Source organism: Ammodytes marinus (assembly GCF_949987685.1).
Source record: "Ammodytes marinus genome assembly, chromosome: 17".
NCBI lineage: Eukaryota > Metazoa > Chordata > Actinopteri > Uranoscopiformes > Ammodytidae > Ammodytes > Ammodytes marinus.
Window position 1 is genome coordinate 7568509 of NC_137221.1, and position 140487 is coordinate 7708995.

General features: G+C 40.7%; 12 protein-coding genes across 19 annotated transcripts in view; 5 read left to right on the top strand and 7 right to left on the bottom strand.

The window, feature by feature from the left end:
* Nucleotides 1-15210, bottom strand: part of LOC307263771 (uncharacterized protein) — a 42491-nt gene extending 27281 nt beyond the window's left edge. For all 6 annotated transcript variants that reach the window (XM_080045021.1, XM_080045020.1, XM_080045022.1 and 3 more), the window contains exon 1: nucleotides 14868-15210. In XM_080045021.1, the coding sequence (XP_079901147.1) occupies nucleotides 14868-14934 (67 nt within the window). In that variant the 5' untranslated portion in view covers nucleotides 14935-15210. The remainder of the gene's footprint in view (nucleotides 1-14867) is intronic.
* Nucleotides 15211-20636: 5426 nt separating this feature from the next.
* Nucleotides 20637-23210, bottom strand: stpg1 (sperm-tail PG-rich repeat containing 1; the record flags this gene model as incomplete). The annotated part of the gene is made up of 8 exons (XM_080045825.1): nucleotides 20637-20710; nucleotides 21408-21592; nucleotides 21684-21852; nucleotides 21979-22087; nucleotides 22176-22355; nucleotides 22577-22678; nucleotides 22974-23101; nucleotides 23189-23210. The coding sequence occupies 8 exons, from the start codon at nucleotides 23208-23210 to the stop codon at nucleotides 20637-20639; spliced, it is 969 nt and encodes a 322-aa protein (XP_079901951.1).
* Nucleotides 23211-23417: 207 nt separating this feature from the next.
* On the top strand, nucleotides 23418-27380 carry meaf6 (MYST/Esa1-associated factor 6; the record flags this gene model as incomplete). Its single annotated transcript, XM_080045050.1, has 7 exons — nucleotides 23418-23507; nucleotides 24302-24417; nucleotides 24604-24691; nucleotides 24806-24851; nucleotides 25209-25401; nucleotides 26619-26652; nucleotides 26970-27380. 7 exons carry the CDS (start codon nucleotides 23418-23420, stop codon nucleotides 26982-26984), a joined length of 582 nt encoding a protein of 193 aa, XP_079901176.1. The 3' UTR covers nucleotides 26985-27380.
* Nucleotides 27381-32510: 5130 nt separating this feature from the next.
* Nucleotides 32511-49491, bottom strand: fhl3b (four and a half LIM domains 3b). The gene is made up of 6 exons (XM_080045480.1): nucleotides 49322-49491; nucleotides 37290-37469; nucleotides 35857-36031; nucleotides 34417-34586; nucleotides 33799-33985; nucleotides 32511-33186 (listed from the first exon to the last, which is right to left on the bottom strand). The coding sequence occupies exons 2-6, from the start codon at nucleotides 37443-37445 to the stop codon at nucleotides 33035-33037; spliced, it is 840 nt and encodes a 279-aa protein (XP_079901606.1). The 5' UTR covers nucleotides 37446-37469; nucleotides 49322-49491; the 3' UTR covers nucleotides 32511-33034.
* A 1629-nt stretch (nucleotides 49492-51120) lies between these two features.
* On the bottom strand, nucleotides 51121-55003 carry rragcb (Ras-related GTP binding Cb). The gene is made up of 7 exons (XM_080044818.1): nucleotides 54543-55003; nucleotides 53930-54133; nucleotides 53620-53819; nucleotides 53030-53144; nucleotides 52811-52953; nucleotides 52264-52412; nucleotides 51121-52136 (listed from the first exon to the last, which is right to left on the bottom strand). Exons 1-7 carry the CDS (start codon nucleotides 54720-54722, stop codon nucleotides 51994-51996), a joined length of 1134 nt encoding a protein of 377 aa, XP_079900944.1. The 5' UTR covers nucleotides 54723-55003; the 3' UTR covers nucleotides 51121-51993.
* Nucleotides 55004-55067: 64 nt separating this feature from the next.
* On the top strand, nucleotides 55068-59759 carry ppt1 (palmitoyl-protein thioesterase 1 (ceroid-lipofuscinosis, neuronal 1, infantile)). The gene is made up of 10 exons (XM_080045248.1): nucleotides 55068-55115; nucleotides 56173-56295; nucleotides 56512-56621; nucleotides 57046-57173; nucleotides 57442-57512; nucleotides 57847-57949; nucleotides 58099-58189; nucleotides 58807-58905; nucleotides 59003-59074; nucleotides 59265-59759. The coding sequence occupies exons 2-10, from the start codon at nucleotides 56181-56183 to the stop codon at nucleotides 59385-59387; spliced, it is 912 nt and encodes a 303-aa protein (XP_079901374.1). The 5' UTR covers nucleotides 55068-55115; nucleotides 56173-56180; the 3' UTR covers nucleotides 59388-59759.
* Nucleotides 59758-73875, bottom strand: cap1 (CAP, adenylate cyclase-associated protein 1 (yeast)). Its single transcript, XM_080045247.1, has 13 exons — nucleotides 73742-73875; nucleotides 68311-68418; nucleotides 67755-67855; nucleotides 67334-67411; nucleotides 66449-66592; nucleotides 65561-65646; nucleotides 64949-65054; nucleotides 64174-64360; nucleotides 62358-62539; nucleotides 62009-62132; nucleotides 61673-61755; nucleotides 61242-61385; nucleotides 59758-61012 (listed from the first exon to the last, which is right to left on the bottom strand). The coding sequence occupies exons 2-13, from the start codon at nucleotides 68414-68416 to the stop codon at nucleotides 60929-60931; spliced, it is 1425 nt and encodes a 474-aa protein (XP_079901373.1). The 5' UTR covers nucleotides 68417-68418; nucleotides 73742-73875; the 3' UTR covers nucleotides 59758-60928.
* A 1809-nt stretch (nucleotides 73876-75684) lies between these two features.
* On the bottom strand, nucleotides 75685-99382 carry kiaa0319l (KIAA0319-like). Of its 2 annotated transcripts, none has more exons than XM_080046105.1 (25): nucleotides 99265-99382; nucleotides 97220-97831; nucleotides 94872-95044; nucleotides 93982-94095; nucleotides 90743-91011; nucleotides 90363-90431; nucleotides 89808-90051; nucleotides 88492-88590; nucleotides 87898-87995; nucleotides 87619-87706; nucleotides 87007-87099; nucleotides 86749-86881; nucleotides 86287-86392; nucleotides 86039-86161; nucleotides 85800-85923; nucleotides 83308-83440; nucleotides 82631-82779; nucleotides 81946-82097; nucleotides 81587-81725; nucleotides 80303-80462; nucleotides 79985-80127; nucleotides 79455-79577; nucleotides 79207-79297; nucleotides 78949-79040; nucleotides 75685-78549 (listed from the first exon to the last, which is right to left on the bottom strand). In XM_080046105.1, the coding sequence occupies exons 4-25, from the start codon at nucleotides 94073-94075 to the stop codon at nucleotides 78353-78355; spliced, it is 2919 nt and encodes a 972-aa protein (XP_079902231.1). In that variant the 5' UTR covers nucleotides 94076-94095; nucleotides 94872-95044; nucleotides 97220-97831; nucleotides 99265-99382; the 3' UTR covers nucleotides 75685-78352. The 2 variants fall into 2 exon arrangements, with proteins under 2 accessions (XP_079902231.1, XP_079902230.1); XM_080046104.1 differs by having other exon boundaries at nucleotides 97220-97834; nucleotides 99265-99343.
* A 1094-nt stretch (nucleotides 99383-100476) lies between these two features.
* ncdn (neurochondrin) lies at nucleotides 100477-105979 on the top strand. The gene is made up of 8 exons (XM_080045047.1): nucleotides 100477-100547; nucleotides 100783-101008; nucleotides 101784-102816; nucleotides 103178-103347; nucleotides 103769-104007; nucleotides 104537-104752; nucleotides 104880-105022; nucleotides 105233-105979. The coding sequence occupies exons 1-8, from the start codon at nucleotides 100504-100506 to the stop codon at nucleotides 105649-105651; spliced, it is 2490 nt and encodes an 829-aa protein (XP_079901173.1). The 5' UTR covers nucleotides 100477-100503; the 3' UTR covers nucleotides 105652-105979.
* An 862-nt stretch (nucleotides 105980-106841) lies between these two features.
* On the top strand, nucleotides 106842-119489 carry tfap2e (transcription factor AP-2 epsilon). Of its 2 annotated transcripts, none has more exons than XM_080044866.1 (7): nucleotides 106842-106965; nucleotides 109266-109706; nucleotides 111714-111768; nucleotides 114149-114374; nucleotides 117165-117283; nucleotides 117781-117919; nucleotides 118481-119489. In XM_080044866.1, the coding sequence occupies exons 1-7, from the start codon at nucleotides 106927-106929 to the stop codon at nucleotides 118740-118742; spliced, it is 1281 nt and encodes a 426-aa protein (XP_079900992.1). In that variant the 5' UTR covers nucleotides 106842-106926; the 3' UTR covers nucleotides 118743-119489. The 2 variants fall into 2 exon arrangements, with proteins under 2 accessions (XP_079900992.1, XP_079900993.1); XM_080044867.1 differs by lacking the exon at nucleotides 106842-106965 and adding an exon at nucleotides 107683-107871.
* A 3719-nt stretch (nucleotides 119490-123208) lies between these two features.
* Nucleotides 123209-134074, bottom strand: psmb2 (proteasome 20S subunit beta 2). The gene is made up of 6 exons (XM_080045241.1): nucleotides 133864-134074; nucleotides 133201-133323; nucleotides 132574-132644; nucleotides 124786-124948; nucleotides 124317-124366; nucleotides 123209-123413 (listed from the first exon to the last, which is right to left on the bottom strand). The coding sequence occupies exons 1-6, from the start codon at nucleotides 133952-133954 to the stop codon at nucleotides 123312-123314; spliced, it is 600 nt and encodes a 199-aa protein (XP_079901367.1). The 5' UTR covers nucleotides 133955-134074; the 3' UTR covers nucleotides 123209-123311.
* An 82-nt stretch (nucleotides 134075-134156) lies between these two features.
* Nucleotides 134157-136029, top strand: cdca5 (cell division cycle associated 5). The gene has a single exon (XM_080045152.1). It carries the CDS (start codon nucleotides 134272-134274, stop codon nucleotides 135076-135078), a length of 807 nt encoding a protein of 268 aa, XP_079901278.1. The 5' UTR covers nucleotides 134157-134271; the 3' UTR covers nucleotides 135079-136029.
* The last annotated feature ends 4458 nt before the right edge of the window (nucleotides 136030-140487 follow it).

Sequence of the window (140487 nt, forward strand, 5' to 3'; positions counted from 1 at the left end):
GGATGTTTTTACAATGACAGAGGGCTGAGGAAAAAGGGAGTGGAGGATTTGGGAGGAGGAGGAGAGATAAAGACAGAAGCAGCTAAGGCCCAGAGACTAGAACATCAGCGTCCTATCTTATCACAGCCCTCTGTTGTCTGTCGGAAGGGAACACTAGCAATTGAACGGTAATAGCAATCTCTTGTGTATTACAGCTTGTATTTGCTAATCAACATAGCTTATCGCTTCGAAGATCCACAAAATTGCTGCTGGAAAATATTAGCATCAAAACAGTCAGAGACACTATCAAAGCAATACCAGGTCATACCTACGTATATTTTAAATTTGTTTGCACTATTATGTCATAGATTCTCTTGTGTTCTTCATACATTTTCTTTTTTTATATATGTATTTTGCATTGTTGGAGGGAGCCTGAGATTTAAGGTGAGTCAGTGAATGCTCCTGTAGGCTGTTTGTTGTGCACAATGATACAAAGCCTATAGGATGTGTATTAATACCAGATTTTATTCAGCTCACACACAGTATGGACAGGTAGCGGATCGCAAAGTGATGTTAAGTGGTTTTGACAACAAACGTTCCTCCAGAATAGCTGACTCTGCCAAGTTTAAGATTAATGTGACATTATACAAATAAGTGCTGGAGACACAATGAGAGATAGTGATGCAACAAGGTGAGAGTCTGCGGGCTCTCTGCCAGCTCTCCGCTCCAGTCAGCCAAAGGTGGGCAGATGGAGTGTGACGTCCGTCCAAAACATTCACCCAACCACACAAATCACAGATTAACACTGGGCCCCTCTCCAGTTGTACTTCAATACAGAGCTTAACGCACAGGTTGCTCCATAGAATACTAATGGAGGAATAATAGGATGTGAATTAGTGCCCCAGCGTGTGTGTGTGTGCGAGTAAGTGTGAGTTTGTGTGTGTGTGTGTGTGTGTGTGTGTGTGTGTGTGTGTGTGTGTGTGTGTGTGTGTGTGTGTGCAGATAAGAAAGGGAGATGCAGGATGGCACGGTTTCTACCTGATGTTAACACAGGGATTAGGATTTGGCCAAACAGAGGATTGCTCCTTCTTACATGACAAGGTTACTAGTTCACTTAGTTTGGCTGATTCTTGAATTTGATCAGTTCTTGAGCCTTGTACGGCTGTAAGAGGCCAGAGGAGTCCAAATTAGGAACGATCAGGGTGATGGAGATCGCTCGGATTCCTAGAATTTAAAATATTCTTGGGAGAAAAAAGAATGAGTATAAGGGTGTATTCACACATGGAAAGTCCGTTAGTTCACTTGCTTTGGTCCAGACCAAATAGAATTTGGATTTTTTTGTTTGGTGTGGTCCACTTTCATATTGCTCCTTTTGCAAGTGAACCAGCATTACGAAGCAAAACCACACGTGATCTAAGGTCATTCATTCATTGGACAGACATTCTGGGGTGGAGAGAAGCAGGAAGAACGAAGTAAAAACTGCGAATTTATCATTGATATAATATGGAGTTAAAAATAATAAAAATGCCTACATCTAGCCTATAAATAAAGAAGAAAAAAATCTAATTATTGTTGTTTCATATGTTTATAATATGTAGCCCTATGACAATGCCACGTTATGTGGCTTCTAGCCTACGATGTGAAACATAATTTTTACTGTATTTTTGCTGCTGGACGCGCGACTCGCGTGAAGAATAGGCTCAAACTGAAACACAGCTGATTAAGCTGTGTATCAGCTGGGTGTCAGTTCGGCGCAGTTCAGCACCAAACTGACACGGGGACAGTATTGACGGTCCCGTTGGGAAGAACAATAAAAACACACACTTCATGCAAAGCGCAGCGTGAACCTGTTGGCACTGTAGGCTACGGGAGACGCTCCTCTCCATCTCTGATCGCTGATCCGCACGCATCATTATCAAATGTAATATTTTCGCTCGGGGCTCCCGGTCAAACCACAACTAATCTTCCTAACAATGGCGACAACAACACTTTCCCATAATGTGAAGCTGATGGCGATTTATTAAAAAAGAAAAGAAAGAAAAGGCGCAGTGCTTCCTGCAATTGGGTCGGATCGAGTCCGGCCAAATTCACACCACAAACGAACTGCAGCAGAGTGCGTTTTGAAGCGCATCGAGACTACCTCTTCAGCTGGGTCTCGGAGCGTTTGTTTGGTCCGCCCCCGAGTGCGATTGCTGTATTCACACCTGTCTGAAAGATGCGCACCGAAGGCGGAAGTGCACCTGAGTTCGTTTCAACCGAACTAAACACAGCATGTGTGAATACACCCTAAAGCTAAAAGAGAAGTAAATTAAAGCGGTGCTGATTATAAAACCAACATAACACTGTCAGAAAAACATTAAACTAGACACCTGGAGAAAGAAAATTGAATTTGCCTTTGATTGCTTGGATTGCTTATGAAAATCTAGGTTATAAAAGTTCATTTTACTTCATCTAATTACTGTGGATTACACAAGCTGCACGAAAAAGACTCCCGAACACAGGCATGTGATGGCGGTTAGGACCAGATCCCTCCTCTGACTCCAGTTTATCCTGCACAGTCGACTGTAAATAGTTATTACCATAAGCACGCTATGGGTGTGGCTGTTGTCTGTTGTCTTGCATCTAAACGGTGCTGAGTATAAACTGCTGAGTAAATAGTTTTACTGAGGAGGTTCAAAGACTCTTATTTTATGACTCACTTCTTTATTTGTGCTACTGTTGAACTAAACTTTGTATGTATTCGTATTTAGATTTTCATGGGTCTAAAATATTAGTTATTGACACAAAGAGAAAGATAACATAAGATGACTGGCTTGCAGCTGTGTCTGATAAAGGTTCATAACTACAGCAGAAAATATTTTTTTTCTTTTCTAAATGTTAAATTGAGATCCAATAATTTAAAACTTTGAGGCGTGCTCATGAAAGCAAATTAGGCTCTTTAAAAACACTAATCACTTAATCACTGCAATTTGTGCCACAAATCGATGATCGATGAGTCAATGGCAACACTGTTCTTGTTTACTTTACACACTGTACCCCCAAGCATTATGGGAACTGTATTTCCAAAACTTCGAGAATGGTTGTGTCCCAAATAAAAGTAAGGCCAAGAAAATTAACAGATGTAGGCTTAGATGTTTTGCACCTTTTACTTAAGATTATGCTGCATTCAACAATTATTATAGGTAAACTATGCACTAGTACTTGCATAATTACTCTTAAAAACTGAAGTCATAATGTGGGATTGTATAATATGCAGGTTAATATTAGTGGACATGTTCTTAAGTGTTGTCACTGCATCAACAAAGACAATTCACACAGCTCTGCAGTAATACATGTTCACCGTATCTCTCCTGATCAGCTATTCATGTGACAAGCTCCGTTTAACACAGAAACACAAATTCAGCATGATGTCCGTCCCCTCCCTCGGCTCGCTCCACAGCCATCTCAGGTTTCTGTGCCACTGTGACAGACTATAAATAGCGTAAAGCGCCACACTGAGAATGTTCGGCCATAAAAGGGGTTGGCTTCTGTCGAGGCACCTTGGGATTGGGATGGCGCAGTCACCACAAACTGCAGCATGTGGTACTACACACAAGCAGGGCAGAAAACTTAACTTTGTTTAAGCAGTATGCGCGCACGTGTGTGTGTGTGTGTGTGTGTGTGTGTGTGTGTGTGTGTGTGTGTGTGTGTGCCACCTTGGCTGGTAAAATCTAAATCCATCTGTCATTAATCAGTTTTAACCGATAATGGAATAAAACTGAGAAGCTCGTCCTAATCAGAGTTGGTAACGTTTCAAACCGGGTGCCATACTTTGCCATATTCAGCTGAAATTGACTAATAATGCTTGGGAAAAATATTTTTTTAAACTTAGATACTCATGGATGCTCTTAAACATTGGGCCCAAGATTTTCCCAAAATTACATTTCCCATGAGCTGATGGACTGAACAGGAATGAGGTCAGTGCATGGGAAAAAAAGAATTACGATCCGCTGCCTGTACGTATGTACTGTGTGTGCATGCTGAGAAAAAAAGAAATCTGTAGTTAATACACAGCCTAGGCTCTGTAAACTGTTTTTTCAGCGCACACAGAGTACAGACAGGCAGCAGAGGGGATATTCGCTGACTTCAACAAAAAGTGATTTTGACAACAAGATGTCTCTAGAATCGCTCTGGTTCGATTTTTTTTTTCACTTTCTCATGCTGTCCAGCCAAATGAAACAGAAGAGCATCTTTTCTTGCTCTTACGAGGTCACCAAGTTCAACCCATTTTCCTCTAAACTAGTCTGCGTATGCGGAAACTTGATCATCGCATGTTCAGAAGCGCATTGTCCGCTGTCCACTGCAAATCCGCAGCTGTCAATACTTCATTCATGGCCCTGTGACACAACACAAGGAAACCATGGCAGCTAAAATATATTCAGCCATCATTCATATTATTATGCTTCTCCTACTTTGACAAGTCAAAATGTCTTGAAAAAAGCGTAATTTCGGCACTCAACTGGTATCCTTCTGAAAGCTCCAATTTGTTATAATAATTTTGTCAACCCCATTTAAAACAGACAAGACTGCTACATAACATTGTAGTGTAACCTTCATGAAATGTGTAACAGACTGCATTAGCTTTAGTTTAATGTGCCAGGCAGTTATTAGGTATATAATGTCAATATTGCATTAACAATGGTACATACTTCAAAATCGACATCGGATTGAAATGTCATATGAATAATGTCGATAGGCCTATCTTGGGGGGAACATAACCTCATGCTGTGAGAAGCAGGTCAGATTCTATTGTTTGGAGTTATGTGCATTAAAGGGACAGTATGTGAATGCATATGTGTACTGTGCGTGTGTGTGTGTGTGTGTGTGATGAGTGGGACATGTTGGATCTGGGTCAGGCCAACCTCAGGAATCCCTGGCATCCACATTCCCCATGCACGTGTTTATACAGCAAGTGTGTGTCTTTTGTGTGTGTCTGTATGTGGCAGGGAATCAAAGGATTAAAATCCTGCAAAAAAAAAGAGATTTAATACTATACATTTAGGCAAAGCGATGGGAAGATATCGGATTGCACAAAATCACATTATGTAATGCAGGAATTGGCAATATTGCAACCTAAAACAGACATTTTGCTTTTATCAGAAGCATTGTTTGACTGGTTACACACAGTCGAAAGAGCGAATGTATCCTTAATGAGTGCTTCCGCCACCTCTTCCTTTGTGCAGAGGGAAAAAAGGAAGAAAAACTCTCAGGCAACAAGTCTCCACGCCCCAGGGAAAAGCAGAGGAAGAACATTCCTGGGACGATGGTGCCGAGAACAACAACAGGCGAAACACACGGCTGCAGTTTGCAGCACGTCAAGTCGAGTCAAGTCAGTTTCATATTTATAGCACAGTTTGACACAATAGTTTGCCTCAGGGGGCTTTAAAAACAAACACCCTCTTTCCTTAGACCTTCAAATTTGGATGAGGAAGAACTCCCTAAAATAAAAACTCTTTAGCGAGGAAAAATGGGAAGCAAAAAAAAACCCTCCGGAAGAGCAAGAGGAGTGATCCCTCTCCAAGGACTGACAGACAGGAAAAAGATGTTGTCAACCGAACAGACCAATCAAATGTCCCATATAAAATGAAATTATTACACCAATTCGCACATTAACAGCAGCAAAAATAAAATATATATCAGTTGTTCATTGTACTAGACTCAAAATCCACTCCCCAGCTCCTATCTCATTATGAAGGATAATAACTGAGAGAATCAAAAGGTCATGAAACAATAAAAGCCCACACACAAAAGTCAACTACACCACTGCCTCTGAGGGGGCACAGGAAAACTTCAGGCCTCGCCAAACAAATGCTGCACGAACCTATGAACCCCTCGGATTCTCCCATTACAACAGCTGTGTGTGTGTGTGTGTGTGTGTGTGTGTGTGTGTGTGTGTGTGTGTGTGTGTGTGTGTGTGTGTGTGTGTGTGTGTGTGTGTGTGTGTGTGTGTGTGTGTGTGTGTGTGTGTGTGTGTGTGTGTGCAACCAACAGCTTCTAATCACTGTCCCAGAAGAGATGTGGCCCCTCGGCACTGATGAAAGGAGAGAAACCTTAATTTGAAAGCTAGGTTTCAATTACAGACCAGTTCCTCTGTGAACTACTGTGTTTCAGCTGTTCTGCTGCGTTTTCTCTTTGGTATAACTGAACATGCAATCAATAGATACAAGTGAAGCCACCACACACGGCCATGAGCTTGTAATATATCTGTCCAATGTTTAGTTTTTTTTTAAACTGTTAAGCTTCAATTTTTTTGCAGAATCACACAAAATAAAGCTTCTCAGAAATATACAAAATACCTGGAAAAAAATTTATCAAAAACTGCCTGCGTGACCGCAAAGATAAGAATAAACACGCCTTCTCGATACCCGTATGACATAGTTTGTGCCTCCATTGAAACAATACTTGGACTGATCAGGGCACAAGATGCTGGTTGTAAACATCAGTGTGAAATACAATTGTCTCATTACCCTATACCCTCATTACCCCTATACCCTATACCCTTGTCTATGAATAGAGTACAAAAACAGGACCAGCTATTAAATGTATTAACCGGTGAGCGTTTGGGTCTAAACATGAGAGTTACAATAGATAAAGTCATAACGACAAGAGGCAGGAAGACAGGATGTTACTCTGCTGCACACGTGAGGGATCTCCAGATGTGTTTTATTAACCACAGTAGTAATGGATTACCCAGTCATCAAAGACATACAAACTGAGCCAAGCATGAATCATATATGGATCATTTATTATTCACATTTTCCCTGCGTCTGTATTCATCAGCTCAGAGTTGATCTAAAGAATAAGGTCAAAGTTAAAGCAACAAGAAAAATACAGGGAAGAGTTTGGAACCATTATTAAATGGCGTCTGCTGAGAAAGAGCTTTTCTGTCGAGACGAGAGAGAAAAAATAGCTTAAGAGTGTTTTGTTGTGACTGAGGCTGGTAGTCAAGGAGTCTCACTTCCTCAGTGATGACCTCATCATTAGGTCATCTCTACGATTTAACAACGGGAGAATAGACACATGGGCACATGATAGAAACAAGAGAGACAAAGAGAGGCACAAACTATGAAGTACAGAAAGATGCAATTATTGCAACAACAAAAAAATGGGAATCACTAGTACAGACACTTCTCAAACAATACTCAGCCCTGAACACCACTGACAAAGTTACTAAGATCAAAAATAAAACAGAGACAATACATTTCATCAATGTACCTTTTTGCAACTGTAGTTGTTTTTTAACCCAGCCTCTACATTTGAATGTTTTTTTATATTTTATGTTTATGACTTGACTTATACAGTGCTATTCTTTTCACTGTGTTTATTTGTATCGTTGTGCTCCACAGCACAGAGGCAAATTCCTTTGTCTGTGAAAAGCGGCTTGGCAAAAAACATGTTTCTGATTCGGAAACAAAAGACAGAAATGAAAAGCAAACAGAAATGCTGCGGCAACAATGAGTCGCATTGCAGCTGATCTCCACCGTGTTTGTTTCTCTCATAACTGAAACATCGGCATCCTTCAGACACTTACCACGTTCTTCATCAAAGCCTGGACGAGAGTTTGCAAGTATATAGGTTTAAAAAAAAAATGTTTTTTAGTCCTTTCTGATTTATTTTACTTTATTTATCCGGACATTATTCTAAGACAGACTGTAGCAGGTTCCAGCTGATATGTTAGTCTACTGAGGACTTTTGTGTCGATATTTAAAGGTGGAGTCAGTGAATCGAGAGAACGCTTATTTTCAAATTAACTTATTATCAGTGAAATATCTCCACACGATCCGCTACCTGTCTGTACTGTGTGTGCGCTGGAAAGAAAATCTTGTGTTAATACACAGCCTAGGCTCTTTAAATGGGTATGTAAACAAAGGGGGCCCACTGTAGCTAGCAAGATGCCCGTTTACAGAGCCTAGGCTGTGTATTAACACTGTTTTTTCTTTGCAGTGCACACAGCACAGACTGGTAGTGGATTTTGAAAAGATATTCACTGATTTTTACAAAAAGGGATTTTGACAAGCATTCTCCAGAATGGTTGACTCTACCTTTGATAAGTCTTATAGTCTTTATTTGATAAAACAACAGAATAAAGCTGCTGCAAGTGTATGCGAATGACAGCTTTCCCCCCACACTCTTGTTTTGGCCCTTTAAAGTAGGGCATAACTGTGTCTGGCTGACTAACGTTGACCTGGCAGCATGGGGAGGTGTGATGACGAACTAAGTTTAATGTCAGCTGAGGTCTGGTTACAGTGCTTCGAGGCGCAGAAGTCACATTGACCGGTCAACAAATGATGCTTTGTAACATGGAAATAATAAATGATTAAATGTTGTGCTCAATCTTTATGTAAAACTAAAATTTTAACAGCAAGTTCAAAAAGGAATTGGGGAAAAGAACATCCACTGAAATGAAATGAATGGCTCTTAATTGTTGAAGAAATCTTCTAAAGGAAAAACAGACAAGGATCTTGATGCTGGCGCTCGAGGATATATGAAATGAGTTTGATTAATATGCATTTTTGTTTTTGCACAACGTGAATTTAGAATAATCAAGTCATTACAGCATGCACACAAAGTCAGTTACACAGAAGATCGTCAGTTACATTTGATTGTTGGAGTTATGAAGGTCTTGTAAACTAAAAGAATATTTAGCTGTATATTGTAATAAACATGATAATCAAGCTATTAATTGATAATGCACGTTTTGCAAACATTATTGACTTATTGACCTTTCTAATTCATGGGGGGAGCATGAAACATTAAAGTTATATAACTGACATGCTGACGAGGATTCTGTACCTCTTTTCACTAACGATCAAAAGGGACAGTGCTTCAACGTTAAATCTTTCTTGAGAGAAAATCGACCTTATCGGAGGACATTTATGATGCTTTACCGAGGTCACACGGCCCTTCCGTGATTTACAGCAGCTAAGACCATCAGATACTGTACATCAAACATGGCAACCAGCACAGTGTTTACTGTCAACTCAAAGCCCTTTGGACCAGAGGAAAACCTGACCAGCTTCAGATATACGGCACTGACATTTTGGCTGCAGCTTGGTCTTCATCTTTCATTCTGGAGAAGAGCTTTTCATAGATAGGTTCATGTACGCACGCACGCACACACACACACACCTTCACACACAAAGAGGGCCACAGTGAGCAGCTATAGAGGGTCACTGCGGCGTGTGTGTGTCGTAATGGAAGAAATAAAATGCCGTCATTATAGGAGACTGCAGTGGTAATCAATTGCCTGGTGCAGCAGGAGAAGCTGCATTTTCACTGGTGTGAGTGCAGCTCGGGAAAATCATTTGGAGAGGTTTTGGAAAAGAGAGAAGAACAGAATGGAATCATCTGATGTGCCACATGACAACACAGCACAAGCACAAGTTGAATATTTTCTCTTTGAAGCTGAAGCATGTGTGTGCAGTCAGGACCATTGTCAAGATGGCTGATCATAAACATGTGTCGTCCTGTCTTCCAGACTGAATTAGGTTGCAGTGGTGCTTTTAGGAACAAGCATCAGCCATCATCTGCACTCTAATATTAGAGCCACTGGGTCCTGTGACTGAGTTGTTTTAAGGTGGCTGACATGTGTGTGTGTGTGTGTGTGTGTGTGTGTGTGTGTGTGTGTGTGTGTGTGTGTGTGTGTGTGTGTGTGTGTGTGTGTGTGTGTGTGTGTGTGTGTGTTATGCGTGTGTACATCCTATGTAGCTACATCAGCTCAGAAGAACACACATACACTACAAAGCAGAAGGAAGGGGGGTTGGGGTTGCATCTGTTAGTGATTCCTCAGAGGTTTGAGAAACACATCAATGTAAACATCCCGTACATACTGCAAAGCATCATGGGTAACATCGAGTGGGGGCTTACCCGAAACCTAAACCTGATACGAAATAAATGGCTAGTAATTGTTGAAGAAACAGCTGAGAGCTGATGAAGCTGAATCACCAAATTCAGAGAGTTCTTGAAATCGAATAAAAAATACTTGCCATCTTTTTGTATCATCTGCTTTGGAGAAGAAATTTGAGATCAAGAGTTCTACTTTGAAGTAAATAATGAATGAAACATCTCCTATTTAGCACGTAACGTTGATCAATTAAACTTTAATAGACAGCCAATGCCCCAAGGGAAGTCACATCTGAGTGAACTGCAGGATGAAAAAAGACAGAGAAAGGGGAGTCGGGCACAGCTTGAGACGCCCCGAGGACACAATCAGTAGTGTAGGTGTCTAATACATCAAAGTGAATCTTCAGCTTCAATATTTAAGCTGCGTTCAAGTGCAGAGCAGCACCAGATTCATGTGACCTTTCCCAGTAGGGCTGAATATCATAGCTCAGTACTCTTTTTGGTGCCGGATTTTGTCAAAGCAACAGCCAAAAACCTAAAGATATTCAGGTTTTCATCACAGCAGCAAATCGTTACAGAGGAGAGGATGCAACTTGGCATATATGCTTGAAACAATTGATTAATGAGTTGAGTCGCAAATAAGTCTCATGTCTTGGCAACGACGTCCCGAGTCAAGTCCAATTCCCATTATTGGTCATTAGCTTCCAGTTTATAACAGCATCTTAAATCTTAGTAAATAAAGTAACAAGTATTTGGTGTTAAAGTCAAAGGTGAGGTGCGAGTCTTTTTTGATCTCGACAAAATCCAGTCGGTAAGCACCTCTGATTTATCATACGTCTCCCTCCACATTACCTTTTAAATGGCTACAGATGTGTTAGTGTTGTATAGGTGTTGCTCCTTTGACTATCAAAGCAATGTGATACGACAGTTCCTTTCATGACTAAACTCTGCCTCACACCCGTTCCCTAACAGGATTATGCTGCAAACAGGATTATTAATAATATCCACATCCCATTCATGACTTCTGCATTTTTTTTCCTCGCCGGATGCAAAAAGGGAAACATGACTAATCTGTTCATAAACTCGCAGGAAGCTCAATCCTTCTCTCTCCTTTTTCAGACTCTGAAAACAGAGCATTTCCCGTCCGTTTCCCGTGGTGTCATGGCCGTGATTTATAGCATCTGGTCACAGGAATCGCTGACGTGGAGTGTAGGGGAGAGAGCGCTCTGGTCTGCTATGGCTCCTCTGTCCGTTTTCTTCTTCTACTTCTTCTTTAAGGGTCCTCTCAATTCAAACAATAACAACAAACTGCCTGTCTAAACCTCTCTCTGATCCGTTCCAGCTGATGTCGTCGACACCCCTAATCGTAACACAGCGGTTTACGTTCAAGCATTTGAAACACAATCTGATTGTTTTAGATCTTGAGCTCTGTTGGACTTCAGAGGCTATATTTACAGGAGCTTTTTCTTTAGTTCGTAGTTTGAGTTGTTTTACCTCAATGTGGACAGAAACAGTATTAAAAAACTCTGTGGTAATTAAGAAATGAGGGTGACACATTCTAAAGGTGTGATATTTAATCAGTTAGTGGATCAAGGGACAATTAATAAACAACTATTTTCATTCTAATAGTTTGCTTAAGTTTACTGTTGCTACGCCTATATCTTCCTATTCTCACGCTGCACATATGAAATGTACACAGGGCAAATGTATCACATAATATAAAAAAAAATCTAATTATCAGATTATATAAACTGTACAATAGCTAAATAGCTAATTAAGATAGAGTTTACTCCGTGAGTTGTTTGGAGATGCCCTCTGTAGTTTGATGTCGTGCTCAAATGAGTGGGCTCAAGCTAAGAGAGGTCTCTGTGTGTAGAACCAAAGGCCATAGGGTTTCTTCTCTGAGTTGAATGGTGGAGGACGACTAATGATAGGGGGGGAATCCGGAGGAAGACGGAGAAGAGGGAATCTGGGCCAAAATCTACATTTCCAGCCCGGCTGTGATGTTGAACGTGTTCCAAAATCATAACGTCAGCATGACTGGGAAGCTGGCCGAGCCTAAAGGGAGTCCACGTCTCATGATTACTTCCACAGAGAGGAGTGTTTAAACTCCACACTGGGACTGTGACTGTAGGCAGGGCAACGGGGCCGGAAAATACTTGGTACAGAGACACTGCAGATATCAAGAAAAGAGAAGGGTTTTTTTTTTTCCTGGGAAGGAGATGTAGACGTGTACAATTGAAACTCCTATAGAAACCAGAGGGTTCTTCCGTCTGCAGCACACAAAAGGTGAATTGTTTCAACGAAGGAAGCCGGTGCCACTCCTATTGTGAGCTGCAAACAGAGACCCTTTGAACATGTCATGTCTTGGAGGGGCTTGGTGTGTGGACAGGAAGCTGCTAGCTGTGTGTCCTCAAAGAAAAGAGAAAAAACAGCTCTGCTCTGTAGCATGGACTGATGATGAGGTGACGTAATGTGGCTGGTTGACTGGTTTCAGAGGGTGTGAGGGGTGACACAAGGGTTAAGTGTGTGCATTTGTGTGTGTGTGTGTGTGTGTGTGTGTGTGTGTGTGTGTGTGTGTGTGTGTGTGTGTGTGTGTGTGTGTGTGTGTGTGTGTGTGTGTGTGTGTGTGTGTGTGTGTGTGTGTGTGTGTGTGTGGTCCATCTACATGCATTAGATCTGAAGCAAATGTCTGTATAAATCACTTCGATAAGGGATTATGTTGCCCTCTCACAGCTCCGGAGGCTGTTCAGAAACAAAACAATCCAACCTTTGAATGAGACTCTCAGCTCTCAGAAAGGAGTCAGAGAGGAAGAATGTGTCTGTTTATCTAACGCCCCGGCCTTTTTCGGCGTCTAGCGTTCGCTGATAACGTCATGCTGGTCGGAGCTCTCCAGGGAATAAAGGCCTGCAACCAAAACACGCTTTGTTTCTCACCTTAGATAGATTATTGAAGGGGGAATTTGCTCGGGAACATATGTGAGTTTGTTGAGTGTTTCATCAAGCACACTTACAGCTAAACGTACAGCGTCCTATAACACAAAAGTCTCATGATTAAACTGAACCAAAGGACAGTTTCAAAGTTGATAACATACAAACAAGATGGTACTCGATCATCTTAACCAATGAGGAAGAAGCATCCAGTTAAAACCTTGCTGAAACCTTCACAGATCTACCATTTTAAGAACCAAATATCACTTCGGCAATAGGTTTTAAAATACTATGTTTGTGCCTCTGTAAACTTAACACTGGTATTAACTTTTTGGTTTTAAACGCTTCATATTTTATATTCCACTGCTAGGGGGCTTACGATCAATACAATACCAAAAGACTAGGTTTGATGACGTCACGATGTTGCACGGGATCATGGGACATTGTGTGGAACAGCTTCAGCGAGAGAATACGCAGAATAATCGTGGTCCATCACGATGGTGCAAACAAAACAACACAACACAACAAACAACAATACAATGCAGTGAATTCCTCTCCCCGTATTATCCTCTACTCCCTGTGTTTTCAATAACAGATGGTTTCACCAGAATTTACAGGAAGAACGACAGGAGTAACGACTCCCTGTCATTGAAAGGCTTTGCGACGTTGTGATGTTTTTAGTACACAACTCAGCAATATCTATAACATTGATGATCAAAATCATTACACTTTGCGCCTTTAAACGCCGAAAAGTCTCCTTTCATTGGAGGCAAGTATAATGACAGTAGGCCTACCTAGAACTACAACGACAATAATTATTTTTTTTCTAATTTTCAGGCTTGCTAAAAGGGCTCAAACTGGTCGTTTATGCTTATTACAATTGGCCGAAACATGGATATATCTGAGTGCGGATAATTGCCATTCTTCCTCTTGACTCCCACACATGCAGTGAGCGAGCTAGTACCATGACAGCCTGCTGTGATAAAAAGCTGCAGCAGACGTTTTCTACCTCCATACCAACCCTCGACCACATCAAGTGGAAACGGGGTGGCGTGTGTGTGCGTGTGTGTGTGCATGTGAGTGCGGGGGAGGAAGGGCTGCCAATAAGCAGAAAGTCACCTTGTACCAGCAGCACAGGTCAAGGGGAAAAATATGAGATGGATGTGGAGATGAGGAGGCAACATGGTGGGCGTCGTCCTATGCGTGTGTATGCATTCATATGGATGAATTGAATATGTTGGTATGTTTTTCACGCTTACAAGGGCAAAGTAGAACCAGAAAAAAAAACAGCTTCACAATCTCGTATTCAGACCTTAAAACAATGGAGAAATCAGAGTGAATGCTAGAAAAACATAAAGAATAATTCAGGGTTTCATAGATTAATAAACCATGATACTGATAGTGTGTAGCCTACAGTACAATAGGAAAAAATGGGACACACTTTGAGCTGCGTACTTGTGCATAATTATAAGGTTTTTACTCTAAATAAATCTTGAGCAGATATTGCAGCAGCCTCTTTCAAAGCTGCCGAAGTGCCCTTGAGCAAGACATTACATTTCAACACCAGAGGCAGATAAAAGAGTTTTTCTTTCTTTTTTACGCCCCATCAGGGATCTGTTTAGAATCCCACTAATAATGTGCAGTTGTGTATTTTTGCAGCGTTGAACTGCATATGTGGGCCATGTTGCACTCTGTGCACCACTGACGTGTTTGAGTAATGGAGACCACAGCTCGGTGCAGCATTTCCAGGATGACTGCCGGTTAGGACCCGCCTGTTAGAGATGCAGGCGGTCAGCCCACTGGGTTTCTACTGTGGAGGAATTACAGCCAGGGGGGTTGCCATGGACGGACAAACATCGCGTCATTTAGGATTATTTTTTAAAGGGACGAAAGCTGATGGATCTCAAATCCACTTCCCAAAATACTGACACAAATAAAATAAAATGTAATTATGATTAGTAGGATCAAAAGATAAAAGAAAATAACATAAGCCTATCTATAATCAAAGCCACCTTCATTCTACAGTCACGTTATTTATGACCTATGTTATTGACTGTAACATATAGGCTACTCACTTTTGTCTGTTATTGTCAGCTTCTCCTCGAAATGATGTCCAAGCTCCTTATAATCCATTGTTTCCATTCAAGCGGATCGCAGTCCCTTTCCAGTTGCTGTCATTCCTCAGAGTCGCACCAGTACAGGAGATGGAACTCCCGGTACAGATCGCCCAAACACGCCCTTAGTAAATCCAACCGGAATACAAGGAAAAAAGTGATCAAAAATGAGAAAAAACGAATATATGTGGAAATAGAGCAGGATCCGATTTAGAAGGACAAGCAGCTGGGAATGTTTGAAATGATAAATTATTAGAAACTTGTTCAAATGAGAGACGCAGTTCAATCCAGCGGGTCTTCAGTGGAAAATCCACAGTGCGGGAATAAAAAGCTCCAGTCAGTCCCGAGAGCCGCAGGTTAGGCAAGTTACAAAGCGTGGGATAACAATTTCCGCTCAGAAATTTCAGAATAAAATGCATCCATTCGAATTCATGAATGATCATTAGGGCACAGGATCCACTTACCAGAGATTTAATTGGGGTTTCCTCAGTTGACTTGGCGTAGGCATAGGCGTGTGACCTATAGGAGACTGAGCTGAGATGCAGGTGTAGGCTAACAAAAAATATATAGTAAATTAACCTTTTTATTCTTATATTTTCAAAGTTAAAAAAAACGAAAAAATCTTTATTTCCTCTTGAGTTATACACATAAAAACATTTAGTAAATGTTTGTTTTTTCTTATTATTGAAGATAAGGTTTATTGCCAGGTGCGTTCACACATAGTCTACTAGGACATTACCGTGGTCTGATGGTTCACACAATAAATATAAACCGAGAACATGAGTAAAGGCATACAATATCAGAGAATGTGAATATATATTTTACAATAAAATATAATAAAAAGAGAAATATGCAATTATCTATTTAATATTATATAATCCGAATAATTGATGAATTTAAACTGAAACGCACATTACAACATTTGTTTATGGTTAAAGTGTTAATAATAATAGAAAATTATTAATATATATTTTTTTTTAATAAAATTAAAGTACTTCAGTTAACTTTCATATGAATGTTTATATTCGGGTGTCACAGTAAGATTTTATAAAAAAAAAGATAGATAGATAGATAGATAGACAGACAGACAGACAGACAGACAGACAGACAGACAGACAGACAGACAGACAGACAGACAGACAGACAGACAGACAGACAGACAGACAGACAGACAGACAGATAGATAGATAGATAGATAGATAGATAGATAGATAGATAGATAGATAGATAGATAGATAGATAGATAGATAGATAGATAGATAGATAGATAGATAGATAGATAGATAAATATTTTATTTTGAAGATATTTCTCAGTTTCCGGTTGTCATCTCTTTCTGGTTCGCATGAGCTTGACGCCGCCGATGGCAGCGAAAAAACACATGCCGGACAACTGGACTGTACCAACTGTTTATCGAGGGAACACACTCATTTACATAGCAAACAACGGGACAAATATCACATAGAGTAGCTATAAAAACGTGCAGTGATACACTTTATTCGCCCTAAGGCCTCTGTTGTCGGTTTTAGCTGCAGTAACAGGACCGAAGAGTCCTTTAACTATTGGACCCCGCGAATGGTTTGATCCATCAGATGATTTCCAGCAGCTGAAATCATCTCTGCTGCCTGCAGCGAGGTCAGTTGTCATAACAGCGTATTAAAGCGACTGTAGGCTATGTGTAATTACAGTAATAAGGCATACGGTAATTAACAGTTTGTAACAGTAAAGACATGGGTCTATTTACATACTTAGAAAATACTTAATATTTTAATATTGATTACATAAATTGGTAATAAAGGAGAAACCTCAGAAAATAACACAAAATTGCCTCCAAAAGGTCAAATCTGAATAGATATAGCATCCCATATGTATCATCAAAAGCATTATTTCTGTAATCAATTGTTTTGCAAAAAATACGTTCAAATCATATTTCCCTTTGTATAAAAAGTGACAGGGCATTATCTGCCTGTATGCTGCTCATAGTATTGGTGAAGACAGGCTCATAAACTATTGATATGACCTTCCCGCCACTGTGGAAGACACAGTTCAATCTTCCAGGAGGTCAATCGGCTGCTCAGTCTTATCTAATTAAAAGAGAGAGAGAAATACACAGGCCTCTAAATGTATAAGAAACAATCACTAACCCAGTATGAAAGGTGTAGGACATTGGGGGGTTCATTTTATTGTAATAACAGCTCATTATGAGAATGCCTAAATATGATTAATATTGAATTATATTGGGCCTATATAAGTGCTGGACCATATTGGATCTGATATAGACGAAGATAGACGAGCAAAAGGTGCATTATGCAAGGTTGAGGAAGAGTATCATTCATATTTTAAAAGAGGTGTTTTATAAATAGTCTGACCACATCACACCCACAAGGCTGTTTTGGGTCATTTGGATAAAAAAATGTATATGAATTATGGATGAGGTTATCTGTGTTCCTTTTTTCGTTTTGAATTTGCAAAACACAAAGGATTGCACTGAAAACAAATGTATGTTTAAAATGTTAGAAAACGTTCTCGGAATTCTCATTTTGAGACGCTTTAGAGTAGGATAGATAATGCGACATGTTAGAGCGATACTATATGCTAAAAGGCCACATGTATGTGCGATAAAATATGCATGACCCACTTAGCTTTAGTGGAGACGCCAAAGACTTCATAGACCTCAGGACTCAAAACACTTGGTCTGCGGCTGATGATAGAGACTTCCTCGACATTTCAGAGGATCCACTGTGGTTCTTATCTGTTACCTAGTTCTTATGGTTCGGCCTAAAATCAAAGGATGATCACACAATGCAATACCAAAGAACTTGAAGGTTTTAGTTGGTGCCACGGAGAGTGTAGGGGAGAGTGGGGGGATTATAGGTCTTTCTCATGTCTTCATTGTTGTTTTTTGTTTGTATAAATATAATAAATTAATAAAATTTTATTTTTTTATCTAATCAATCTTCTAGTCATAGTCCTTTTGAACATGGTACAGACAAATAAAGCCTGTTATGTGCAGCTGAAACAGTGCTAATCAATCCACTGATCGCCCTTTGACATGACAAGGGAAGAGAAGCAGCGCAATCACATGTAATGGATTTGGATCTGAACTGGCGGTGCCTGTGAGGGAACAAACGTCTCTGTTGTTGAGTCTAAAGAGCCTTGAGTAAAACATTATTTGTTGGTGCAGTAAGAGGGACTTGAAAAGTCGAAACACAGCTCTTACTACACCTCACCAAGCAGAAGTATACAAAGACACACTAGACAGATAGGCCACTGTATCGAAATGATAGCCTTACAGTGTTTCTTGCAGCGTTTTTATGTCTGTCATCTCGACTTGCCATCTGCTTCCTCGGAATAATCATATATCAGACATGTTGAGAGACGCTTGACGACACAGATCACGTTGGAAACTTGTGTTGTTTTTACCGAAAATGTTGCTACTGTAAGTCATGGGGTATAAAAGGGGGAGAAAGGGTGGGGAGTTTTTTCAAGGAAATAACCAGAGCAAGAAAATGACCTCATTTATCAGACTACCGGTCTCAAAACCAATTCACTGCACCATATGAACTGGTTGACATATAATACACCTTATAAGCACCGATAAAACTAAATAACATAATTTAAAGTCTATAGCTACCTAGCATGTGGCTCAGTAAGGCTGCAGTGTGGTGGTGGACGTACCAATTGACCTTCATTGTCATCCGCTAGCATGGCCAAAAAAAACTAAAAAATCTGATGGACAAACCTAATATGTCATAATAACTTCATGTTCTGATTCTCAAGGACTCAATAAATACACCACATGTCTTTAAAACGTTTAACATAAGACTCTCAAAACTACTGCAGAACAAATTGGGCTTTCAAACCACTGATGTATTGCCAGGCAACAGACTAAGCTCAAGTTGACATGATTCGCTCTTCACTGCATCAATTTAGAAGGAGTTTTATTGGATCCCTCAGACTATTTTTGGTTCCATTTAGAGAAGAATCTATTCAAGGTTCGGGCACTTTAAGGTAGTATTTTTAATTGAAAGATCAAAGATCTATTCAATCTGCGTATCCTTTAACTATTCTTACAACAAAGAGTTTTCTCAATGAGACATCCTTGGAGGGAGTGCGTGTCGGTACTCGCCCGCACCTGACTGAGACATGGGGAGGTTCACAGAGCCTCCTATAAACCAACACAGGCATGTAGCTAATGGCCCCTCCTACACACTTTACCACAAAAGCACTTGAAAAAAAAAACTCTAAGCCAACCATAAAGCCTGCAGTAACACTTTAAACATTCGTCTAGATCCTCCCTGAGCTTCATTTTCTGTCTGCAAAAGAGTTATAAAACGCTCTTTTTCACTGTAAAAATCCCCCAAGTGCACATTACACAATGGTTTGGTTTTACAGGGCGAGTACGCATATTTGGAGAGCACACTGCTGAAGTCAGAGCCTGAATATAACCACAGCTGCTATAGTGTGGGAGTCAAGCATGTCTGCAGTTGGTGTGTGGAGCTGGGGAAAAATCTCAGACTGATTTTTCCTTCCATGATGTAGATGACAGTGCAATGTAAACTGGAGCGCATCGTTTGTCTGTGCAGATGGAAATAAGCAAGATGTATAAATATCATCTCTTTGGCACCATGCTGATTTATTCAGACATTTCCAGGGAGCGGAACAGCCGCTTATGGGGAACACAAAATACCTCGTCAATGTTCAAAGCATTACCCAAAAAAATAAAAATAATAATCGTCTTAAAGCAAAAGTTTGACATTTCGGATCATACTGTTGAAAATGTGAATGGAGGAGAACTAGAAAAGATTCATACCCCTTTTGTATGGTTAATATGAAGCTACAGCTAGCAGACAGTTAGCTTGGCTCAGCATAAAGAATGGATATAGGGGTGTCTGCTGTCTCATTGCTAAGACAGTGGTGCACAGTGGGGTTATACATCTTTGTCTCTGAGATCAGCTGCTTGTTGCACTTGGAAACAAAACCATGAAAGGGAGGAGATGGAGCCAAAATAGTGAAGTTGCAGCCAGACATCTAAACAATGAGCAGAGAATGATTGCAGCGAACTACGAACGGGCCCTTTCACATTACCATTTGATATATTTTAATTATGAAAACATCAATTCTCGTTGGTGACACCAAACTTCAATTTCAATCTAAAGGTTCAGAAAAGTGTTGCACCAACAATATAGCATCTGATAAGGGAGTGACTGTTGTGTCCATTTGTGTTTTGGGTTAGGCCACCATCCCTGCCTCATGCCCAGTGAGTCACATTGCTCACATACAGAGTCACACTCACACCCCTCCGCCTGCCCTCTAGCAGTTGGCATGGCGGTGTCATCTCAAGCTCTCAGCTGTTACCGTGGCACCACAGACTGTAGCAACAGCTGTTGGCAACTGCAGCAACATTAACTGCTATTGCATCTCCACATTAAAGCATCACGAAACTGGGGTGAGGATAAAACATGTGGCTTTTTATGTGTTTTGACATTCCCTTACTCGCCACTATGGATACATAATTAAAATATTTCATCTTCCAAAATATCCCGACAGTGTTACAACATCTCGTTGACCAACTTAAGGGCTGAAGTTTACTAAATGGTTGCAAACATTTATTAAGATTTGAATAATTGTTTCTCAACAAATACTGATCTAAAAAATGTCAAGCATTTTAATATGGATAGATTCAGATGTGGAAAAGTTACATATCTGCAGCGCAGGTTTCCTTGAGAGCTTCACATGGGAATCCAGATTCTGGAGTCGTTGTAAAAGAAGGACTGCTTTGGCACACATCGAGGATCATAGAAACCTGGAAAGAGGAAGACAGAGTTTAACTTTGGCTCCAAACTAAAATGAATCATCCACCGACTGCATTGCATGTAGATTGTGATAATCTACGGTCAAGTATATGACAATGAAAATTTGATTTGTCAAAACCTACAATGTGAACTACTTACAAAGGCATTATGAACAATAAATATCAGAAAAAATAGTACCTTTTTTCAGCCTATTCCTTGACTTTATACATGTTTCTTTGATATTTATATAAACTGGGAGACTTAAAATTTGGGACTGATGGGGTTAAAGCAAAAAGCCCTCAGCAGACTCCAGAAGTTACTTTATAATGAATTCTTGTCATAAATTTTTTATGCGGACCTACTAAGCCTTACCCGGCCTCATTTAAATATACTTCAGTCAGCAATTTTCCACATGTACCACACTAAATTTCAACAGCTCCAGGCACAGGTATGCAAATTTATTGCAAACCTAATCTAATAGCAGTTTACTTAAATATGCACAGATTAGCATGTGACTACTATAAGGAAACTAGCAAGTGAAAATCACAACCACAGTAGTCTGTATCCCAGGCGATTCTGCCATTTTGAATGAATAAATGTATTGTGTTTAGGGAGCAGTGAGGTTTTTGGAGCTGCATTGGATACATCACATCACCTGTATTTGTCTAGTTTTTTCAGAAGCGAACAGCATTTTAAATTAGACATTACCTGGACCGGGCCTCATCTCGTATTTTTTGTGTGATCTCTCAGTTCTGGAGGCAAACGCAGCACTGGGCATTGGCAGTTTAGATGGACCGTTATAATCCGCTATGTCATACTGCCCCGGGCCTGGAAAGGGAGGGTCCTTAGGAACAATCAGAGCAGGGGCCGATATTGCCAAGTAACATCCTCTCCTTTAAAATAAAGTCAAAAGAATTCACATTTTTTGACTATTTTCAAGAAGTACCTATTACCCAAAGCAATAAACATTGTGTGTTTACTCACGGCAGGACGGTCCTCTTCACCGGGGCGGGGGTCCGATGGGGACTGTAGGCTCCTGGTCCTGGGACACGTTGGTCCTTAGGAGTAGGGATTCTGTGGGTTGTTGATTTGAAGGGGGACAAGACGGCCTTAGAGCCTTCCTGCACTGCATTCTTGTTCACTTCATAATGGCCTTCACAAAAAAAATCATGATGCAAGATTAAACTAAGCTAAACCCAATTTAAAATAAAGAAAGATGGAAGATAAAAAAAAAAACACAATAACATGGAAAACCTATTGTAGGGATAGAGTTAATTACATGGTGATGGCCCATGTTTGCTTATGCCAAAAGAGTTGCGTCCAGTTTTTGACAGGAAAGGCGCCGTACCGACCACAGTGGAGTAACTCTCTCTAACACCACCACTGACCTGAGGAAACAAAAAAGCTTCATGTTAACTACATGACACACAACATGGTTTCAGAGTACAGTATGATAATAATAATTTAAATACATACATCATACTGATTCGGGGCTGGGGTTTTGTGCTTGGGACCATCTTGCGGCACAGCCAGAGGCAGCCTGAACACCCTGGAGGCTCCAACGTTAAAGTCATACTTGTCTGAGATGCAGCTGGGCAGGCTGTACTCATTTGGTCCTGGGATGCCTCGCTGTGTGTGACTGAAAGACCTGGCAGCCTGTCACAGACCAAGAAAAGCAATTTTAATGTTCCTGCAAGTGAACAAGCAATCGAGAGAATCTACTTGGACTTCATGTACAATTAAGAAAATAGTTATATTATTGACAGGATGTAAATATGAAGTGTTGGATAATTTATTTTTTTAACTTGATTTTTGTGTTTCCATAACCCTGTTCAGCCTGAAGCTGAAATCAGTGCACATAACACATGGGAACTGACCTTGGATGCGACAAAGCCTGTGGTGCCTTTCTTTGAGAAGGAAGGACTTTTGAATTCAGTGTCGTGGAGAGAACCATAGCTGCCCGGTCCTGGATTTTCATTCTGAAACAAACAGATATAGATAGATACTTTACTCAGTATTGTATTCATGTTGAATTAATATTTTTAGATTGTCCGTCCAGCACGGGAAAAGTCTTGGAAATTGGACTTGTAGCTGAAGAGGTGCCAGTTCTTGGGCAAGGCAACATGCATAAAAAAACATGTGTTGGGGTCCTGTTTGTGCATGCGTGTGTGTGTGTGTTGGGCCTGTGTGTAAAGTATCAAAAACAATAACATGGTGAAAAGTGAAATCAATACAACATGTCTCCTATCTTAGAGCGGTGTTGAAATACCGTACCACACAGACGTGTAAAGGAAACCTCTTCACTTGGGATGAAAACCCCTTCTTTTCTTGATTTTTTATCACCACAGTTTGGTATTTAGTTGGTATTGAAGATGTGACATTACAAGCTGGGTTCCCAACGGCTTTAAGAGATTTAAAAGAAAGGTTTTGTCACACATTATGTATATTTTTCAGCATAAACATGAAATAAGGTTTTCATTTAGACTCACTGTTATCAGTTCCTCGGTACATGTTTCCTATGGTAAAAAGTTACTGTTGAGGTCAGTAAATGTCGTTGCTATGGAGACGTGAAAACAATGCATGCTTCAATCCAGCTGACCGTGGACCTGACGCGCTCGTTGCGGTCTTTTAGCGCCATCTCCCGGTAAAAGGTTGTCTTACCAGACGCTTTTACTTCCAACACCGCGGCTATTTTGTTTCTAGATTTCTCAATCCATCATGGCGATGCACGCGAAGGCGACCCCGCCGCAGATCCCGGACACCCGCCGGGAGCTTTCCGAGCTGGTGAAGAGGAAACAAGAACTCGCTGTAAGCTCATGTTCCCCCGTTCTCGTCAACGATTAAAGTGGCATTACGTGTTTTACCGTTTAGAATCACATTGAGCTGTAACTTTAGCGGAGGCCTCGCTAAGTGCTAAGCTAATGATAGCGGCTGCTAACGGTTTGCGGCTGCGCTGTTGAGTGCTAGCTCCTGCTAACTTAGCTAGCGAGCTACTGTTAAGACAATATGATCATGAGCGTGATTTTACCAGCTGTTGTCTAGATTTCTGACGTTTGCTCTGTTGGTAAACTTTATTTGCAACACAAGTGTCTTGCTATAATTTTTATTTAAATTATATTACCTTTTGGGGCTCACTGGCATTGCATCAGTGTTGTTAGCCGAATATGCTAGCTAATTACCATAGATACATTTTTAGCCGCGGCGCGGAGTTCTCGCGATACTTTGGCTACACAGTTGTATAATCAGAAATATTTTATTGATTCTCGGGGGGAATTCGGTTTCGTTGCAGTTGCTCCCATTTTATAGTAGAGATACAATAGAAATACGTATGTCAAAAAACTATCTGCCTCAACCTACAATTTATAGCATAACAAAACAAAAAATATAACGGAATACAATATGTAATGGCAATAATATGGTCACAGTGATCCATGGTTAGTTTGGAAAAAAACAACTCCCATAGAAAGAGAAACATAATTAAATAGGAAATACAATTTGAACGGACCAAAATGCCCACACATCTGTCTGAGCCTGTGTGCACAGTAATGTCTCCTTTTGTCACAATTAACACCAAGTTTAATCTGATTTATTCTACATTCTAGGAAACGCTGGTGAACTTGGAAAGACAAATATATGCGTTTGAAGGCAGCTACCTAGAAGACACCCAGATGTATGGTAACATCATTAGAGGATGGGACCGGTACCTCACCAACCAAAAGTAAGTGTCAGTGTATAAGCCATGTTTCTTATAAGGTTTCTTTTGAGATGAAAACAATGACACAGAAATGGTTTAACAGTTAAGTCTTATGGAATTAATGATCAGGTGCATGGCCAGAACTCTTTGTCATACCAGTTTATCATGTGCTTCTGACCTAATCATATTTTGGTTTTGGTTTTTTAACAGGAACTCCAATAGTAAGACTGATAGAAGGAATAGGAAATTCAAGGAAGCAGAGCGTTTATTCAGCAAGTCGTCCGTCACATCAGTTGCAGTAAGTCCCTCTGTCACTGGACTTATCATCACAATATAATATATGTTTTGATCATTTGCAGTATGACAAGAAAATGACTGCTAATGTAACTGTTTGCTCTGTTTTCATTCACAGGCGGTTTGTGCACTCGGTGGGATTCCAGATCACATGAATGAAAAACGTGAGTTTGTGTTTGTAACTTACTCAAGCCAAGCAGGTTTGGAAAGCTTTCATTCACATATAGTATTATTATTATAGGCCTTTTCTTTTCTTTTCTTTTCTTTTCTTTTCTTTTCTTTTCTTTTCTTTTCTTTTCTTTTCTTTTCTTTTTTTAATATTTTTCTGTGTGTCTGTGTTTTCCCCTTTACTGGATAATTTCAAACTCAGAGTTGAAATGGGGAGAGAGAGAGAGGAAAGACATGCAGCAAACAGCCCAGGCCATAGTTCAACCCTAGTCCAATTGTATGTGCTCAGGGCGCCCCCAAAGTCTTTGGTACTTTCTGACCCTGAGTCTGTGGTGTTGTTTGGTTCCCATCAGGTGAAGCCGGCAGCGGCACAGAAAGCGACGCGTCTCCAGACCTGCAGAACCAGGAGAACGAGCCGAGTCAGGAGGACACGGAGGACGCAGACTCCACGCTGCAGGACCTGAAGCCCCAGAAAGCCGCCTCCTCCTCATCCTCAGGCAGCCACCACGGGAGCCACAAGAAGAGGAAGAACAAAAACAGACACAGGTACAAGATAATGGACGCACTGTGCATTTTTTAATACACATAATTTCTTTATTTAAAAGCGACGTTGCACATTAATCAACATGAGCACCAGAGTCCATCATGTAAATGTGCCAGATTTAGCCATACAGGCGCTGTTCACTGTCACTGTTAATTGACATTCAATTTCAGGATTTCTTGATCATGGAGCCGAGACTGTTCAGAGCTGATCTTGATGTTTTTTTGCACTCACAATACAAAGAAGGTCTAATAAGATGTTTTGCGGCGTTTTTCATGTTGAATGTGTTACCCACCTTTTTAACGTTAACTTGTGTTCCTTGACTCAGGCCTCACTGTTCTAACCACATAGTAACACAGCAGGTGCTCTCAACCTAACACACTGTGAAGAAGTGCCTCTCTCTCTCTCTCTCTCTCTCTCTCTCTCTCTCTCTCTCTCTCTCTCTCTCTCTCTCTCTCTCTCTCTCTCTCTCTCTCTCTCTCTCTCTCTCTCTCTCTCTCTCTCTCTCTCTCTCTCTCTCTCTCTCTCTCTCTCTCTCTCTCTCTCTCTCTCTCTCTGTCTGTGTGTAAAGTCTGGACTGCTGTATAATGTAGACATAGTAGGGCTTTAGACTGAGGTTGGTGAACTAACCGCTGCTGCTTTCTTCCTCCTCCTTAACGCTGCCTCCTCCCCCCTCCCCAGTCCTTCTGCCATGTTTGATTATGACTTTGAGTAAGTCTGAATTTTACTTGCTGCTCCTGTGGTGCATACATCCTGCCTGCTTGTAAAAAAAAAAACCCTCATCCTGCAACTTCTCCACAGTTTTTTCTTCTCTGCCGAAGTTGAAATAGAGTTTGACTCCACCTTTACAGCCTGCTAGTTAATTAGTCATACTGCATGTCCAACACTTCACTCTTTAATTTTGAATGCCAATATCAGCATGCAGCATCTCTGACTCCATTAGACATTCTTGCATGCTACTGGGATACTTTCATATCTTTTTTTTACCCCAGGTTCATTTCACTTGTGCTTCCCCAATGCCTGCAATTGAATAAAACATTGCTGGTCTTTTCAGATGCTTGACAGATTTGTGCACAAGAACAATGTCATCGTCATATAGTGTTCTTGTTTGGGGCTTGGTTTGAGGCTCATTTTTTATTCATGACATACATAGGTACCTTCCATCAAACTTGTATGATTGATTTGTACTTGTCTAATGCAGCCTTAATTTGTTTTGTTGCAGATTCGACATGAAGGTGAACAAGAAACCGAGAGCTGTAAGTTGTTTTGTTTTCTGAATATTAAAATACTTTCATTTTAGAAGCCACTTTAGATTATTTCACAATTTAGTTTTCTCTTTATATTGTCAGAAAATTAAAAAAAATTAAAGATTGTTCATTCAGATATTCAGTTCACTATCACTGAAATACTTCAATCCTCATATTTTAGAAGCTCAAATAGCAAATATTCAGCGTTCTTGCTCTAAAATGATAAAATATTTGTTCATTGATTTTCCTTCAATCGATTAATTGACAGTGATCGCTGTCTTTATGATAATATTTTTTCTAATGAACAATTCTCTGTCCTCCTGCAGGATTATTCAACTTAACACCGACGACTGTACGACCCGGACACACATGAGGATACGTTTAAAGAAACAAGTTTTCTGGACTTTGAACTTTTTAATGCCTTTTTTTCTTCATTTTTTATTTCTTCGGTTGTCATATTTTCCGTCTGTACTGTGTATTGCTTGAAACATTCCCCCCTGCCACCTACCTTTGGTCACGGTTAAGATTTTTTTAACCTGCCAATTACGTAGAAATCTGGTGTTGCATGTTACTCGAGGCCGGATGGGGGCCCACTTCAAGTAACTCACCATCTTGTATAGTGTTATAAAAAAAAGATTGTATTTATTATGTAGTAAGTTTCCATGTTTTCCATTGTAAGAATGTTATTTCCCTTTTTTTTTTTTTTAAGCGTCACATAGTCGTATAACCCCTGAATACCCTGGATTCTTTTATTATGGTTTGTTTTTCAGAAAATAAAAAAAAATACCAGTAACGTGAACATGTTTTCATTTGTTTGATTGCTGGCTGTATTTCTCATCCTAAACATTTGTGCCTTGTGTTGATCGCTGCCAGATGTGTGCTTGTGAAAACTGACCAATAGTTGGATTGAGTTCCCACACATATGGTCCTTTTAAAAAGTTATTTTGTGGCATAGCTTCTTTATTTTTAAGAGTCCCGATATAATCAGTGTTTACCTAACTGGTATAGAGAATAGCCAACACATTCTCCTCTTGACAGTTCTCTTGTTTGTTTTATGAAAATAGTTACAAATGTAAACAGCCATCTTGGATCACAAGATGATGACAGCACCACTGCACCATCCAGTGCTGCCTGGCTTTTGTCAGTCTTAAACTTCATTATGTCATGCTGTTTTAACAAATAGATGATTTAAACACTTGGAAAGTCCTTTCTCGCATATTCTCTGGTCCACAAATGTTTATGAAAAGGTGCAGCATCTAAGAGGTTTAAATGCAATATCCAAATATTTCACTAGGCAGCGCCAAAACGCTTTATCTAAATGGTGAATCACAATGACAAAGGTTTGATACCTTTTCAAATGTATCCACTTGCAACGATTTAAACCTGCAGTTAAATTGGTTTGTACAAATCCTTCACAATATTCAGTTCTTCTATTGGAAATGTAAATAGTACGGTGTACTACACCGAAATACTGCAATTAATAAAAACATAATTAAAGCCATGAAGGAATACTCATGTTGGTGAGGTACATGACTCTATATGACCCTGTGTAAACATCAACTTGTTAAAAAAAATAATGTAGGAACTCAATGTAGTTAATGCTTTCTTCTAACCATTTGGTAAATTTGCTTGTTTATTTGTTTTTTTGACACCATTTAAGAAGAACTACCACACTCTTTTACCTGTCTGTTAGTAACATATGAATTTAAGAGTATAGCTCATAATTCTCCTACAAACGTTTTTTTTTGTTTTTCCTAAAATTTCAGAACATTCCTTTATTTCCCTGAGCCACTGCTCTATATTTTCCTATTAGAACTTTGGGTGTAAAACACACATTTTAAAGTTCCCTTGAAGAGTATTTCCAAACGTGTAGTGCTTGAATCTTGCACATGAGTCACAACAACCAGCCTGAAAACATCACCACATTGGGGGGGAGGGGGGTTGGAGACGGGCGTCCCGAGGAACCAGAGCTGCTGACAAAACACAAATGATGGAGAGAGTGACTGGGAAGAGTCCATCCCAGGAATGCAGTCATCGGTTTAACCGCTGCTTCATCCTGCCGTCACATTTCATCTGGAACGACACAATGATGTGTTTCATTGCTCTGTTTCTCTAGCAGGCAGTTAAAGGTTATAATCCGTTTTCTCATGGTTAAGACTCAAATATCTCAACTGTTAATGGATGAATTGTGCAGAAATTTGGTTCAGACATTCATGGTACCACTTTGGGTGACTTTTAGGATCACAACGTTACCATTTTGGTCTTCCAATTGTTGTTGATTCTAGTGGAACCTTTGGACAAAAGTTTTTTTATGACACCATCTCCGGCTGTCCCAAAGATCTTGCCGAGCGTGTGCATTTGTTTTTGGAAGCAAGTGAAAGAGAGACCGCTCTATGTCAGAGTAATAATGGTAAACTTGGATTAAGTACCATGTTAAGTACCTGTTTGGGAAATGCAGGATGTTCCGGTCTTCCTGCCGTAAATCGTTTTGTTTAAAATAGCTTTCTTTTCGCTGTTACAGGCCCATGGTATGTAATTTATTATTACCATCAGAGGGAAAATGAGAGTGCTGCCATTAGGTCCAAAATGCCAATACTTTGGCCAAAAACCAAAATGCGATCAAAGAGCTGCTAGCGTGACTATAGAAAATACTTGACATTTTAGCCCTTTAACTACTTTATTGCTCAGACAGGTGTCTTTTTGATCCTGTGAATGCTTTAGGGTTTCTCTGGGGCCTTCACCTCTTTACCTGGGCTGCTGATTCACACAGTAATGACAGTGCATTGAGCATTTAACACAGGTTTGGAGACATACTGTACATTTTTCTCCCAGTGGTATTATTTCCTCGTCTCCTCCCATGTCTACTTCAGCCCTCCAACGCATAGATACCGTAGTGTTTGTGGTTGGGACCAGATTACATGTCAGACTGACTCATGACTCACAAGTCACAATCAAACTAACGACGTAATGCAACCTGGCTGGAAAGTCACACTCACACCAGAACACATTCCACACATTGAACGTGTGTGTGTGTGTGTGTGTGTGTGTGTGTGTGTGTGTGTGTGTGTGTGTGTGTGTGTGTGTGTGTGTGTGTGTGTGTGTGTGTGTGTGTGTGTGTGTGTGCGTGTGCATGTGTGTGTGTGTGTGTGTGAGTAATGAGGCATGAATGTACAACGTATGTTTCACCACTTAAACTGCAAAACTTTGTTTCATTTCCTGCCACTTCTGGAAACTATCTGGAAAGAACTGACCGAGGCAAAAACTTGAACGGATCCGCTCCGAGCCAAACAGAATTCCTTCAGATGAACTTAAATGAATCAACTGAAATGGCACTTTTAACATTCTTTGTCCAGATGAGCAAATAACAACCAATTAACAAAGTTCACATTTGCAGTCCAGGGCTTCAAGAGACTCTGGTTGGCTGCCAAATACTCTGGAGTTTGACTTTCAACAGTTCCTCTTAATGTTTCCTTAAGGATGTTCAGGGTCCAAAAAGCCGATGGCCATGTCTCCCCAGGGAAGCTCCCTGTCTGATTATAATGAATGATGTTGTTGTTGAAAACCAGCATGTGTGTCAGTCCCAATATGAAATAACAGCAACGTTAAGTATACTGATTCCTTTACCAGAAAGGAAAAAGTTTGCAGACAACGACCTTTCCTGGAAATCGAGCTTCTCTGGGTTGTTTGTCATTTGCTACGCTGCTGTTACAAGTCACCGAATATGGTCAGAGTGCGATTAAAAAAGGCAAAACTGTGTTTATAGGTACTTTCTAAGTAAAGTTAAGATATGGATTCCTATATCTTAACCTGATCTTATCCAATGGATGACTTTAAATGTAGATTGTTACTTCTAAGAAATCACTTTGCTCACCTTAACTTAACTTAAAAAAAGGTAATGCAGAAAAATATGTATTTTGACTTCTTAACCCCGGTGTTTATTGATGTTGCAATATAACACACACACACACTTGTGATATACAGTATATCCATTTGTGATATTTCTGCCACTGCCCTAAACCCAATGGATGTTTATTGAATGTCATGTGTGAGGCTAATAGCTTTGATTAACTGGAGCAAACAAGTAGAGAAGAACATACACCAGACCTCCCTGTCAACATGTTTCATTGGAACTATCTACAGAAGAAATAGTCCCCATGTAAACAGTTGACAGCGAAGCCAGTGTATGACGCGAAGTAAAGGAGTAGTAAAATGTTTCCACCACAAATAAAATTAACCTCCAATATAGTGATATAGCAACATAGGATGGATATCACAAAACCAAATTAAGTTAAACCAAAGTCATCCGCTTGGTTAGAAACCACAGGGGATAAGTGAAGAATAATGTGTTTTGGTCATTAACTTCATAATTCAAAAGTGACAACGGTGAAACACAGAGAAGTGTATTGAGCTGACAGCACAGTCCTGCTGATAGTACACACATCGTCTCATCTGACCTTCGAGGACTTAAAGAAATATGCAGTGCAGATATACTGTGGAGGCTGCAGGCAAGGTCTGGAGTGAGGCGTGGGCCCTGTGCTTCTCATGTGGTCTGTGTCAGTCAGAGTAATGTCGTCTAATTACTTTAACAGCCTCCCATCAGCGGGACCCAAGCTGAGTTTGAGTCCTCCGGCCGAGTGGGATGACGTGAAATCTTAAATATTCACTAAGGAGCTTCAGCCTCCTCCTACTATACTCCTCCTGGGACCAAACAAGACCTTTCTCCTTCATCCCCACAAAACAAGGTCAAAAATATTTCAGGAAGAGTCATGGGAAACGCTCAAACAAATAACACCACCACATGATGGCCCCCTTTTTTTTAAATCTGGAGTTGATCTTGTGATAAAGAGTGCAGGGCTTGTTGCAGCAAGTCAACACTGTTTTACACTCGGTCATAAATGATGATCAATAGCAGGAAGCAACAGGAATGCATGTCACTTCTGGACGGCCACATTTCTCAGTTTATGAGGGGATGCCAGCAGCCTGCCTCGGGTGAGAAGAGAGCTCATATTTTTTACATAAGCGCCTGTCAGAGTCAGATCTGTATATTTTGTCTTTTTTTATATCCGTTTTTATTTATTGTTAACATAATATTTTTTGTAAGTTTATACGGTCAAACTAACAGTTTTCAAGGTCACTGACTTCCAGACTCGTTATTTTTTAATATCGAAACTGTTATTCAGCTTCCCACTTATCAACAGGGACAGCAGGCCCAAGGTATTTCAGCTAGCATTAAGACCATATCAAACTTAACAACCATAAGCCTAATAAACTTTTATGGAAAAACACTGTCCATCATCTTGTCTTCTGCGCTATTATTTCGGTTCCCTCCTCCTGACATGGACACTAGCCTGGCACAGCCTGCGTATATAAACACAATCAGGGCAGATCAGTACCAAGGTTCTGAACTGTAAATGTTTATGTAGTTTATGTTCAGGAATAGTGAGGGGAAAGTCTGCATGGGACCAACCCACAGAAAACCATCTTGGTGAAGGAGCTTTTCCCCAGATTTTTTATTTTTTAAGAAAGAGGACGTCAAGACAGCAAGATATAAGGGTTTTCATGAGGTATCATTCAACACAAAAGCAATATTGAGTTGCAGTTTTGTGGCTGGATAATTAGTTTCTAAGTTGTCAGCATTGTCAGCACTGTGACCACTACAACCAGACCCTTTTAGTCAAGCTAGCTGCTTCACTGGCGGTATGGAAATGTGGGTCATTCCAGACTGAATTGTTCCCAAATAACCTAAACCTATTGAATAGATTATAAGGAAAAAAGTAGAGTTTCCTCCACAAACAACCTATTTATAAGTGTATCGTGGTCAGTACATATAAACAAGTTTGTAATTTATGAATTGATTTATGCACCACTCTGTTTTTTAATTTTTTTATTGCATGTACGCCAGTAAAGATAGTAGATTTTGCAAAGGTTAGTTTCAGACAATTAAGTTTAAATACAGCAAGCAGTGGGAGAAGAACAAAGGCAGCTTTATATTTTCATAAAAAGTAGAAATACGTGTGCCAAGCATAGGTCATAACATTCAAATGTTGGTTCTATCAAGCCGTCACGGAAAAAGTGTGATAAAATGGTGCACTACCACCTCCATGAATAGTTTACTTTAAAAGATTTCATGTATCCTTTTTATATCTTATTAATTCTTTGACGTGCAAAACATATCAAATAAAGGAAAAAACTAAGTCGTACACATACATCAGACAGACAGGACAATTCTGCAGAATTTATACAAACATTTCAGCGTGCTAAAAGCTGACGGGAGATCTGAGTTGTACTGAGCTTTGTATAGCTACGAGTTATAGCTACGTAGTGAATGAGTGATATGGCAGTGTTCATGTGCGATGGAGGCTGAGGGTTTTAAGTGTAGTCAGCGAGGGGGTCAGTCGTCGTTGTTGCAGTCTGTGCACAGGATCAGGTCGCGGTCCGGGAAGAAGCCGGATCCCACCAGCGACACGGAGCAGCGCGAACACTTGAAACAAGGCTGGTGCCACTGCTTATCCCCGAAAGAAACGTACTTCCCATCTCCAAACCCTGTGAGACACACACACACACACACACACACACACACACACACACACACACACACACACACACACACACACACAACACATAAGACATTCATAAAGGAATGTTTTAGAAAGGGGTTGGAAAATAGAGTTTAATAACAAGCCTCACAACATTGCAGAAATGACATAGGCTAAATGAAACCAAGATAACACAAGGAGTTGGCAGTAATGATATAGAAAGCACTGCCAGTTCTTCTGTCAACCTGCTGGTATTATAGTTTTTATAGCTGTGGCCCAAAAGCATATCATTTTCTGAGACGTGAAGATTAAGATTATATAGGACCTTGTTGAAGCCTACACCTGTTGTGCTGCACATTACACAACAACCTAAACCACGAAACAAAAGGATTTATACAAACATGCAAACCACAAAGAAAAGCATCCGAGCCAAGATTTGAAACCTGAATCTCCTCCTGACTGCCTGCACCTTTGTTTGTTTTGTTTGTTTGTTTCACTGATAGAAGACAATCGAGACAGACAGGAATCACAGGCAGATTATAAATTCTTCAGTGCCGGAATTGATTGAGCCACAACCCCTTTGTTCCAATCGATGTTTTTTTCCGTGCCCTCCACTGACCTGTGATGGCCGTGTTGCAGCTGGCACACTTCTTGGCGTACAGGCTGCTGAAACACTTGACGCAGTACGGACTCTCCCCCTGCGAGGTGAAGGGTTGGCCGGCTAGCGGAGCTTTGCAGCCCGTGCAGACGAAACACTCTTTGTGCCACACCTCGTCCTTGTAGGTCACCCCTCCTTTAGTCAGAGCCTGCAGGGAAACACAAATACAAACTCTATCAGTAAAATTGTTAATTTGTTTTAGTGACAACTGCCACCATTTTGGTACAAAGATTTCTCCGATTGTCTTCTTACTTTGGGCTTCTACTGATAAAGTTAATTTTATGTTTATCCTATAAACTGACACGACATGGTAAACTTTATCAACTCAAGATAGGCTGAACTGAAAGAGCATCATGTCGAAAAAAAAACAGCCTGTGGCTTTATCCTCCTTTATAATTTATAGCTTAATTGAGTAACAGTCATTAATTCATTTTATATCTCCTGTATATTACTGTATCATACTTAAATTATACAAAGTAATATGGCAATTTTTCTATTTCATTTATGTTGAGTCTGATACGGGGCTCCACTGATTATTTTTAAAGGTGTTTCTCCCACTCCGTTTGAGACCAGCTTCACCTTTTTGCAGTGGCTGCACTGCGGAGCGACCCTGCCCTCGTAGCAGGGCACACAGTAGTAGTGGCTGTTGTCGGGGATGAAGGCCTCTGCACCGATGGGCTTCTCACAGCCGTGACACGCAAAGCAATCCTCGTGCCAAGTGGAGCCGTCGTACTCCAGCAGTCTGGACCCTGTCAGAAGTAAAGAGTGGAAGACAGGGAGAGAGCAGATAAGGGTTTGAGAGGTTTGTTGATATCTTCCCCTGACATTTTGAAACCTGTGTGTCACTGCGGGCCTGCCTTTGATCTCTGCCCTACTGCTGCTGTTGCTATAAGCTTGAATGAAAAGCAATAGCATTCCCAGGAACACCGAGAAGACAAGACGTGATGATTTAGTGTGACGGCTAAACCTGTTCTTACACAGCCCTCCTGCACCGTACAATTACAACAGCTTATCTCGCATTTAAAACAATCTGACAAGCTGTAACAAAGCAAAGCCCATATATGAAGCTGCACTAAGAGTATAAGGAACATTATATACTATTAATTAAAGTTAAAGTGCATCTTTTTGCTTATCAGTTATTTTGAACCCTGAAGTTCAAATCTATCAACATCTTATCAACTTTACCACAATCTTGAACTGTGAAGTTTATTCCCAACATTGTATTTAGTCTTTATTCTCTAAATTTCGTCTTTTTTCTAATTGCATAATTTGAAAAAAAACTTTCTCCTCCCAATTTTTTCCCACTCTCATGGCCCTAATACTCTTCCTGCAAAGCATCGTACCGCTCCTCATTACTTAGTCTTAAAGTGCCTGTTTGTCCACTCAGAATATGCTAAAAAGCACATGCTTCACTGTCGAGGTTTATAATAGTAAGGAGCCTTTGAAACCTTGACGTCATATTCCTTAATCACTGGCCTTGTTTTACGACTTTTGGGACCTGAAATCCAACCCACAGGCATGATGGCGTTTTGAACGTTTTGAACTTGAACTCAACTGCACTTTTAAGAAGAAAAAGGGAGAGAGAGGACAGCACCGTTTTAAAAGGCATTCCAGGCTGAACAGAAACTTAAGAAAATGAATGCTCTGTTCACAAAGAAAAGGGGGGGGGGGTACTGGTGGTGATTTAGGCTATAATATCCCACACGACCCACAGGCCCGGGTAATTTCTCAGTCATCCGACACCACCGCTGCACTCGTATCGTCATAGGGCCCAGAGCTTTAAACCTATTTTCAGCCAAGCAAGGAAACAATCATTCTGTCACATCTAAGCTGTCACGCCCCGGAGAGGAAAAACTCATTAGCCCTTTTATCCCTACACAGACAGGGTGTGAACTTTCAGACAATTTGAGCGATTATTCAAGGATCCGTCCCTAAAGGAGGGTTTGTGAACTTGGTGTTTTTTAAGGGGGGGGGAGGGGGTAGAGGGGGAGTTTCTTTGGTCTTTTTTTGTCACTGTACCTGGCATGACTTTCTTGTCGCAGGCCACACACTTGGAGGAGAACTCGTTGCCGTAGCACTCGCTGCAGACCAGCGCGTCCTCTTGGCTGGTGAAGGGCTCGTCAGCCAGAGAGCGGTCGCAGCGGAAACAGCGAAAACATTGCGAGTGGTAATGTCTGTTCTCGTAGAAGAGCTCCTAAAGAAACAGGAGAGGAAGAGAGGGAGAAAAAAGCATTTACAAAACCACTCCGTTAAAATGGCCATATAATAAAAACTTTTTCTGAGCTCCTGAGCCAGTGTCAGGGGGCGACACCAGTTTGTGAACGCCGCCATGCTGAGAAATACAGAGAGTTTTGTGGAACCGATAGGCTTAATCAACTTTGTGTCAACTAAGTGACAGTGATTAATATATAAACTCAAGCATGTGTAGCCCTCAACTGCGAGTCAATAAAGAGACTTCATATGTTATCATTCCTCACAGGGAGATTCCGTATTTGCTGCGTCCCATCTGATTAACGGGTCAGAGGTCATGGTTAACCACAGGATCCAGTTTCCTGCACAAGGACACGCATGTCTTTCGGATGTGCGACGTCATGGGAGTCAAAAATCCAAAAGTTTCCTACGGCACCCTGCTGTGCTCCAAAGCAGTAGAGAGTTCACAGAGGAGTTTTTATGCACTGCCATTGTTTTCCTGATTATTTTCTTTTAAAAATCAGAATAAACCCACTTTTTTTTTTTTTCTTCTTCTCTAACAGCTGCTTGTGTTCCAGTTCAAGTGCAGTTCAGTCCAGCTGAGTGATAAATGGCCCCATTGAACGGTCGGTGAAAAACTTATTTTTGAGGCGTGGGGTTTCACAGTCAAAGACAAACAACTACAGCGGAGCAGCGGAGAAGGATGAAGAATGACTGTTGTTATGTCTTGTGCAGAGGAGGGCCGGCCAAAGCAAGCAGGAGCCTAATTTACTGACAGTCCCTCACAGGGAGCTCATAATTCACACAGTTCTGACGTCCTCTTGGCGTCTGGGGGGGCGTTTCCTCCAGGGCAGTGTTTTTAATTTTCACTCACTAATGGCTTTAGGGGCAACTTTAAGGGAGTTATTTGGTATCCAGTAAGTACAGTTTTCCAGAGAACTCAACATGACACAGTCAGATTCCTATACGTGGGTTGGTAGCCTTCATCAGTTTGAATGATAAATGAAGAAAAAGTAATAAACAGATACATTTCCCGCAGTGCTGTGTAGTTTAGGCAGCCGGCAAGACAAGACAAGACAAAACCTTCCGCTTTCTATACTAACTAAATAAATTAAAAACTTGCCTGTCACCAAAGCAAAGTACAACATTTTAAGCTGAAATGAAAGGACAATTCCTTTAAAAAAGCACTGTAAAAGAAATACAGTAGTTTAGTCATATGTATTAGTTACTTTACCAACTCTGCACAGGTTTAGTTAGCTCACCTTGGCATTATGGCCGATGACTTCTTTACATTCCTGGCAGGTGTGGGCGTGAAGCCGGTCATAGCAGGGGATGCAGTGAGGTTGTTCCTCCACCTGGATGTATTTGCGTCCACACAGGGACTCGTTGCAGTTTTTGCAGTCGAACTGGTCACTCATGATGTCTTCCAATGGCAGAAACTCCTGCAAAAAACAGAGTATTCACAGGCAAAGCTTAACATTCACTATCAGCACGAAAGCCCGCTCAGGAAAGAGGGGGAGTGAGATAAGTGGGACAGAGAAAGAAAGCAGGAGGACGGGAGGCCGACAGTTTTTGGATTGAGTTAAAGACCAACAGGAGAGGCGAAAATGGGAGAACATTTTAGGGCGCTTTTCAAGACACTCCAATTGGCTTTACATGACAGGTTACAAAGATCCTGGATTACTAAATACAAACTAAAGAGGCAGAGGAGTACAGGACATTAAATCAAAGATCAAAAGCCCTAGATCACAGACAGATTGATTGAACCATAGATTTAGTTTCACAGGGCGGCTATCACCCAAAGTTCAGTGTTTGTTCCTGGACAGTGGGAACAGGAGGTTTGCGTCACAGGAGTGGAGGAGTGATGTGGGAGGGAGTTTAGCTATGTAGGGGATAGAGTGGAAACAACGTGATTAAGTGCCATTCAGGGTGCCCTTCCAGCGGAGAAAATTAAATGAAGTGCCACAAAGGCTGCCCTACATGTTACCAATTGTCAGTATTTAATAATAATTATAGTCTAAATCTTTCATTTTAAATGTAGGTCACATAATGACAATTCTAATATTGACTAGGGTTTGGAGTTGTGTCAAAGGGTGAGGGTTAGGGTTAGGGTTAAGGTAACCTAACCGTATCATGACTTTATGCAAGCTGGATGTGTGGAGAAATAGATTTATGTTTGAGTGGGAAAAGGGCTGTTCTGGTAGAGGATTTACATAGGGTTCAGAAGAGACGCTGCTGACAATAATTACTCAAACGTTTTTGAGGTCTCTGAGTTGTAGATGGTGAAGCAGAAGCTGTGAGTTTGGTTCATGAAGTTGGCTTGTTGCATACATGATTACATTTTGGAGTGAGTAGCATTGACGATGGATTTCTGAGGAGTGTTAGAACATAATGACATCATCGACGTAGACATGTAAGTGAAGACTATGTCGATGGATTATGTTACACAGACACAGCGTGTAGAAACTGAACAACAGAGGACCGAGCATGGAGCCCTGGGGGACGCCTCGGGACATAGGAGGTGGAGTTGTTGATGCTTTTGACCTGTTGTCTGTCTGTGAGATATGACTGTAGCCACTTGGCAGTAAAGCTGATATTAAGGGAAAATGTACCAGAGTCTGAGAAGTTGTTGACTTTAAAAAGTGGTGAAACTGCCCCACAGAACAATTAACAATTGTGTTTAGATTAACTTTCAACAAGCAAGAAATGGTGATGATTTACAGAAGGACATACAACTGCAGTCAACAGTTTGATATTGTTCAAAAATGTTCCACATCCAAAGAGCTTTTCCTGCAAACAGAGAACGGGCTGAGTGGCCACTTGAAAGAGGCTATGGCTGATTTATCGTAAATCAGTCCAGTAATGAAACAACTGCTTCTCTTGTTTCATCATTACTTTCTAAAAAGGGAAAGCCTATATTGTCCGTTTCTGTCTCCCCCTCATTCTTGATGGAAACCCCCTGTGGCGCTTTGGCTTTGAGAGAGAACAACTAACAATATTAATTGTTGGGAGTTGAACTGAAACAGTGTTCTCAATTTCAAAGGCTCTCTCTCTCTCGAGGGCTTTTTCATCTGGGTTTGGCCGGCGTTTAAAGGGCAATACCACTCGTTTATTCCTCTTGTCCACAGCTTTCTCTCAAATGCTCGTTATCAGTAAGAAAAAAAGACTTATAATGCCGTCAAGATGTTTTCTTGCTGCAACTTTAGCTCTTTTTTTTCGCCCAAACTAATTACTGTGGCCCAGAAAATTACTAGGGTTGCTACCAAAGTTACCAATGCTTTCACATAGACCACTTTACAGTGGGTTAGTCTTTGCAGAAACTGATACTGAGCTACAAACAAATACAATATCTACCAGCACAACCGCATTTTCTCATAAAAATCTTTTAATAGGTTTGACAGTGTCCCAAATCTCAAATGCCTCATAATGGAGTTTTTTTGTATCTCTTCCCTTGCCAGCTGGGTGCATGACATGAAAACACAATGTCTCTTGGGAGATGGGGTGGATCTCCAAGAAAGGTTACTCCAGTTTAACTCTTAAGTACATTTGTCATCATATTGACCCTAACAATCATGTGAACATAGTAAATCTCCAGCTCACCAATGACCCAAACAAATCCTCAGAGTAGAAAAAAGGGAAATATTTAGGCTAGATGTGACTCAAAAGACATGGGTTTGGTGGTTTTTGCCAGAGATTTTTTTGGAAAGACAGGAGTATAATTTAAAGCCGCATACCAGCGGGAAAGACAGAAGAATGAGAAAACAACAGGAAACAAAATGACAACACTAAGCAGTTTTATCATATAGTTTATTGGTCAAAAGATATTGATGTAGAGTATATTAAACTGGATACATTTTATTTATTTTTTTAAGATAACTTTTTTGGCATTTTTATGCTTTATTGATAGTGTAGAGACAGAGTTGAAAATGGGACAGAGAGGGAGTGACATGCAGATAACGACCGCGGGCTGGAATCGAACCCGGGTCCGCTGCTGGCCGAGACCCATGGGGGGGGGGGGGGGGACGCCACCAACTGAGCTAAGGGCGCCCCTAAACTGGATACATTTGTTAACAAAGTTTATTTATATAACTTGTTCCAACAGGTTTTGTGCGACTATATTTCAATATGTAGTCAGGCCATTTGTCACACTCAAAACAAGTCATTGCAATGATTTAATGATGTCAAAATTGTTTTATGTCAACTAAAAAAAACTGTCATTTTTCAACATGGTCTATCCCAAATTTAACTTGGATGTCTGGAAAACTTTTGACCTCCAGTACAGTCGACGGAAAATTTTTATAATTTGTCCAAAAAACCTCTTGAAAATGAGAGTCACATCCCGCAAATAATACATTTGATCAAATTACTAACTGAGGCCCTGGGCACCAATTTAACCTTGAGAATTAGCTAACGGTATATTCCTGGCTTAATCTAAAATAAATTACTTGTGGATGAAGAGGAAGGACAGGTGGAAATGAGGCCGGGCACAGAGACAGTAACATTATCCGGACATTATTGCTGTGCACAGTAAAGACATTAGCAGGGTACGTGACCCCCTGTTTCTGAAACGAGCAGGGGAAATGAAGTGTGGGAGGTTAAAATATCCTCACGAGGAACAGTTAAGGCCGGGCTGAGAGAGATATACACAGTGTGGATGAAGATTATGGATAATGAAAGGTCTCCTAACAGTTTGGATGTATGCTCATGCTCAGGATCAAAACGTCTGGAACATTTACAAAGGCAGACATTGAAGTATTTCACTTGGAAACGGTTATTGTTTATAATCTCTCCCCCAACCCCCTCCCCTCCTCCCCCGCCTATTTTTGGGCACCGAGCGGCTTTGACATGTTTCTATAATGTCAGAAATGAGGAGGTCGGTTCAACAAAGAGCAGCTGAGCAATCATGTGGTTTTTGAAATCTCCCAGAGGGGTCGAGAAATGAGCCCGAAGACGTCAGCGTCTCGGGCAAAGCGATGAGATGACCCAGAGCCTCAGTACAAACTAATGAAGGCCACTTGTTCTCTCAGGAAAAAAAACACTTCTTGTGGTTTCTGTAACCAGGCTGTTAAGAATTAAACGCCACTCATGATGAAGGTTTTACAGGTACCGCGCTTCACGCTCTGCAAACCTCCAAGTATTTGCATCTGGTCGACCGAGGCGGCGTCATGTCGAAAGTGTGGTTTACATTCCCCCGTGTCTGGCTGCTATCAAACATTTTGTTTCTATTAACCAATGATGCAGCAATTTCAGATAAACATAAAGAAAAGATAAACACTAAATCTAGGTGATGATCTAGAGCCAGAAACTCTCTCTCACAGAAAGACTTCTTGTACCGATGCCGTGGACTAGGTTTGCATGCACAGCATATTCAGATTAAAGTCCATACTCTGGTTAAAACAATAATCCAAATAAGGGCTTAACATGCGCAACAGCTACATATTTTTGTTTACAAGTCAATCGGCATACTCTGAATAAACCAGCGATGTTCACTAGTAGAAGCGTCATGACCACGGGGCTTTTCCCCGCAATTATTCCCGGCCGTCCCATCCAAGGAAAATGAACACTCACTATGTCATGATTGTTGTCTTCAATTATTTTGTCAGCCAACAATGGTACCTCTTCTTTTAAGGAAGTTTACGCCATGGTTTACACAAGCTAGTTTAAAAACTGTAAACCAGTGTTGCAAACTGCTGCACATTTTGGCTTACTCCGACCATGACCTTATTCTGATTATGCTGTATGTATAGTCACAGGAGGACATCCCTCTATACAGATAACAGCACTGCTTCTCCTCAAAGGGCATCGAACGAGGGTCAACAAAACAAGGAGGGAAAACCAAACTGAGATGAAAAAAAAACATCACATCCTATGTCTGTTTTCTGTCAGATTGCTTCTTGTCTGAAGGGGGGAAATCAGCCCCCAACTTCCCTCCTAAAACGTCCCAAAGAGCTTGTAGGGGAGCGTTCTATTCTCGTCCGTCCATGTCTGCGATGAATGCAGTGGATAGAACAATGGTTTTCCTTCCGGACATAGTCTTCCCCTTCGTTTGGAGCTTCATGTTTCTCTTCCTGAACCACAACATCTGTGAACAAAGTCTGTGGTCTCCATGCTGTCATCAGATCGTCCTTTAGAGGATTCTTAGGGGACTCGTGCCAAAACACAACAGCAAATCCATCATTCATTGTTCAAACCAACATGCTACAGTCGCTGTTGGAAAGGTCATAACTTTATAGTCGGATACACAATAGGCAGATATAACAAGACTCATAGAAACAGTCAAATGAGAATGAGTTGGATGGAGCGGAGCTGGGAGGCGGTTAGCTTAGCTAAGCATAACGACAAGGAAACTTACAATATATAGCTCTACCAAAAGTTCAATAAGCTTACATTTCATTTATTAACATGCTTTATAAGAAATTTAAAAAACTTAAATTCTGTGGTTTTAAGCTGTGTTGTGAGCTGCATATGTCCAAAAAAAAAAATTAATAAGAGAAACATAACAATAAAGGTTCTCTGACTTGAAATGGATTTTTGGATCCAAATTGGAACTCTTTGGAATTCTCTATCGTCATTTTTAAACAGTTTCAAATTGCACAACTTGGAATTTAAAACTTTTAAGAGGTGCATTCAAACCACATAAAGTCCGGTAGGTAGTTTTCATGTGCTATAAATTCAGGGCTATTTAAATTTCAACATCATGCATTGAGTGGCTCATATAAGATCCAGATCATATTAGGCCTAGCTGTTATTTTTCTCCCATAAATCCTCAAATAAACATCTGCGAAGCGTCTGTTCATGGTCACACCGTGCAGCCTGCTGTGTGACATTAATAGTCCTGAACACTGAATCACACGTAGTCAAGCTCCTTGTTTAAGAAGCGTACCCTTTGCTCTACAGGTGTCCTCTTGCCTCTTGATAGTCGCCCAAAAAATACATGTCGGCCCTGTTCTACTGCTCCACCGCGAGACATTTAACCAAACAGTCATCCATCCTGTCTAAGTACCCTCTCTCTCTCTCTCTCTCTCTCTCTCTCTCTCTCTCTCTCTCTCTCTCTCTCTCTCTCTCTCTCTCTCTCTCTCCCTCTATCTCTCTCTCCCTCTCTCTCTCTCTCTCTCTCTCTCTCTCTCTCTCTCTCTCTCTCTCTCTCTCTCTCTCTCTCTCTCTCTCTCTCTCTCTCTCTCTCTCTGGTAGCACGGCTGCTGAAACTATTTAAGGCCACAATTCACCTTGATGAGTGGACATGTTGAATCCATCCAGTGTTACACTGTCTGTCCCGGTAAGAGATTTAAAGTCACTTGGCTCAGAGCGCTTTGTAGTTAAAGCCAAATGGCAAATGTCTCCCAGGACCAGCGCGGGCCTCCCGTCTCATGTCCCTTCATGGTTCGCTGGCGTTGTTTTATTCCTCCAACGACCTGACAGTTTCTTACGAGCGTAGCCAGGAGCTGCTTGCTGCAGGGTGTCGGTGTTTATTTTCCCTAGTACAGGAATTTGCAGGACTCCAGTGTCTCGAGGTTTACAAAACCAGATTATTCCGCGATGAAAACCGCTGTCACACGTAATAAAAATCCACTGGAGCAAATATGTTGCTAAGTGTTAAATCTGTCACGGCCATAAAATATCAATTCACGTGTTATAAAACAGCCTCTGTGCTGTTTTTTGAAATTACGTTATAGCAGGTCTACCTTTACTGTAATGCTTGAGACTTACAATCACTGCTTTCTCTTTTTACTGGAACACCTAAGAGAGGGTGGTTAACAAGGTGGGAGTTTAGTCGGGCTCGCAGCACAATGACGACTTTAGTCTAGACTGAGACATCTAAACAACTGTTTGATGGATTGTCATGAAATGATGTAGGCTACAGACATTCATGCTCCATAAAGTATGTATCCTAATGAGTTTGATGATCCTCTGACTTTTCTTTGAGTGGCTTTGAGTCAAAAATCTCAACAACTATTGGGTGGACTGCCATGAAATTACTTTCAGATATTCATGGTCCCCAGAAGATGAATTGTTATAACTTTGGTGATGCCCTGACTTTAAAGTGTAACTTTAAATACCTGCAAAACTATTGACATAACCAATAGCCCCAACTGCACTTTGCTGAGTGCTATTTAACCTACTATCTATGTATTTAGCAGATGTTTGCACGCTGACACGCTGAACTAAGATGGCAAACATTTTACCAGCGAAATGTCAGAATGTTAGTATTGATGTCAGCAATTTGCTGAAATCACTGCTGCATTCAACACAAGCACTGTCACATAATTTAATTGGTAACCCGCGCTGCTGACTATATCGTTACATTTCCTATTTTAGCCACTTTTTTGGTTTCACGTAGGCTATTTCAAGTGGTTTCTTAACAAGTGATTTCATACACAAACTATGTATAACTCCACTTAAATTAGCTGAATAGATTGTATTGATATCTCTGACTCAAATTAGCACTCAGACACTCAAACTTTTTTGCTTAATTACAGTCTAAATTACATGGCATGAAGATGGCATAAGTGCGGCCTTACTGGCTGCTACAGCGTGACTCATTCAATAACCCAAACTGTGTGTGCATTCAGTTGAAACAGGAAAGCGTGTAACAAAGTTGTGTTTTTTTTTAAACTACCGCCCCACTTGACTGTTTATTTCCCCTGAAATGGATTAGGATACTTTAACGACCTGTGCAGCCCAGAACAGTCCTCATATTGTGTGACTCCTGGGTTACATAACCTGGATTTTTGGTGAATGGGATATATTGACAGCAACGGCACAATATCGTCTCAACAACAGCCGAGTCCTGCAGGCGTTTGGAGGGAACGCAACACCCTCACGGTTACAGCTATAAACTGATACAGAAAAACAAGAGTGTTCTTTCATGGCTGTCAGATGACTGCGCTGCCTTTCATCGCCCCGGACAAAGACGCTCTCAATGTGGTGTGGGGCTTCCAAGCAGATCACAAGGCTACTGTCAGCTGCTCGCACACAAATCAAAGTGCACATTCAGTGTTGACGAAGATTAAAGATCTGGTCCGGATGAATTGCTTATTGCTTTTTTAAACAATGACGATATTCTTGAGATACTGAGCTGGCAGATCTGAGCGAACAATATTTATGTTGCTTGGAGATGAAAAGTAGCTGCGGTTGCTTCAGTGGAAATCCTGATACGGTCAAATCAGGGTCAAAGATTTGACTTATAATTATAAAGTATACACATACTGTAGATGGGCTGTGCTTGATTTTTGTCATTAATTTCCTGCTCAAAAAATCAATAGTTGCCCAAATTCCACTAAAACCATAACATAATCACTGTTATTGGGTATTACTTACAACTAAACTGTCACATTAAGCCCATAACATTAGGAATACAGTCATTTTAGAGATACATGTGTAGGGCGTTGCTTTTCAAATGTTCCTGCAGATCACATGATGCATTTCTACAGAATGCACAGAAGTTTCTCAAATTATTTTGCTCATTTGAATGTGACAAAATAGCAGAATTTTCTTGGCTAGTTGGCTGACTTTCAGCATGCTTAAATTTAACTTTCTGTCATCGTTTAAGTGCAATCAAATGTCAAACTGTAAAAGGATCAGTATCACCGGATTTTAACGGCACATAACCTGTTAAACAAAGCTAATAACAATCAGGAAATAGAGCACCATTAAAGACGGAGTACGTGTCTGACTAACTGTCTGGATTTTCTATTTTATGAGGCTCCAGCTGGCTGTTTGTTTATCCGGCGAAAACAATGTGAGATGCAGCAGCTGCAGCGTCACCTCTAAACTCATAAACAGATCTCAGTCAGACAAACAAGTAAACAACTCACCACCACCGTGCTAGTCTGTCTCGCACAGCCACAGACCAAACTACAGCCAATGCCCACACCACTCCATCACACACCCTGACCTGAAGCAGTGACTCCCAACCTAAAGGGTCAGGACCTCCTGGGCCAAGGGGTCGCGAGACAATTACCCAGGCACGTAATGAGAACAAACTCAACTTTTGAACTTTCTTTCTTGAAAGACTGCCTAGCTCTAGTTCCTTTGACATCAGTCTGAAATGCTTCTGGCTTTTTTACTCTGTTACTTCCAAAATAATTCAATTGGGAAGAAATATGTTATTTGGCTTCAAATCTGAGGCTATTTGTATACATTTTTTTCCACAACATTTCTAGAAAATTATTCGAAAATGACAGTAAAAAATGAAGTAAACGTAAACATAAAACCTAATACCGAAAAACCAAATAATTCAACAGATTCACTTTTGACTTAATAGTGGCGCATAGAGGGAAAGACAGATCCCATTGGGGTTCCTCCTCTTGGGACCATGAATGTGTGTGAAAATGTCATGGCAATGCCTCCAATAGATATTTTGGATATTTCAGTGATAGCCCGACCAATAGACTGACATTACCATCAAGATCTATGCACCAGCGTGGCTAAAAATATATATAAAACGTTCTGCCAATGACAAAATAATTAAAGTATAAAGGAAGATAGATCATAATCAAGTGAGTTCACAGAGTCTCTGGAAATGAAGTATCCTTTGGTGAAGTTACTTTTTGGCCGTGTGGTTGTTGCACTTGGATTGTACTTGCAGGCGAAACACTGACTGATGCAAATAAACAGTCATCCTTATCTTAAATACCGGCAGGAGCTATTATCCAAAGCAAACACACCAGTAAACATATTTTTCCATCAACTGCCAGCTGGCGTCGGAGCATTCGAGACCTGGGTGTCAATGGTAACAAATGTTTGTTTTCTAAAGAGCCATGGGCCTGCTGTCTCACGTAGATGTTTGCTGCTAGATTTATTCGACTGAGTTTCATCTTTGTGTTGGAGAGCTGCGGAGAGGCAGAGGGTTGGTTCCAGAATCCAAAATCTAAGTTTTTACACCTGCAGAAGACTAGTCCAAAGATAACAAAACCTAGCAGCCAGCACATTGAAAGCGCCCTAATGAACTTGTTATATCCCCTTTTTGGTTTTAAAGAGTGGTATAAATCATTACTTATATAACATTACATAAATTAGCTGACACTTTTTTCTAAGGCAACTTCCATTAAGTACATTCAACTAAGGTATAGGCCTAACTCAGAACAGAAAGAATCATGTAAGTACATCAGCTCCAAATAACCTAAGCTACAAAGTGCTGCATGTAAGTGTGTGGGTTTTTTTCAACCATCATCATCGTCTCAGCCAAGGTGCAGTTGGAAAAAATGTGTCTAAAGTCTAACTCTCAGGAAGACAGTCAAAGTAAATGTCAAACCTCTCCTTTCAAACTCTTGCCAGGCTTCACAACATAAACGGGAAATGGGAAATGACACAGACGATTGTGTGTGTCCGTTTGTGTGTGTATGTGTGTGTGTGTGTGTGTGTGTCTGTGTGTGTGTCTGTGTGAGATTGACTCACGATGAGACTCTCTCAGTTCGTCTGATTTTTTTATGACTGTCAGTCCCTTGACATTACAAAAATTATCTCCCTTCAAAGGTTTTATTTGCCTCCACTGATTGTACACAGGCCCAAACCTTCGCCCAACGCAAGAATTCCAGAAGAATGCGACTGTGGTCAAAACGTGGCAAAGTCGTGAGGTTGAAAACTGAGAAAAAGAAGAAGAAGAAGAAGAAGAAGAAGAAATAGAAAAAAGGAATTTTTGGGTCCAGCCCTTCTGTTTTCTAAAAAAAGACAAAAGTCAGGAATTCCTTCCTTTCACGGGGCTGAATGCAACCAGAGCTAGATTGTTTCAATGAACGTATTAATTTCAGCCAAATGGATTGGAACATGATGGTGGTATTGGGGATGGTGTGCGGTGATGGAAACTATGAGCGTTGTCGAGGGATGGGGGTTGAGGGGATGGAGGGAGGTGGGGGGGGGGGGGTTTGCTGACTCTCTAGAAGAAAAATGTGTAATCTGAAGGAGACATGACATCATATGAACTCAAGCAGTCTGAATGGCTTGTTAACGTGAATGATAATAAAAGAAAGAAATTGATTGCACAACATGTTAAGCTTTTTATTCTCCGGATGTGAAACTTTATGAGGTGTGTTTTGAGCCTGGTTTCAAGAAACATTAAGGGTTTGTTTCCCTCAAAGGTCTCCTTGTTCTTCATCTCATAAATCCTACTTGAAAAACCGGGACCCGCAGCACTTATTCACAGTATCGGTTACTGACTTTTGGAGCCCTTTCAGTCCACCCCCCCCCCCCCCCCCCCCACCACCCCCAACCCCCAACCCCCAATAACATCCACTATTTCCTCACAGCTAAAGAAAGAACATCCTCTCTGGTCCATCCTGGATCTGGGGGGGGTCAAATATTTGGCCCGAAAAATATGCAGTTCTAGCACATTTTAAGTCAAAGTGTTACTGTTATTATTGTCTTGGTTGTCAATATATGTACAAAAGCTTTTAAACAATTAGAAGTCTTTAGTAAGAGCACATTTTGAGTTGAAAAACCCCTCTGGCAGGTGTCTTGATTTGGCAAACATGTAAATATAAATGTTGGTGGTCAAAGATAGACAGATAGACAGACAGACAGACATACTGATTGATAGATAGATAGATAGATAGATAGATAGATAGATAGATAGATAGATAGATAGATAGATAGATAGATAGATAGATAGATAGATAGATAGATAGATAGATAGATAGATAGATAGATAGATAGATAGATAGATAGATAGATAGATAGATAGATAGATAGATAGATAGATAGATAGATAGATATATTTTACAGCACTTTTCTATGAACAAATGGTCAGATATTCCACTCAGTCAAGTATTTTTACAACCTGGCAACCCAAACGTTGCTCTCTCATTAAAGGCATTTAACAGCTCTATAAAGCTTTGGTAAATGACTTATTTACCACTTAGGCTATAACTCCTCTGGGAAGGAACCACCAATTAGAGAGGGTTGCCATTCATTTGAAAGTCTCATATCTATTAAAAAAGGGTTATTAAAAATCTATTTTATGCTCAAATAAAGCGCCGGTTTACAGGTGAGGATCTTTGCATGCCTCAGCAGAGAAGACATCAATCAATGCTTCAGGAGATTACACCAATACAAAGTCATCATAACACACTTTAAATTAACTTATTTCCTACTTTTTTCAGGTTTAAATCGCTAGAAGTAGCACCAATAACATATGGTAGGCCTATCATGTTTTTAAATTGTATAGCATACTTTTTATAATTATTATTTTTTATTTCTGTTGATCATTTTCCAGGAGTCCAAACAATAGGTCTAAATCCCTCCATAAAAAAAACTAAATCTTACATCAATATAACGTCAGGTACAAACGTGAGCTTACCTCTCTTTGCGCGTCAGCAGCTTGTGGAGATGCTCACTGACTCCGGGTCTGTATGGCGCGTGTCTTTTGCTCTGGTGTATAAAATGACAGATAATTAAATCCTCCGTGAACTCCTGCGAGCCGGCAAACTGACGGGTTTCCACTGACTGAAGCATGTGTGTGTCTGGTGCGTAAAAACCCAAACCATCGCTCCAAACCCCGCCCCTTTCCTCTGTCTCTCCCCACTCCCTAAGCCTTTCACCTTGTGGAGAGTTCAAACTTGAGAGAGGCTACATACACTCACTGTACACTCGGTGTGTGTTTTGGATGTAATTGTATATTTTAAATGCATAGCCTAGTAGATTTTCTTTCCTTCAAGCTGCAAGATGTTAACCACTTTATTATCCCTGTAAATGGAAAAATCCCTATAATAATCCCATAATAGGACCCTTGTAATGTTTTCGTTTTAAATCTCATGATGTCACGATACACTATTTGGGGAACACTTAACTCTAAGCCCCCAATTTAGCATGTATAAACAGTAGCCTACACTTAATAACACTTTTAAAACAAACTAAGTGTAGTGTAGTTAGAGGGAGATAGGCCTACACTGTAAGGAAAATCAAATGATTATTAATGTATTTGGAAATAAATACAACTTTTCCGATTGATTATGACAGCTGTTTACACTCATGATGAAAACTTAATGTATTCTTAGTCTTGTGTAGCATTTATACACTTTTTGCACATATATGCAGTATATCATTTACATATGTTTCTTAGCATCTAATAACTGTTTGTTTTGAAGGATTTATGAACCTTTTCTATATACAGTTTACAGTGTGAGCATGTCTATAACATCAACACACACACACACACACGCACGCACACACACACACACACACACACACACACACACACACACACACACACACATGCAGACAGGTTTAAATCTTGGTTGGGATTTTCTGAAATAATTTAATAGGACATTTCACATTCTTAAAAATGTCTCATATCTGCTTACAACCGAATCATAATGTGTTAAAGTCTTATAATAAACAATGTATTAATCAGCAGGCTAAATTATGGTGAAACGTTGTTCGACAGTTTCCACCAATTATTCATGGAGATGATGCTCCACACTTTCTGCATCGCCTTTCACTCTCAGGTCTTGTGTTTCTTCTTGGTTTTTCTGGGCTATACGCGATCCTCTCTGCGGTCAGGAGCAAACTGTAGGGTCTCCAACAGCAAGATATCATTTTCCCTCCCATTGACCTCCATTTTCCACAGTGGTTACCAGGACGATTAGAGGGTTCGGCTGTGGCTCCTTCCTGCCACTGCTCGTTAAGTCAGAATGTGTCCTACATGTGTACGATGTGACGAAGGCTTCTCACTCATGTGTTTGACATGTTCACGCCTATTTGAAGGACATGTTGATGGGCAGCTAGGTCTTAAGACTTGGATGAAAATATTAACTTTTTTGATTTACATAGATTTTCCCATGGTGATATTTTCTACATCATCTCAACTTGAATGTTGTAAATATTCTGCCCTCTGCTGTTCAAGCCGGTTCGTTACAACAATTCAACATGGGGTGGATGCACTAGGTTGGATTGTGCATCCAAAAAAATTAACCTATATCTAAAACTAAAATACACTATTACTATACACTGAGTTCTTATCTTATATGTGCTGTATTATAAAGTTTTTCATATGACTTCAACAGGAACTTTGTTAGAATGAGATACTGAGAACAGTTTTTGATTAAATTATTTTAAGCAGCCTTCCGTTTAAAAAACATAGTTAAACTTGACTCAGCAAAATATGAAATATATTTTATTAAAGACACATGTACAATAATAAAAATAAAAAAAATCCTCAAAGTGTAACATAACTCAGGTCCCGTTCACCGCTCGCAAAGAAAAAAAAGGTAAAACGACAACTGCAACACACTGAATGTCTGTGAAGTAAATTTGGTCATAAATGTTCATCAAGCTACAAAAGGCCGACTGTCAGAGGGTTGTTGTGAGAAGCATCATCAGTTACTTCCAGACTCTGTTAAGAGCAACAAGCTGTCATCCCCTCTGTTGACGGACCGAGGCTTTTAATGGCGTCACTGGCACGGGTCCGCTCCGACTAGATCCTGAGCAGAACGCCTTTCGTTGCTCCCATGAGTCATTACCAACAGAAAACACAGTGTACACAAGTGCAGTTCACGGAAAATACGGTTCAATCTTGAGTCAATGTAGCTTTCACACTCACTGTGCTGCTTATATTGACGACAAGCACTTAAAACTGGACCACGAGTCAACGAGTATTTATATGTTGCAGAGCGAAGAGCATTTTACTGGCCAAGAAGGTAAACATTGCTGACAGAATTATTTCTATATCTGACGTTTTCATACCGATAAATGTGCTGGGAAAATATTATTGTTTTTTGGCATATGTCACCTGTCTGTCGTACCGGACAGATGTAGAAGAGAACCAGGTAGTTAAGATTTGAGTCCAAAGTTTTTGTCACATTTTCATCTTTCAGAGTTTATCAGTAACACAGCTGCAGTTTCTCTGACTGATCAAGGTTCACAAGGCAACAGTTGTTTGACGGGAGGAAAACCAATTATTCCCTCCATGCCGTACGGCCCTCATTGCATTCCAGGTCAACCAGAGGATCCTACACGTCCCTTGTTTCATCTTTAAACAGCATTTCCATTCATTGCAGCGTACGTTATGCCCTTTAGGTTTTTGCTGGTCGAGCTGACGGCTAGCGGCGAATTGCCGACTTCAAACACTTCGTGGATGGCTTTTCGGAAACAATGGAAATTGTACTCTATCAAACCTGCACAGGGAAGAAAAAGGTGTTTTAAAAACATTTAATTTAAGCAATTTATACCTGGCCTCTATGGATTATTATGCTTGTGCAATTAACCATCTGTAATATAAAAGTATATAAAACTACCACACACCTTTCCTCTCAAAGCTGTCCTCTCTGAGGATGCAGACGAGAGCGAGGAACTTTGTGACTTCTTTCAGGTAAAGCACTGTGGTGTTGTTGAGCTTGATGATCGCCATGGAACCGTCGTTGAAGGCACAGCCACTGCCGTCCTCCATCAACCTGCCAAGAAGGAGAAGACAGAAAGGCACCTTTAAAAGGATAGTATCTCTGTTATACAAAAATCTGATTGAAAATAAATGTTTATAAATATAATAAAACTTAGTTTAAAAAAAGGGAGGCTTTTTAGTTTGTTGAGACAAATTGACAAGACTGTGTGGGCATGGCCATATCAAACAGTCCTCATGGCAACAGTCTTAGTTTTATAGAACGTTCACTGCATTTCTGTCAAGTTTATCCAACTTCAATGACAATGTCCTTCATTTGGATTGACACATTTGTCTAACTCTTTCCAAATGTTTACTATCATGCTACTAACTCCCTAAATGACATAGTAAGATGAATGTTGTGGATTTGGGTTTACATGGGCTTTAACACAAATACAATACAATTCTTCTGACCCGTAAATGCAGGAGACGTCGATGACAACATCGATCATATCGCAGCACAGTTCGTAGGACTGCATGTCCACGGGGGAGCTGTCTGTGGCGATGTAGATCTTGCTGACCACATCAAACAGGAAGGCTTTCTCGATCCCTGAATGCTGCAAAATGTCAAGTGTGTCAATAAGAGAAGACACACATAGATAAACAAATAAACAAAAAAACAAGACAACCTACAGATATGAAAATGTTCAAGAGGTTCTCCAACGTCGGTAACTGAGGAATGAGCTTCTGCACGACTTTACTGAAGGCCTCGAATATGGAGTGATCGTAGATACTGGTGAGGTAGAAGCTAAGGAGAGAGATAAGAGAAGGAGAAACAAGTTAACAAACAAGTTGAGGCAATGGCCTGAAATCTAACACCAAACGACAAGTGATGTCATGTCTGAGATTACTATGAAGTTAAGATAATTGGAGCAAAGTCTGCAGGCAACCAAAACCATCTGATAAAATAAATTAAAAGGCTCATTAGAGCTCAGCGAAGCTGCAGAGTTGGGTGATTATTCTGTGTGTTTGTTTCTAGGAGCAACATACAGTATATCACAGTACAGACAGGTTGTAGATTAATATGAACACCTGAATTCATTCATTTGGGCCATAAGGGTAAATTCACAATGTATTTAATCTAATGCCACGCTGCATTGATATATTGTTGCAAATGTTTGTTAGCTCAGTTGTCAGGTAGCAACATCTCTCTATAGTATTTCAGTGTATTACAACCACTTTTTGTTTCTCTCTCTGTCTGTGTGGACACATCACACACTGACCTGAGGTGAAGCCTCTCCAGGTGTGCGTCTACCAGATCATCATTGGCCCTCTGATGGATGTCTCTCTGTGATTCTATCTTGTGGTCGTCTGACAGGCCGTCCACTTTATGGATGAACACTTCAAAGTTGATGTCAGGATTGACTTTGTACGCTCGAGATACGGTGAGATGTAACCGCCCGAGAGCCTCGACGTAATCGTCCTGACCACAACAGAGACAAGAAAATGTTTGTGTTATTTCATCTCGACAGAAGAAGCCATTAAAAACCAGACGTCTCTAAGCCTTTTACTCTAAACGACTGTCATCTTTACCTGAGCGTCAATGACAAAGATCAGAGCCCCGGTTCCCTTGAAGATCATCTCGCTGTCAAACGTCGGGTCGAAGAAGTCCACCTGGCCCGGGAAGTCCCAGATCTGGAAGTTGACGAAGGAGCTGCTGGAGATGTCGTCCTTGTAGATCTTGTTGGTGCTCTCGAGGAACAGCGTCTCGTTGGGCGACATCTTGTGAAACACAACCTGGTCCAAAAGGTGCAGAAAGGATTATTGTTACATGTCAATTATGTTACTGAAGCTTTAATGTTTCCACTGGTTATATTATGCTAGATAGATAAATAGATAGATAGAATAGTACAGTTCATTTATAATGAGTACGGTGTATAGTCCATTTCCTCTGAATGTAGGAGACTCCTCTCCAGAATGGACTCATTGTAGATGCTTTTGACATTTTCAGTCCAGTCTATTGTCCAGGTGATTGCCCATGTATGTGTAGCCCTCCACCAGCTCAAACGTGTTACTCCCAAAATCCACAATCGTCTCCGTCGTCTCGGTCACATTTAAGAGGCGGGTGGGGTTGCTTCCACACATCATGCCACAAGCCCTGCACTTAAAACCGGTGTGTTTTGGGGGTTATTTGGATGTGATTTACCTTCTGGATGGAGGACTTGCCGCTCCGCCTCAGTCCCATCAGTAGGATCCGAGGTTTGTCCGCGGAGGTGCAGTTCTCCTCCATGTCCGCCTCCTCCACACCATAATCAAAACTTTTAGGAAACGAGCCCACGACACTGTAACTCCCCGTCAACGTAGGCTCCTCATACTGAATAGACATCCTGTATATCACTAGTCTTAGAAACAGTTACCTGGCTAAATACATAAATCGCACAGGAACCTTTTTGTTGTTGTTGTTGTTTTGGTTGATTTCCACACCGAGCTAGTGAGCTAGCAGCCGTACAAAGGCGTTAAAAATGTCCCCTGAGAACGCAACGTATCCACACGGCATTTAAAACACAAGTCTCCAAAAAGTTAAGATAGGATAATATCCACACGGTTTTGATTAAATCAGACTAGAAAACAGAAAAAAACGAGTCAAAGGTTAGTCACAAGTTAGACATTTCCGCCCCCTGTCGCGGCTAGCCCCGCTCCTTGCTTCTGATTGGCTGTTCGCTCCAAACACAGTCACGTGACGGAGAAGTCCATCAGAAGCAGGAAGAATAAACAAACGGCGAGTAATGTTTTTGGAAATGTTTGATGTTTTAAAACATTAAGGCTTTTTACCTTACTTTTATAAGCGATTTTCAAACGTTGGATTCACTTTAACCTTCTCAATAGCATAAATCTGCTACAGCTTATTTCAAAAGTTACTTAGTCATTGATGTATTTGATGCAAACCTTGTACTTCCTCAAGTTAGCTTATTCGGGGAAAATGTCCCCCTTTATTCATGGAGATTACATTTATTTGTGCGTATTCATTGCTGATGCATTGTTGTTGTTCTGATGTATCCGAGGTCTGTGCATAAATCATGAAGCTTTGTAAGAAAACAGGAAATGGTCTTCTGATGTCTGTGTTTTACCTTTTTGAATTAAACGTTACTCGATCTTAAGCCTATTTTATTATAAGTTAAAGACAGAACAATGCAAGATCAACACATTACTCTATTTGATCTTATTTGTACTACTATTATTAAGTGGGATTTATCCATCTTATTTTATCAGGTTGGGCTCTTTTGTCATTCTCATTCTCCATTAATCATGGCCTCTATCCTTGTCTTTTATGTCATTACTAGGTCCACTTTAATGTGGTGCATGTCATTTCCTAATCGGAAAGGACTTTGAATGGCATTGTGTGTATGGAAGGATCTATACAAAGACTACATCAGGGTTAAATCAATATCATGTGCTGAGGTTGCAGGAGGGCTTCTGTCGTCACTGATTAAGATATGTTATGGAAACGGGGACAGAAGGTTTTCTGTGAATGTTTTTCATTGCACTCTGGACCTTTTAACCCTGAGGGAAGCAGCTGACAGTGTGGTGACCTTATATAAATGGTTATAATGTGACGTATGCTTTTAATTTAAATGAGGGTCACCCCTCAATTGGTCTCTCGAGGATAAATAAAAGTTAAATGAAAATGAAAATACAAGTTTCAGGGCAAATACAAATGCAAGTCATATGCCATGAATATTAAAATAAGCGATGAAGTTAAAGATGAGTGAATGTATGATTGTGGTGGTCTTTTTTATGTCTTGATAATCTAAGTATAAAAAATGTGTTTGTATCAGGGTCCAGAATGACATCAGCCCTCCTCTGTGTCCTGCTGGCTGGTCCAGTGCTGCTGGCTTCATGCAGCCCGGTTTATAAGTCCAACAATGGGACCACACCACTGGTGATCTGGCACGGGATGGGTGAGCATTAAGGGAAAAATGTTTACCTGTAAATGTTTATTCAAAATCTAGTTTTGCTAGGTGGCTGGTAATCAAAAGTACAGGGGAAGTGAAAAAAAAACTTTACTTTATTTTCTACTTCAACAATGTTGGCTTAGGTGACTCAATTTAGGTAAGTTGTTATGGATTGTTAAATGAATATTTACATTATATTCTATTTATTCATGTGTTCGCCAGGTGACAGCTGCTGTAACCCGCTCAGCATGGGGGCGATCAAGAAGATGGTGGAGAAGAAGATACCTGGCATTTACGTGATCTCGCTGATGATCGGAAAGAATGTCATTCAGGTATAAACTGTTTACAAGTGAAATGTTTCCTAGCCAAAAAACGAAATTAAAGAAAACTTTACCTAACTGTCTCTAGTCAATACAATAGGATCTGAACTCTGTTCTATTACACAATGCACGAAGAGAACATGTAACAAAGATAAAGGACTTGAAGTAGATACAGCAGGTTTGTTTGATATAATTCCACATGATGTGTAAGGATTCCTATTCAGTGATATTTTCAATGGTAGTGGCAAAGTTACATCAGAAAAAGAGTTGTCTTTTTAACTTCACTTCAATGTTTATATTCATAGCAAACCAGCATGAACTTGGTCACTTTTTTCTACTTTGATTCGTTACACTGCCGTTTGGCCCGGCACCTCATTTTGTTCTTTTTAAATCCTTACGTCACGCTTTGAACTTCTCCCATTTCTCCCTCTTGCAGGACACAGAAAACGGGTTTTTCATGGATGTGAATGAGCAGGTGTCCGAGGTGTGCAGTCAGCTGGCTCAGGACCCAAAGCTGCAGGGAGGATACAACGCTATGGGCTTCTCCCAAGGGGGACAGTTTCTGTATGTAACAAAACTGTTTTGGACACTTAACGGTTTTCTATGGTTGAAATGTGACACATTTTGTGTTTGGGTAGTCAACCTTCTTGGCCTGATTCTCTTGCACAGTGAATAAAATACTTAAATCTTAGAAAATAAAATTATGATGACAGTCAAGGTTTTATTTCTCAGGCTACAGCCTCTGTTTGAGCTGGTTAGAAACTATTTTTCTCATGATGAGAACGAGGAAGAAGCTCACCTTTTGATTGGTCCCGGTTCCTTTTCTTCACAGGAGAGCGGTGGCTCAGCGATGTCCCTCTCCACCAATGAAAAACCTGCTCTCCGTCGGTGGCCAGCACCAAGGTAATAAGCATCACGAGAAAACCAAACCACCAGCTCGACTTACTTCCTTCCTTATTTCTTTCATATTTTGTGCCTTTTTATTTGACAGACTTAGTAACTGATTATGTTGTCATGCTTTTGGGCCTGCACCTCATACCAAATAAATTTCCTATTAGAGATAATGAAGTTGAATTTGATTATATTATCATAATCCTTATCACCAGATGAAATTTGTCACTTAATCATATCTTTTTAAAGCTCTGGATTAGTATAAATTATAAATATCAATTAAATTAATAAAAGTTCACACCAGATTTCCCCTAAACTTCTTCACGGTTCTCTCTTCATTGATCAGGAGTGTACGGTCTGCCCAGGTGTCCCGGTGAGAGCTCCCACATCTGTGACATGATCCGCAAAGCTCTGAACAGCGGCGCCTACACAGACACTGTTCAGAAACAGTGAGTTGTCTCTTTGCCCCCGTCTGATTCATTGTTCATGTGATGCTGATGTGTTATTTTTGCCTTGATATTGTGTAGCTATCCTATCGTCACCAGTGTTCTGTTTAGCTGTAGCACTGACTGGAGCTTGTGTGTGTTGTGGTTATCAGCTTGGTGCAGGCGCAGTACTGGCACGACCCGTTAAACGACGACCTGTACAAGAAACACAGCCTCTTCCTGGCAGACATCAATCAGGAGCGGGTCAGTATGTGAACAGACCAGGAGCCATTGATGCAGAAATCAAGAAATCAATACAATTAGTTCAGACAGTAGGAGAGATAACTGATTTATAAAACAAGAGGAATGGATTTGTTAGCAGGCTAAAGTGCAGAACTTTTTCATATAAACGAATGCTAGTTACATTCAAGCCATTGCCAAACGAGTTGACACAAAGTTCATTTAGGCTTCCAGCTCCACAAAACTCTCCAAGTATGGTAATGTTTACAAACTGGTGTCACTGGCGCAGGAGCTCAAGAAGCGCACAAGTTGTTGATTCTACTGCTAAGAAAAACCCTGGACATACAGCTGAAGGAATAAAACCCATGTGCGATCAACTAAGGCTTACCTCATGTAGATGCGCTGACAGTGTGGTTGTAATTACTCAGAAATTCCTCATGGGGGCAACATAAGTTACGCAATAGAGCTTTAGCAATTAATAGCTTTTCTATATAAAGAAAGTGATATTGATTTGTCATGATGTGTAACCCCTTGTAAATGTTTTTTTAATAATCATATTTATGTTTCTATAGTCTGAATCAATTCATAATCATATTTCTCATTTATGTTTAGTAAGATCTTATTTCTTTCCTCTTTTATAGGCTGTGAATGAGACTTACAGGAAGAATCTTCAGCTGCTGGAAAAGTTCATCATGGTCAAGTTTCTGCAGGACAGTGTGGTGGATCCTGTGGATACAGAGGTAACCAACCAAACACTGAATATATAAAGTGTCTGTCTGTTTCACTGAATGTAATAAAGCAGCATCACAAACTGTCTTGTCCCGATTCTATCTGTAGTGGTTCGGCTTCCTGAAAACAGGCCAGGGCAAAGAGACTGAAACTCTGCAGGAGAGCGCCATCTACAAAGAGGTAACAGTTTGGGATATTACCTGCTTTATCATCACAATTTTTTTTTTTTTTGTCAATTATATTTGAATTGTGAGGTCAAAGGGGAAAGAGGATGGTCATGACAATAAAATCTTAAATTCAGCTGATTTGACCCTGTCAGACACCATGGTTCAGTATCCTTCACTAAAGGCTGTTGTGTTTCTCGGTGTAGGATCGTCTGGGCCTGGCAGCGATGGACAAGGCTGGAAAGCTGGCGTTCTTGGCCTCTGAGGGAGACCACCTCCAGTTCACCAATGCGTGGTTCGATGCAAACCTGCTTCCTTATCTACGCTAAAACAGTTAGTTTGTGGGAGCGCAGAGCAAATTATAAACTTCAGGAGAAATAATTCTGTTTCAAGAGCAAAATGATTAAAAAGCTAAGCTAAGTAACCAGAGCAGGGAATGCAGAAAGCACACGCATCTTTACTTTTGCACTGATCATGTGTCACATGGCGATACTGAAACTCCTTTTTGTGAAACTCTGCTGTTTGACTAACCATACATACTAATCAATGTTATTTCAGATTTAGACTAGTTCTGTAAAAGTCAGGTTGTTTTTAAGAAATGTTGGGATTAAGCTTTTTTTAAATTTTAAATGCATTGTGTTCAACTGTATGAATCTGTACATATAACACCTTTTAACCCAATAAAGACAAACCAAAAGGTACATTTTATTGCAACATTTTTAATGATGACTCCAGTACTAATGAGCAGATTCTGATTTTGGACCCAAAAGAAAAAGAGGTAAAAAAAGACAATATAAAAGAAAATTTCAGCGAAGAGCTTCACAGCGCCGAGAGCTGAAGAAGTGCAGACGATGGCGAGGAGCGAGTGGAGAAACAATCAATTATTCATATCTACACAGGTGATCACAGCAGATACTTCCAATCTAGAGACTGAGGTGAAGTTACAGAACAATCAATGATTAGGATCTTCCACTTTGTCTAAATAAATCTTTGCTCTTTAAATCGCAAGTTTTTTTTTTTACATGCCTTCTTTATGGAATGTTTTTGTTTTTCTTAATATTCAGGAATGTCCTGTGTGGGTTTAAGAGGAAAAACACTACATGGAATGATAATTTTCCTGTTTAAATTAATCCAACGTTATCTAGATGGAGATTTTCATGATGCGACGTAAGACAGTGGTCTCTAACTCCTATTTATGTGCTTTTGAAAAGTGCCAACATTTATTTCTCATTATTATCCACTATGAATGTTAATGTTTACGGTTAACACCAGCGGAGGTGATATGGATGCCATTATCCTGGGCTGTGTTCGACAAGTGCTCCAAACAGTGAATTGCATAATGGAACCGAAACATATCAGGCCACAAAAATAAAACAAAAAAAAAATGGGTCCCTTCTTGACCACGAAGAACAGAAAGAGCCTTAAGCATCCCGATTGGCTGCAGTGGAATCAATAAGATTTCCGTGTTGGCTATTCTACAGGTTGAATTTAGCTTAGCATTATCCAGATAGATAGACAAATCATCACAGAGCATCCCAGATATTGACAAAACCCATGAATGTTTTTTTGGAAAAGTGCTCACTGGCTCACAGGGGGAAATTTGAATGACAAGCTGCTCCCTGCTGATTGGCTGGAGGATTTGCTCCAGATAAACGAGCAGTCCTCTCATTGGCTTATGGAAGGGACAGCTTAAGCCGTGATTGGCTGATGAGGAAGGAGGGCGGGAGCTATAAACGCATGAGGTCCAAATCTCAGTCTACAGTGTGAGAGTTAGCTGGTGGGGTTGGTGGATCAGTCGGGAAGGCATTTTGCAAAAAAGACGAGTGGGGATGGTGTCGAGGAGGAGCGGCCATTTATCAAGCTGCCACCTCTATCCGGCGATCTCTGTCGCTGTGGTAACGAGCTTCTTGCCGTCCCAGATGGTCTTGAACTGCTCGGGAACGGCATGCTCCGACTGACAGAGGGAGGAAGGAGGAGAAGGAGGGTTGGACTTAAAGAATGAGGCTGGAAATATTTTGAATATTTCTTATCGTCAACAAAAGACATGAAAAGATCAAAACTAACTGTGTCAGACCATATTTCAGACATTTGTGTACTTCTGTTTTCAACCTCACTAGTTCTGAAAACTTAAATCATAATAACTTGTCACAAATATTCTAAACTCCCTCCTGACAGATACTCACAAACTCTCCGTCTGCGTTGGGCACCAGGATGTTCATCTCCGAGCTCTTGGCGCTGACGATCTCACAGCTCACAGAGTCTTTGCTCAGGTAGACGTGGCAACCGTCCGTCTTGTTGATGGAGATAGTGGGGACCTTACCCATGACCTAGAGACACACAAACAACATGTAATTTTTTTTAAAATTTAACCTCCTCATAAAAACAAAATACTGCACTAGAAAATGCAAAAAAAAAAATCTTGATAGAATTTGATCAGGACAAAAGGGATACATTTAATTTAAAACAATCTGTGCTCAAAAACTAAGCAGCTTACACCACATTGACTACATGAATCACTGGGTCATGTCATTAAATGCAAAACATTGCAACACTGCTGCTTGTTGAGGGAGTGTCTCTAAAAACAGCACTTTATCACACTACGTGTTGTCCTCACCTGGATCTTAACGTCCTTGCAGTTGATGACTTCTACGATGCCCACGACATCTTCAAACACCAGGCCCATTTTCTTACAGTTGTCTGATGGACACAAACAAGAAAACGTGAAGACGAAAAAAAAACATAATCATTTCTGAGCAAATCAATTCTTTTTTTTGCATAGGATGTTTGAAGATAATTATATCCTGGGAAAATGTAGGTCACATAATCTTATCTGTAAACATCTGCCTGTTCAGATTTTGTTCAAAATGATGAAAAATGATCTTAAAATAACTCAATTAACCTTAACTGTATTGATACATCAGTCCAAAGCGCCAGTTGGATTTCTTCTTACCTAGGATGATGGAGTTGAGTTTGCCCTTGACCTGCAGGGTGCTCTTGTTACACTTGTAAGCATAAACCACTTGTTTGAGCTCGGTGTCGCTGATCACCAAGCCCTCAACTCCCTCTTGGTTCTCCTACAGAGGGGAAAGAAAATACAGAGATTAGAGCTGAAATGAGTTACTATAAAAGGCTATATATATATATAAAAAAATAGTTATTCTTGTTCAGTGACTCATTCTGGCAGCTACATAAACAAAACATTCCAGCAAAAGCCACAGAAACAACATGTCTACTCCTGTTATTGTGGCCTTGTCCTTTTACAGAGATAAACTACAGAATAGAGTGAAACGACAGCGTACCACTTTCCACTTCTTCCCTTCCAGCTCAAACACAGGGGGCAGCGTGCGGGCCGGGGCGGCGGACGCAGCGGGTTTGGAGACAGGTGAAGCGAAAGGTTTGGGTCCGGTGCGTACTGGAGCGCCCTGGGTCCTCAGGTTGGGATTCTTGTGAGTCATCTGGTCGTGACCGATGTGTTTCAGGCCTGGAGCGGTCAGGAGAAACATATAGTAAAGTACCAGAGTATAACATGAACATGAAACGGAATAAATATCACAGATTAATTCATAACTGATGTTTACAGAGCTGTAGTGAAGATTACAGTTACCGTCTCAATGTGACCATATTGGATTATGTCATGCTGATCTTTTGTGTAAATATTAGAGGTGGGCATAGATTAATTTTTTTAATCTAGATTAATCTAGATTAATTTTGGAATTAATCTAGATTAATCTAGATTAAAATGTCTCATTTGAATTCATTCATAATATGTGTGTGCTCCTAAATAATGACTCAAAGTAAGTCTTTGAGAACGTGTTTCTCAAGCCAGGTGGCTTTCATTTCGTCATCAGAACGAGTGTCTAATTATTGCGAACAAATAATATTCTAACAATTTAATCAGATATAAGGCTAAAAATCACAACATTGCACTGTTTTTTGTGCTTAAAAAAAAACGAAAAAACTAATTTGTTGGGTAGGCTATAGGCTATAACAGAAAATAAAGCCATTACTTTTGTGCTTCAAGTGAAACATTAAATATAATTTTTACATAAATAATAAAGTCCTTATAAACTTTTCAAGAAGCTGGACTAGAGTGAATATTGGACAGGCTTTATAGGTCCATGGCTTTTACCTGTGGGACAGCGCTTCACCTAACAGCTGGCTGCAACACCAACCTACAGTCTATTGTGCGACGGAGAGCTAGTTATCATTAGCATCAGCGTTAGCCGACATCACGGCAACAGCTGAATAATGTAACACATTACACAAGTTACACTACATGAAAACAACGGGCTGTAGACGCTAGAGTTATAATTTCGTGTAGGAAACATTGTTGAGACTGGAATTTCGTACCACAGCGGCCGTTCCATAATACAGCACTCCCTTTAGCAATGGCTGAATATAAGACCTCCCTCTGCTGTGTATCTGCGGGAGCGAGTGGCATTAATAACTTAAAAACAGTAAACGTTTAACATGATTACGGGCGTTTAGATGCTTTAATCATATGCCGAATTTATAAACAGACCATATTATTAACAATAAATTAAGTTATGTACATGTCAGAGTTACGTACATGGATACATTCATAAGTAAACATTGAATAGACAGATTTGTGAAGGGGGTTTGGCGCTGAGTGTTACATTAGCGATCCTGCAGCCAGGTGGTGTGTGTCGTGGGCAAGTGATGGAGAGAGAGAGCGGCGGGTGTGTGAGAGAAGCTTCGCTCCTGCAATAAAGGCTCCTCAAGTGTCAACAACGGCCCCCGGCTATTATTACCCGACCAGAGAACACACGGAAGGGGGTTCACCCTGACGGCGAACAGCCAACGGCCCTGGAGGGAACCATCTCCCCTGAGCCGAACAGGAGGTGGAATAAGAGATTAACGGCGATATTTTTTTTATCGCCGATAAGAGTTTTGCGTTAACGCAGCACGTTAACGCCGATAACGGCCCACCACTAGTAAATATACAGTATATATATTTTTTTTAAGATGACCAATCATTTTGTGTGTTAAACCAACTCCTGATGTCTTAGCGTTTATAAGCACTTTCACTTCCAATACTTTCATGAGCAATTCTATCATGCTATTCATTTGATGCTGGTCACCGTGACTACCTACCCTTTGTGATATCGGCGCCCTGGTTGAGGGCGGCGAACAGAGCGTTGCGACTGTCGGCCCCACCATCACCGCCTCCACCAGAGGTGCTGAGGTCCATGGGGGGAGGGGGAGGCCCGGGGGGAGGAGGGGGAGGGCAGCCGCCAGCAGGAGCACTGGGGGGGCCGGAGGAGGCCGAAGCTATGGGACCCTGGTGGAGGGAAAGATTAAAATATAAAAGTAAATGCTGTTGTTGAAGCCACATAATATAACAGCAAAGGATTCAACTGACATGTTTTGACATTTGCGCTAAGAAACAGTTAATTTGTTAACAGACATGATCATCAGATATCAATGTTTTCCACTGGTGACGGAAGGGGAGGGTATAAACACACAAACTGTGCCGCCCATGAGAGCAGGAACAGGAAGAAAAATATTTATGCAACAGCTAAAAGTGAATAATTGGACAACCATGGAAGATACAACTAAAAATGCTTCACTTCTAGTTGTTTCTAGTTGTTTTTGAAAACTTAAGAAATAAAGCTATTAATGGCTATACTGTTATATAGGACTTGAAGTTGGTATAGCTTGATTTAGTTCATTTCAACATGTTAATTGCTACTGGAGGAATAAATTATATCAAGCTGTTTTTTTAAAAGACTGTAGGGATAAAATCCTTTCTGCCCAGAGAGTGTGCAATGAATCATTTGATCACTCTTACACTTGGCTGTAAGTCACTTGATAAAATGTCTTATTCTCGGCTCTTCAGGAGGATTTGTTAAGCATTCAGCAGACTCACAGTCTTGCTCCAGGTGAGTCCGGTGGTGTGGTGCTTCTTGATGTAGTTTTGGAGCTCGGTCCAGATGGAGACGTAGGCCTTCACCCAGTCCACGTGTGCCTTGTCCCTGAGAGGAGGAAGAGATACAAACGGGGTCGTCTATTGGTCAAATATTTGCTTTTTTTTTTTTTGAGTTGTGTCCCACAGGAGAAACAGACGATGCATGAGAGTCTCCGACACAGAGAAACAGATTTACTACTACCAAGTACAGGCAACATTTTATCAACCCAAACAAACCACTTAGCAAAGACCTAACACTGTATGAATGTGCTGTTCTTCATACTATGCATTTGGATTAAACACTGTTTCTTGTAATTAATCAGCATAACTTAAGTCTGCTCATAAGCACAAACACTTTGATTTAAGGTTTAAATACAGGAAGTCTAGCACCAGCTTGCGTCAGCGCTGACTCAGTAAAACTAGAGGAAGGAAAGATGGAAGACAGATGGTTTCGAGCAAACTGCTTGACTGCATGTGAAATTTGAGCTATTGGTTATTAGTTGTTACTTTTTAAGAAAATGACTACAAAGCTCACTAGATTGATGCATTACATCTAAAAGAAGCTTTACTTACTTTTCCTTGAAGTCCTTGAGCACACGGTTGGTGTAGAACATGGCGGCATCCTGCATCTCTTTGACGTAGGGGCACGGCTTAGGAGCCTGGGACACAAAGACCAAGGTAAACATACAATGCATCCAGGTCTGAACTGAGATTTACATCAAGAGTTTGAATATTTATTTATGCATTAATTTATTAGAATTATATTATTTGCTTTAGAGAGGAGATAAGGAAATCAATTGCACTGTAATGTCTGTATGCTAAATATGAAGCTACAGCCAATGGGGGAATGGCCAAGCTCGGCTCTGCTTTAGTAACTATATTCGCCTTCATTAGTTTTTGTCAAAATAGTTGTTTCCCCTTTTCCCAGGCTTCATGCGAAGCTTAGCTTAACAGCTGACAGAGACGAGAGGTATCATTCTTCTCATCTCACCAAGTAAGAAAATGAACATGTGTTCATTGCGTTTCCCGAAAATGTAGAACTATTCCTCTAGACTGCCTGCTACTGTAGCAAATGAGTGGTGAAAGTCATACATCCAATTCACAGGCTGAGTTCATAATGAAATATTAAAGATATTGGAGAGTAGGCGTAGAAAGAGTGAATGCATCCATTATATGCATTTGAAAACCTGATGCATTATTCATGTGAAATCAAAACACAACAAACAACAAAGAGTTAATCATAAAGTCCAACAGTGACGCTCTGTTGCTGGTTGCCATGTGTCAGCCAAGAAACTGTTATTCACCACACAGTGATGACAGAATCAAAGAGCGTGTTGTTTCCGGCCTTTTATGCACTCAAGCTATCCGCCCACACACACACAAAGAGGGAGTCACTCTGTGTCACACACACACACACACACACACACACACACACAAAGAGCCTCCCATCCCTAGTCTCACCAGTGCGATCCATCCCAGGGCGGGCACGCTCTCGCTGACAGCAGAGAGATGGTTGAAGAGCGGGGAGGTTCGGTTCTGCTCGCGGAACGCCTGAACCTGCTGGATCGCCTTGGAGACCGGCTGCAGGAGAGTCGTCAGTACGGCCTGGACAGGGAAGACAGGAATTCACAGTTAAAAGAAAACAGAATACAACTGTCACTTTAATGTACATGAATCTCACCTACAAGAATGGAAAGAATCATTTTAACAATTGTATTTCTGAAATTTCTTATTGCGGAGTTGACTTGACTCTCTCCAAGTACATTGCATTGTAATTCCGACCCTTAGTTAGTCAGTAAGTATGACTTATAAACTGAAAACCAAACTCATACGGTGGATTTTAAATTCAGGTTTCATATTTGTAGATTCAGGGGGCATTTTTGTCTTGAACTATAACATTTTTCTTTTTCTTCAAAATCTGAATTTCTTGCATATTCAGCATGTCTCTGGCATCTATACAGTTTACACTTATATGTATAAAGACTCACTCAAATATGTCTATTGCTCTTATTTTATTCCTTTATATTACTAAATTATTTAATGTTTTACTTGTGAGCCGACACGTCTCTCGTCCATACATTTGTCACAATTCCATTTCTTGCATACTCAGCATGTAATGTCTCTGACTAAAGCTGCAAATGCTTTTCATCGACTATAAATCCAGCTAGAATGTTCCCATTTTAAAAATCTAAATATAATGTTGTTGTTCTGTACAGGAGAGTGACAGGGCTCCGGGGAGGTAAGACACAAGGTGAGCATAATGAATTATGCAAATTGATTGATTGGTGCCGTTTAGTTAAGCGAGACATTAATTGATTTATCAGCCACTAAGTGCTTCAGACTCACATCAGAGGGCTTCTGGGAGGAGGAGGCTTGTATGAGGAGTTTCCTCTGACTGGCGAATCCCTGCTTCATCATCTCTGCCTGGAAGAGAAGAAAGGTTCAATTTAGTTCAAACATCTTAAGAGAAATGGAAGGAGAACAAACAAACGTCCTGGTGCTTTTGACCTTTTAACAATTAAAAAGATTCAAGTCTGGTCAAGTTTTGTAATTTTTATACTGTAACTTAAAAAAAAAATCGAAAAACATGAGAATACTTCAATATTAAAAGCAGGGCTCCAAAATGTGAGTCATTTGTAACCAATACGCAAAAACAGACTGACTGACCCTTCTGGTGATATGTTAGAATTAAATGACCAACAACACAACTGACTATATTTAGATGCAAAATAGTATAAAATGTTTGTGTTAAAACACAGTAACTTACATGTTTCTGGACGTCGCCCCCTATCTTCTGGCTGAGGGACAGGTACTGAGCCAAAGGACCGTTGACAATCTCATCGAAGGCCTCGACATACGCCGACACCGCTACAGAGAAGATAAAACACACATTAGGATATACATATAAATGCTTATCTGACGTACAGTACAATACACTCCTGGTAAAAAGACATAGGCTGTGTTCTAAACGGCCTACCAACATCCTCCTTCCTACATACTCAACATGTATATTCTAGATACTGTCTACTTAATGATCAATTGTTTATGCAAGGTTCGTCGGACCAATTAAACTGGAGTATAGAGAAGCACTAAGGAATTTAAAAGAAAAACGTCTGTGTTGTTTGAAAGGACGCAATGCATTGTGGGGTGGTTGGTGTAATAAAAGTAACCCATCGATCCATACACAAAATCTTCCCAGAAGTAAGTAATCATCCGGGCATCACTCGCATACACAACACTTAAAATGACGTCAAAATGAGTATAAAGTAGGACATTAGTATGGCTTTTCGAACACAGCCTTATTCCATAATAATGAAACTCACGCCCGCCAGCCGAGTCTCCCCCAGCGCTGCCTCCGGGGCCGGACATGCCCTCCAGTCGACCCACCGCCACCTCCAGCCTCTGCACCAAACTCGCCAACTCAGCCATTCCTGAGAGAGGGAAGAAGAGGCCATGAAGGACGGGGCAAACAGTCCAAACTGGTTCATAGTTAAACACTACACTCTACACAGGTGCCAGAGGTCATTTAAAAAACATGTTTTCCTTTTGTTTGCAATGGCAGCGTTGATGTCTGCAACTCGCGAGGTTTCACACATAATGCAACAAAGATGTTTCCAACGATGGTATTAAAGCTGCCCCTTCAATATTAAATATCAATGGCTAAGCCAGGAGGAAGCATGTTTGGAGAAGTTACACACAAAATAGAATATTTTAACATCAGATTTTTCTACATAAGTAGCTTTAAAAAGATGGAAAATCATCCCAGTATCATGTCATCTTTATAAGCTCATTTCAATTCATTTATTGAGGCAAATATTCAAAACACAAAAACTATACTTTTGGTTGATAATGCAGAATGTTGTGATGATAATATTTGTCTGTATAGCTACGTTTGTGGAGAATGATGCTCATTAATAAAGCTAAGATTTTATGCCGTTTAAAACAAACGTCAAATCTATTGTTTGTGTTTGTCGTGAGGTTGGCTTTGCACAAGGTAAGCTACTTTTTGTTCTTGTGAACTTCTAATTGGTCGACTGAATTACTCCTGAGACATACGGCGAAGGCAGTTACTGCAATTATAAATTAGCTGCTTTGTGTGGATCACAAGCGGCAGTGTTTTGGATGCTGGGCAGGTTCGTATTAGGTTGGTCCTACAGCTCGCAATCAGACGTCAACAACTAAAAGTCCCACATTTAGGGCTTTCATCCTGAAGTTGATTTAGCAAACATTGATTGTTCCCTCTAACATGAAATTGTTCAAACGATAATGGTTTTAGCTCTTTAATTGGGCGTGGTTGTTGTCCCTACCCCTGTTCCCCAGACAAACTTCTTAGTACTTTAGTAATGTGTTGCTTTGTTTTGGTACTTGTTTATTCCAACAGCATGGTCTATGAGAAAAGGCATTAGGACCTTCTTCTATACGTCCCATAACTATAACAAATGGCAGAATTGAAACTGACAATACTGTACAATTTACTTTGAATTGAAAGTTGTTGTCCAACTGCCTTCACACAATAAATATTCCAGAGTAAAAAAATAAATAATAATACCCCAAAACACATACACATATTTTAAAGGAAGCCATTTTTAGCCCCGTTGTTTAAAGCCAGTGAAATCTAGATTTGTTGAGTAACAAAAAAAAGAGGAAGAATGTGCGTGTTTGATAGCAGGTCCAGACTTGCATTATCAGTGACTGCTGCTGAGTCTGTGCAGAGTTCGACCTGCCCCGTTATCCCAACTATGTCCTTTACAGATGGTTCTATACGTTTCACAAACTAAACCATTTCAAACTTTAAAAAGGGGCAGCGATTGTCGTCTCCAGGAAAATATCGTCTCCACAGAGTCTACACGCTATCTCCTCGCTTAAACTTTTAAGTACAAGATTAGCTTACTACAATCCAAGTCTAGAGAACTCAGACACACCTAATGAGAAAGGCTAACATTACATAAGCAGGCTGTTACTCGACACTGCTGTCGTGTGTGTGTGTGTCTCCAGGCTCAGGTACAAACACCTGGCCTACGGTGAATAGATCCACTCTCACTAATGAAGCTAGATGAACCTACAGCCACTGTCTCACTTTCAGTATGGGCGGATCCAACAAGTGTGTGTTGAGAACTTTCACTCAGGAGGGATTGAAACAAAATCTTCAATCTGATCGAGTGACTTTTGTTTCTAAAAGCAAGAGCTGAAATCACATACATTTTCAAATTAAATGAACTCATCATAGCAAATTTAAAAACAACTAGAGTTGAAAAAAGCGCTGAACAAAATTAAAGTCGGACGCACAAGCAACAAAAACGAGTAAAATGAGCTATGCAGCCATTTTGAAATCAATGACTTTAAATGTGAAGTAGTAAAAGAAAGAGAAAATCAATTACTTGATTTGAACCGTTTGTCACACCAATGTAATACAGCTTCTCTAATGTGAGGAGTTTGTGTTGCATATCATTGTAAACAAAATATCTTCGGGTTTTTAGACACATGACTAGACAAACCCAAAAAAAGAAAATGTCTGATTAAGTCGATAATTAAAAGAAAGGATACTACCTGCTAAGAGCTGGGCTGGGTATCAAACCTCAATGTTCCGTTAACGACAGAAATGTACAACAAATGCCAAAAATTCAATGCCAGCATCATGATGTTGTTTACTTGTGCTGGATGAGATAGCTCCAGATCTTAATCAAACTCAGCTAAATTTAGATAATTGTGTTTTGGGGAAGTTGTTGTAGAGCTGCATGTGTTTACTTCAGAGAACTTTCAAATTTGTTGAATAAAAAAAAAAGCTTTCTCCAAATAAGCTATATGAACAAACTATTACTAAATCTTGTGTATTATATTGGCACTCATAAAAGAAAATAAAAAAAAATACATATGCTCGGTTTTAAGATGACATTTGTACATGCACTAAAACCTGATGGAGGTGCAATATTTTCTCCAACTTTTTTTTTTTTTCATGGCTGGTTAGAAAAGTTGCTAAAAAAGCATTGCGCCATCATATGACTCAACCTTTCTACTGATGCCTATATCTATTATTAATCATGTTGTTATTATCAGTACAGTTACGCCTTGAGCAGAGAGAGGCAGGTTATATATTATGTCATACCTCTGGCTATTAAAAGGTGCAATGAACTATGTAACTTTGGGTGGGTCAGAGAAGTGAACATTTTCTAAAAAAGGTAAAATTAGATCTGGAACACTGTTTGGAGGTGAAAAAGCTACCTTAAAATTTACTGTTTCACTGTTTACAGCTGCAGGGCCCACAGTTGTGTTAACAAACATTCTAGTCTTACGTTTGGTTCCAGGTTCCTCAACATAATTCAGTTTGGAGTAAATTTGTTTTGCAAACTTACTGCAGGCTCTGCAAATGTAAAGAAATCTCCCTTTTCTGAAACTGCAAAGTGCACCTTTAAGTGAAGTCATATCAATAGGTAGTCTATTAGCAGCAATATATTAATATAACCCAAGAAGTTGACTGTTTGGAGCTACTGCAGGAAAGGTAGAAAAAGAGAAAATACATTTGAAATGACCAACAGACCTACTATCCTTACAGCTGATGCGTCACTCAAAACACCACTTCCCTTCTTTCTGCCTCTCACACATTCAAACTGTTGTAATTTAAAGCCTCCACAAGGCGTGGGAATAAAATTAGATCATAGCAGGACACGCACCACATACTACCCTTGACCCAAATGCCTTAATATCCAGGGACCACACAGTAGCATTTCTATAAGATACCTGCAGATACTTGGGTTCAACTGTGTGTGTGTCTACCACTTCCTGGTCTCAGCTGAGAGATGACTCACCAGCAGCAATACAGGAAGGGAGTCGCCCCCAAAAAGGTGTATGTGGATGAAAACAAACACTTAAATTTGTCTCTACTACTTTAACTTCTTAGTGTTGAAAGTGCTCACTGGATTTCCTGCTACAGCACTTACGATAGTATAGAACATTTCCAAAAGCAAATTGACCACATATGTTTGAGCAGAGTGCAAAAACATCAAGTTAACTCCACTGTCATAGGAAATAGGAGCAACTTTCCAGAGACGTGAGAGGCAGATATAGCAATGGATGACTCAGGAAATTGTGCCTTTCATAACATTTTCCTCAGATTGAAGCACTCAGTAAAGGGCAAAATGGCCAAAACTGGGGCTGAGTAACCGCAACTTCAGATGTGGAGGCAGCAGCCCTTTTACTGGAAATTAAGAAAATGGGTTAGATGCTTAATAGAATGTACCTCTATATGATACATCTAGCCAATCGATCCCATAAAAAGATCTGACTAACAGGTAAAGTCTGTGTATCCAAAAAAAATAAAAATGCTATTTGGTCCAAAAATTAAACAGTCCAGCTGTTCTTGCTCCAGAAAGTGACAAGAAACAATTAAGCGTTCACCAGCGTTATCATTTAAACTACATTTCCTGCTAAGAATAGAGAAAACACCCTAGTGCAACATTTGAAAAGTAAATAAACATATGAATCACCTGCTGATTCATGGAATTGATATATTGATTGAGTTGCCTTTGTGTATAAAATGTGCTATACAAATAAAGTTGCCTTGCTGCCTGTGACGCAAATAAAAAAAAACTTGATTCAATTGGTTTGGTTCAGGACAATTTTGCATAACACATGACTTTTTGATGAGTGGAAAAGAAGATCTACTTAAAAGACAACTTAAAACGCCAATAGCATTACATATGTGTCACTTGAATAATCCAGAGGCATTTTAACACCAATTAATGATGTGTAGGAACCTTCAGAAACACCTGGATTACATTCACCTCCTCTACATTAGACCTATAGCTGTTGCTCCTCCAATATGCACAAACCTGCCAACTGTATGCGAAGCTACAAATATTAATTGGACTTATTCCAGAAATGTTAATGCATAATGCATCATCAAGCATGCAGCAGGGGCAGTGAAGTAGGTTAGGCCTGTGTGAGGGTGGTTGCCTGGGGGAGAAAGAAGGGAGCGTCCAACTAACCCCCTTTTTAGTCCATTTGAATTGATTCAAAACAATAAAATAAAACACATTTCTTCCTTGTAGTAGAGGTACAAGTAGGCCAAAGCAATGGCGGAGAGCTGTAACCTACCTTCCTACACACTACCTGGGTGGGAGCACAGGGCTCAAAACAAATCAAGTTCAAGCCGCTGATGTTAATGCGATCACCGGGGCTAGGAGGGATGCTAGCTAGGCTATAGCTAACCGGTGTAATGGCTTATTCGGATTCCCTAGCAACTCTATCCCCCTGTCCTCCTTAACACGTAACCCACACGTTTACAAACAAATACATCTCAAAATAAATAAATACTTAAATATCAGAATACACTTGCGACAGCTTAAGTTGTATCACACTTTTCCACTTTAAACTCGTATTGACTCGTTTTATTGTAGACGATTGCTTCAGCAGTGAGGACACAATCTGCGGGGGTTCACGAAATGTGTCATAACACCCACCGGAGCTCGCGAGCTTCGGCTTCACCCAACTGACAACCGGTGATTGTTTAACAATGCAACAAAGACATAACGGCCAAATAAGAGTTAAACATGTATATTAACGTATCATATAGGCGAACTGGTGTCTTAATAGTATTCCCCTAGTCGCTTTTGTTGCTGTCTGGTTCTATTTCCTGGATTTTTTGTCTTCCTCTCACACACCCCTCCCTACGTCCAGCTAATGTCTATTTCGCTTATTTACCATGTTGTTTTACGCTATTGTGAAATTACAAATTGATTACAAATCGCCACAACATACCTGCTAAACTGGAGGAGCAGTGATTTGGTGTATTATCTCGCCGTGGGATGAGGGAGTGTGCAGTGTGCAGGCTTGCAGAGCAGAGCAGACTGGGCTTCGTCTCTTTTTTTCCTTTTTTTTTCTTCCTGTATGTCGGTGAATTTTACCCAGCTGTCACCGCGCCGCGTTTCCGCCCATGTTCGACCAACTTTAATTCCTTTCCCATATAAGGAGGTTGAGAGGCAGAGTGCAGCGAAATAAGACAAGAAGGAACAACCGCTTTCCTTCCTCCTATGACATATCTGAAGGCTTTGCAGCAGAGATATGTCACCACCATCCTATTAAACATTAACTTAATGCTTCTAGGAGAGAAGTGTCTCCCTCTGTCTCTCTCTCTGGCTCTCTCTCTCTCTCTCTCACACACACACTAAACACAAACACTCCATCTCATTTGTATGCATACTAGGCTATGTTATATGTAGCCCTATATACTAACTATTGCATACATGCATTGTACTTTGATTTTCTTCAACATTATTTTATTGCATAAGTCACTTATACTATAGGACTATCCATGCAGAATGCACACATTGCATACTGTAGTGTGCATCTTGTGTGTTTCTTGTGCTCTGTCATGCTAAAACACGTTTGCTGGGCTGTAACAAGAAGACGAGAAGAGGAATCCTTAATTTTTCTTTTCTTTCCGCTACTCACTCATACACAAAGTAAAAAAAGCAACAAAAAAATATGTTATGTGTATATTTGTGTTTACATATGCATTGCTCCTTTTGACTTAAATTTGTTCAGCATTATTTTATATATTGTTTTATTCCATTTGTGTATTGACAGTAGGCTACTGTATTGTATATTCTTATCTAGGCCTAACAATAAAGTCTGCTTAACTGAATTGAATTGTCACACATAGCCTAATGGTAATCTATCTGCAGACGTGCCTCAACATGATGCACACCTTCAACACATAGGGCTTCAACACCTATCAACACGGGAACACATCCAGTTCTTCATATTTTTTTTTACATGTTACTTGTAGCATCTTCACACAGAGACAACATGTTTACTTGACGGAAGCTTCATCAACTGTTATGGACGCCATCATCTCAACACATTGTGTTAACGGAGCAGCAAAGGACAACCATTGAATTTAATGGGCTTGTAAAAGTCAACGATAAAACAATCTATGATGGAGCTGTGTAAAGCGATCACAGTTTATAAAAGGCTCAGCACAACAATGATTAAGTTAGTGGGTTAAGGGGGCGCCCTTAGCTCAGTTGGTAGGGCAACCCCCCCATGGGCCTCAGCCAGCAGCGGACCCGGGTTCAATTCCAGCCCGCGGTCGTTCTCTGCATGTCACTCCCCTCTCTGCCCCCTTTCAACTCTGTCTCTACACTATCAATAAAGCATAAAAATGCCAAAAAAAAATAAAAAAAAGTTAGTGGTTTAATAGCTGGTGTATAATTTCGCATCCAATGAGTTTAATATAAAAAAAATAATGCCACGGAAGCACAACAAAGATGCATTCAGAGTGAAATATTGAAAATATGCAGCAAACAATGCATCATCCTACAGTCGAGCCTGGTGAGTTGAAGAAATATTCTGGCATGGTATTGGTAAACATAATCAACAATTTGGTCTCTGAATGACCTCTGGCCAAAAATTATATTGCAATGATTTCCTCAGCTATGTTATCCCATTTTAGGCATCCTAGTGCAGTACAGTAAATAAAAGGTTTCAGGACCTTAAAAAAGGATTCAGATTCACAGGAGAAATGCATGTACACATTTTAATTTCTCTAAGTTACTTACATCATGTGTATTTTTGTTTGACAGGGACAAAGTGGAAGCCCTGGAAAAAGTGAAAATAGGAAGAAATTTGGGAAAGAAATGTCCAGTTCTTCGCCAGAGCATTAGAAAACATCAAGCAAAAAGACAAAGGTCAAAGTGAACTCAAAACAAACTGAAATGTTTTTATTTAAATTTACATATTGTATCCAGTTGCATCAGGTCGGGTCACACAGAAGGAAAGACACAGGGAAATCCTTCACTGAAACCTTGTAAACTAAGGAGAAAAAAAATATCTCAAATTACACTCCCTTCATTTAACAATTGCTCCCCATTTCTCTTGCCTGCCTTCACAGTGGACTCCGTCAGAGTGGAGGTCAATTCTCTTGTATAAATCCCAAAAGTGACTCGCAGTTGTTGTACGTGTAACACAATAATTCCTGAATTTTAAATTGTTTATTAGGCATTGAATTATACTTGAAAGGGGTTGTTTTATTTACTGTAAGTTTGGGGGAAAAGATTATAACAGATAAAGAAGAAATGAGACTGAATCTACAATAATGAAATATGGGCAATTACTCCAACATGTGCAAAATAAAAGGCCGGTAACGTTATAAGAAAGTGTTCAACAGATGACATTTGTACAGAGTTAACACTTGGGTGTACACAAGTTGGCAAAAAAATGGCCATATAAATTCAGCAATTCTGAATGAAACATTTGTATTTTGGCCAGATGTGCAACGGTTAAGATGACTAACAGTAAGAAAATACTTTTTTTTTTTGCAAAATGTTTCAATGATTGCTTATTTCACATGGAGTACAAGTTGACCCGTCTCAATGGTGTACCCTTTTAACATTCAACAACCAAAAAAAAAAAAGAGTGACTTACAGGCCAGTTTCACATGCAAAGCTATCAGACACTGAGACATTGCAGGGACGAGGATTTTGGTTTGAAGATTTCCCCTCAGTGCAGAGAGGCAGAGATAGAAATACCCGTCGCTACTGACAATACACAGAAGAGAGAGATACGCCAGATTCTGAGGGGTTTTCTTACAGCCTTCATTTGCGTCCTGTTCCTGTTGCATATTTATCACATTCAACTCTTAATTGTGGGAAGAAATCATTATCTTTCAGGATTTTATACAGTTTCAGGTCATTCTAGACACACATCTCACTTTCAATCCTAATGTAGGTTTAGTGATTATTGTTTTAATATCTAATTATTTTCTTGGCCATATCACTCATACAGAATTTCTTGTTATTTCGTAATCCCACCTTGAATCTTTGTCAAAAGAAAAGCATTGATAAATGTGCTCATCCTTTTTGCTGCTGAAATAGCATTAAAACAAGCCTGCTAAATTACCTCAGAGGAAAAAAAAAAGTCCCATTTTTCATTCAAGCCTACAGGTTATGTAACAGTTACTGAGGTGCGTATGGACTTGGGAGCTGCATATGCATTTGCTAACTGTCCTTCATCTTAAACATCAAAGAAAATTAAATATTTTATACATTTTAAATACAGTCAAGTCCTGTGGTTTTTATGGCTCAACCTTCCAACTTTGACCATCACAGTTCTCCTTTTTTTTTCGACCAACAAGAGACAAAATTAGACAGAAGCTGACAGACATGAAATCAAAGTGCATCGACATCTAAATCACAGTCTTATGGTTGTTTAGGAAAAAAGAAAAAAAAAAACTTAAGTGGTCTTCATGGTTCAACAGTTGTTACATAAGTGAAGTCAGTGTCCAGTTTGTCCCATTTGTCGTGCCATGAACTTGTCACCTCATTATCCAAACTCATTAACATTGTGATTTTCCAGTGTGTGTGTGTGTGTGTGTGTGTGTGTGTGTGTGTGTGTGTGTGTGTGCGCGCCAGCAAATTAATCCACAGGGAAGCCTTCAGAATAAAAGCATGTATGGTGTTTTTTTTTCCTTCTGCCTGTAACCGCCATAACTGACAAAACTGTGACTCTTCAATGATTTAATAACAGACTAACATACCATCTGTTTTGAAGAAACATTGTTTGGCTCATCAGCCAGAAAAATCCACACACACCCGACGCACAATCATGCAGGCGATCATTCCGGTAGCAAATTGTACCAGAACTGCCATCTGTCACTCTTCATGCACATATTGTTCTTCTTCTTTACTGTTTTTTTTTGGGAGGAAAGTCTGTTGCTGTTGGTAGCTTTGTTTTTGGCCGCCATGTCGGGTCGGTTAACAAAAAAAGTCTTCATCTCAGAGTTAACCATTGGTTGTAACATGGCAGTGTTTGGTAGCATCAGGTGTCCCTGAAAAACGGTGCGAGTGCGACGTCTTTGTGTGAGCACATGCGTGTCTAAAGGAGGCAAGGTGTGAGCGTGTCAAGTGGCTGGTTTTTTGTGTCATTTAAGCAAAAGTTTTGTTTTATTTAATCCAGAAAAAGTAAAGTGTCACTCAGTCTCTCAGCAACGTGTGGCATCAGTAAGAGGGGTAACAGTACATTCTTTGTGTCTCTGTGTTAAATAAAAGGGCTGTACGTTATGTATTATACCATTCAAAACACGGTGCTAACCTTTAGTTCTCAGCAAAATGGTATTTTTTTTCTCCTTCCGTATTGGCTCAGTATGGGAGCAGGGGATTTCCAGTACAGTGGTGTGTTTTTTTCTTCTGACAGTGGGACGACATGTTTCCAGCACGTTTTTTTCCTCACAAAGTTTTTCTTCATGGTGTGAGGTTTTTGCGTTGAAGAACATCATAGGAAGAAATAGGAAGAGTGCGGGACACATAGGCGTGTGTTTTTTTTTTGTGTGTGTGTGTGAGGGCAGTTGTGAGCTCCCCCCATCCTCCCTGGCTATAGCAGCTCTTCTCTTTGCTTCTTGCTCCTGGCGGGCCCCTGTCCGTTCCTCAGGGAGCCGTTCTGGGGCCTCAGGAGATGGCCGCGCTCCTGCTCCGTCCACGGGACCCCGCCGTGCCCGTCGTCACTGTCCAGGTCAGAGTCAGAGTGCATGAGGGCCGACGAGGTGGGAGCGGTCACCGGCTTCATGCGCACTGGAAGGAAGCCGGTTGAAGAGAAACAAACAACATAGAAGCATTTATTTGATGCTTTATTCAAACAGGTAGTTTCATTGAGATAAAAATATTTTCGACAATAAAACAAATACACAACATTTATATGTTTATATGAAGGAATTTAAGAATAGCAAATTCATGCAGCATCACAATGCTTTTTTAAATTTTATCTATAGCATCCTCTATATTCAAATAAAAACATTACTCAATCACTCAGTATGAGCAGTAAACGTCTCATGTTGATGATGTCAAAAATGTATTATGTCTGACTATTTAGTAATTTTTTTTAAATATTTTAGTATTGCCTAATACATTGCAAAAAAACAGTAAACTACAGTTTGTAGTAGAGGTGATAGTGCATGAGTGAGAGTGTCTCACCAGCTCTAGGTTGTTGCAGCTCCACACCGTCTTGCTCGTAACCGTCTAGCATTTTATACCTGCTTTTGCTTCTGCGCACTTTGCTTTTACGCCTTTCAGGGAAAAAGAAGAGCAAAAACAAACCACATATCATCAGTTGCTGTAGGAGGTAGATAGGAAGTGAGTAAAATATAATGTTGCATAAACTGTTTGTGTCCAAAGACATTGAGTAATAATCAAAATAATAATATTATTTGTTATACTAGAAAGTCTAGTCACCTGTTGCAGCAGCACACCATGCCCCAGACAACTGTAGCTATAGCAACCACGATCATAAAGGATGCTATCGTCACGTAGAGTACGCTCCACTCTGAAAACAAAAAATATGTGTCGTTATTTAGGCATTAATATGCAAGGATGTAATAGCCTTATGTGCTTTAGGGCCTATCATAGTTTTTGGGAAAACATTTAGCAACATTCCACCAATTGACCAAAATATTTCACTATAATGAGTCATCTCATCTCACCACAGTTGCTCTCGGCGTCCATGAGCTGCACTGTGATGAAGTTCTCCATCCAGAACGGCTGGCAGACGCAGCGCCGCGAGAACGTGTCACACGCTCCGTGACCCGAGCAGTTCATCTGACAAACTGAGGAAAGAGAGAGAGAGAGAGGGCAGCAGAATGAATAGGAGATGTAGGTTGCAGAAACATACCATAAGCATATTATAGGACATGAAGAAAGAGTCAATAAAGATAAGATTTAACTTTTAGAGACAGTTTATAAATATATCCAAATGAGGAAATTGAGGCCAAAAGGTCAAACAGACTGTGTTCCTATGACATCAAATTGTGTACTAATTTTTTTTTAATTTAAATTAAATTGATTATTAACTGCAAAGCCTGTGTTTCATTGACCAGAATGTGCAGTATATTCCAATCTTAAATTAATGTCCACCTTGTACCACTTTATTCTGCTTACAAAATACTATTTTCTTTCTCTCCACCCGTTTCCTTTGTTTTGTCTAACTATAGCACTATAACTGTCAGGGACTCACTGACTGTATCCACCCGTCTGGCCTTGAAGATGAGGAAATCGTTCTTCTGTTTTCGCAGTTTGTTGCGAAGGCCGAATGCAACGCTGTGGCCGGACAGAGGGGGGCGCCCTGGACCACCGGACACAAGGAAGACCAAACGAGTACTGAGGAAAAATTGAGAGATCCTTAGTGCTTAAAAGTACAGTAAGGTTATAATAAAATACTATGTATGCTTGAAGAAAAACATGAAAGAACAGACCTATTCATACAAAACTATGGGATTTTAGACCACCTTATTTTAAAGAGCAATGAGGGGAAAAAAGGTGCACAACAACTCACCTGTGCTCATTAAAGGCACCTATCTCTCGCACGATGATGTCGCTGTCCAACACGCCCAGTAAAACCCCGACCTGGCGCAGCAGCATGTCACGCTGACGTTTGGAGACCTGCGACACAGGGACCTCCAGCACCAGCTCCACCAGGTCATGCTTCCATACGTCTGATAAAGAAAAAGAGAAGACATTTAAAGGTGCTGTAAGCTGAATGGTTATTTTAGCTAACTTCCTGTCAGTTACTGCAGTTAGCAGTCCCCTCGCTCGTCCCTACGTCACCACATTAATGCACTGCGGTCGTCAAGCAGCGAGTTATCTAGCATCATCTCAGATCCATAAGTGTGATAAAACATGATAAAAACCATCAAAACAGACATTGGGAAGGATTTTTACCTGCTCCGCCATTGTAGGCGCATACACATTCACCCATCTGTTGTTCTGGCGTGCACCGGCAGTGAGACCATGGAATGTATATACTATATATATGAGTGAGACGAGTGACGGTTTGTAGCGTTCTCTCTTCTGATTGGATAAAAATTTCGGGATACTCCAATAAGTTTATTTGCCGATTACATGCAAAGCAGCTGACTGAGAGATCGGCTTTATGAAACGCGCACATTATGTAAGTGATCACTGTATGAATAAAGAGCGATTTTACACTTATATTAACATAAATAAACCGCTTATTTCACCTTTAAATAAATTAAAATGAATAAAAATAAATAGAAAGGGAGATTAAAACACAGAGGAAAGGGCTGGAGGCTGGTATAGTGTTGTTGTATAAAGTGACTTGGCTGATTGCAGGATCCATCTGACACTCTGAAATCTGGGAAAGAGGCCAGAGCACCAAGTGACAGATTAGTTTCTGGCTGCTTTGTGTGTGTTCACCGTATGCTGCACGCTGACCCGCTCAACCCTCTGCGGTCTGGTGCTGAGTCTCATGCTGAGTGGAAACCATTTGTAAACATGGACTTGTTTGTAGGAAAAGATAACATCCAATACACCCTGAGAGGAACTTTGTAATACAATGTTGTAATTTAACTATTGTCATGCCCACTTTTCCATAAAAATTGCTTTCTATGAACCAAAGAAAGTGCTAAGTTAGTTGTAGTGGATACAAAAAACACAGTTAAATGGAAAGAGTAATAAAAAGCAACAGTCTTTCACCGTCAGGGAATAATTAGTCACAACAAATTGTCTCCTCCTTTCCACAAAATAAAAGCTTGTATAAAAGCTCTTTGAGGTGAAAAAGGAGCATTATTTACATCTTTATACGAGTGTGTCTCTTTACCTGCTCTAACCTCCACAGAGCCCTCATCTTTGCTGCTCTGTCCCTTGCTGTCAGTCACAGTCAGGGTGAAGCTGTACTTCCCCTCAACCAGGTTTCCCAGAAACAGCACCGCCTGGTGGTCAGAGTTGTTCAGTACATCCTATTTAAGGAAACAAAAACAGACAAATGTTAAAATGTTTATAATTGTGGGTCATTTTCTGATGCACCAGTAGCTGTTTCAGTATGTTTAAGGTTTTGTATGGTCTTCAGGCAAAATCAGACTCAGAGAAAAACAATCATGTCTAATTATTCATTTAAAATAATAATAATATATGGATTTTATATAGCGCTTTTCTAGAAGACAATAAAGCCAGTCTGACCCCGGCTGCAGGGCTGCTGTCGTCTCTGGTCCACAGGTAGTTGACTCCTCCCTTGTCGTCAGTGGAGTGCGAGCCGTCCAGAGAGGCCGTCCTGACAGGCAGAGCGATGGGAGCACTCGACACCACGTGAGCCTCTGGAGGAAGGTCCAGTTCTAGTGGACAAAGACATTACGGAAGACAATGAAACTTCGGATAGTCAGTTTTAAGAAATTAAAGAAAGATAGATGATTATCTTTAAACAAGAAACAAGGAGTCATTTTTCAATCTAGTGTAGCAGCTTTAAAAAAAAAGAAGAAAAGACACACCTTACCCTGTGCAAATGTTTTCGTGGCTATTTTCTATTATGAACTTCTGCCTCTGAGTTACACTACGTAATAGATGGTGAGTGGCCTTAAGCTTAAAGATAGTCAAATAAACAATGTCAAGTTCCAAAAACATGACCTGAGAAAACCAACTCTGTGCCGTCTTATCTTTACGGTAATAAAAATACTGCCCATTCTGCTTTTAAATGCAGGTAGAAATGTACGCTTCACAAGTCTAAATGCTTCCTTAATTTCACATTCTAACACAATTTACAACCACATCCATAATTCTCACCTTTCTGACTAAAAAAGAGGACACACACACACACACACACACACACACACACACACACACACACACACACACACACACACACACACACCTTCTCTGACGATGACCGTCACAGTGGCGCTGCTCTCCAGCTTCCTGTCATCAGTTACTGTCAGCGTGAACTCGTACACCCCGACCTCGAGACCTGTCACCGTGGCAACAGCAGTGTCTGCATTCTCAATCTTCACACCGTCGGGGCCCCTGGTGAAGCAGCAGAGGGACAGAGACGGAAGGAGGGAAAGTGAGAGACAATTCACCTGCACAACGACTTATAAAACCTTTGAACATTTAAACTTAAAAAAGGTGGAATCGGCAATTCTAGAGAATCAGTTTTTGTTCAAATCGGTGAATATCTCCCCACAATCTGCTACCTGTCTGTACTGTGTGTGCGCTGAAAAAAAACATCTGGTGTTAACTTAGAAAACGGGTATGTAAAGAAAGGACCTTGGAATGATCAACTACAATGCTATCAATGTAAGCTAAGCAACTGATCTGCTTATACTTTGGCTTTGATAAGTATTCGGCTTTAACACGATCACACCTATTCAAATATTGAGCGGCTTATTGACACATTCACTACAGTACTGCTAAAAACACACGCTACCTGTATTTTCATAGCGATAAATCTTTGCCTATATAATATCGACAGCTTATACTGTAGTTGCATTGATGCCAATGAAAGCTGCCTGCACAGAGTTTGGCACAAGTGTGTGTGTGTGTGTGACGTACTTGATTTGTTTCCAGTGGTATGTGGCTATCTTCTGGTCGTCGCTGCTCTTGCTGCCGTCCAGCGTGGTTCTATCGACTGGCAGCGTCAGCTCTTTCTCCGGTCCTGCGTCTGCTTTTGGCGGCTTATTGTTTTCTGGAGGAGAGTGAGTGACAGGGGGCTACGGGATGAGGAAACTAAAATATACACCTTTAAAATACAACATTAAAAAAGGTAATACAAAGTGTGTAATTGGCTGTCAAAGTGTATGGATGCCCACTGAGCTTAAAAACTCCATTATGTATTTTCTGTAATATCCCTCAATAATTATCAACCATTGTTGTTTGCTACCTGATGGGGTAGATACAGGTTAAAGTGTTTTATAAAACAACAGCAGTCCTGCTCTGAAATAACGTGGGAGTCTGCAATTTTTCTCAGATATTCTTACTCATACGGTTGACCTATTCTGACCTTGCAGGTGGATGTGTGTTAACATAACACGTCCTGATCAAACACTGCAGGAGCGTTTTGCCAGTGTGTGTGTTTGCATACTTTATTCTACACACTAGCTTCTTATCAGGTTAAAAGTGCCACCACACATACACCTCCGACCAGAGGTGGGCAGAGTAGCCAAAAAATGTACTCAAGTAAAAGTAAGTTACTTTAAGATTATAATTACTCAAGTAGAAGTAAAAGTACTCATAAAAATTATTACTCAAGTAAGAGTAAAAAAGTATGCAGTGAAAAGACTACTCAAGTACTCAAGAGTACAAGTAGGCCTACTGAATTACTCTGGATTTATTTTTGAAATATACAGAGCAACACAAACGGTACAGAATAGACACGAACATAATATAAAACAGCAATGTTCAAGTAAAGATATGTTAAATAACATAATTTTAAATAAAACAATAAATAAGGTATTTAAAAATCAAATGAATAATCCTTGAACTCAAACAATAATAAATTAATTATCTGCCAAATTAAATACATAACCCTTCAAATAAAATTATAATAAATTAGGCTTGTCCAAAATTATATTAATTAAAACCAATACACTTATAACACTGTTGCAATTGTTTTGCACATACACATTTTAAAACAAATTCCTACAATATGTCACTGGCCCTGAGAAAATTATCTAGGTTGGGTTTAGCCCCAAAAATATAAAACACACAAAATTAAACTTCATTACACATCAAAACCTGCTGGCACACTCACTTAACGTATGAAACTACAGAGTGGCTGAACAAAGAGACTACTCTCAGACTCTCACACAGCCAGACTGGGGCATGCGAAGTGAGTAGGCTACAGGGAGAACAGGACATGTGTCAAAGAAGAACAGTTTCTCTGTAATTGCGAGTGTGTGGGAGTCTGTGTCACTGTGATTGTGTGATTGTTATTTTGTGAGTTAGTGTGATTGAGAGCTTGCGAGTGTGAGTTTGTATTTGAGGCCAGGGGTGTGGCTATTGCTCCTCGGAATCAGCGGTTTCTTCCATTTTCTCGACTCACCCAGATAGTCGGTAAAATATGCGTTTAACCTACATGGCACGGCCACGGACACAACATCGGTGCGGAACCGCAGCCTTTAAAAAAGTCCGCGGACATTGTTGAGCCCATGGTTGAGCACTATGACAACATGACAACACTTGTCATGTGACTGAAGTGGCTGCATTTGATTGGCAAGCTTTTGTAATGTGGTTTTTATTGGTTGAAATAGTCACGTGATAGAGATGTTGGCTGAAGACGTCCCCGGGGAAAGAAATCATGAGAGAAATAGCTCTCGCATGTAATAAATAAAATATATTAAAAAATAAGGTAACGACCGTCACGTAGCCAAATGGAACGGCGTAAAAGTACCGTTCTTTCTTCAGATATTTACTCAAGTAAAAGTAAAAGTATGTTGCAATAAAACTACTCCTAAAATTACAATTTATTCAAAAAGTTACTCAAGTATTTGTAACGGAGTAAATGTAGCGCGTTACGACCCACCTTTGCCTCCGACTCACTGAGCCAAAACGGTGTTAAGCAAATAAAATTAAATAAATATACCATCAGAACCTAAAGTACTGCCATCAGCCTCACACGTTATACAGGGCCGAGTATAAATACAGCTACAGACACATTATGTAATGTTGATCAGTCTGTTCCTCACACTTGTCTGTGCATATTTGTATATAGACGGTGTTAGAGGGTAAAGGCAAACAAGAGGTACACACAGGGCATATTGAGAACCAATGGAATGGACTTGACATGTGGACATAGGGAGTTTAATTCCAGTCTATCTTTAAGAGGCCGGCAAAGTGCAGCCAGCCAAATGAATAGACATGAGTCAAAAACATGTGTCAGTGACAATGCAAATTAATCCGCAAAGAAGCAAGAAGAAAGAATGGTAATCAATGCCCTCAGCACCTGATGAACCAAATATTCCTCTCGCCGTTTCACTGAAAACACAATTTAAAAAAAATGCTCAGGTGCGATCCATACAACTGATTATTCCCCTCCAGTTGTTTACCTGGCTGCACAATGACAGTGACCTGGATAGTGTCCTGCTGTCCAGATGAGTCTGTGACCGTCAGCTGGAAGGTGTAGTCTCCCTCCTGCATGGCCGACAGCTGCAAGATTGGTGTCCGTACGCCCTAAAAGAAACACACAAAAAAGATGCCATGGTAAACAATGATTTTATCATCCAGGGCAATGTTAACACATAGCTGAGAATGATAATGATATGCATAGTCCTCCATAGTATCTCACCTGCATCTCCACCACCTTGTCCTTGCTCTCGGGGCTGAGGGACCACTCATAGGACAGGGAGTCGTGGTCGTCAGTGCTTTGGTTCCCGTACAGTGTCACAGAGTTGCGTGGCAACTGGATGACCTGGATGATATCAGAGGAAGATGGTGACTGGGAGTGCACTAGTTTGGTAAATAAGCATTTTTTTGACATTACAAAAAACAGGTGCATTAAAGAACAGTGCCATGACAACAGATAATAATTCAGACCTTGTTGGGACCGGCATTGGCCACAGGCCGATAGTCCTTGGCTTTGTAGACTATGAGACTGGCCTGTGTCGAGTTGGAGGCTCCGTCAGAGTCTGTTACCGTCAGACTGAGGAAGGAAAAATATAAGGTTAAACAGAACCTGTAAACAGAAATCTAGAGCTGCAAATCGATGTATTGCCGCATCTTTGCAGCTCTACAGAAATCTAAAAAAAAAAAATCATTAATTTGATTACCATGGAGTCAGAATTTTTGTAACTTTAAGCCAAACATTCTTCTACTTTCTCCATTTAATTCCAATTTTAAAAGCTCTTTGTAAATGCCTGAGTGTGATTTAAAATAAATAAAAATGTATAGCCTATTTTACTGGTCTTTTTGAAAATACATCTGAAACCTGGCAACCTCTCTAAGTTTTCACATTGTCCTCCATCCACATCCACAGGTTAATCTGCGTCCAGCTTTTACCTGAATGTGTAGTTCCCCGGCACCAGGCCGGTGAGGGTGAGGACCTGGGTGTCTGCAGAGACCTTCTCCTCCCTCAGTGGACCTTTCACCTCTTCCCAGTGCCACAACACCACTTTGTCATCATCAGTGCTCTCTGTAATGGGGTGATGAATGGCTAATTAAATATTTGATACAAATTTTCTGTTTTTTGCTGGTATATAAATGTGTGTGTGTGTGTGTGCGTGCGTGCGTGCGTGTGTATTTATGCGAGACACTCACGGCTGCCATCTATGACCGTGGAGCTGGTTGGCAAGGAGATCTCCTGGAACTTTGGGGAAACTACGGCGACGGGAGGCTTGTTTACCCGCGGCTCTGTCAGGTGGAAAAACAAAGAAATGTTAGCTCGCTCACCGAGCTGTGCATCGGCTGAGGCACAAGACTGAGACGCAACTGTGTGTGGGAGGAAAAGCAGCCTCGTCTTCCAGCAAATAAGATCCGGGTTTATTCAGTCAACATGAGGCCTGATTCCTGATACTTTAATGTTATTTACACTGACAGGTAGGAAAGACGATACCATCCAATATTAGGCATGCTCACGTTTCCACTTACTGTGGAGGATAACTAGTCCACATCATTGCCTAGCATAGTGTGGTGTGGCTATCCTCCATTTCCATTTTTGTTTTTACTGACCTTTTGTTTTGCTTTATCTGAATGAGTTAATATATTTAAAGTGTTACTGAAAATCTTTGCATATGTTATCCCATGTTTGTCAAGTCAATTCAATTTATATAGACAAATGAGACAAAATTGGCCTCAAGGCAAATATTTCCAGCATACACCCTCTGTCCTTAAACCTTTGATAAAGATCCTTTGCTTAATGTTGAACCTCACCTGGTTTGACAGTGACGTTGACGTAACCTTCTCCGTGGGTGCCCTCCCCGTCGACAGTCACCTCAAACTCATACAGGCCAACAGTCAGCTGAGGGAGAGAGGGAGGGAGAGAGAGAGAGTGAGAGAGCAAATCAAGGAAACAGAAAGAGGAAGTTGTATTTTTGAGCAGATCTGTACCCTTTACACACTGCTGAAACCTTCTGTTCATACATTCAAAACAGCCCCAGCTGTGCGTTTTATTTTTAGTGAGAAAAGGAATATGAAAGTTGAGGTGTTTACCCCGCTGAGTTTCAGTGTGGTGCTGTGTTTCCCCTCCATCTCTCCGCTGTAATCTTTGGGATGAGTTTTTAAAATCCAGTCAAATCTATAGTTCGTCCCTGGAAAGAAGTAGCAACATTGAAAGAAATGATGTAAATACATTAAACCAAACTGCTCATACATTGAGTATCTTGTTGAGAGATTTTAGTATCGTTGGAGAAAGCCAAGGAGGGATCAAAGGATTAACTAGATAATGACGTATATTCTCTGGATGAAGTGAAGGTTTAATCTTTCTACAGTCTGGGTATAAAATTCTCTGGCCAGTTTTCAGTGTGACATAGAAATATGATACATGCTAAATTATAATTTGTCTAAAATTATGCAACATAAAGAGTCAAAATAACAATCTTGCTATTTCTTTAGACTGATTAGCTCACTACCAACTTAACACTGTAAAACATTAGAAAGTCAACTTCCATGTGAAATCCAATTCTGTTACATAGTAATGTAATTTCTGAAGAAAACTGCTGAAATTATATTATTTAATAGAGAGATTTCTAGTTAGTTTTCATAAAATGAACTGCAATAGTTTATGTAATATGTCCATGGTTGTACCATTGGGGGGAGTTGGGACCACGAAGGCGTTGAGTTCGACCTCGTTGCGGGGCAGTGTGACCTCCACGCTCTCTCCTGCTGACACCACCAGCTCCCGCACTGACAAGGAGGAGAACAACAACAACAACAACAACACAGGGTTAGAGATTGTGCCAAACACACAACATGGCAACCACAAGACAGGAACTGATAGGAGAGAGGAGTGTTCAACAGGAGAAGGATGTAAGGAGAATTGAATAGGACCAAATACAATAAGTTTTGGGCATTTAAAATATGTCTTTCTTATACTTGATTATATAATATTTGGAAGAGCAATTAAAAAAAATATATATAGAAGTGAGTGAGGCTGGGATCACATTATTTCCTTGCATCGTTCTTAATTAACAAATGTGTACAAATGCATTTGATTTGGGAACCATACACAAAGTTGTGTTAGACTTGCAAATGACAGATAACAGTGTATTAAAGAACAGCTGTGATGTTAACAGATTCATTCTTCGAGTTCGAGTTGCATTTCCTGTTTCATTCTTGAAATTCTCTGCCAAACCACAGGAGATAGAATGTATGATACATAAGATATAATGCAACTGGTACACAACATTAACTTTTACTTCACTGATCATGATGTGTGAAATCATGTAATGTGAACAGAAATCGCAGCTTCCTGTGTTTTCATTAATACCAGCTCAGCTTGTTACTGCTTGCTCTAGTAAATCTATTTGTTAAAAGAGAAAAGCGATGACAGCATTTTATTTGCATATGTATTGTTGCCATTTTTAAATTAAGCCTGGTTTCACTGAGGTATTTTCCTTCAGGGTGGAGATAACCATCATACCAGTTATTCCTGTTTGTAGAAGCCGAGCATGTCTCATTCATACTAGACTGTAAAAAAAAAAAATTGTTCTCAGCACATTCCATTCGCTTATTATCATTTGGCTTTACAACCACGTTGCTTTCATCTGGGAAAATAACATCGGAGCAGCCTGCTATAAAGAAATGTGGGCAGAGTACATCTTCATTTCAATTAATCAGATTGAGAAAAAAAATGAAAGAACAGTATAGGAGCTTTTTACGATTTTTGAGGATGAGTGTCTGAAAAATATGAAGCTTACAGGACAAAAACGTGTTTCGAGCTACTACTTTAGCAAAGAAGGGACTTGAATATGTTGTGTTAAATCTTCCTCCCAAGGCTGCGAAACCCTCGGTGCTGCTACATTATATATTAGTTCATAATTAATACATGAAGACAAGACATATTACAGAGGGAGCTAGAAATAGGTTATCACTTGTCTGCGGCTAATGGCTGCCTTCCTTACCAGCTTGTGTCGGAGTCGGGGTGATAGTGGCAATCACTGTGGGTGTGGTGACATCACTGTTATTGGAAAACGCTGGAGTATTGACAGAGTCGTCAGAGGTTGAGCTCTGCTGTGAAGGAGCAGGGGCCGTGTCTGCACTCCCATTGGCTAACTGGCTGTTGTTCCTTTGAGCTGTTTGAAGAAGTGCGAAGGTGGTCTTGGGTAACACTGGAGTTGGGTGAGCCGTTTCTTGTTTGGGACTTTCCTGTAGAAACGGTTAAAAAATGTGTAGGTTAAAAACAATGCGATAAAACGCAGAATAACATAGAGCCGGCTTGAAACAAAATTTAGGGGAAATGTCAAGGAGTAATAGAATTATTTACATTTCCAAATTCATATATATTTAATTTGTACACTCGCCATATCTACAACTATATAGGTTAATTGCAAAAATGAGAGTAGAATGGATTTATGAAAGAAAGACAAGGAAAAGGGAGACATGGCTGACTTTGTACTTGTACATAAACTAATAAACAAGCAAACAAAGCATAGATCATATAAAGTTTTAAAAGTTACCGTGTTGGCAAGTTGTCCGGTGTGTGATCTGTGGCTTTGTGCTTTTCTGCGCGTTCTTAGGACGGGACCCTTAAAATAAAGTTAGAGATTAAAAATGTATAAAGTACACACACACTTTCCAATTCACGATCCAGTGTTAGTCCCTTCCACTGAGTCAGTGGCCCAAATAGTATTGTAATGACACTGACTGTATTTAATGTGGATTGGTGGACTCTGGCCATTACCCAATCTGGTAAATAATGTAATTAAGTATTCACCGTGAACCCTTAGCTTTAAATGTGAAAAAATAAGCTCATATTCTCCTCAAATAGATGACGAATCTTACAACATAATTATAACAATAATAATAATAATTGATAGTAGTGATATGCTGGCTATACCTTTGAGAGCATCTGAAGGAGGCCTAGAGACTCCAGGTGGGGCTGGGGCAGGGTGAGGATGGGGCAGCCGTCTGTGCGTGTGCATCTGAGCAGCACACATCTCCCCCCGATGCTCCACACGGCGCTGCAGCTCGGAATCAGGCAGCAGGACTCCCAACACGTGGCCCCGCCTTTCCCATCGGCCAGAGAGTGCCAGCCCAGGGAGATGACACTGCTCCAGTGGATCCCCAGCACCCCGCCCGTCACGCGACACAGGTTGGCTGACACACCTGGACAAGAGACAAGAGGAGGCAGAAGACAATGGCCGTCTGACGTTAGCGTTTTTTTTTTTTTTTTTTTTTTCCCAGTAATAATTCCCATCCCATCCAAGGAAAATAAAACACTTCATGTCATTATTGTTGCCTTGAATTGTTTTGTCAGCCAAAACTGACACCGCTTCTGTTAAGGAGCCATGTTGCATGTTTACACACTCTAGTTTAACAGCCATAAACTAGGGCATGCGTCGCAAACTGCGGCAAATGCCGAAAAATTAGTCAAAAACACCGGTGGGAATACTTAGTGGGATTAAGGAGAGTAGAAACTGCTGCTCACTTGGCAATAGGATCTTAACCCAGTTAATATCGGGATTATTTCTGTGCATGTAAACGTGGTCAATGATGCACTGCACTGATGTTCAAAGCTGCTTGTCTAAATGTTTTGTCAGTCGCTGTGAGAGATCAATCCCTTTGAACAGAAAAGGATGGAGTCATGAAACAGGGTTGAGAGGGAGGCTAACAGTTTCAGGTTATCAATTGATTTCCCTGCAGAGACATTCTGGACAGAGTTTAGTGTAGCGTGTATTAGTTTGATCAAATGGATATGCCTAAAGGGCGACATAATGGATCCGCCAATGGGCAAGCATTTCCAAAGGCTTTTCTAAGATTCACTTGTTTCTATCAATCAGGGCATTGTTGGGCGTTTTTGGCATTGTCAAAAGGCAAAGGGGGACAAAGTGAAAACCACAGCGAATTCCGGTCCCGACTAGTGAGACTTTTCACAGATTAGGCTTCCACAGAACATTTCTCAGAAAGGCCGACATGCAGCCGCAGTTTGAGCAGTCAGCCAAGTCAGCAGCAGAGAGAGGACACACACGCACACGCACACACACACACACACACACACACACACACACACACACACACACACACACACACACACACACACACACACACACACACACACACACACACACACACACACACACACACACACACACACACACACACACACACACACACACACACACACACACACACACACACAGTCAGCAGCAGCAGCAGCAGCAGCATAGAGAGGAAGTCAGGCTTTTCCCTGACAAAACAAGACACTGATTGAAACCCAAAGCACAGCATAGTACAGAAGTACAGAACGCACAAAACTCCATCCTCTCAGCCAGATATTATCACACTCTTATCAGCGTTGAGTGAGCTGGTACAGTTAGGAAGAGCATTAGCGCTTGCTAGTAAAAAAATATTTTTTATTTGCCGGTATCCAAAAAGCTCAATGCAACCAAATACTGTGAATGAGATATTCGTGGTGGAGCCAGGCACAATAAAACAGCACAGACTATAAAATACCATCGACAATAAAAGTGACACAGGGACCAATGGGAGGTTGCATTTCACCACTACTTAAACGAATGTCCACACATAAACACAGAAGCCCAACAAGCCATGAATAATAGTCCAGGACATTGGAATAAAGCTGACTCACTCTCAATTAAGAAATCTGCAATTGCGACAAAAAAGACCTTAGACCCGTGTTATTTCTATCTTGTACTTCTGAATGAAAATCCATAGTTTATACAGACACATAAACTAGCAATTTAACAATCAAACAATGCAAATACAGATAATGTACACAAACTGCTTCTCAGTGAGTATAAGCCATTACTTTACAGTGGATCAAGAGAATAAATATGAAGTTAATCTTCATGTGTAAGTCAATATTGATTTCCTCACATAGGAACAAGGTCTTTCTCTCACTGATCCTACCCAATAGAACCACACACACCTTCTTTAAAGTTATTATTATTAAGATTGGGTGGAGCCAGATATCTGAGGAGAGCAAAAACTTATTGAATAGTTTTTGGTCAATAACTGCTAGTTCTGTTTACAGTGCAGCACAAACAAATGTTTGAACGAGGAAGTCAGTCAATAATTCGCCTTTTTTCCCATCATTCCTTGAGCAACTAAATACAATTACCTCAGACTGTTTCACGATCTACTCCAGGCTGTGTGTTGCAAGCTGAAGGCTTTTAATGTGGTTGGGTTAGCATTAGCGATATATCCTAATACAGCTGTGATGTAGCTGTAGGGGAGTAAACAGTAAAGAGTGACGCTGATATCAAGGAGATATGGCTGAGAAATGTTGAATATAAATAGTGAGAATGTTCAGAATGATAGACTTTAATACCCACACTTTTGCCACTGGTGCTCTGTAGACACAAGCAGTAACAATACTACTGGATATGTTTGGTATAAAATAAGATTCAGCTGGGTGCAAGGTTAGTCAAGGCGAGGCCATCAACAGTTTTGGGGGGTTTAAAGCAAAAACAAAAATCACATTTGATCCGACCATCTCATACAGTGCTGCTACACCCCTGACTGTGGCTACCATGGCAACAAGACAGCTGAGGTTGACTTAACAGGATAGTCGGTGTAACTAAAGTCTGGAGAAAAACAAGTCTTCCCTCATACAAAAACACACAAAAGCGCTACAGTTTGTTTGAGAAAAAGGACCCTTTGACCTCTGTTTTGTCATCCCACCCCTTGTCCACTCTGCCACCCCCCATCCCTCGACACACACACACACACACACACACACACACACACACACACACACACAGTCTACTCACAGAGCCCCTATTGTGCGGTTTCACATTGTAACCCACTGAGTGGAGTGGCATCAGAAAGACGGCACACATACACTCACAGTAGGGGTGCCAAAAGCCTCCTGTCGCTCTCTGCCTTAGATTAGGATAGTAAACAACACCAACTAAAAGCTTCCACTTCCAGCCATCCAAATATCATGATAAATGCCTGAGAGAGAATGAGTGCACACCTTGAGCAATCAGAGGTGTGTGAATTTACCATGCTGATGCACACTGGTGTTTTACTACCACAGGCACAGGTGGATATTTTTTTATCAGTTCTCAGTCAACAATTCCTGGTGGTTTCGGCAGTTGATGTGTATTTTACCTGTGGGAGTAGCCAGGAGCCAGAGGTAGGTCAGCGGCAGGAGGAGGAGTTGAGGTAAGCTCCAGGTAAGCAGATTGTGGTGTGCATAGGACATTTTCCACAAGGACCAAGGACCTAAGAAAGAATGGGTGATAAGAGCTTTGTTGGTGGGATTATAGAAGTGGTCTAAGAAAACTAAGTAAAATACCTACATAAAAAAGACATTTCAATAGAAATAGTTAGACGCTTTCAGATATATGCTTATTTGACGAGAGTGAAAGGAGGAGATTGATGCCCCCGTCTCTACGTTATGCTGAACAGGCAGCAAGTTAGCTTAGCATAGCACAAAACGTGGAAGCAAGGATAACAGCCAGCACGTCTCTGTCCGAAGGTAACCATGCAAGAAATTGTCTGGCACATAACCTCCTGTAAAACCACAACGGGTTGTTCCATCTTTGTACAGATTTAACAAGCAGGTTAACATGAGTTATTTAGGAAGCTTTACAGGTCTGGATAGACAGATTGTGTTACTTTTGGACAGATCAACATAAGCTGTGTCCCCCTGATTACAGTCTTTGTGCTAAGACTTGTAGCCTTATAAGTATCATACAAACACAAGAGTTGTGTCAATCTTTTCATCTTAATTTCAGAAAAAATAGAGAATGCATTACTTTATTATCTAAGTGTAAAGTAATAAAGATACTGCATACAAATAAAAACGTTTTTTAATTTAAAGTTGGTCAGTTCATTTTTCAGATTTCTCTCATCAATTGTTAACGTCTGGTTTGCCTTTTACCTCTTATAGAATATACAACTGTCTAACCAACTGAATCAACAGATGCCCAAAAGTAACCCAGCACACCTCTTAACTTAAACAGAAACGGCAACCTGCAGAACACATCAATGTTTACCTTTCTCCCAGGGCCAGGTGCTGGTAGTAAGTGAAGGGGGAGGGAGGAGTTAGGTTGGCAGCAAGGTGCTGTGAGGTGAAGGGTGAAGACGGGTCAACGCCAGCACTCTGAGGAACAGATCCAACATGGCCGCCTCGGGGGGCCTGCACAGGCTCAGCTGCTCAAACGCTATGCTGCAGAGGGCAAGAAACAGATAGAAAAAGAGTTAACATGTGGATCATTTAATAGTATTCATATCCGGAAAATGACTATTGAACAATAATTAATGTATACTTTATACTGATTTTAAGTAGAATTGGATCATGACAGGATCATATTGTGTGGTCGTTATAAAACTCTTGTCAAAACTTATTTTTTCCACCAAATGTTATTGAAAAACAAACCATTTATTTATTGATATCTTTGTTTTACAAAGGAACAACTCTGTATGATGAAATGTGTAACAGTGGGACAAAAGTAGCGTAGAAACATTCTTTATATCTTTATGATTATCACAGCTTTACTTCAGTGCTTCAGCTCTTTAGAGAAGTGCTCCATAGTTATTTAACAACCTAGACCGTCAATTTGATAAGAAAAGTTCATGCAAAAATTATTCAACGGCTTGAACTGTAGATGCAGAGAGAGAGCAAAGAACAGGAATGTTACTCAGGTTAAGTTCCCATTACAATCACATGTTTGGGACACATCGGATCCGAACATTAAAATAAATATAAGTAGTCAGAAAAAAGATATCATCAAAAAACAGGGGCAGAACTGACTGGTTTTAAATATATCATAGAAACATGACATGACTGACACTCATGTGAGCTCCCTCTTCCTAACTTTTAGTTGAAGCAACACAAGAGAGGAAAAAGAAAAATGAGAGAGCAAGTTACTTTGCATACATACATACTTCTCTGATATGTGACAAATGTTTAGCCACAGGCGAAGCTCAAAACAGAACAGTCTTCACTATGCAATCTATCTATCACACGTGTCTTGTCTTGTTGCATTACAACATATTACTTAGCCTGTGGTGAACATCAGGGAATACTACACGTTGTAGGACTGCTATAAGCAAAAATAAAAATACAAATAAAAGATATCTGTATTATACCTCTACCTCTCTCTTGAGCTCTTATCTCTCTCATTTGCAACCTTCACAGCAATCAGTCAATGCACAGCAGTTTTAGATAGCATCCATAACTGGTGCTTCATACTAGTGTTGGCTCTTTTTGGCACTTGTAACTCACTCTGGGTAAAAAGAAAAAAAGAGGGTCAGACTTGGGTCAGCCCCACGTGGGATAGAAAGTTACTCTATTTTTCAAACATGCTCACGACACAGTCACCGACCATCAGGAAGCCTGAGTTAACTTCCTCATGCCCAATGTCCTTTCCTCCAGGAAGTGTGACGAGGAATTCAACATTGCAAAGTAATTAGCAAAGATAACAAAATAAAAACATTCAAGAGAATAATTAACTTGCTGAATGAGTCACAAACAAAGAGAAAAGATGGTTAACATTATGCTCTTACACTAATGTGAATCTGTTGTCTTGATGATCGAGGTAACACTTCAGTAATGCCTACTTACGGTCCGATGAGGAATGCATGGAGTTAGTCTAAGTAAAAACTGCCATCCTGGCACATTTTCCTCTCCTTAATTCTCATGCACGTTACAGCAGAGGGGGATAAAAGGAAGGGGGCGGGGGGGAGTGAACAGTACAGATCTTGGGACACTGTGTTCAAGACGTCAGCATGCATTTTTCTCCACAACGTCTCACCAGGAGACTCCTATGGGGCAGAATGGCTATAAACCAAACCAGGCAGCTTTCGCAAGCATCTGCTGTGCAGACAGTCTGTAGATGTTAGCTAATAGCTACATGTTACATTATCCATCGAAATTAGATACAGATGCAGATGGTGAAACTCTCTGCAGCATTACTACTCTGCTGTAGAGAGCTAAAGATAGCCCATGATTTCAGGAACAGTGAGAGTGTAATTTAATAATGGCAAATACTTTTGTCTAAGCTGAACACACTGTTTACACTAAAAAGTCTATTTTAACTCTAGCCAGCTACAATACATCTGACAAAGATGTTAAAAAAGGGTTTGAAAACTTGCATAAATTTAAAGAAAAAGGAAAAAAAGGAAGCATATAATATATATATATAAATATATCTACCGCAAAAACACAGGAGATTAAGAACTCAAAATACAAACAATATAAACTATCAGATGAATCTTTACATTATCGACTACAGGATGTGAATATCGCATTATGTTCAATTATGTTCTACATATGATCACCACCAGGTCTCTCTTTCTCAAACAAACACACATCAGAAATGAACCCTGCGCTGACACTTACCTGTATGCTCTGCCTCCATATGTGAAGCTGCATTCCAGCACATGGACACTTCAGAGTCTCAGCAGCCTCCTTCTTCGTTGCTATAATCAACAGCTCAGTACGTCCCCAAATCCTCAAACAGTCATTTGTCCTCCTGCGTTTGTTTTTATCATCCAGGTTAGCCGACAAAATGAAAGAAAAAAAAAAAAAAAAATCCAGGTAAAAATAGTCCAGACAAAAATAAATCCGTGGGATTAAGTCGCGTTTCTTCCTTGTTGCTGAAATCACAATGCTGTAGATTTGCTTTTTAAATTTGTTACTCCTGCACAGCGAATGGCCACAGGTTGGTGGTGACTTGGAGTGAGTGTGCAGCAGCAAACCTCAGGTGCACTCGGTCACCTGGGCTGATGACAGCTCAAGAGTTTTCCCACATTTCAACGGCTACTTTTCCCTTGAGACTCTTATGCTCACTCTGCGATGATCTCTGTTACAAAAAAGGTATATTCGGAAAGAACAAGATCTCTCTCTCTTTCTCTCTGGCTGTTTCTTCCCCCTCTCTCTCTCAGCAGTCAATAGCACCTTTGTCGTGTTGTTTCGGATTCTTGGCGGACAGGTTGGTGGAGATTGGCAAAGCTGCTACAGGGAAATAGAGTTGTTTTTATTTAGCTACCAAGCAGTCTTTGAAAAAAAATACCAACAATAACACAAACCCTCCCATTCTATTGTGTGACAAATACAGAAACCACCCTTGCAGCGTCAACCATTCTAATCCCAGGGCATTTATTTCAATGATTGACATTAATGTGTCACAGCAATCCCATAAACCCTTCTGTATAGGAATATCACAGGTGGTTAAAAAAAAGATACGAGTGCACTGAGAGGCCATTATAGGTTAACCTTACCACTGAGTCAGACCTCTGCCTGTATTTAAACACATGCTATCAGTCACAATCTTACTATAGGTTTTCCAACAGAAGACTCATATGAGCTTATCCATTTTAGTCGCTTTTTCTTTTTCATTTTGTCTTGCAGGAAATGCATTAGCATTAATGCGTGAGTATTTTCTTATGTCCTGCTTTAAACCTGAGTTACCTGCTCTATTTTTTGTTTAACCTTTCCTTTGTTGTCAATTTTGATACATGGCTATTGGATGTGCCTTTTCTAATTGATGGTTTCCATTGTGTGTACCGATGGGTGAGTCTGTCTGGTTTGTTTCTGTGTGTGTCATACTGCCAGTAAAATTCCAACAAGTCATCATCAATTATAAAAAGTTTTTAGAAAATATTAAAGCAATTCATTGCTATCAAACAAAGACACAGTTGAATTTCAACCATTTTCACATTAAAAAGTATGTTTATTTTTTGAAGCTGAAAAGGAACATTCTCTTCATGCTGTGGTGATTGGTAATGGTATCTATAACAGTTTTTACTTAATTTTGTAAAAATTAACAGCAACAAAAACTAGTAGCAACTAGTAGCTAAGCCCTTCTCTTTAGGAATGATTGATTCCTAGTGTGGATTTAACTGACTAATGAGAGTGCAAATAGGTTCATGTTTGGCTGACTGACTGACTGAATGAATTAGGGTCTGTCAATCAATTGAGTGCACGAGCAAAAATACTGGGATCTTATCTCTTCATCCAAAATGGTGGGCTCGTGCATTATGTATTCCAACACCACCAGCCTGGAAACCAGAGAGTGCGGATTTACTCAAGGCTGGCAGGATGTCTTCAGCTGTCAGATTAATTCAATATCAGGCCGATGGCTAGAGCCCGCGTCCTCGGTGCACTATCACACACACGAGAGCTGTTTGAATAAACACTGACATTTCGTATCTTGGAGCTGTTCTCCCTTTCGTTTTCTTCTCACAAGGGCACACGGACGTCCCAGCACCGAGAAAGGCTTTTTAGAAAAAGCATGATGGCATTTCACCTCACCTGTGTGCTGTCCGATATCAGGCACCTTGAGGCTAACAGCTGCTGGCACTAGCTTTCACTACACACGGGATTTATCCTGTTTTAAATTCAGGTTGTCACGACACCATTAAAAAGACAGTATGTGTACTCACATGTACAGTAAAATCCGCTGTGTCGTGGTGTATCGTCGTCGTCGTTGTTGTTGTCCCCCTGTACAGTTAATTAAGTCAGTATTCCTCTCGTCGGTACAGCTGATGTGACTGTGTGAGGTGACCACTGTCAAGCCGTTCAAGCAACTCAAAGGGATAAATATCGCTTCCCGTGGATGGGTTTTCAAAATAAAGCACTTGGTGACACAGCCGTTTGAGCGTTTCTTGTCATAAAATAGTTGGAATAGCTAAATAAACCATAGTGGAGTGATGTGTATTAAACCAAATTCGTTCGTTTTAATATTTACTACTGTTAATATTACACGGTGGCGTAGTATAATTGTAGTTTTGCCTGGGCTGAATCAATCATTGAAAACGTTTAACTTTAATCCATCTACTTCCGCCGCGCTCCACCTGCCGTGAACAGGGACCAGCTCAACGTAGTCAAGCTGCTGAAAATGTGTATTTTTGCAACAAAGACAAGACAACAAATTGAAGATATCTTTGGAAGTTGGCAAACAACAATATAACATTATATAGACATAATATTTAAAATGACTATGACACTTTCTTTTAAAAAGTCTCATGTCATGTCCATCCATGTCCTCAACAAATAACTAGATTTCGCTGCGTATTGCTCCTCCGACGATGCAACACAGAACCAAAATGGCGTCCCTGCCTTCCACAGCCCCTCTCACGATTGGTTCTTCGACCTCGTTGGACGGTTTTCATTGGTCTTGAGCGGTCTTATTTTGAACATTCACTTCCGGAAACAGCACAGTTTCCTGCTCATGTTAGAGGGACAGGGGAGCAGGTGGATATTCTGGTCCAACCTCAAAATAAGACATGTAGACCTACACGTACCACTATGCAAAGCAGAAGCTAAGACATTGAGAATTAGACACATAGGTCTCAACCATAAATTATTTAAAATAGGCATGCACACACACGGTACACCTTAGAGACAACTATTCATGTGCTACTACACTGTAGAAAACACTATCAAGAGAAACAACCTTTTTCAGCCAATAAGGAAGGCACAATATCATCACTTTTCATTATAAAGTTTATTGGGAGACACAGCAGGCAAGAAATAGCGTAAAACATTTAAAATATACGGACTAGTTGTTCTTCCTTTTTTTCCACACTCCAGTCCAGAAGGTGGCGGTAAAACACATCTAAGCTGGTTTGGCAACTGCAAAGGAAGAAGAAGAAGAGCGCACACGAGCTGTCGTCGTCGCCATGGACGTAGGGATGTCGCGCGTGACAGGCGGTCTGTCAACAAAGTACGTTATTTTCATTTTACGGACGTTCCCTAATTCATATTCAAACGGTCGATTTCTTTCAAACTTTTACTTAAAATGACTCAGGAAAACCGACTGAAAATCACTATATTACACTGCTCCTGTCCTGTTGTACCTTCAACTGCGTGGTGCTAATGGTATGCATTTCCAGTTTTGTATTCAGTTAATTTCTTAAAAGTTTGCTTACCTTTTTCCCCCCCCTGTCTTGGTTAAATAGTGTTACCAAGGTCACAATGGCTGACAGTGCTGACGTTACAGCCGTCGTGAGCAGCCAGCCTCCGGGGAAAGAGGAGCAGGGAGGAGGAGAGGGTGGAGGAGGCTCGGAGAGGGATGCAGAGGGCGGTGGTGGGTTGACAGATGCCCAGGCTGAGGTCTTGGAGAGGTGTCTACATGCACTCAAGCACGCTACAAACGACAGCCACACATTGGCTGCTCTTCTGCTGGTAAGTGTCTTAGTGAGTACAATTGACAATCTACCAACTCTTTGCCTGTAAAAATTAATGCGTATTTAATTACAAGCATCTTCGAAAATCTTTCACAAAATCCACAAACAGACAGAAGAAGGAGGGGGAGGGATAAAAAGCGGAACAGTTAGGAAATGTAATCAATACTAGCACACATGCAGGGCACAAAGGGCAAGGAACGATTTCCCTCCTTTTTATTAAGTTTAATCAAATCTTAAGTAGTTCAGACGAATGTACATTTTTCAATCAGTCGATGGACAGGACATTCATGCTGAAGTTTTTTTTTTATCAAAAAATCCAAACATTGTCTGTGTGAGGCTTTAAATTATTTTATTGTAATGTTTATTATCAACTTGTTTGGTCAGACAAAACAAGCTGTTTACAAGAGCATTTGGTTTTGATTTTCCAATATTATGTGAGACTAAATTATTATCAATTTAGTCTAAGGAAAAATCCACAGATTACGGTAGCAGTTGGTAGTTGAATCCATAATCAAAAAGAATAACAACATTTCAATTGAGACAACTGTAATATTACAACACTAAACACAGTCTTTAGTTTGCCATTACTGATGGGCAAAAAAAATCACCTCTCAGAAAAACACAGTAGTTCAACAGCGGTACAAATGACACTTTGTAAAAGTTGGTATACAAATAGGGATATTTCTATCTATAAAGACCAAGTATTAAAGGGTTGCTTGTTCACATCTTTATACTGACAGGTGGCTGTTTGTTTTCCCACTCCTTTTATTCAGATAACTCGCTTGTGCCCGGCGAGCCAGCTGGACAAACCCACCTTGAGGCGCATCTTCGAGGCCGTGGGCCTGAACCTCCCGGCACGTCTCCTGGTAACAGCGGTCAAGGGGACTGACTCCTCCGGTTTACCCCCACACGAGCTCCTCTCGCTGGGTACAGCTCTGTTGGCCGCTCTGAGCACAGACCCCGAAATGGCCTCTCATCCGCAGCTGCTCACCACTATCCCTCTCCTCCTGGGTATCTTAGCAAATGGTCCCGTGCACCAGCAGAAACAAGATGGAGAATTGAGTCCAGATTGTAACATCCAATCAGAAGATAGTTCAAAGACCGATAGTAGCCCAGACAATGTGGCAAAATCAACAGGTGAAGACCAGAAAAGCAAGAAAAAGGTTGACGCCGGCAGTGAAGCTGAAGAAAGTGCCCGCCCCTCCTCCCCCAAGCTGGACAAGGCCGTGGCTGCTGACTGCTACCAGATCCTCACAGCGGTGTGCTCCTTACCCAAAGGTCCCGACCAGCTGTTGAGCAGGGGGGCCATACCTGCTCTGTGCCAAGTGGTGGAACAAAAGCAGACTCTCAGCCACCAGAGGGGGCTCGCCTTGCTAGGTTGCCTCCTATCGGGGAAAACCAAAGACAAAGTGTGGAGTAAACACCGTGCGGAACTCCTCAGTCTGCTGGTGGGGCTCTCCAAAGACTTCTGCCAGTCCAAAGACCAGAGCAGGCTGGACATGTGTGCCCAGCTGGTACACTTTCTCCCCCCAGTGGGCGTGGCGGTGGAGAGCGAGGAGCTGAAGGAAGCGGTGGCCTGTGTGTGGGGCGTTCTGAGGCCCATGCTGCAGGCCAAGTTGACGCCCAAACAGATCGGACTGATTCTGGTCCTGTGTGCATGTCTGTTGGATCTGTACGGCTGGGAGCTGGTGGGACCGCCCAAGTTCTGCTGCCTTCTGGTGAACCGCGCCTGTGTGGAGGTCAGGATGGGTCTGGAGGAACCGCCGGGCAACGAACTGAGCCCACAGCTGCAGCACACACTCACAGGTAGAGGGGGGTTATTTATGCCAGATCAGCCTATTCTGAAGAATGCAGCTACTTGCAAAGCTGAAGCCACGTGTTAATTATTGTAATTGATTTCCATATAAAAATAGCTTGTGGATGTGATTTTGACTTACTTAGCCATGTTCCTGATTCATTAAATGGTTAATAATTCCTTTTTAACCAGGGCTGTAGCCAGGATTTTAGAAATTATGAGATCATTGACGACCCGCCAAAAAAAGTATTTGTCTTTTCCCACATTATGTAGAAAGGCAATAAAGCCAGTGTTGTAGAACCAGGTAGGTAGGATGTGAGTATATGGCATAAACCTCTGTTGATATTTAAACCCTGTGTTCTTATTTCCCAGGCTGTTATCGGATCATGGAGGCAGCCATAGAGCAGGCCTGCTGCCTTGGCTTGTCTCAGGCCGCCACGCCCCCCCAGAGCTCCACCTCCTCTCTCAGTCTGCAGCAGAGCCGGCAGGTCCTCGGGGTGCTGCAGGAATCCTTCTCTGCTCTCATGTACCACCTGCAGCAGGTCAGAGGATGTAGTAGAAGCCTCAGTTTAAATACCCAACAGTTGCTGGCTACAGAAATGTTACAGTAAAGGTTAAGGTTTAGTGAATAAGAAATATAGCCTGTTTACTAACTAGCATTTTGGGACTTTATTTTGAAATTATGAGCAGATTTATAGTAGCAGTAGTAAGGCAATGCACAAAAGAATAATGATTTTTTTATTTTTTTGCTTGGCAAGAAAATACCAAGCCAAGATATTTCTTGCCAGGGGAAAAACTTGCAATTAAATATTTTGGCAGGCTGTGAAGGTTTCTGAGGAACAGGAAGAGTAAAAACATTTCCTGAACCTGCTAAATGTTGAAAGATTTATGTACAAATAATGGTTCATTGTGAGACATTCTTCTTCTTCTGAAACACTTCCTTGTCTCTTCCTGTTGTCGTAGGTGGATCCTAGTCGCTACGGTGACCCTTTCATCTTCGCCACATTCCGCGCTCTGTGCTCGTGGCTGGCCGAGGAGACTTCCTGTCTGAAGGAGGAAGTGACCGGACTGTTGCCGTTCCTGATCAACTACTCCCGGAGCCACATGCGGGGCGAGAGCGCAGAGCAGGGCCTCTCTGATTGGATGAGCCAGGTGTCCGTCACCGAGGAGAGAGGGCCGTGGACGGGCAAAGAGGCTCTGAGGTAAAGATGACCATACCTATGGAGGGAGTCATAGTTAGTGGTGTCATGATTTTGATTTGAAGTCTTAAATGGACCAATTAACGTCACTATCTCGACATTTAAGGTGGTATCTAGCCCGCCCCCAAGTCACGTTTGGAAGGCGTGCAAGATGGTGAAACAAGTTTTTGTTAAATTTCTATTCAAATAAATTATCAAAATTTGACGATAAGGCCGTAGTGTGGTGCATTGCAAATAATGGATGTTATATCACTCGTAACATAATCGTTGACAATTTTTTTAAATAAGAATACATTTAAAAAAATTAATTATCATGCCACAAAACCAATGATCCTAGACTAGGATAATTAGCTCAAAATGGCTTAGCCATCTGTGCCATAAGAAAAAAAACATTGATAATCGAAATAATGAAATTAAAATAGAAAATTAAATCAAATCCAGGATTTGGAGAGTGGTGACGTTATCATAATCATCATTTTATTTAAAAATAATATATTTTTACGCACATCTTAAATGACTTCCTTTTCTTTAGGTATCTGCTCCCTGCTCTGTGCCACCTGTCAGCAGAGGAAGGTCCCAGGAAGGTGCTGCTCACCCTGGACACCCCGGCCCTGCTAGTGGACTACCTCTCCCAGGGCTGGACGTCCCTCAAGGGGAAGAGCTCTGTGACCATGTCCAGAGACCCCAGCATGGAGACCGCCTGCTCTGTACTACTCAACTTCACCGTCACAGAGCCGGAGAGAGTCAGGTGAGGTGACTGATTTACAAATTCAATACCAAATGTGTTCCGTTAATATAAACAATGAGAAATCACAGCAGTTATGTTAACAGTTAATGATGGTGTAAGTCTAACCATTTACTGTTCTGTTGTCTAGGAAGGACCCATGTTTCAGAGCATTGGAGACTCTTCTGAGTGAAGCGCTTCCTGTGTTGGTGCATAAGCCCCGCCTGCTGGTCCTAGCAGCAAATTTCTGCACATTGGGACTGATGATCGGCAGACTCAAGTCACCGCCTACAGGTGAGATTTTTTTTGTGTGTGTTTTCCACATTAGCTTTTTTCCGGTAGATAATTACATGCAAATACACGCTGTGCAGTTGGCAAAGCCACCGCGATTGTTTGGCTCCTAATCGCCGAAATGAATGCAGCTATGACCATTAAATGTCTTGGTGTCACTCTTATTTTGTTGTGCTTTAGTTACAAAATATTGAACTTAATTTCCCCTTCCAGGCTCAGTTGAAGCTGCCCAAAGGAGGTTCTTCTCCACAGCTCTCCGGTTCCTCCGCGGCGCCCTGGACTCTGGCTCCAGCCCCGGCCCGGTGAAGGTGAGCCTCGGCTGGGAGGAGAGTTGGGATGAGGCCCAGGAGCTCTGGAGGTTAGGCCTGCAGGCGCTGGGAGGCTGTGTCCACGCTCAGCCCTGGATCATCACTGTGGTCAGAGACGAAGGTTGGCTCAAACACACACTCTCCATGCTGAGTCTGTGTAGCGCACTGCCTGACCAGCACACACAGGGGGCGCTAGAGGAGGCTCTGTGTGCCATGGCAGACCAGTGTCCGCTCTGTAAACTGGATATCGGAGACACAATGAAAAACGGAAAAGGAGCTTTGAACTGTATGAAGAATCTGAAGAAGTCGGTGGGGGTGAAGTGACACCAAACTGCTGCAGACAGACATCATGCTCTTTAATGGAGTACTTTTTAAGAGTTAATAAAGGAGGAGGGCTGTTAGTAACGCTAAACGTGTGTTTATTACTTGCACCAGTCTGATGAGAATAATGTGCTATGTGTTGTCCCAGACCTTGTAAAGGAAAATATGCCGGATACGGACGGATTAGTGATTTGCAAATGAGCTTGCATGTAAAGACTGAAAATTATGAACATATTTTTTCAAATAAATGTTAAAACAGCTGTTGCTGTGAAGAATTAAAAAAAAAAAAGTTCTTACATGTGAGCTGTGAAATATTATTGAATTTAATAAAGACCTATTTTGTTAGAAAGCCAACCAGAACCTCTTTTTGTCCTTTTTTCTTTTTGAATGTTTCTTGTTTTTCACTTGTACTTCTTTTTTTAAAACATTTATTTTGTGTCACCAACTAGTTAATCACTTCAACCTAAAGTCTTACAGGCTGGTCTTCGTTCTAGTGAAGTCACTGAGGGTGAAGTCGTTAAAAAGTATGAAGTGACATAAGACCAGTCACCACAAGATGGCGCACTGAGACTTATTTGGATGGAATCTACTTTGATGTTCTTGCTAAACTGACACACTTACCCTTTTCTCTGTTCATTTTTAGTGGGAAGTATCAAGTCTGAATGTTAAACTTAAGTCAATTTTTTATTTTGTTTGATTTCCCCGTATTCTACTCCTTGGCTGAAATTTAGAAAAAATAACTAAGTAAGGGAAGGTAGATGATGGAGGAATGAAAAAGAGATGCAGATTAACCACAATTGTTTTTAACTTTTTTTAAAGAGTTATTTATACACTATTTTCGTTAAATTAAGAGAAAGACTCATGCAATAAAATGTAAAAAAAAAAATGTAGGTTCATATTTACTGTTCTGCATATTTTGTTATTTTTCTCGGTTTAGAAAAGCTTCATAATGGCTCAAATTTGACTTATGGTTATCAGTCATTTTCTCCTTATCACCACTACAATCATGTCTGATCCTGGTCCATGGACAAACCCAGAAAAAAGTTTGAATCTTCTTTCCCCCTTCTGCCACTCTGTCACCTCCCGCCCTCTTTCTTTCTTTCTTTTTCTTTTACCCCCCTCCTCCCCCCAAACACCCATCATCCATACAAACTCCTGCACCGTCTCTCAAACTAACTCACTCCTCTCTGTACCTTCAGCCCGTCTCCTCTTCATCCATCCAGCGTCACATTAACCCCGCCAACCCCAGACTGAGGAGCCGCCAACACCAGCATCACCATGCTTTGGAAATCCCGAAACAAGACTGACGGTGTTCAGGTAAAAATACAAGAAAATAAAAAAGAGCAGATATTTTTCTAATATTTTTAATTGGTCCAGTTTATATTTCAATAGATTTACAGCAGCTCTGTTGCGTAGGACTCAATCGTCATTGCGTAAAAAAGCTGCACATGGTGGGGGGCCTGGTGGCTTGTTTTTAGGAGAAGCTGAATCCATATATTACACTAGTCGATTATTACACGCCTGAACGACTCAGCGTGATGTTTGGAGAAAATTACATTATTTAAAGTTTGGAGCTAAAGCACCAATATTTTCGACTGCATGGACATGGATATCCGTGCGTAAAAACAATTTAACATAGACGTTAAAATCAGTTAATGATTTCCTTTTTTTTAAATGGGATTTGTTTATTAAGATGCTTCCTATGAAAACACATTACAAATGTTTTATTTTATTATCTTTCTCTGTGCGTAAAATCCAGATTATGACTTTTCTGCCACTTTAAAGGAATCTAACAATAAATGTTACAGGAGTGTGTGTGAGTGAATTAACGTGCGGTAATTAAATGAATATATCTCTTTAAGAGAAGTGGACCCTGTCGACCCCTCCCCTCACTGTGGCGGGCGCGCGCAAGACCTATAAGTAGTGCGCTCATGGAGAGACCGGAGGACTCCGTGTGTTGTTGTGCGCGCGTGCTTGTATCTGACAGTAGCGGCGTTTCCGTCTGTGCGTAAAGATCTCCGGTCAAACAAGAGAGAGACAAGGAAAAGTACATAACTCCCTTTGAATTGAATGGACCGTTAAACACAGGCTGGATATTACATCTCGGAGCATTTTGGGTGACACATTTGACATCGTTGGAACCCTGCGCATCGTGTTCAAGTTTTGAATTTTGGGGGGGTATTTAAAGTGGTCCAGATGTTAATCCACACCTATTCGGCTATGGTGAGTTTTGTATTTTTAATCTTTAATTATGTCTGTTTATCACAGATGTGCCTCAATTTTAGGAACGTTTTTTTTCCATTCCAAAGATGTCCAACACTGAAAGATCGTGCGTAAAATTGTCTAAAATCACTGAAAACAAAAAGATAATTTAGAGTTTAATAAGGCGAAGAAAAAAATACTTTATGATTTGATTAATGTGTTGCATTTAAGTCTCGTGACATCAGCTGTCAGCATGCAGTAAAGTATAAGGATCGCTGGTTATATTTGATGGCAGACAATTGATGTGTGAATGTCTTAAGTCTCCCATTAGAATCGTTAAGTGTCAAGTGTCCATAGCATACTTCCCAATGAGCGGCTCTGACACGGAGTTTAGTGCAAGGAGATGCTCTTTGTCTGTACAGTGTCAGGGCAAGTGAGACCGACTGACAGTGAAGTGTCCACTCACAAAGTGTACGAGCCGTGACACGTAAAGAGACACAGGAGATGGTCCGTCTTTTTCTGCATCAGTTGCGTTTATTATTCTTCAGATATAAACTTTGTACGAGTGAAAGGTTGAATCACACACTGTTGTTGATGTGCATATATCTGGGCTTTTAAAGCTGGCAGCGGGCCTCTGACTGTGGCTGCGCACATAATGGACATTGTTACACCACGACAGCATTGATCTGAGTGACCCAGCTTTTCTGAGAAATCCAATTTCACCAGGATGTGTGTGAGCAGAGAATGTAGGCTAGTGGACTACATGTTTTTTTTTCAAACACGGGCTGCTGCATGCTGGCATTAGCCTCACATGAGGGGGTTCAACTGTAAAGTCAAAATAAAAATCACTTTTTTCCCTTTTTGTTGTTGCACCTTGGCAGCCACAATTAACCGGTTCTTTTATTTACAGTTGAGGGGTTAATGTGGCTTTGTTGACACGGTGACGGATTATTTACAGATGTGCCCCCCCCCTCCCCGTCCCAGAGCAGCGTGTTTTGTTGTTGTGCTGCATTATTATTACCTGTCCTTTGTGCAGATTCTTGGTGGCCGTGACCTTTCTGACACTGTTCAGCAGCGATGCCAAAGGCGGATTCTGCCAGTGCGCATCACTTCAAGCGCATGCTGCTGCTATTTCCAGCCTTCTCATGAAAATGGAAATACATATATTTGTTATGGATTCTTTATTATATCATATTAAAACTGTTTTCATAAATTTAGGACTGAAACAGGCTTTGCGATTTAAGCTTCCAATTAAAAAATAAAAATAAAACATTTACCGGATCTCAGAACTTTTATAATCTATCTGACATTTCTTGACATACTCAGCCCCGTCTTGCACCTTCGGGAGACCAGTTTAATAAAGTGTTCAGGCTCCTGATAATGACACCAACTTTTTTATTATTTTTTTCCTTTAGGAGCGCGCAGACCAACTAAACGGCTCTTCGCCGGGTGGGCGCCTCTCGCAGCTCTCGTCCCTGAACCAGGCAGCCTACAGCTCGGCTCCCCCGCTCTGCCATACTCCGGCCTCTGACTTCCAGCCTCCGTACTTCCCCCCGCCTTACTCCCAGTCCTCCCTGCCGTACCAGAGCCAGGACTCGGCCTACTCCCACCTGTCGGACCCCTATCCATCCATCAACTCCATCCATCAGCATCAGCAGGCGGCGTGGCACTCTCAGAGGTCGCGCTCCGACGAGGGGGGGCTCCTGTCACAGTCGCACCGGGCGCTGAGCCTCGACCCCCGGCGGGAGTATCCAGCTGTACCGCGGCTGCTCCACGGTCTAGGGGAAGGTGCCGCAGCTCTCGGGGATGGTCCTCTCGGGATGCACCTGGGACATCACGGCCTGGATGATCTTCAGGTGAGTTTATTTCTGTAGTTATTTGGGGGTTTCCATCCCTTGGTTGCATTGAGAAGACCGTGCGTAAAAGTCACTCGGTTCAAGATCCGTGCGCACAAACATTTGTCTACACAATATTTCTGGGCCTCTTTGATGCTTAATTTTTCTCTATTCCAATGCATTTATAATAAACTATTATCGTAGAATATAATGGCAAAAAAGCACATGTCTTCTCTTAAAAATACGATGATGTGAACAAGGCCTTAAAGATATTTAACTGGATTTTTTTCTTTCCTTCAAACCACATCATTTAATAATATGTTTTTGTCCATATGACAATAATGAAATATCCCACAATAAAACGATGGATTTAATCAAAATCTGCTAGATTTTATGCATCGTTGCCAGTAATATGGGGATTTTTCAACAGTTATTTATATTTTAAATGCTCGATTATTTATCTGAATTTCTCCATGAAATATTTCAATAGAAGTTTTATATAAGGTCTGAAAAAAATGTGTATAGAAGTTATTCCTTAATTCCTCAGCAACATTCGTTTTAAATTGCAGCTATAGTATGCCTTTTCTCGAACATAATTTGTCGTTTATTATTTAGAGATTTTGAGCAAGAGATGTTTTTTTTTCTAAAATCCACCGCATAATTTGAGCTTAATAATTGGGAGATCTAGAGAAATTGTTATGAGTTAGACATAGACACTATGAAAATATTCGATAGGTGTCTGAAATTGTACATATGTTTAGTTGTAAAGACTCGGTGCCATTTGCCCGACTCATTATTCGCCTGGACTTTGATGCACACAGACAAAGTGATTGTGCTCGTGCTGCTGCAGCCTTTTGCCTTTCTTCTTTTTAAAGAAGAGAAGAATAGTTTCTATGGTATATTGAGCAGTCAGCTTCCCTGCAGCAGGTGCAGCTGCAGACGCTGTTTGTGCCTCCGCGCACAAAAAACACAGCGAGACCAATTGATTTACACGGTCATTAATAGAGAAGAAACGTGTTGAGAGCAGCGCCATGGAAGAGAGTCAACCCGGGCATGTTACTGTTAAACGCTCCCACTTGACAAGGAGCTTTTATTTGATTAATGGATTATATCCTTCGCGTTTGAATATCCTTCTTATAAATTCAGCACAAAGGAGACATCCGAGGAGCCTCGGTGAATGGAAAGATCAAATACATTCTGAAGGCTTTTTTATTTATTATTTCAATCAAGAGGAGCCATCGCCTGTTATATTATTATTGTATCACATTTTCTTGTCAAATTTTTCCTGAATACTGAAAACTTTTTTGTCATCTTCACATAATAACAATTGTTGCAAAGACAGAATGTATAAATATGTGGTTATTTGAAACAGGGTAAATCAAGACATTTCTTTTCATTGAAATGTATTTGTAGTATATACATTTTCTGCACTGAAAAATTTAGAGAGGTTACTTATCTTGTCCAAAAATAAATATAAAAAAATTTAGGCTATGGATCAAATATTTCCACCACAAAACGCTCAAAAATAACGCATAACACAATAGACTTTTTTGAATGAATTTAAGACATTGAATTGCTAGTCATTCTTTTGTCATTCTTTTAAAATGTTAAATCATCCTTCACAACTTTCTTCATTTATTATCTGCTCACACACAAATCGAATGAGAGTAGAACAGATTTTATTATTTACTTGGATATTGATAGTGTTCGTATGTGCTGCGAGGGATAAAACCTAACGTTGGACCTTCCATCTTGCTTTTGCCTTAGTGAGACAATCTGTGTGTGTGTGTGTGTGTGTGTGTGTGTGTGTGTGTGTGTGTGTGTGTGTGTGTGTGTGTGTGTGTGTGTGTGTGTGTGTGTGTGTGTGTGTGTGTGTGTGTGTGTGTGTGTGTGTGTGTGTGTGTGTGTGTGTGTGTGTGTGTGTGTGTGTGTGTGGTGTGTATATATAAATATAACTGTGCGTGTGTGTGTGTGTTGGTTGTGAGGCCAGTGGATTAATGATAGTGACTGTCCGTCTGTCTCACACAGGGAATGGAGGAAGGATCAGCCCTGGGCATCCTCGACCACTCTGTCATTAAAAAAGGTAAGAGGAGTGTGTGTGTGTGTGTCTGTGTGTGTGTGTGTGTGTGTGTGTGTGTGTGTGTGTGTGTGTGTGTGTGTGTGTGTGTGTGTGTGTGTGTGTGTGTGTGTGTGTGTGTGTGTGTGTGTGTGAGATGGAGAGAGAGAGGCAGAAGAAAAAGATTGAGTGTGTGTGCATTTGTGTCTAAGTGTGCACCTATATAATTGTGCTATACATGCTGAAGGGGGTTTTGTGTTTAGGGGCACTCCAACACCAGTCTCTCTCTTTCTTTCTCTAACACACACACACACACACACACACACACACACACACTATAAATAATTCTGTTTTGCTATTTCATTTGAAGTCAAGAAGTCCTCTAATACTCAGCTGCAGACTTCACCCCAAAGGCACACATTCTTAATGAACTGTTCATGGTCATATGAGAGAGAGAGAGAGAGAGAGAGAGAGAGAGAGAGAGAGAGAGAGAGAGAGAGGGATTAGAGTGAAGAGGAAAGAGAGAAGTGGGGCAAAGAAGGAAAAGGGAGGGGAACATTGTGGGTAAATTTGCAGAGTATGATCACTCTAATATTACCGACTCGAGAAGGAGTTGCAGGAGACACACACAGGGGCACTATTAGGAAATTCAAGTTGGATTTGTTGCTGGTGGAGTGTGTGATAGTGTTGAAAAGAACATCGCTCAGTTCCCCCTGCCCTGTATAAACCCAGATAGACGGCTTGTTTAGGTGTGTAGGGATGTACAAAACACTACTTTAGCAGACAAAATAATCTGCTGTGACATAGAATTTGCTTTAAAATAGTTGAATCATTCTCCCTTGAAAAAAATTCAATTTCAAAACTATGGATATAGAACTAGAATTACTAGAACTAGAATAGGTTTCACACCATAGTACGTATGTAGCTGCTTCAGACCAGCAGTCATTTGATGAAGTGACAGAGATTCCACTTGTTTGCCAAACGCTTAGAATTGATCAATTACCGTTCGCAGCGAGAGTCTCCCGGGCACGCATTTACAGCAGATAGCAGAGCAAACGGAAAACGGAAAGGGTAAGAAATGTAGGGAAAGAAGACAGGGAAAGAAAGGGGGGATGAAGAGTGGGAGGCACAAGAAAGAGTCGAGCAAGAGAAGGAGAGATGATAAGAGAAAGAGAGAGAGAGGGAGGGGCAGAGGGATGACAATGGAGAGAGAGAGAGAGAGAAAGAGAGAGAGGGGGAGATCGAGCTTTAGAGGAAACTGTGTCGCTCTGTGGTCCTATAGCTGATGGAGCTGCTTGTGAATGAAGGGATTTTAAGAGATTTTTTCTTTCCAGTTTGGGGGAATCTGTGCTGCACAGCAGGGCGTCGCAAAGAGGCCACCCACCACCCACAGAGCGTGAGGGGAGAGCCAGCATCACAGTGTACAGTTCACATGGATTATTATTATTATTATTACCATTGTTCTGATTTTTTAAAAAACGAGGGAGAAAGGAAAAAGTCATCAGGAAGGGAGAGACGACAGAGAGAGAGAATGAGGGAAAAATTGAGAAAATGTAACAATTTAGACACATGTTGCATTTTCCTGAAGACGCCCCACATAAATGTAGTCTTTACTCCAAACTGTAAGCACCTCTCTTTGGCTTCAACTTATTTTACTTCTTAAAGGACTGGTGATCTCATATTTCTGAAAAAAAAAAAAACCCAACCTATTTTCAGGGAGATATTTGTTGCATGTCGTTCTCCTCTCTTCCCTCCTCTTGATTCCTGTTATTTCTCTGTTCGAACCCCACCACCGACACCACACACACACACACACACACACACACACACACACACACACACACACACATACACACACACACACACACACAGGATGTGTGTTGCTGCCCACACAACTGCAGATTTAGTGGATTAAGGATTTAGGATCAAAATCAATTAACGCCTTAAAAGATGATTTAACAAAGATTAAGAGAGACAAGCCCAGTATACTTTGGTCCAGATATTTTTGAGTTATGTTCATATGTTCAAACAAATCAATAAGCCCCTCCACTTGCTCCTCCAAAAACAAGACAGACAGAAGAGAGACAAGAGAGTCTGAAAAGTTTACCGCAGTGCAGAAAAGTGAGTGTGAACTGAGGTTCCTCCAGGTGTGAACTGAAGCTATTTGAGAATGCGTCGCTAAAACACAACCACCCGCCGTTTAAAAACAACGGCATCGGCAGCCAGCGCTCCATATTTAGAGCTGTGGACGCTGGGGAGAACATTACACCGCATAGATTAAATATGACATATGTTTAGATTGACAATCTTTATTAAACCATGGTCTTTTTGATCTCTATTTTCATACTGTTCTTGTTACATTTTTTTACTTAAGCTAATTTTTGCTTCCTTTCTCCCCCCTGTGTAGTTCCGTCCAAGCTAAATGGCTCTTCCCTATCGTCCCTGTCCATGGGTAAAGACGGCTACGGGCTGGGGTGTGTGTCCAACCCGGCCGAGGTCTTCTGTTCGGTGCCCGGTCGTCTCTCTCTGCTCAGCTCCACCTCCAAGTACAAGGTGACGGTGGGAGAGGTGCAGAGACGCCTGGCCCCGCCCGAGTGCCTCAACGCCTCTCTGCTGGGCGGAGTCCTGCGCAGGTGAGGGGGAAATGTAGTTCTTTATACGTTTTTTTCACCATAAGTCCAAAAACACATGACTTATATCAGTCATTTCCAACTTTTCTCAAACCTCATTAGGCCTCTAAAAAGATGAAGAAATGCAAAAGTCTGAGAAAGGAAAGGAAATATGTCCTTGGTTGAATTATCAAAGCTTATACTGGTGTACGTTAAAACCATGAATTCAGAAGGAAACAGATGTTGGTGATGTACTTTATACTTGTTAGCCGTTTTTTGAAATATTTGGCTAGGTATGAATGTTGGGAAGCTAAAATGATTTACTCATCTAACAAAAGCAAAAGTAAATGAAAGATTGCATTATGGGACAATAGTTTAAAAGAAACAGTTTTTATCTACATTAAGCATTTGGCAACTAATGTAAATGAAGCAATCCATCAGATGCCTGAATAATCAAGGAAAATATTTTTCAATGTCCCCAAACTGGCTTCATTCCACTGATCCTCATAAGTTGATTTTCTTTGAGTATAAAGTGAAGTTAAAATGAACTTTGGAACACCATAGGATTCAGATAACAAGACATGACTCCAAAACCTTCAGCATGAATAATCCAAAAACCATCAAAGAGGATTCCAGTAGCCTTCACCAGCCTTTACAATACCAAAAACTTCAAAACTGTTCACTACCAATTCCCAATTTCACGTCAAGTCTGCTGATCGCTTTAACACACGGGGTCAGAGGGGGTTCTTTATGTGCGGTCTCCCAGTCAAAGAGAAGCTTTCAGGATGTTTCTACACAGTGGACAGTGGAGTTCAGTCCGTGAAAATTTTTGATGAAAGAGTGAAAGAGAAAAAACAAGAATTGGAGTTTATTGGGATGAATTGACTATGAGTGAAAACAATGTTAAGTGTAATTTTATGTAACAATAGCATTAGACTCCCTTATATTGGATTTTAAAGCTTCTCCGAGGAACTTTCAGTTTGTGTCAATTCTTGCACCCCCTTTGGACAAAAGCGGTAGTGATTTTACTACGCCAGCTGTAGTTCCTGGATACCTATGACATGAGTGCATTAAGAAAAACTATATAAAAATAAATCAAATCAAATCAAATCAGTTTTATTTGTATAGCTCAATTGTTTAGCTCGGCTGAGAAAAAACTCCCTGTAAAAAACCCTTTACCGAGATTAAAAAAAATGTTTGAAGAAATCTCAGGGAGAGTTGACAAAGTAAGGGATCCCTCTCCAAGGACGGACATGCTGCAATAGTAGAGAAAATCACGAAGGATTTTGATCATTGACCAGATATTTACATGGTAATACTAACGTAAAGCGCAAATAGTGTGGATGCAGGAGGACTTCAGATGCTGCCAGAGGGGGAGCCGGATCCACACCGTCTCGTTCCACTAGGGAAAACTAAGGTTTCCAGCGCCAGGATTACATCCTACGTCTCCAGGCGGCGTCCTTAACCACTGCAACATCTTACGCGTTGATGATCCATTCAGCATCCAAATAGCATGCTTTGCACTGATGGTCTCGTTTGCTGTTACATGTCATTTATGATCATCACAGGAAAAATTAGACTGTTTCAGAAATATTAAAAAATTACTCATAGCACCATTAAATGAGTGATTTTGGATTATTAAAAATGAAATGCTTTAAATGGCGCGACAGAGTGGTTCTCGGTGTTAATGTCGTTTCCAATCACACATAAGGACCCTTTCACTATTTTTGTCCTAAAGCTAGTTTTCAGAAAGGGTTGATCGCTTTAACTTAACTATGGGCTGAGGACCCGAAATGGGTCATGGGACTAAAACACAAGAGAAGCAATGTGGTTAAAGAAGCCACCCCCCCCCCCCCCCCCCCCTCCCACGTCCTCTGGGCACAAGAGAACAACTTTATGATTTGAGCTGCAGGCGGAAAACTACTTTAAGAGGACATAATTAAAAGTTCGAACGGGTAGTAAAATATTGAGTCGCTCCCCAGCGTAGAGACACAGCTAGGCCCAACTGATAACAATACATGCACTTGTACTAAACTGGAGTAATTATATTTTACTCTCTACATCTGCTTTACCATGGTTCAGATTAGAATTGTTTTTTTTGACAGTTATAGTATTTATTCTATTAGGAAATTCACATTTTGCATATCAGATAAGTGATCAGTTTATTAAGATACAGTGCATTGTTTTATATAAATCACCCAACAGCATATAAAGTAGATCAAATTAGCTCAGTAGGGAAATGATAATGCCACAGAAAGTACATTTATTTGACATGTATTTATTAGTATAGCACCTTTCTTAACACTGTTCCAAAGATGATAGATAGAATACATAATATATATATATATATGATACATCAATCCCTTAACATATTTTTATTTTAACACTCCTGTGCTTCTGCTTTAGTAAGATGTTGAATGTGTGATGTATTTTTAAACTAAGTTCTGAATATTTCTTATTCCACTACTGCCAACTAAAAATATATCTGTATAGATAAACATTGTAAGGTTCTCAAATGTAGATATTTATGGATAAAGAAAGGGTTGAGAACAGGCAAAGAAAAGTAAAGGCTGAAAAAAAAAGAAAAATAGAAGACACTAGCAGTGTTGACAGGGAACATACTGTTAGGAGATTTCAGTGTTACATCCGCTTATATAAATGCACACACACACACACACACACACACACACAAACACACACACACCACAAACAATCTCATAAAGGCAAACAGACACACACACACACACACACACACACACACACATAAGACCATCTTCTAAAAACTGCTTTCTCTGTCTCCCTGTCCCCCCTCAGGGCGAAGTCAAAGAATGGTGGCCGCTGTCTGAGAGAGCGTCTGGAGAAGATTGGCCTCAACCTGCCCGCCGGGCGACGCAAGGCAGCCAACGTCACCCTGCTAACATCTCTAGTGGAGGGTACGGACCGACCACACACACACACACACACACACACACACACACACACACACACTGACCTGCATACATGCTGACAGATAGAGACACATATTCACGCAGGAATATCCTCGCATGAGCAGACATGAATAAACAGTCACAGCATGAGTGGCCGCGTGCAGAGGGCGTCGTTTTGAAAAGCTTTCACAAAGCCAGAGAGCAGTTAACTGTTGGAGCAGTGACAGTGAGAAAAGCGGCTGCCGAGTCTCGTGACCTGGCTCGACCCCAAGCAGTGGTCTGTGTATCATTTCAAAGCACACAATTTAAAAACTAAACTGAAAAACTGACATTTGGCCCTTTCAGGCACAGACACATTGACCAACTCAAGATGCCGGTTATCCTGTTTTTGTACTGTTCTAGTTGGGCTAGTTTTTTCAGTTTTAATAGACACATACTCTCTCTCTCTCTCTCTCTCTCTCTCTCTCTCTCTCTCTCTCTCTCTCTCTCTCCTCCTGCTGCAGGTGAGGCCGTCCATCTGGCGCGGGACTTTGGTTACGTGTGTGAGACAGAGTTTCCAGCCAGAGCCACAGCTGAGTATCTGTGCAGGCAGAGTGAACCGGACCAGCTCCCAGCACGGCGCAGCATGCTGCTCGCCACCAAGTAAGTGTTTCAACACACACACACACACACACACACACACACACACACACACACACACACACACACACACACACACACACACACACACACACACACACACACACACACACACACACACACACACACACACACACACACACACACACACACACACACACACACACACACACATACACACTCACACACTTATATTATTTTTACATGAGTAATTTTTTCATACGGGGAGTTCTGATCTGTACAATTGTGTTAATAATATGTTTAGTTTGTAAATGTTTTGCATTGTTTCATTGATTATGGCTTGAGAATTAGGCTTGTAAAATATGGCTTGTAACAACAGGCAACGTTATGTATGCTATGTTGTATGACTGATTTGAATGTTACAAAAGAAAAATTGCAAGTCATAAAAATAAGACTTAAACGCTAAATCGCTTGAGAACATCTTTAAAGGTTTTTTTCAGGGCAGATAGTTCTAAACATTAGGTCTACCAAATACTGATACAATGTTACAAGTTGAAGAATACCAAGGACGGGTCTAATGCCTCTTCTCTTTATCCTTCTCAGGGAGATCTGTAAGGAGTTTGTGGACCTGATGTCCCAGGACCGCTCTCCGCTGGGGGGCAGTCGACCCACGCCCTGCCTGGAGCCCGGAGTCCAGGGCAGCCTCACACACTTCGGCCTGCTCACCCACGGCTTTGGCACGCCCGCCATCTGCGCCGCGCTCTCTGCCTTCCAGAGCTACCTGATGGAGGCCATCAAAATGCTGGAAAAGGGAGAGGGAGGAGGCAAGAACCATCACGAGAAGGAAATGAAGCACCGCAAATAGAGTGAGAATGGACAGACGGATGGATGGATGAATGGATGAGAGGCAGAAAAGGAAGAGAGAAAAGAGGGGAAAAGACTTGACTGGTATCCCCTCTTTAGCGTCTTTAGCCTTTTGCCCTCAGGATAAAGACTTTTACCTCCCAGAAGCCCTTGCGGTTGCTCTCGTCAGAGGAGGCTGGGTTCATGATGATATCTGTACTGTAATGTGTGTCCACAACCACCTCACTCAAGCTGACGCATGGACCTTTCTTCTCAGTAGCTGGTTTGTGGCATGATGGCGTTCCACAGAGAACATTTCTTCAGGATGAGTTCCTACATATTTGGCCCATTTTTTTAATTTATTATTAATTTATTTTGGTAACGATGTCACTTTTACTTGTGTTTTTTAGAAACCTCTCCCTCCGTCTTACACTTTTTTATTTTTGGACGGAGCTCACCTGGGAAGTGTCGTAAAGCCATATCCGAGACAAACAACCTGCTCTTTTGCTCCTCTGGAACTATGGGAGATGTTTTCTTTAAAACTCCCCCCCCCCCTGATTGGACAGGCACAGCTCCCATATGTAGTTCTTTCTTTATACCAGGTGGTCATGGGAAGTTGAGTCATTGAGGGGGAAGGAGGAGGAGTCAAAGGCAGCTACAGGAGATTCTGTTTCCCTTTTTGATTTTTGAAATACTACGTGTCGGTAACTTAAGAAAAAGAAGAACACAAATCATTTTTGTACTTTCTGTGTATGTTTATTATTAATGTTATTACTGTTGTTATTATTATTGTATTACGGCATAAATGTAATATATTATTAAACAATTAAGAGCTGACCGTGTGAGTTTTTACGAGTTTGTTTTTATGTTTTTATCTGGGATATTAAAAAAAAAAAAAATGAATGGCCCCTTCAGGTTCCTTTTAAATGTAGCTGCCCACTTCAAATTACTTTTAAAATCAAAATGTGACTTTTATTGTGCTCTCATTGTCACTGTTTCCTCTTTCCCTTTGTCACAATAATGATATTTTTTTATTGATCCCTGTGGGCAGAGTCTATTGTGACTTTAATGGGAAGGTCATAGCGATGGCCGCCACTAACACTTTATTACACTATTGATTGATCCGTCTATTTATTTATTTATTTATTTTTTATTGTGACAATTTGGTTAATGGCTTAGTCTATAAAATGTCAGGAAATAGTGAAAAATGACAGCCCAAAGGGATGGCGGCTTCCGTTGGATTTTGTTTCCAAAAGATACAGAAAAAAGGTGGCTGAAAAACTGTCAATGTGTGGCATTTTCACCAACATTTTTACTTATCCAGCAATATTTCTCCACACCTTCTACACGGTCTGGGACAAAATTTCGTACACATTTGTGGTTCCCAGAGGATGTCCCCTACTAACTTGATTGAGGTGGTGATTCTTTAACTTTTCCTCTAGCACTATGATGACTTTGACATTAGTGGTTTTTAGGTTTTAAGGCTTTTGGATGGATGCCAAGAAATTTGGTACCGAAATTCACTTGTACACTTTTTCCCTTTTCTAGCTCCAATATCAGGTCACACTCTTAACTTGTCCAATAACAAATCTAACTACATTCCCATCAGCCTCAGTTGTAGTTTGAGTTTTGTGATAATTGACAAATGTAAGCATGCTGATATGCTAAACTAAGATGATTACGGAACAGTATTAGGGCCACAGGAGAGAGAAAATTAGGAGAGGATTTTTTATTTATTTTTTCATTATGCACTTCAAGAAAAAAAGTCGAGAATATAGTCGTCAGTTCAGGTCTGGAAGTGAAGGTTTCTCCTGTGACTCTAATAGACGCTTCCATAGATGATGACCGTGGTACTGACATTGTTGATTATTTAGATACACTAAACGATTAATCAACTGTTTTCGCTCTCGGGTGGAGCAGGTTAAGCACAACTTTAAAGATATTTAGCATCTTCCATACACATATCATGTTTTAGACAATTTTTTCTAGGATCACCCCAAGGGGCCTTTCAAAAAAATCAGGGCCCCTCTTTGCATGCAGGGCTCCAGCAGGGGCCCCAGAGGGAGAAGGTGGCAGCCCTGAACACTGCACCTGTGAGAAAGGTGGAGTGTGTAGCGGGGAGACCCACCCACCCAATCTCCCCCTTCTTCTCCCCTCAACCCATCTGTTCTGCATCTCTCCCACCATAGACCAACTCTCACCTCTCACACAGACACAGACCTTCACTTTATTTAACCAGAGGATCATCAACTCAACACCATCACTGCTTTCCAGGGACTGCACACACACACACACACACATGCGCACACACGCGCGCGCACACACACACACCCACACACACACACACACACACACACACTCTACCTGCCTTGTGTATGTATGTATGTGTGTGTGTGTCCTTTTCTCTCCTCCTATCTCATTACCCTCCTGTGTCAACCCCCCTCTCATCCCACACACACACACACACACACCCCCCACCCCTACACTCTCTCCCTCTATCCCACACTCAGCGGGGCCGCGCTCCATCTCTCCCTGTGCCTGCAGGCAAACATATGCTGCTCTTCCCGTCAGATTCCGGTGTGTTTGAGAGGAGAGGAGGGATTGTTTAATGTTTATTAATCACCTGTCTGCGGCGGAGAGGAGACGATGATAGAGCCACACACACATACACACACACACACACACACAGGCTGTCTCACACACACACTTTCAGAGCGTGTGATGTTTCCAACTTGGCCTGGTTTTCCCATTTACAGCTGTATATAAACACCCTCATCTACTGTAACACTCCTCCGGATACAGTCAAAATATTATTTTTTTCGTTTTTAGCAAATAATTACAGCAGAATATCGTCTGCAACCCACCTAAAGGCTCCTTCTTGATCTTACAAAACCAATTTTAGTAAAAAAGTATACTTAACAAAAAAAAAACATTGGAATTTTTGCACACAGTCAGCATCAAAACTACTATAAAGAAATATATATATTGCACATTGCAGCCTGTGGCCCTTAAGCATCAAGGATTGATGCTCAACACAATGTCTTCAAAAGAAAAACGCTGCATTTTCAATCATGTAATTGTGAAGTGCAGGAATTCACTGCTAATATACAAACAAAGACATTTAAGATGTGGTTTATTATTTGATTGCATCCTTCTACTTAAACGCTGAGACAAAGTAGCAGTGAAAAAATGTACAGTGGATTAGGATTATTTGCTTGCCATATGAGGAAAGAAGTAGATTTACATAAAAACAAACATAAAAACATAAAAACATAAAAATAAATAAATTCAGTGTTGATTTCCCCCGGGCTTTCGGTTGAGTTTGCTTAGTTGTCATGACTTCACAGGCTATCACATCATAGTATCAATATATCAAATTGATAAAACTTGTCTGCCTTTTCCATGGCAACCCTATCACCTGATAAAAAATATGAGTTGTGGTTGAAATCCCTGGGAAAAAAGCAGTGGTCAGGATTATAAACTTTATGTGTGTTTATCTGTGTCTTCATCTCGATGTATATATTTCAACTTTTTTCCAAGGTTGGATTTATGAGTGCAGGTTTTTGGGCTCAAATGCATTTTAAATTCATGGTGTGTTGTGTGTTGGTTGGTTGGCCGTGAATTAAACAAGAGGGTGCAGGTGCATAAAATAAAATCAAAAGAACAAGTACACTATTACAAATATATTTTTCCTGAAGCTATGTGTTTTCACAACCTTGCACAGTTACACTGACTGAATACCAATCAGAACAAAAACCTCCCGAATCATTAGTTCTGCAGTCGATGCCAACTTGGTGCAGTTTATGTTTATTCATTTACTGACACTTTGACAGGGGTGTTGATACAACTGTATGGGATTTCTCTCAGGCCTTAGGTTGACATGTTTTAATTGACGACATGGATACCTCACTCTTATTAACTAGAGGTTTCAGTGTCAGTTTCAAGTGTCAAGATAAAAAGTGAGAAAACAATTATCAGGTTGTTTTGATCATACAGCTAGAATTTATTCGGCCATATGCCAGGTGCATCTCCAAACATTTGAATATCAATGGGAAGTTTTTTTTTTCCTGTAATTTAATTAATTTAAATTAAGAAACACAATGTTCAGAAGGTTGACATTTGTTTTATAAATCCTTCAATCCTTAAAACTTCACATAAAAAGAGCATTTTTAAAGCAAAGAGGCCTTTAACTTTTTGAGCTAGTCATGATTTCTGTGTAGTTTGGTAATTTGGGGAAATTCCGGGAACAAAATTCTACAAGCAACCATCTGTGCACGCATTTTTTTATTGCACGTGTAGAAGCACGAGCAAGTGTACATTACCCACAACACACACACACACACACACACACACACACACACACACTCGCCAAATACAAGTGCAAAAGTACACAGCCAGGAGGCTATACTGTTCTCTCTGGATGTGCAGATGAGCAGACTGGACTGCTATGAGAAAGCACCACAGGGACAAAAAAGCTTGTATCTCAACTGTGTGTCACTTTTTTTATTTATTAGAACAGAAAGATCAAGAAGGTCAATGGTACAAAAGAGAGAAAGGAACGAGGGCGTGAGGGCGCTAGAGCAGTGAGCGGTCACTTGGAGCCAGAGGTGAGCTTCTCCAGGTCATGGATGCCCTCCTTGTCAATCAAACGCACAGTGAAGGAGGGAAGGTTCAGGATGAAGCGCTTGCCCAGCTGAAGGGAGAGAGACAGAGACATGACATTAGACATATTAGAAATATTATTGTTTGGTCAATCCAGTATTTATTAATTTCCTACACATTTTTACAATAAAAATAAAAAATACATCCTAGAACACACAATATTAAAATAAACAAATATTAGCAGGAATATCAAATTAAAAAGCCATGTATGAGCAGAAAGGACGTAGAATTTAGTAAAGAAGACAGGACATAAAAGCAGAAGTACTAGTAATATACAATAACATGGTAGGATATTGACTTTTAAAGTAAAACACCAACTAGATAAAGTGTTCTTAGAAGGGTTGTGACGCCCGTCGCTCGCCTGACTCACAAAAACGATAACCTTCCCTTCTATCTAATATATCAATCCACAATGACTGAGTTTCTTTGCACATTGTTTGTTGCTCCTCTGGCGTGCTTATTGAAGCCTAATCTCTACAGACAGCTGTTGAAAAAAATATATAAATCACCCACTGTTTATATATTGAAAACATATTAATGGTATCTGTAATGATTGATCGAGGCTCTCAGTAAGGCCACAAGCCGATTCCCAAAACATCAATGAACCAATAAATAAAAATAATGCCGCCATGAAAACTATTTTTGTGCAGTAAACTCCAGCAGTCAGTCAGTGTGACGATGGTTTGGCCGGTAGGCGTCAGCTCAGCTTCTCAGAAGGACGAATGTCAGTGTCAAAGTGGATTGATCAGACAGAAAGCTTCCATGTTGGTTTTGATGAGGATTTCCAGTTAGAGTAAATACACATTGGCAAAATGAGGGTTATTGCAGTTAACTTTTTTTGACGCCACTTTTGGCTGAGCAACATAACTATTTGAAAAGATTCTTATTATTCTCACTCATACTTATTAGAATTAGTCGACCGTGTTGAACTCACCTCAGCGATGCACTTCTTAAGCAGTTCCACCGCCTCCTCTCGGGTCAGATCTGGACAGAAAAGAAAGAAAAAGAAACAATTGGAAATGGAAGAAAAAGAGAATAAGACTCAAACTTAATTCAAATGAAGAGGGAACACATCTTGTATTAAAAAACAAAAGCAAGTGGATGATACAGTTGGGCTCATGGGGAGCATGATGCCATGTTAAGAACAACAACAAGACCAGTTAATTGCTTAAAGTTAGTGAGTTTTACCAGGGAGAACTTCATTTCAAAACCACCATGGAATTCACCAACAAACAGTTATCTTGTTTTGACAAACATCACTTCCCAACAGGACAAAAATGATTCAATCTAACACAAAGATGAATCAACCCAATAACCTCAGTAGTGAACGCTCTACAGACTAAAATCCTGTTCTTTAATCTTATTTAGTAGAGAAAATAAACAAGGCCTTTGTGTGCACCGACCTGGTCTGTAGTGCTGGTCGAGAATGGAGAGGGTGAGGAAGGCTCCGTAGCCGTGGGCAGCGAAGGGGGCCTTGGCCAGGGCTGACAGGTAATCCATGTAGTAGAGGCCGGGGCCGTCGGCGTCATCAAAGCCCGCCAGCAACAGGTTCACATGGTAGGGAGTCTGCAGAGAGAGAGAGGCAGAGAGGCAGAGAGGCAGAGAGAGAGAGAGAGACAGAGAGAGTTAATATACACATCTATAAGAAGGATTTATTTACAAGGTGACTTAATTATACCTTACAGTTGGTATAAGCAGTGCTAGTAACCCAAATCTAATGGTTTTAAATGTTGCTCTTAATGCTGCTTTCTTTTCAAACCATTGATCATTTAACGCAATGCTTTCATTTAGTGACTAAACAATATATTTGTTTAAGTAACTACGCGTGTGAAAATATTGAGCAAAAGGCCTTTTAACAAATATTTTTCCATGAACGCCCCTGATTATGCTCAACAGCCCCTGGCACGTTTCACACCATAACACCTTTTAATATTAGTTCCTCAGCAAATGCAAATGGCATTACAGTGTATCCTTTGAAACACCAGCATTTCTCTATATAAACCCTTTTTTCTGCACGGTGTCGTGGAGGAAGCCTTTAAATGCAGTGGAGTTCAAGTTCTTACAGACTTTTGAAAAGTATTCCAGAAGCACAGAAGATGTCAATTATATAACATTTTGCACCCTGCCGCATTATTTCTGAAACTCCTCTTTCTCGACTTATTCCAAATAAACTGCTCTTAATTATGGACTTTGTACATGGCAGCAACATTAACAAAAAGCATAAACAACTGTGAGAGATAAGAGGGAGAGTGAAAGGGCGTCACAGGACAGAAGAGGTGAGCGTCTGACTGTGTATATGTATGTGTGTATATGTATATGTATGTGTATGTGTGTGTGTGTGTGGGGGGGGGGGGGGGGGGGGGATCAGGGTGTCACCGGCAGTGTGACATCTGTTGGGAGTCAGAACCATGATGCTCCATTGCACCCCCCCTTCCCTCTCCATCCCTTCTTTACCTCCCTCCCTCCTTCCCTCTCTCCGCCGCGTTCACCCCGTGCCCTGGAGTAACGCCAGGGCTCATTAAAAACTTCTTAAGTCGTTTCTCTTGCCCCTTCCTCCCCCCCACTCTCCCCCTTTCCGTTCTCTTTTTAAATTACATCTTTTACGCTTCCAGCCTCTTCTCCCTTCTTTCCTCCAAAAAACACAATTTTTTTTGTCTTAGTCGTTGCGAGCCACTGTTCCCCACTGTGGAAAGAAAAAATTCCCTTTAAAAAGTGTCAAGCCAGACAGTTTTTTTTGAGGGGGGGATTTCAAAAACAACGTATTGCCTAAATTCTCTATGGAGGTAAAAAAGCAGTGCAAGTGTTTTTTTTATAAAAATGCAACAAGAAAAATATAATATTGCGTTCTCTTGCTGTGCAATTGAAGCAGAAATATGACTCGTATGACGCCAGGCGACTTGGGATCCACACACACACACTCATTTCACTCCGTCTCTTAGCCGACCTGCTTATTGCTGTGACTTGTGTGTGAGCGGCAGGTTTGCCACAAGGGCATAGAAGATCGTTATGCTCCCTGTGGAGGAGGCTTTAGTCTGTGTGTTAACTATGGTTTTAAGCGCACACGCACAAGAAAGAGAAACATTGTGTATGCGAGTGTGCACAACGGGCATGAATTTCAGGATGAATATCTTAATGTGTGTGTGTGTGTGTGTGTGTGTGTGTGCCTGTGCTTCAACTCCTCCGTGAGTCCCAGTGGCGTCACCCCCACCCACCAGACACCTGTCTCACTGGTTACAACGTAACAATAATACGGACTTGGCATCAAAATAACCTTGCCTTCCCATGTCACCTCGGAGGGAACCAGGCACCTTGTTAACCCAGCCACCTGAACTCACACCCAGGTTCACATGCAAACAATACACATATGTTTTGCTTTCATACGTCTTATCTCCCCCGCTGTGACGCCTGCTCTCAGCCGAACAGGGCGACTGTTTGTGCCATGAAACAAAAGCCTTTTGTACACGGCTACTGTCATCTTCAGAAGGCACAGAGCGTCTCTACCTATAGAATTGTCTTCTTGATATTTTGGCAAAAATATTGCTATATGCGTTATTCTACTAACTTAATCCTGAATCCTATTTTTTGTTAGTAGGCTTAAGAGGAGCTGGTCACAGTGTTTTGTTACCACTGGCGACAGCTAGGCTAGCAGTTTCCACTCGTCATGCTATAAGCTAACTAACTTCTAGCCGTAGCTTCATAGTGAGCAAATAAGTGTATTTCCCAAAAGTTGCACTGCTCCTTTAAGACATTTCAGGATTCAAAGTAAATATATATTTATTTGCGACTTAAATTAAAGGTCACTTCTTAAAAAATCATCACAAACTCACCCCCAAACTCTGTTCTTCCACGTTCCAGCACCCCCTCCCTCCTTCCCTCCCTCCCTCCTCCCCTCTGCCTGCCCCGGGACATGTTCTCTTTATTGGCATTTCTCCTCAATCTGCTGTATTAATTGTTCATCTGTGCAGGAGCAGGGGAGCCCGCGTGCAATATGGCACCAGTAATTATTTGTGCCCGTTGTGTGCCCCGACATGCTACAAAATGTCTTACAAACCCATATGGGGCCAGCTGTGGATCATCACAACACAGAGGGTTAACTGTTGCTGTGGCCTAACAGAAACAATCTTAAAATAAATAGATACAACTTTACAGTGGAGTTGGGTGGTATTAAGGTTATACTGTATCCTCAGTGATTTAAAAATAGTAACACTATTCCTTTACTTACCATCATGAAACAATCTGCTATGTAATGTAAGCATGTATCATAAGTGCTATAAGAGTGTGGACAAAGCTATTTTGACGCACTCATACCCACTATGGATCACGTGACAGCCACTTCTCAGAAGGGATCATTAAAAAGAAAACATGGCGAACGCAAACAAACAAGAGGAAGGTTAAAAAATTGGATAGCGACCCACCCCACCTTTACAGGTTGTAAAAAAGTTACTTCTTTAGTATTCGGCAGAATGAGACAAACACCTTTATACTCAGAGCTAATAAAGTTTTTACATAATCTTAAAAAAATAGATCTAATTTGATGTTTGTAAATCATATTCTTCCAACACTTTTCTGAGGATATCAACCGGCAGTAACTGTCAATTGAATCTGTGTTTGTCTTCACTAAACATATTTTGGCAAATATTGCACTACATCAGACGGGACACTAGAATAAATAGAGGCAGAGCATAAACTCAGTTTTTTTACATGCCCCTAAAACTTTGCAGTTGTTGTTTTCGCTTTGTGGTGATTTTTTATGTGTATCATTATGACTGATATGCATGCAGCAGAGTCGGGGGCCTCAGGTGATTATGCTTACCGCTACGTTCATTGTCTCGTCTCTAAAGCTTGAGTGAATTCAGTACTCCAGAGAGGTTAGCGGAGTTGTTTTTGTGGACGGCGGGCTGGTTAGCTCACAGTCGTATGCGAACTAGTTTATTTTTTTAGATTTTTTTTTGCCGACATGCTCTGCTGACTTTAGCCAACTACACACTCCCGGAGGTCTACAGCCACTGGGGTCTAAAAGGACTCATCTGTAATTTATCCTGCAGGAATATTACCATCAGAATTAACAATATACCACTGATTAATTTATCAGCCAGTGGTTTTTTTAACCTAGGGGGTCTGGACGTGCCCATGGGAGCACGTGATGCTTCAGAAGATGATTTAAGGACGGCAGAAAAAAGGGGAAAAAAAAAATCGAGATTTGAAGAACAAAAGCAGATCATTATCTTGCCTCTGTGTCTGGGCTGAACTTTAATCTGATGATTTAATCAGATTAATTATAATAAAACATATGCAGCCGGATCCCCCAGACTACAGTCGAGCATAGTCTTTTTGGACTACAGGCATTTTTAAAAAAGGACAAATCCACGTTCAATTTTGCTTTAGTTAACAAATGGGCTTAATCCGTTTTAAAAAGCAGCTTGAAAGTTTATCTTCGCCGTAGGAAATGTTTTGTTTTGTGAAAGGCCCGAACAGGTGAACTGCACGATTCCTTTATCTTTATTAGATCATAGCATTTTAGATAAGAGATTTCATTTTCCATTAAAGGACATTAGAAGTGTTGATAAATGTAAAAAGTGCCCAAAGATTAGCACATTTTTCATAGAATGATGAGCTTTATTACTTCCGTTATATAGGTGAAATTGTTAGTGCAATCATTTTACAGAAAAATGTGTTGTACAAGTAATTTCTGTCAATGTTAAATCCAGATGTCCAACAATTCCCTGGTTTCAGATTGAGAACTTTATTTTTTTTATTGTTAATTGAATATATTTGGGGGTTTTGAGTTGTTGGTCAGACAAAGTAAGCACTATAAAAGAAGGAACCTTAGGCCATGTTTAAAATTTTGATGCTCTTTCCCCCCCCCCCCTGACACTTTGTAGACCAAACGATTAATCCATTGATGGAGATTGAGTGATGATGAAAAGAATTCACCATTAATTACAGCCCCTGGAGCCGTGATGGCGCGATTAACTAAATGGCTTAAAGTAACACTCGCTCCTCAGATGCTTTTTCAAATTCAAATGAAACAAAAAACAGTCAGAATAGTCCGTTTCCTGCATATTTGTCAAAAAGTGTACATTTTAGCTTTAACAGACACATTGAAATGGACAACCCAACGCATATAAAATATTCTACATACTGAAGAGGACCTGGGGGGTAAAAAGACACCATATTAAAAAAAAATAAAAAATAATGTTTATACAACATAATTTGCAAATGTCCACGTACTCTGGAGGTTGTTGAATGTGAGGAGAGCATAGCTGGAGGAAGGTGTGGGATGCAGAGGAGAAACTGCTATTGCTTCAGTTTTTTCTGAGCTGAGGGACTCCTTAGTACGCGGCATTAGTAAATCCTGCACTCATAAAACCAAATTCATCACCGTGAGGCACGAAAAAATAACGATACACTCGCAAGCTTATGGCAAGACATGAATATAAATGTTATCCTCCGCAACATGTGCAACCTTGACAGGAATAAAAACGATCCTGATCCTATAGGTCCCTCTGTGTGTGTTGTGTTTCTGTGTGCAGTGTGTGTGTGTGTGCAGTGTGTGTGTTGACTCCTACTCATGCTCACACCTCCAGTCTGTGTAGTGTTGTCTACTGGGTCTGGTTGTTTCCCCCATGGGACCCCCCTTAACCCCCCCCCCCCTCCAGCTCTACCCCTATCCCCCGTTCGACGTGTCCCACATTCCCTACCCTGCCACACTAATTGTTTTTTGTAATTATTTTCACCCTTCTGCTATTGTGACAAGCAGCGGCTGCACTACTCTTAACAAATTAGTGCAAGAGACGCGGATATACGAGAAGCAGAACTGGCTCGAGTAGATCTGCCATTTAGTCTAGAAAACACATGTGTGCCACTGTGTACTACAAGTTCAAACTAATGTAAAATATGTACAAGTAGCCCATTAACTGATAAGTCAATCAACACATATTTAATCAGGCAATTAGTTTGATGATGGATTAATGCCATTTTTCAAGCAAAGGTTTTCCAAAGGGGTTTTATTCTTTCTTCTAAAATGGGAGGTTTTTCTGCTTTTCGTATTTTCTGCCGTAAGTAACAAAAAACACAAGCTTTTGGAGACGTCATCGCGGCCTTTTCAATTGGTCCCTGAACTGTTACCAAACAGATTCATAATGACAAGAAGATCTTCAATATATTCAATTATCTAGTCTTGCAATTGAGAGTACAATTAAATTCATCTCTAAAAACTTCACCCACTAACACCAAAGTGTTGAGTAAGTACAGTATTCTTAATACTAATAAAACACCTTAACAGGCACTTCATTCATAGATTAAGTTTCTAAACTTGTTTTACAGTATAAAATAGTTCTTGCTTGTGCTGCCTGGTATATATGAAAAAAGTGTATTTTGCTTCTGTAGGGCTCTCGGGTCTCTGCAAGGCCTTAAGGACAAAACATAAGAATTTCAAAAAGCACTGCAGTTTTTCAGATGAGTTCAGCATAAATAAACAAGCCAACTCACCAATATGGAAACAGATCAATTAGCTGGTTAACTCGCCTGGTTGTGCAAAACCAAGTTCACATTAGCATTGAAAAACAATTAAAATGCATCGTCACACACTTTTTGGTCACTATTTTGGTATTGAAGGTCAAAGTGTTTTGAGAACATACACAGAGCATGTGTGCCGTCGGGGGGGTGGGGGGGGGGCTCAGGTGTTTTCATCAAGTCTCAAAGGTACAAACCCCCCGCCACCACTCACAACAAGCTGACAAATATACCTGGCTCTGTCAAAATGCATCAACTGGTTTAGCTTAGACATCTTTAGCTGATAATAACACAAACTGCAAATGAGCCTTTGTAGTAATACTACATCACAGCAGTGTCAGGTCATTGAAACAAACATGGTCTCTGTATTGTGTTTGAGAGCTTTAATATCCTGTTTTTAGCCAAAATAAATGAATAGTTTCAGGCAGAAATTGAAGAAAACTTCTGATATGGGTGAGTGAGTAAACCTTCCACATATGGTTTACCGTCCCTGCCAATTGACTCGAGTATTACTTTAACTTATGGGAATTAATTTGTGATTCTATCAAGGGTTTCCCTGAAGCAAAATGAGATTGCAAATGCTAACAGAGGAATGTAATTAAGTTAAAATAGAAATTAAAATATTTATGGGCATGTTCACTCATTACTCCACGATGAATATGCTTAATTCAGAGGGTGACCACTGGTACAGGGGATTAATTAGCTACTGAGAAAATACACAGAGATACTGGTGTCGAAAGTCTTTGCAGTGGGTTTGCAAGGTATATAAATATATATAACGCATGAGAGATGGAGTCGGTGAGAAATACATGGCAACAAAATGAAGACGGCGAATCCTTGCAAGTTTAAATTACATTTAAGGAGACGACATAGGGCTGTTCAGCTTTTTCTCTTTGACTTCCATTGTGTGGTCTTATTTGAAAGACAATCTCCAATTTAACACGATAATATATGATAGTGTAATACTAAAAAAAACTGTATATGATCATGACAGTAAAAAAAAAAAACATTGCTTTGCTAGTTGTTTAGTTTGTATGGCAAAGTAGCTGCATTACAGTTAACTTCAATTAGATTTGGAAGAGTTTTCAGTTTAATTACTGCTCTTTCCATTGATCTTGAAAACACTGTTGACTGTATGCCGAAGAGCAAACTTTACAAAGCCGGGTCACACACAAACATCATCTCTTTACGTTATAATGTTTAGCTATGAGGTTCAAACAAGAGCCTCATGAAACCATCATAAAGTAGCGATGTCGCCCTTTTAGAAGAAAATGTGCCGCTCAAAACAAACAATCATTTTGGTTATGATTATAGTCACATCGCTCATCAAACTGTTTTCTAAAACAGACATTTTCCGAGGGGACGAGAAGACAATTCTCACAAAGTAACGGTTAGTGCCACTGCTTAATGGGAAGCTGTTTAACAGGCTGAGAGTAAAAGGAGAGCCTTTAGATAAGGCCAGTGCCGACAGGGACAAATTATTTCAAACAGCAAATAAAAACAGTGAATATATTTATAATGGATTTATCAAGTAAAACAAGCTCCAAGAAATATATACAATTCCAAACCAAGTATCGGAATTTTTGAGGATATTCCTCAACAAATATAATCTTGTAGCTATGTTGATGGCGCCTTAAAATCAGTATCATTGTGTGCGTATGAGTCAGGAAGCTTACCCTACTCCGAAGGTATTCTGCAAGGTTCTTTCGCGTGAAGTTTGCTGCCGCTGATGGACTGAGTTCATAACCTAAAATAACAGGAAAAAAGTGTTACATTTGTTGCTCTTCAGCAAATACAGTTCATGACATCATTTTAAATCCCTGCTTGCTAAATCTATTGTTTTCTTTTCAATTAATTACCTACTGCAGCCGCACTAAAAAGTATCTAGTTCACGCACTCTGCATACAATTGGGCCAGACTATGTGTTCATAACATTACACCCTGGACTTGACCCTCTTGTTTATTTATCAAATGTAATACATGGTTGTTTACATGTTGTTTACTCTCTGCGGCTCAGTCGACGTGACATAACTTCCTCTGTGCAAAGGAATAACTTAAAAGCATGCTGGCTTGAATGCTGCAAAACTTGACCAGATATAGTTGGGCATCTGGGTATTTTTCAGCATGCTGCATTTGACGGGCTTGTATTTGGGATCATAAATCTTTTTCTGGCATTCTAAATAGTATAGAAGTATGGCAACCACTCACAATGACTGGGCATTTTGAGAGTAAATGTGTAAACTTAATAGGAGTAGGAAGGACATTTGTACCACACAATCAATATCCTCTTAGGAGTTCCTTACCGTTCCTCATTTTGTAGAGCTGAACGTTTTTCTGGATGTATTCTGCAAACTGTGCCGTGTCTCCAGCTTCTCCAACACACAGCAGCAAAATCTTCTCACTCAGTTTAAACATCTTGTCTTGGTCTGAAAAACAAACAGAAAGAACACAATTGAGGTTCTTGTTTGTGTTCATACATAAGTTAAGTGGCCATTTGCTGACTCACAGTGAGCAACAACGAATCAATTACTTTCACTTTCACTGTGAAGAGACGCTAGATAGGGCAGCTACTACTATCTCGCTGCACTTTTGTGTACATTTTTTATCCATTTTAATAAACTTAAATGTCATTGATTCATTCAGATCGGTGAATAACAGCGATATAACTATTGTATCAGTTAGGGGAAGAATAAGGTCGCATGTAACTTACAGCAGAACGATGTATCTGCTAATGTAACTTATCGTTTAGCTTCGTTAGCTTAAGGTACATTCAAAATGTATGGGTATATGGAAAGTTACACATTAAACGTAAATTATCCCTAAGAAATAACAGCTTAAAGCACCACTTAAGAGCAACACGCGTCGGTTTAAATTAAGTACCAACTTTTAAAACAGGTCTGTTTAGCTGGTGAAGCAAAAAATAAACCGGCTAGGTGGCTAACGCTAAGCTAACGCGTTGTCATTACCATGTTTCATCTGAAGGATGCTGCTGGCCGCGACATTATCAGCTGCTACCAGGACGAAATCGGGTCCCTGAATCCCGATTAAATATTCCATTGTGTGTGATGGATACGAGCTGAACTATTTTATATAAAACACTATGAAATAGCAGACGTCTCTTTTAGCTTCGCCTGTGTAGATTACACAGCAAAAGTTTAAGATAGGCGTCGCAGAGTGTTGTCGTCACCGGAAACACTTCTTACGTCTTTTCGTACGCGACTCGGGCGGGCGATTTGAGCGGACTTCTGCTGTTGTTGATGTAGCACATATAGCACCCGTGGTGCAGCGATAGTAGTCTGCTTACAAAGTTAGTTCGAGGATAATTTATCCAGGAAACAAGGTCAGTGTGAAAGAAGGGGAGAGTTGTATGCGTAATGGCGGAGTTAAATATCATTAACGGCTCCGAGAGAAGACGGTCTGCGCGTTTGACATCACCTCCTCCTCGCGAGGCCAATGGACAACATGACAATAAAATGGCGCTGCCGTCTGCTGCTGTCAAACGCTCCATCACCGTAAGGAAAATAGCGCCCAGAAAAACAGTTGCACCGTCAGAGAACAACAAGGAGAACACACCGAGGAGGTCGGGAAGGTCGGGGTCTGAAGGCGGCCAGCAGCAACAGCAGCAGGGGAAGCCGAAGATCTCCACTCCTGGTTCACTCCCAGTCCAGGGCCGTGGGCGCTCCTCCTCGGTGGAGAAAGTGAAGAAGAAGGCGGCTATGCCCTCACCGATACTCCCATCTTCACCACCGCCCGGTGCTCGTCCTCTACAGCCAGTGGTGGAGCAAGAAGACCCGGTATGGTCAAAGAAGGTGCGTCGCTCCTACAGCAGGCTCAGCGAGAAGTCATTCAACACCAGCGCCGACTGTGAAGACTACATGTTCGGCTTTGGGAACCTGAAAACCCCCGAGGTGATAGGGCGAATCAAGAAAGCAGGTCTGGAGGTTTCTGCTGCGTCCGTCCTATCTGGTATTAACTCATTCACGTCTTTGCTGGATGCGGATGACTGTGGCTCAGCTGCCCCCGAGCCAGACCTAAACATCCCCGGAGTCGTCATGGTGAAGGAGAAGAGGAGGAGGAGGAAAAAGGTCCCGCAGGTAAACGCCGTTGAGTTGGATGCAATGGCTGCCCAGATGAACGCAGAGTTTGATGAGGCAGAGGTGTTTGAGTTGGTCGTGGAGTAAATAATATGTGACTGAAATACTTTTCAAAGACTGGACTGGACGAATCTCTTTTATAGCATGTTCTTCTTTTATGACGTGCTGGAAAACACTTGACTCTGGGAGAACAACACTTTATCTGTGTGCTTCATACTCCAAATAATTCAAGTTGTTGTATGTTCCAAGCTCTATATAATGTATATTCATGTTTGGGAGCTCTTAAAGCTAACGTTTAACTTTTTCATATAAATTAATGTTTGTTGCATTCAACCACCGCCAAACCAGTTGACACAAAGTTGATTAAGCCTTATCAGCTCCACAAAACTCACTGTATTTGTCAGTATAGCAGCATTTACCAACAGGTGTTGCCCCCCCCCCCCCCACACTGGTGCAGGAGCTCAGAAAAATCCCAAGAAGAAATGTTTCAGTTGTTGATTCTACTGCTAAGTAAAAAAAAAAAAACCTGTACGTACAGCAGAAGGAATACAATCCATGCACGATCACCGAAGGCTTACCTCATGTAGATTTGCAGACAATGTTGTTGTAATAACTTAGATTTCCTCCTGATGGCAACATAAGTTACACACTGTAGCTTTAAAGTTGTTGACATCATCATGCGGTGGTATACCATACTATTGCCACATGTGAGTATTGTTCTGAATTTAAAATGACAAGTAGTTAGAGAAGTCCATCATCACATGTTCATTGTTGGTTTAATATTGAAACCTTTACAGATTTAGTTAACCGTGATTAGATATCTTATATTTTCATGTTAACTGTCCAACTTAAAATGACAACTATATTTTATAAGCTTGTTTTTAAATATGCTTTCACTGTCTGAATTGATTGCCCTTCTAAAAACAAACTTGTTAGTAACAAACATGACACAGAAAAGGTAATTGGAAGTAGTTGGAGAACTTTGATTGACTATTTTCAGGAATCTTACAATCTGACAGCAATAAAGGGACACTTTGATCCGGATATAAAATTGATTAATTCAATTATTAAAATAGTGGGGGGAAAAAGAAGTGTAAGTCATGCTGATACCACCCTTTAATAATGTTTCATATCCACATTAAAGGTTAAACATGATTAAGACAGCACCTTTCAATGTTCTTGGATGATTCTTTTTACGGTCTGTCCTTTTTTAAACATAAGATGTAAATAAATCAACCACTTTAATATTAACAAATATTTATAGTGTAAGTCATGTCCATTTTTCAGTATTTGCAGAATTTAACAATAAGTTTCCAAGGTAACTGTTGACAGCTAAGATTGTTTGGGGGAGGACTGCACATGTTAATAATAATGTTAGCCTACTCAGGGGCATAATAAGGTTGTCACCCAACATGTTAACTAACAGCACATGCCTGTACACAGCACTGGTCTCTGGTGATTATGATGAGGCAGAGTGAGTGAGTGGGCGATCTATCTGGTTTTAATGAGAATGGTTGGACAGGTAAAACGTGTTCTCTAGAGCCTCTTAAAGGTGTAAGTGGATCTGTTGCATAATTTGCACTAACAAGTATGTTATCAACCATCGTTCCTGCTCCTAAACTGCAGACTGTTATCTGTAGAGCAACTGTATGGATTCTTCATTTTTCAGATGACAAAATAATTGAAATTGTTTCAAATGGGCAGGCAATACATTAAAGGAAAACCTGAATAATTGATTGGGGGGAAAATATATATATACATACATTTTCTTCAGGGCACTTCAAAGGTCACTGAGTCATTTGATGAATATGGAAATGATGTGAATCATATTCTATGGCCCACATATAGTCACCAGATCTCAACACAACTCGGTGTCTATGGCAGCTTTTCCACCACCACCACCTTCAAAACACAAAATGAGGCAAGCTCTTGAAAAACTGTTTGAAAAAAAACTTTTCCAAAGAGACAGAGAATCCATGTAATGTGTTAAGATGTTATTTTTACATCTGAAAATGTTAATATTTCACAAAGAAAGCTATCAGGGGAACAAAGAGTTAATCAAAACTATCATAAAAAAAGTCCAAATTTCAAACATATCCCAGCTTTTAGTAGCAAAATAATTGCTCTTAAATTTACTTTTAATGGAGGAGTTTTAGGGATGTTATTCTAAATATCATTTAAGAAGTGATACCTGTTTTGCTGCAAGATTTTTGGGTTAAACCCTCATAATAACTTTTGTTGTCTTTGTGCCCAATTAAAATACAGACTGCAGCTTTCACAGCGATATAATATCAGGTGGAATAATAATAAATAAACCGTGAATATCTTTATTTAAATCTTAACAAGTGATGTTGCAGAGGATGCTGACAAGTATATATTCTACCTCGCTCTTATACCAACCTAGGTAATGAAAAAGGGAGAAAAAAAGTACCTGTCTGAATAAGCTATGAAGTTGGTTATTTACATCTGCAGAGAGTACGCACACAAACTGATAGTATTTGTGAGTGTGTGTGTGTTTGAGTGTGTAGCAAGCGAGCGAGTAAATCCACAATTTGCTCATGCATTTTAGGGCGTGCATGCAAAGCGTGCTCTTGTTTTTTCTTCCTCAGGTGCCATTTCATGTTCTTCCTCCTTCATTCGGCATTTCCAGCTCCCTGGGAGAGGAGAGGAGCGGAGCACAGTACATGGTGGTTTTGCCCTTTGTGTATTTTTTAACAAGGTGTTCCTGTCTGCTTGTCACAGTTACAAACACTAGTGCAGTATATAGGAGTGGGTGTTTTTGTGAGCTTGTCACTGCCAGAAACAGTTATTGATTTACAGATGCTGCTTCCGTGCACTGCCTCTTCTAGTGCAGAGTTTTTTGCTACTTTGAGTCTCTTCATGCAGATTTTTTTGGTTATTTTACACTCATATATTCATGTGTTTTTTTTCTTCTTTTTCCTCCCTCTCCCCCCCCCCCCCCCCCCCGTCCCCCCTCTCCTCCCCACCACATTTCACTCACGGCAGTTGTCGCTGGTTCAGCTTGACTGCTTCGTTAGGGCTCATCATTTGCATTCAGATTAATTATCTAATTACCGACAAATGTCCGGCGGCCACCCCACACTCCGGCTCGTCAGCTCTCAGCCTGTAATTATTTTAATCATTTACTTTCATCTGGAGCGTTCCTGCCATACTCCTGTGTTTAGAGGCCATTCTTAATTACCCTGCCAAGACACTCTTTTCATGAGAGGGGAGGGAGAGGGCTTGGTTTGAGGGAGAAGAGAGAGCAATTGGGTGAGGGTGGGTTTGTGTGTGTGCGTGTGTATGTGTGTGTGCACTTGTACATGCATCTTTGTGAGGACAACTCAGTTTTAGCTTTTAACCATTGGAATGAGGACAACTTTGGAAAGTGAGACATTTTGCTGGGTCCTTACTTTTCCAACGGGCTATTTGAGGGGTTAAGACTCGGCTTTAAGGTTCAGGTTAGAATCAGGCGTAGGTTAGGTGAAGTGTGAGGGTTGGGGCTAAGAATGCATTATGTCAATGAGTGAGTGTCTCACAAAGATAGAAATACAAGAGTGTTTGTGTGTGTGTGTGTGCCTGCGTGCGTGTGTACGTGTGTGAGAAAGCGAGAGCGAGAGACCAATGGGGACATGATCCAGAGGCTCTGACAGCACAGAGGAAGCTCCCTGCTCTGCTGGATGCTCTTTCCTCTCCTACTTCTCTCTCTCTCTCTCTCTCTCTCTCTCTCTCTCTCTCTCTCTCTCTCTCTCTCATACACCCCCCTCTACTCCCCCCAACCAACTTCCTCATCTCCTCTCTCACCCCCCCTCCTCCACACCCTCCTACCCCCGTTATACTTCCTCCCTTTTTTCCCTTTATCGCAAGCACACACAGGAATCGCCCGTGGGCTTCAGTGCTCTGACTGCTAATACACTGACACACACACACACACACACACACACACACCCTTGCACACACACACAAACACAGTTTCACACACACTTGCTCACACTTGCACACACACTGACACACACACAGAAACAAGGCAGACAAGGGAGAGAGAGAGGGAGATGGAGGGAGTCATGCGCCCCTTGTTTGTGGCACTCACCACGATGCACCCATCTTTCCACTATACGCCTGAAAAATCTATACTCGTCTGTCTGTTATCTGTCTCTCTCTCTTACTCTCTGTCTGTCTGTCTCCCACGATCCCTCCTTCCGTCAGACGTGAATGACTGTAGTTCTACACGTCCCTTTCAGTCCCTATCTCCCCTACTCTACTTCTTAACCCAGTGTTTGGACAGCCTTCACGTTAGGCCTGCTGCTCCCTGTCTTCCAAGAAGGGACGGCGAGGTCATCTCTTTCTCCCTCCACGTGTGACCGCATCCATAATGATGCTCTCACTCACCCCTTAAGCCACACACACACACACACACACACACACACACACACACACACACACACACACACTCCCTTCTCTGACTGCTCTTGTTAAGAAAAGGCGAGAGCGAGGGAGAATATGAGAGAAAGAGAGAGATACAAGCTCTGTAATTGGGCTCTTGAATATTTAAGTCACTGGGGATGAAAGTTTAATGAAAAGATGATTATCTACCAGTTTATCACACCACTGTTTCATATTTCATTTTCATATTCTCCTTCCACGAGCCGCATTGTCCGTTCTGGCAGCTGAGTTTATGATCCAGGGTGTGCTGTAAAAATACTGGGCAACGAGGAGGAAAAAGACATGTTAAGGGTCTTGATACAGAGGACAGGAATATTGAGATGTTGTCAACACTGTTTTGTTATTGAGGTTGATTTGGTCCTATTAATTGTCTTTTTTTCATTTCATTTCTCTCACATATAGGCCCATACGTTGTTCAAATGAAATGGTAAATGGACTTGACTTATATAGCGCTTTCTAGCCGATTTTCTCAGCCCCAAAGCGCTTTACATATCTTACCACATTCACCCATTCATACACACACTCATACACCGATGGTAGAAGCTACCATGCAAGGCGCTCTCTGAACTATCGGGAGCAATTTGGGGTTCAGTGTCTTGCTCAGGGACACTTCGACATGTGGCGGGGAGACGGGGGATCGAACCTCCGACCCTGCACTCCAGAGGCGATCTCCCTACCCACTTCACCACTGCCGCCCCAAATGAAGCTTCATTTCTGCATGAAGCTGCATGGTACACTGATTTGTGTCTGTATGTTGTCCCATGAAAAGGGCAAAGGTCACACGTTCTCCTGCACCACATTAAGAATAATCAAAACCAAAAAATAACTGCCAGGTTAGTTAACCATCATCAAAATAAAATGAAAATAAGTTGACCTCAGTGTCATCAGTGAAAGCTACTGCCATGTTGTCATGTCCATTCATTGTTTTCATCATGAGCATATGTGCAATTACGCCATGCATATTTTATTGTATGAATCGGATCTTTTGTTGCCTTCTTTGCATAAAGAAACTCAAGTTCTCAGGTTAGACTTTAATTGGGAGATAAATTCAGT

Excerpts from the sequence above, each read along its gene's own strand:
- fhl3b (XM_080045480.1), bottom strand. The coding sequence starts at position 37,445 with ATGAGTGACCAGTTCGACTGCAAAAACTGCAACGAGTCCCTGTGTGGA. Across the intron at positions 36,032-37,289 it reads TCATCGGCCATAATGCCAAG|GAGCTCTTCTACGAGAACAG; the intron begins GTGAGCTAACTA and ends CTGTTTCTTTAG. Across the intron at positions 33,187-33,798 it reads CTGCAACACGGCCATCACAG|GGTTTGGAGATGGGAAGTAC; the intron begins GTCAGTGGAGGG and ends TGTGTCTCACAG.
- rragcb (XM_080044818.1), bottom strand. The coding sequence starts at position 54,722 with ATGTCTATTCAGTATGAGGAGCCTACGTTGACGGGGAGTTACAGTGTC. Across the intron at positions 53,820-53,929 it reads TCTTTGTCATTGACGCTCAG|GACGATTACGTCGAGGCTCT; the intron begins GTAAAGATGACA and ends TGTTGTGGTCAG. Across the intron at positions 53,145-53,619 it reads CTGGAGAGGCTTCACCTCAG|CTTCTACCTCACCAGTATCT; the intron begins GTCAGTGTGTGA and ends CTCTCTCCTTAG.
- ppt1 (XM_080045248.1), top strand. The coding sequence starts at position 56,181 with ATGACATCAGCCCTCCTCTGTGTCCTGCTGGCTGGTCCAGTGCTGCTG. Across the intron at positions 56,622-57,045 it reads TCGGAAAGAATGTCATTCAG|GACACAGAAAACGGGTTTTT; the intron begins GTATAAACTGTT and ends TCCCTCTTGCAG. Across the intron at positions 57,174-57,441 it reads TCCCAAGGGGGACAGTTTCT|GAGAGCGGTGGCTCAGCGAT; the intron begins GTATGTAACAAA and ends TTTTCTTCACAG.
- cap1 (XM_080045247.1), bottom strand. The coding sequence starts at position 68,416 with ATGGCTGAGTTGGCGAGTTTGGTGCAGAGGCTGGAGGTGGCGGTGGGT. Across the intron at positions 67,856-68,310 it reads GGGAGACTCGGCTGGCGGGC|CGGTGTCGGCGTATGTCGAG; the intron begins GTGAGTTTCATT and ends TCTTCTCTGTAG. Across the intron at positions 61,386-61,672 it reads GCAAGGACGTTAAGATCCAG|GTCATGGGTAAGGTCCCCAC; the intron begins GTGAGGACAACA and ends GTGTGTCTCTAG.
- kiaa0319l (XM_080046105.1), bottom strand. The coding sequence starts at position 94,075 with ATGTCCTATGCACACCACAATCTGCTTACCTGGAGCTTACCTCAACTC. Across the intron at positions 87,996-88,491 it reads GGTCCCAACTCCCCCCAATG|GGACGAACTATAGATTTGAC; the intron begins GTACAACCATGG and ends ACTTCTTTCCAG. Across the intron at positions 87,100-87,618 it reads CAACGTCACTGTCAAACCAG|AGCCGCGGGTAAACAAGCCT; the intron begins GTGAGGTTCAAC and ends TCCACCTGACAG.
- ncdn (XM_080045047.1), top strand. The coding sequence starts at position 100,504 with ATGGACGTAGGGATGTCGCGCGTGACAGGCGGTCTGTCAACAAA. Across the intron at positions 104,008-104,536 it reads ACGGGCAAAGAGGCTCTGAG|GTATCTGCTCCCTGCTCTGT; the intron begins GTAAAGATGACC and ends CCTTTTCTTTAG. Across the intron at positions 104,753-104,879 it reads ACAGAGCCGGAGAGAGTCAG|GAAGGACCCATGTTTCAGAG; the intron begins GTGAGGTGACTG and ends TCTGTTGTCTAG.
- tfap2e (XM_080044866.1), top strand. The coding sequence starts at position 106,927 with ATGCTTTGGAAATCCCGAAACAAGACTGACGGTGTTCAG. Across the intron at positions 111,769-114,148 it reads CCACTCTGTCATTAAAAAAG|TTCCGTCCAAGCTAAATGGC; the intron begins GTAAGAGGAGTG and ends CCCCCTGTGTAG. Across the intron at positions 117,920-118,480 it reads AGCATGCTGCTCGCCACCAA|GGAGATCTGTAAGGAGTTTG; the intron begins GTAAGTGTTTCA and ends TATCCTTCTCAG.
- psmb2 (XM_080045241.1), bottom strand. The coding sequence starts at position 133,954 with ATGGAATATTTAATCGGGATTCAGGGACCCGATTTCGTCCTGGTAGCA. Across the intron at positions 132,645-133,200 it reads GCTCTACAAAATGAGGAACG|GTTATGAACTCAGTCCATCA; the intron begins GTAAGGAACTCC and ends CTGTTATTTTAG. Across the intron at positions 124,949-132,573 it reads CAGAATACCTTCGGAGTAGG|ACTCCCTACCATGTGAACCT; the intron begins GTAAGCTTCCTG and ends CTCTCTCTGCAG.
- cdca5 (XM_080045152.1), top strand. The coding sequence starts at position 134,272 with ATGGCGGAGTTAAATATCATTAACGGCTCCGAGAGAAGACGGTCTGCG.